General features: G+C 51.6%; 28 protein-coding genes across 28 annotated transcripts; 12 read left to right on the top strand and 16 right to left on the bottom strand.

Annotated features, from left to right (window-relative positions):
- Positions 1–6,196: 6,196 nt before the first annotated feature.
- CTRU02_200450 (leukotriene A-4 hydrolase/aminopeptidase) lies at positions 6,197–8,286 on the top strand (the record flags this gene model as incomplete). Its single annotated transcript, XM_036718455.1, has 4 exons — positions 6,197–7,239; positions 7,295–7,401; positions 7,453–7,847; positions 7,903–8,286. 4 exons carry the CDS (start codon positions 6,197–6,199, stop codon positions 8,284–8,286), a joined length of 1,929 nt encoding a protein of 642 aa, XP_036589455.1.
- A 608-nt stretch (positions 8,287–8,894) lies between these two features.
- CTRU02_200449 (ankyrin repeat protein) lies at positions 8,895–11,342 on the bottom strand (the record flags this gene model as incomplete). The annotated part of the gene is made up of 3 exons (XM_070203692.1): positions 8,895–9,374; positions 10,139–10,944; positions 11,060–11,342. 3 exons carry the CDS (start codon positions 11,340–11,342, stop codon positions 8,895–8,897), a joined length of 1,569 nt encoding a protein of 522 aa, XP_070062274.1.
- A 739-nt stretch (positions 11,343–12,081) lies between these two features.
- CTRU02_200448 (uncharacterized protein) lies at positions 12,082–12,746 on the top strand (the record flags this gene model as incomplete). The annotated part of the gene is made up of 3 exons (XM_070203691.1): positions 12,082–12,294; positions 12,347–12,581; positions 12,631–12,746. 3 exons carry the CDS (start codon positions 12,082–12,084, stop codon positions 12,744–12,746), a joined length of 564 nt encoding a protein of 187 aa, XP_070062273.1.
- Positions 12,747–13,475: 729 nt separating this feature from the next.
- Positions 13,476–13,796, top strand: CTRU02_200447 (uncharacterized protein; the record flags this gene model as incomplete). Its single annotated transcript, XM_036718452.2, has 1 exon — positions 13,476–13,796. One exon carries the CDS (start codon positions 13,476–13,478, stop codon positions 13,794–13,796), a length of 321 nt encoding a protein of 106 aa, XP_036589452.2.
- Positions 13,797–14,835: 1,039 nt separating this feature from the next.
- Positions 14,836–17,748, bottom strand: CTRU02_200446 (uncharacterized protein; the record flags this gene model as incomplete). The annotated part of the gene is made up of 1 exon (XM_036718451.1): positions 14,836–17,748. One exon carries the CDS (start codon positions 17,746–17,748, stop codon positions 14,836–14,838), a length of 2,913 nt encoding a protein of 970 aa, XP_036589451.1.
- Positions 17,749–20,666: 2,918 nt separating this feature from the next.
- Positions 20,667–22,391, bottom strand: CTRU02_200445 (uncharacterized protein; the record flags this gene model as incomplete). Its single annotated transcript, XM_036718450.1, has 1 exon — positions 20,667–22,391. One exon carries the CDS (start codon positions 22,389–22,391, stop codon positions 20,667–20,669), a length of 1,725 nt encoding a protein of 574 aa, XP_036589450.1.
- Positions 22,392–25,686: 3,295 nt separating this feature from the next.
- CTRU02_200444 (60S ribosomal protein uL16) lies at positions 25,687–26,653 on the bottom strand (the record flags this gene model as incomplete). The annotated part of the gene is made up of 3 exons (XM_036718449.1): positions 25,687–25,922; positions 25,977–26,361; positions 26,609–26,653. The coding sequence occupies 3 exons, from the start codon at positions 26,651–26,653 to the stop codon at positions 25,687–25,689; spliced, it is 666 nt and encodes a 221-aa protein (XP_036589449.1).
- Positions 26,654–27,054: 401 nt separating this feature from the next.
- CTRU02_200443 (60S ribosomal protein eL30) lies at positions 27,055–27,599 on the top strand (the record flags this gene model as incomplete). Its single annotated transcript, XM_036718448.1, has 3 exons — positions 27,055–27,182; positions 27,236–27,338; positions 27,501–27,599. 3 exons carry the CDS (start codon positions 27,055–27,057, stop codon positions 27,597–27,599), a joined length of 330 nt encoding a protein of 109 aa, XP_036589448.1.
- A 2,323-nt stretch (positions 27,600–29,922) lies between these two features.
- Positions 29,923–31,859, top strand: CTRU02_200442 (m serotype; the record flags this gene model as incomplete). The annotated part of the gene is made up of 2 exons (XM_036718447.1): positions 29,923–30,550; positions 30,604–31,859. 2 exons carry the CDS (start codon positions 29,923–29,925, stop codon positions 31,857–31,859), a joined length of 1,884 nt encoding a protein of 627 aa, XP_036589447.1.
- A 1,821-nt stretch (positions 31,860–33,680) lies between these two features.
- On the bottom strand, positions 33,681–34,260 carry CTRU02_200441 (thioredoxin-like protein 5; the record flags this gene model as incomplete). The annotated part of the gene is made up of 3 exons (XM_036718446.1): positions 33,681–33,761; positions 33,841–33,925; positions 34,043–34,260. The coding sequence occupies 3 exons, from the start codon at positions 34,258–34,260 to the stop codon at positions 33,681–33,683; spliced, it is 384 nt and encodes a 127-aa protein (XP_036589446.1).
- Positions 34,261–36,115: 1,855 nt separating this feature from the next.
- CTRU02_200440 (phospholipid metabolism enzyme regulator) lies at positions 36,116–38,920 on the bottom strand (the record flags this gene model as incomplete). Its single annotated transcript, XM_036718445.1, has 2 exons — positions 36,116–37,542; positions 37,765–38,920. 2 exons carry the CDS (start codon positions 38,918–38,920, stop codon positions 36,116–36,118), a joined length of 2,583 nt encoding a protein of 860 aa, XP_036589445.1.
- Positions 38,921–45,735: 6,815 nt separating this feature from the next.
- On the bottom strand, positions 45,736–47,442 carry CTRU02_200439 (dimethyladenosine transferase; the record flags this gene model as incomplete). Its single annotated transcript, XM_036718444.1, has 11 exons — positions 45,736–46,098; positions 46,153–46,192; positions 46,248–46,282; positions 46,336–46,464; positions 46,521–46,563; positions 46,618–46,742; positions 46,795–46,842; positions 46,928–46,987; positions 47,040–47,177; positions 47,232–47,288; positions 47,341–47,442. 11 exons carry the CDS (start codon positions 47,440–47,442, stop codon positions 45,736–45,738), a joined length of 1,140 nt encoding a protein of 379 aa, XP_036589444.1.
- A 383-nt stretch (positions 47,443–47,825) lies between these two features.
- Positions 47,826–50,657, top strand: CTRU02_200438 (mRNA splicing factor (prp1 zer1); the record flags this gene model as incomplete). The annotated part of the gene is made up of 2 exons (XM_036718443.1): positions 47,826–50,453; positions 50,511–50,657. The coding sequence occupies 2 exons, from the start codon at positions 47,826–47,828 to the stop codon at positions 50,655–50,657; spliced, it is 2,775 nt and encodes a 924-aa protein (XP_036589443.1).
- A 273-nt stretch (positions 50,658–50,930) lies between these two features.
- Positions 50,931–51,465, bottom strand: CTRU02_200437 (uncharacterized protein; the record flags this gene model as incomplete). Its single annotated transcript, XM_036718442.1, has 3 exons — positions 50,931–51,098; positions 51,162–51,277; positions 51,354–51,465. The coding sequence occupies 3 exons, from the start codon at positions 51,463–51,465 to the stop codon at positions 50,931–50,933; spliced, it is 396 nt and encodes a 131-aa protein (XP_036589442.1).
- A 1,440-nt stretch (positions 51,466–52,905) lies between these two features.
- On the top strand, positions 52,906–54,375 carry CTRU02_200436 (meiotically up-regulated 65 protein; the record flags this gene model as incomplete). The annotated part of the gene is made up of 2 exons (XM_070203690.1): positions 52,906–53,281; positions 53,339–54,375. The coding sequence occupies 2 exons, from the start codon at positions 52,906–52,908 to the stop codon at positions 54,373–54,375; spliced, it is 1,413 nt and encodes a 470-aa protein (XP_070062272.1).
- Positions 54,376–54,701: 326 nt separating this feature from the next.
- Positions 54,702–57,509, top strand: CTRU02_200435 (uncharacterized protein; the record flags this gene model as incomplete). The annotated part of the gene is made up of 1 exon (XM_070203689.1): positions 54,702–57,509. The coding sequence occupies one exon, from the start codon at positions 54,702–54,704 to the stop codon at positions 57,507–57,509; it is 2,808 nt and encodes a 935-aa protein (XP_070062271.1).
- Positions 57,510–58,356: 847 nt separating this feature from the next.
- Positions 58,357–60,484, bottom strand: CTRU02_200434 (protein phosphatase; the record flags this gene model as incomplete). Its single annotated transcript, XM_036718440.2, has 7 exons — positions 58,357–58,730; positions 58,918–59,178; positions 59,240–59,446; positions 59,509–59,593; positions 59,661–59,734; positions 59,852–60,161; positions 60,449–60,484. The coding sequence occupies 7 exons, from the start codon at positions 60,482–60,484 to the stop codon at positions 58,357–58,359; spliced, it is 1,347 nt and encodes a 448-aa protein (XP_036589440.2).
- Positions 60,485–62,723: 2,239 nt separating this feature from the next.
- On the bottom strand, positions 62,724–65,564 carry CTRU02_200433 (uncharacterized protein; the record flags this gene model as incomplete). Its single annotated transcript, XM_036718439.1, has 1 exon — positions 62,724–65,564. One exon carries the CDS (start codon positions 65,562–65,564, stop codon positions 62,724–62,726), a length of 2,841 nt encoding a protein of 946 aa, XP_036589439.1.
- A 1,089-nt stretch (positions 65,565–66,653) lies between these two features.
- Positions 66,654–67,377, top strand: CTRU02_200432 (uncharacterized protein; the record flags this gene model as incomplete). The annotated part of the gene is made up of 2 exons (XM_036718438.2): positions 66,654–66,937; positions 67,119–67,377. 2 exons carry the CDS (start codon positions 66,654–66,656, stop codon positions 67,375–67,377), a joined length of 543 nt encoding a protein of 180 aa, XP_036589438.2.
- Positions 67,378–71,306: 3,929 nt separating this feature from the next.
- Positions 71,307–72,155, top strand: CTRU02_200431 (allergen asp f7; the record flags this gene model as incomplete). The annotated part of the gene is made up of 1 exon (XM_036718437.1): positions 71,307–72,155. The coding sequence occupies one exon, from the start codon at positions 71,307–71,309 to the stop codon at positions 72,153–72,155; it is 849 nt and encodes a 282-aa protein (XP_036589437.1).
- A 1,238-nt stretch (positions 72,156–73,393) lies between these two features.
- CTRU02_200430 (putative FAD dependent oxidoreductase) lies at positions 73,394–75,009 on the bottom strand (the record flags this gene model as incomplete). Its single annotated transcript, XM_036718436.2, has 2 exons — positions 73,394–74,575; positions 74,746–75,009. The coding sequence occupies 2 exons, from the start codon at positions 75,007–75,009 to the stop codon at positions 73,394–73,396; spliced, it is 1,446 nt and encodes a 481-aa protein (XP_036589436.2).
- Positions 75,010–75,562: 553 nt separating this feature from the next.
- Positions 75,563–76,590, bottom strand: CTRU02_200429 (eukaryotic translation initiation factor 2 beta subunit; the record flags this gene model as incomplete). The annotated part of the gene is made up of 4 exons (XM_070203688.1): positions 75,563–75,708; positions 75,764–75,787; positions 75,843–76,487; positions 76,539–76,590. The coding sequence occupies 4 exons, from the start codon at positions 76,588–76,590 to the stop codon at positions 75,563–75,565; spliced, it is 867 nt and encodes a 288-aa protein (XP_070062270.1).
- Positions 76,591–77,990: 1,400 nt separating this feature from the next.
- On the top strand, positions 77,991–78,376 carry CTRU02_200427 (uncharacterized protein; the record flags this gene model as incomplete). Its single annotated transcript, XM_036718434.1, has 2 exons — positions 77,991–78,216; positions 78,273–78,376. 2 exons carry the CDS (start codon positions 77,991–77,993, stop codon positions 78,374–78,376), a joined length of 330 nt encoding a protein of 109 aa, XP_036589435.1.
- A 657-nt stretch (positions 78,377–79,033) lies between these two features.
- CTRU02_200428 (non-classical export protein) lies at positions 79,034–79,558 on the bottom strand (the record flags this gene model as incomplete). Its single annotated transcript, XM_036718435.1, has 1 exon — positions 79,034–79,558. The coding sequence occupies one exon, from the start codon at positions 79,556–79,558 to the stop codon at positions 79,034–79,036; it is 525 nt and encodes a 174-aa protein (XP_036589434.1).
- Positions 79,559–81,219: 1,661 nt separating this feature from the next.
- Positions 81,220–82,971, top strand: CTRU02_200426 (uncharacterized protein; the record flags this gene model as incomplete). The annotated part of the gene is made up of 1 exon (XM_036718433.1): positions 81,220–82,971. One exon carries the CDS (start codon positions 81,220–81,222, stop codon positions 82,969–82,971), a length of 1,752 nt encoding a protein of 583 aa, XP_036589433.1.
- A 658-nt stretch (positions 82,972–83,629) lies between these two features.
- Positions 83,630–86,140, bottom strand: CTRU02_200425 (uncharacterized protein; the record flags this gene model as incomplete). The annotated part of the gene is made up of 2 exons (XM_036718432.1): positions 83,630–85,750; positions 85,802–86,140. 2 exons carry the CDS (start codon positions 86,138–86,140, stop codon positions 83,630–83,632), a joined length of 2,460 nt encoding a protein of 819 aa, XP_036589432.1.
- A 3,163-nt stretch (positions 86,141–89,303) lies between these two features.
- On the bottom strand, positions 89,304–91,060 carry CTRU02_200424 (isocitrate lyase; the record flags this gene model as incomplete). Its single annotated transcript, XM_036718431.1, has 3 exons — positions 89,304–89,661; positions 89,722–90,617; positions 90,674–91,060. The coding sequence occupies 3 exons, from the start codon at positions 91,058–91,060 to the stop codon at positions 89,304–89,306; spliced, it is 1,641 nt and encodes a 546-aa protein (XP_036589431.1).
- Positions 91,061–92,987: 1,927 nt separating this feature from the next.
- Positions 92,988–95,472, bottom strand: CTRU02_200423 (trehalase; the record flags this gene model as incomplete). Its single annotated transcript, XM_070203687.1, has 5 exons — positions 92,988–93,135; positions 93,192–94,933; positions 94,991–95,109; positions 95,149–95,245; positions 95,332–95,472. The coding sequence occupies 5 exons, from the start codon at positions 95,470–95,472 to the stop codon at positions 92,988–92,990; spliced, it is 2,247 nt and encodes a 748-aa protein (XP_070062269.1).
- Between the last annotated feature and the right edge of the window lie 10,536 nt (positions 95,473–106,008).

Below are 106,008 nucleotides of genomic sequence, written 5' to 3'. Positions count from 1 at the left end.
ACTTACGCGTTGGCGAGGGTCATGCGCAAGTCAGTCATGGGTGGCAAGCGTCAAGAAGACAGGAAAAACGGCAGTAATCATCAGAAGCCAGCCACGCAAAAGAAACATCGTGACTGGAGTGTTAAATACCGGCTTCCCATCTGCTGGCCTAGTATCAGGGCGGTACGGTGAGGGTTTTAGAGTTACGCCAACGAGCGACAAGAGGAACGCATGGTCCGGGCCTCATTGACCTGACGAGATAAGCACTAGACGCCGAGACAACCAGAAATGAAAATCATACATCTTGTTGGTTGCACATGTTGTCACTAAGCCCAGCGACACGAATGGACAATGACGCTACTGTTGATCATTATTCCAGGCTATCTGGCTCCTAATATGTAATCATCCTTCCCCAGGCTGATCTTACACTCTTTTGATGAACTTTCCCGATCAACTGCCGAAAGCTCCACGGCATTCTAAAGTTATCACGCCATAGGAGGTGATCCCCAGGTTCTTTACAGGTGTCTGAGACCGTGTGCCTGGGACCCTGGCCCGTCCACGCTGAAGGGCCATTGGTCCCTCATCTTCGATTGACGATCAAAGACGGCATTACCTGTCTCCATCAAAACTATGGTTTTGTTCATACAACAAGCCAAATCTGGCTTGAGATGACATAGAACGTCGCTTGAACGTATATGCAAGGAATAACTTTTGGCTTTCTCATCATACAGACCCTCTATTACCCAGCACTACGACATATCCCCTCCCTCAGGGCATAGCTGGTTGATCGTCTGTAGTACCAACTCCGTTTGGCTCTAATAGTGTTATGATGGCAAGCAAATCCTACGTAAGTAGACGACAAAGTTGCTACAGAATCAATCCAACTGATATCGCCGTCGGTCACGTTGTCGGTCGATGCCCCTCATCTGGCACTCTGGTCCGCCAGAAAGAAACCTCAATTGCCGGAAACAAGCTTTCAAACAAACTCCGGTGGGGATAAAGCTTTGGAATCCTAAAAATTAAGGGAAGGTGAACCGCTGACTTCGAAGCCATGGCAATAACGGCTCGAGTGGTTGACAGCCGGCACCCCCATGTCGGCGACGAGCCTCGCCGCAAGATAGGAAGACTGGGTGTATTGATATAGCCTACAAGGCCAACGATGAAGCAGGAGTTCGCTTTTCCTCTGCGAAAAAAGTGGTAAGGATTCGGTTTCAAGAGGAACTATAATCCCTCCAGTAAGCCTTGCCTATATTCTATGCAGATATGGACAGGCACCAGACACGAGGTTGTCGGAAACCCCTGCTTAGCGCCACAGCCTTGTCAAAGAGGTTCTAGTCGTTGTTTGGTGCCTCGCACGCTTGCAACTCGTCCGAAACTCGGCCTACAGCTCTTGCTGATGGGGACACTGGCTTGTCCAGTTTTACGTAGCATCTAGGCCAGATCAACGTGGAAACCTAGTCACCCCATACCATCCCGCCGATGATGGGTTGTCTACCATCAACTTTCCCGACTAAACACAGTTTGGACTTGTTACGGATCCTGGAACTAGGAGTGTCTACACGTGTTCACGAGATGAGATACAAACTACGGCTGGCTAAAGCGACGACCTAAGGATTTAACAACAAGTCTAATTCGATAGTCAAGAATCAGATATGAAGAAAGGAGGGATGGTGAGGCAGGTGGGGAAGTGTCCTTTCCGCAACTCTTGGAGATACAAACAGAGACCCGAGAGCAGGAGCATGCTGTTCATCACATGTGGGACGGGATTAGACGAGAATCATTTCCTTTCCTCTTGATCAACGATGTTGCTACGCAATGTGAGCGAGCACTCGTGGACCCCTTGGAAGTGCGGGGTTGAAACGCCGTCCCATCCAAAAGCCGGGTCTTGCAATCGTCGAGGGCGTACGATTCGCCAGTGGTCAGGATATTCCCACGCGGTGCATGCCCTTTTCTATGACTATGGGCGGGATAAGATCGCTTCTGGACGGTCTAGATTGTGTCAGTGTGGGAAGCCACGAGGACATGCAGGCGCTTTGGTAGCCGGAATCCCAAAACGCAATCCTTCGGTACACGCATACAATGCTGAAGCCCTCCTCCCACACCAAAGACGTCTGTATCGCTGCGGAACCAAGGCCGAAACTGAGAGATTTCAGACGAAGCCGATGGTTAGCAAGGGGGGGAGAGGGAAGGGGGAGGGTGGTAGGGTGATGTGGGTTCTGATAGTTCCCTTGCCTGCCGGAGTTTACCGTCAGTCTGATTCCTGTCAATGGACGAAAGCAACGTGGACAGGGCTGTTGAAGCGCGAATTCAAGCGACAATGACCCTTTCATGACGCTGTAACAAGTTCAGACAAGCAAAGATAAGGCATCCCAGTCTTGAGTTTTGGTTGGCACTTCAACCGTGAGAGACGGCCCAAACCGACATGGGTATGGTGGCTCGCAACGAGTTGATCAACGTGCGGAGGTTTAATCGTCGTATAATTTGACTTTTTGGACACCCGTCACGGGAACTGCGCATCAGTGGACTCTGCTACGTATATACCACTTGTGTGCCGTACAGGCGGGAGAGATCAACAGTCAATCGATTCCGCAATCGCCGCTTTTCTCCAACAAATTAACTGAGACAGAGACACGATTGAGTCGTGCTCGACATCCTTAATCTATACTGCTGATCCGGCCTGACCAGATATGAATAGAAGGTCGCAGTTAAGGTTCTGCTGCAAGATCAAGCCATCACAGTTGCAGGAACGTCGGAGGCCGGTGGAGATGGCAGAGGATGGGGGCCGGTCCTCAGCATCGGGCTCATTCAATTTATTCCAGCAGCATTAAGGTTTGCCCAATGTTGCCAAGCCCTGTCATGTCAAAATCTCGTGGGTGGCCCCCCATAAGCACAACGGCCTTCTCCCCGGCCCCTGGCCTGTCAGGAACGCTGAACATTCCCATCGTCCGCAGCATGCAGCAAACGGGTCCGAGAGACACGGCACGCGCGCCCGAACTCGGGCCTCTTCTGCAACTAGAATAGCTGCTGTCATCCTGAAGAGGGAACGCATATTTCGGTTGAGCATTGACATGATCGCCCAATTTTCAGACTTCACACCCCGGCCACAGAAAGGGGAAGGAGGAAAAAAATAAAAAAAAATTGGCGAAAGTCGTATCGTCGCAAAGAGTTGGACGTATTGCTTCGCATGCTCACCCTCCCATCAAGAACGGCCTAAGAACGTTTGGTCTAGGTACGTAGGGTTGAAAGACTGGTTCCTGGACGGCTGATTGTGGCTTACCCCGGTGCAAAACTGGGTGCGAATTCCAACCGAAGCCGCAGGCGTGGTTGTGCCTGAGATCCGGCTAAGCTTGAATTGCTAGCGTCCCTTCAGCCCGGGAAGCACCACCTGCTAATATCCGTCGACCAACCAGGTCCAGTTGGGCGTACGCCGTACCATATTGCGTGTGACTAGGCTCGGAGGGGCAGGCAGTGCCCGTGAGACTTCTCTTCCTGGTCTTGGCTCCCGCGGGTATGCTCCGCGGACTGGTCTAGGGCATGGCCTCACTACGCACCTGCAGTGGTGCGAAACTGCAATCCGTCCAGCGTGGTGGGATGCAACTAGATCACGCATCCAGAGCCAGGCCGCCCCCCCGTCTCCATACTCGAAAGGTGCCCATCCTCCGTGATCCCAAATCTCGCTGAGACCTCCAACTCCCTCCTGCTTTTGTGCGAAGCCATCGTTCACCCTTCCACGCCCTAAACCGCCCTAAGCCCCTCACACATCGTGTTCCTTCTCCCCGTCACCTCACCCCTAGCCTCAAAGGCATTGAGAAAAATTGCTGCCTCACCCCTGCTTCCAGCGTATCTGGATCCCAAGCCTTTTTTTGGTTTGTTTGTCATGGCTGACAAGCAAGGGAGGGGGGGGTTGCAGTCCAACACGATGGTTGAAGTCATGGGGAGCGAGGGCTCATCCCAGTTTAGCCCAGAGATGAGACGCACTACTATGAACACGAGTTCGTTGGTCCCAGCATTCAGGACGTTTCAATGCCAAAGACGTCGAGACCTGACAGAACGACGCACTCTGTTGCAACCCGCCCACAAGCCACAAAACAAATATCGGCAAAAAAAAAAATCATAAAATTAGATGGATATTCCCGGCGCAATAGCTCAGATCTTATCGTATGCCAGGCGAGTATAACCTCCCTCCCGTAGACGAGGTCTTCCAGCCCCTTTCTAATTTCGACCCCTCCTTCAACACAGAAACGCGCCACCCCTGCTCCCCGTATGAACTCCGGTTGGTCGCAGGCTTCCAGAAGACTGTGGATTTCCCATGGCAGGGGCCAAACACGCCCCCCTCTCTTCAGTACGGCCACCCCATCCAGTGTGGGGTAAGAAGGATGTCGGACAAGCTCGCCGCTCGCGAGGCCCTGAGTAAATGAATAAGAGGGGTTTGTTATTGGTAATGGATGTTGAGATTGAGATTCCTCGGAGCGGCGTGGGAACCGGACAAAGTCCAGGAAGCCGACATTTGCACCGTGCTCATCTTTGGGGTGCGTCGATAATGGTTTTTTTTTTCGATCTGAAAAGCATCGCCGGTCTGAAGATGGATTCTCTGCCCGAAGCTCAGTAGCGAGAAGCGATATTGCTATGGAGAGAAACGGGACTTGATCTCCGGCCTAGTCTGTAGGGGGTTTTTTTTTCCTCACCCTTCTTATGGCGTCACCTTCATATTTTGCAGCTGCTCACGAGGGCCGTTGGCGGATGCGATGATTTCGCATCCCTCAGATAACTATGGTAACCGTTTACGCAGCGAGATGGGTCCTGTCACATATCTCTCGGCTCGGGCTTGGCCGGAGAAAGCTACGAACTCCCAAGAACCTTTGGGAGCGGGATCCACAACTCACGCCATGCCGCGCTCGCCGGTGTGACTACGAGGAGCAGTAGCCACGGCGGCGGATGCAGATGACCCTGGCCCTTTTCGAAGAATGACGACCAGTTCAGGCAACCCAGAACGGAGCTTTGGGACATCAGCGTCAGAAAAGGGCAGGAGGCCGACGATAGCTCATCTCAAAGATTACATTCGCAAAATTCTGAGCCTGGTAGATGGGTGGGAACAGGGCTGGTCGTACAGAGATCGGGCCATGGACCGTATGCGAGGTGAGAAGAAGGGAAAAGGAGGCGGCGCGCGCTGCATCGTGACAGTCCCAATAGGGAGTGAACCCTTAGCTGCCTGCTGCTTGTTGAAAAATCTTTTGCTCGGGGGGCACGCTGGACTTGGGTGGAAGCTCCCACGGCTTACTCTCCCCTGCGACATGGACAGCCCTCTGGTGAAAGGCGTGCTTCGAAACCCTTTGACTACTATGGACCAAACAGACATCGAACGAACTATTCTGCCCAGTAGACGGGGCCACTGCCCCTAAGGCAAGGGTCAGGTCAAGGTCCAGGTCAAGTAGGAGAGTTTTCGTCCGGATTTTCCACCCTGGAAGAAGCCGGAGATATTCTGCTGACCTCGTCGTCCCTTCTTCCCTTCCTCACATCTTTCCGCGGATAGGATAGAACCTTAGGAGGTGTGGGCGACCTGGACAGGGGGAAGAAACCGAAAGGCCAAGTCGGAATGCATAGTAGCCACGGGTCACACACCCACACGGAAGATTCCTACGTCACGCAGGGAGATCCCATCTCGGAAACGCAGTGCTGGTTTCAGATGCTGGCCGTCCCGTGCTGCAAGTTGGACATCGCTGAATCACATAGATGCACCGTAGTATGCCCGTGTGAGCTTATCGAGGTGCGGTGGGAGTCGTGCCTAGAACATGGCCAAGAAGCCGATAGCTCGTCATTGAGACGTGCCGTGCATCTCATGTAAAGAATGTGTGTGAGTTTGTGTGTCTAAATCTCGATGAGGTGGTGAGCAATGACATTGGACGACCAGTCAGGCGAGAGGGACCGAAACATATACAACCATCGTCGTTTTGGATGATGCTTAGGGGTGGATGGCAGAGGGTGTGTTCGCTGAAACGGTCAGTCACCGGAAGCCTGAGGCAGCAGGAGCATCTTTGTAGCGTCTTGTAGCCCAGTGGCTGTGGCGCGAATGTGGCGGCACAGCAGGTCTTCAAACGGTTTGTGGCTGAAGCTCTGAACTCTAGTCCTAATCTGGCAAGTCCTTCCAACGACATCACGAGAGGAGCTGGAGGTATCAAAATCTGGAGACCAGTTGCTCCGCAGTAAGAATTCAACACACATGTGGCGATCCCTCATATCCAAGGGGTCGATTCCGCTCAGAACAGCCCTCGCCCGCGCCACCAACTCTCCTGCTCGTACCGCTGCCTTCTCAACAACCGCCAAGATGGCCGCCAACAGAGACCCCAATACTCTCTCCAACTATGGTGCATGGCTCACCAAGCACACCACCGCAAACCTCTCCATCGACTTTAAGGACAAGTGTCTGAAGGGTTCCGTCACCCTCGAGCTCGAGTCTCTGACCGACAAGGAGAGTAAGGAGATCGTTCTCGACTCCAGCTTCCTCTCCATCTCCGGCGTCAAGGTCAACGCCGCTACCTCAACCTGGGAGCTCAAGGATCGTGTTGAGCCCTACGGCGCTCCCCTTCACATCTTCGTTCCCCAAGGAGCGGCCAAGGGCGAGATCGTTAAAGTCGATGTTGACCTGTCTACCACTGAGAAGTGCACCGCGTTACAGTGGCTTACGCCCGCGCAGACGAGCAACAAGAAGCATCCATACATGTTCTCGCAATGCCAGGCCATCCATGCGCGCTCCCTGTTCCCCTGCCAGGACACGCCGGACGTCAAGTCAACGTATACCTTCGTGCTGGCTTCCCCGCTGCCCGTCGTTGCATCCGGTGTGGCCGTAGAGGGTGAGAATGAGAAGAAGGGCGACAACACGGTGTACCGTTTCGAGCAGAAGGTGCCAATCCCGTCGTACCTGTTTGCTCTCGCATCCGGAGACATCGCCACGGCGCCTATTGGCCCCCGGAGCATTGTCGCCACGGGACCTGATGAGCTGAAGGAGTCGCAGTGGGAGCTGCAGAACGACATGGAGAAGTTCATGGAGGTCGCCGAGAAGCTCGTCTTCCCGTACAGATGGGGTCAGTACAATGTCCTGGTTCTGCCTCCCAGCTTTCCCTACGGTGGTATGGAGAACCCTATCTACACTTTTGCGACGCCGACCATCATCAGCGGCGACAAGCAGAATGTGGATGTCATTGCTCACGAGCTGAGCCATTCGTGGAGTGGAAACCTGGTTACCAGCTGCAGCTGGGAGCACTTGTGAGTGAACTAATATCTGAAAATAGGATGTGATGGGATACTAATATGTGAGCAGCTGGCTTAATGAGGGGTGGACGACTTACCTCGAGCGTAGAATTGGCATGGCTGTCCATGGCGATGCGGAGCGTGACTTTTCTGCCATTATCGGCTGGAAGGCTCTTGGTACGAGTCCCCTTTTGCTTGAATGAGGCCGCAGTTATTAACTAATAACAGAGGATGCCGTCGCTCTCTTTGGCGCTGACTCTGAGTTCACCAAGCTCATCATCAACCACAAGGGCATTGACCCCGATGACGCCTTCAGCACTGTCCCCTACGAGAAGGGCTTCCACTTCCTCTACTACCTGGAGCGCCTTGTCGGCCGTGATGCCTTTGACAAGTTCATCCCCCACTACTTCACCAAGTGGTCGCGCAAGTCTCTCGACTCCTTCGAGTTCAAGGAGACCTTCCTGACCTACTTCAACGGCCTCGGTGATTCCGAGATCAAGGACAAGGTCGCCTCCATCGACTGGGACACCTGGTTCTACAAGCCCGGTCTGCCTCCTAAGCCCGAGTTCGATACTTCTCTGGCAGATGTGTGCTACAAGCTTGCGGAGAACTGGAAGAACGACGTGGGTTTCCCCGATTCTTTGCCTATTTCCAAACATCCTAGCTAACGTATCATAGAACTTCACTCCCTCTCCCGAAGACGTAGCCTCATTTTCCGGCAACCAGAAGCTCGTCCTTCTCGAGACCATCGAGAAGTTCCCCGAGACCCTGTCCGCCGACCGCGCCCGCCTGCTCGGAAAGACTTACGATCTTGTCTCGTCGCGCAACGCCGAGCTCAAGACGGCTTACTACAAGATCGCCCTGGCCGCCAAGGACACGTCCTCGTACGCTGGCGCCGCCGAACTTCTGGGTCATGTCGGTCGCATGAAGTTCGTCAGACCTCTCTTCCGTTCGTTGAGCAAAGTCGATCGCGACCTTGCGCTCAAGACTTTCGAGAAGAACCGCGACTTCTACCACCCTATTTGCCGCGGTATGGTTGAGAAGGATCTTGGGCTTGTGTAGAATATTCAATCTCAACCTTGATAAATGAAATGAAAAAAAGCCTCCTGAGATGATATTTTGCAGCTTTCTCAAAGAAATAAACACTGTAGAGCGCTATTTCCATGTGACTAAGGATGAGTCCTTAACTTTCCGACAATGCCTAGAGTTGTGCCCACAATAGCAAGCTGCTCGGACAAGCACTGCACGACTATCCATTGAGCCCTGCAACATGTTATCATGTGATTGTGTATTTCCACTCACAGCCTCTCAATATGTCACTTCCCCAACAATTCTCTGGAGTTCCAAAGCCCATATTTAACAGAGCATTCCGGCGGCGTGACTCCCTCATCGTCTGCGGGTTTATATCTGCACCGGAGCTGGGGCAAAACAGCAACCTTAGCTGTCGATAAATACATATCCATGGAAAGAAAGTATACCCAGTTAAAGAATAAATTGCCTTTTGTGAAAATTTTAAACAAGCGCTCAAGAGATATTTCATCAAGTCTGGCATAATTGAACAAATACCCCTCTATTATAGTCTCTGGATGCAGAAAACAATCCAACGAGCTATACGGAAAAATTTGGCGAACATCCTGGGGAAGACCGATGCCATGAAGGATTTTCCAGCTTTAGGTGCACCGAGAACAAGCAGCCTCAGCCCGGTATGGTACGTCTAGTTTCGGCACCCCAGTAATTTTATCAATAGTTGTACATGAGCCCGAATAACACTCCTCCTCAACATGTGTTTCCGGGGCTTTTTCTTCCTCTTCCAGCCAATCGAAGAATGTCTGGTTTCTTTTCTTATTCGTCTGAGCCCCTCTAGAATCCGCGTTTAGAGTCTCAAGGCCCGCTATCATTCTCACGGAGACAGAGGTTTCTCTGGCGACGTATCCCTTGCCTTGCAGCTTTGCAATTATCTTCTTGCCTGCTAGGAATTCCGCATCAAAGGTTCCAAGAACATGGTCAGGGACAGCAGAGATATGACAAGTACCAAGATCGCAGTCGCTCAACCAACGAGCCTCAAGCTCTATGCTGACAAACTCTTCGAGGGCGACGACTCGGCCACTTGGTGTGATGACGGTCATTTCCATACCCAGTGGGTATCTCGTCTTGGATAATCTCAATTTTTCGACAACGGAATGTGTTATGAGCGAATAAGAACGGGTTGGATCATAATGCGTTGTAACAGGCTCTGCTTCTGTGAAGCTTTTTGAATCCCTGATCCATAATATTCCAGAGAGAGGATGTTCAGATCCAAGGGATGTTAACGAACGGTCACCTTGAGCAGCTCCAGAGAAAGGCTGTTCAGATCCTAGGGATATTGACGAACGATCACCTTGTGCAGCTCTAGAGTTCTTTTCACCAGATGACGTGTCCACATCTGCCCTTATGTCCCTTGGGGCAGCAAAGGAAGCAAGCCTTTCCATATGGAGAGCCATATGGCCTGCGAGACTTTTCTTAAAGGGCCCACGAGAGAAGCAAAACGGGCAAACTTTACGTGTGTCTTTCGTAGTAGAAGCATTGTCAAACCCCGACATTGCCTGTATTTGAGCCATGCCGAGAGAAGGATGTGACTTTTCAAGATGTGCTGTTAAAGCTTCTCTTGACTTGAATAAATTTTTGTGCTCGAAGCATCGCCAAGCTCTACGATGAGCATTTGATTCGTGATCCAACCAAGACGCTCGGCTGATGTACATAGCGGTAGCCTCAGGACATTTGGGATAGGTGCATAGGTATGGCTGGAGGTCACGTTGAATATGTTCCCTGTCGACACTGTCAGATAAGAAAGGTGGGTAATTGGGTTGGGCACATACCTCCATCGCCTGCCTTTTACTTCTCGCACTGGACACATTATATGACAACAGGGACATACGATTTTGGTTTGGCCAGGAGTAATTGAAGGAGGGGCTGGAAGTCCAGTAGAGCTGGACTCGTCTAAAGTTGTTGAGCTGTAAGACACGGTTGAAACCGTGTCGATATCATTCACCTCCTGAACGTTTCTTTTTGCTTCTGTTCCAGATAGAGTCGATTGTAGAGTCGATTGCTTGGCATAACTCTGCATTAGAGACTGGGCTGGACGTAACGGGAAAACAGCTTCAGCGGCAGTCGTAGGAACGACTGTGTGGGCTGTGGACGGCTCCTCTTTTGCCAACTTTCGGGCGTGCCTTCGCCAGTAAGCAAGAATTCTTCGCCTACTTGTGATCGATTTGGCCCAGCGTTCAACTAGGTCGTTGGTCAACTCTTGTTGTTTTTCTTCCGAGGGTCCGGTGCTCTCAGTGTCTCCATCAAACAAATGCAGCTCCATTTCAGCGTTGACTCTTCGAAGCTGTCGGAAGAACTCTTCAACATACTGCCTATCATAGTCCGAGTAAATCAAGAAAATATCTTCAGCCGCGGGACCATCCACATTAATCAATTCCTCATGAGCCATGGCCTTCTGGTTGAGCTGTGTGGTTCTAGACCCGGGTCCCTTGATTCGGAAGGATACTCTCATGAGTGATGAAATAACATGGTCAATTTCAGCAGTGTTATGACCTAGCTCAGTCTTTGTATTATTTTCATCGTCGCTACTGTCGTTTTCAGAACCGCTACTGTCGCCGGAACAGTTAAAGCCCTGATCAGAGTTGTCAGGTATTATCTGCTCGATAGGTGCCCTGAGTCCTCGAACTATTTCGGTGCCTGTCGCAAGGTGTAAGCTCTTGCTCAACTTGATATGTTAGGAGCTCATAATTAGGAGGCCTCGATAGGCCCAATTTTAGAACGAGTTAGACTAAATTTGAAAGCATGTTCTTACTTTTAGACAAGGTCACTTTCAGTCCATTAAGAAATTTGAGTATTGTAGCTTGAGTGAGCGAGGTTTCCATCAAACGAAAGTCCAGAGACGCTCTTCCACTTTGTAATGCTCCAAGATTTGTGGCCCAAATCTTGAATCGAGCTCGCTGATTATTCACCACGTGAAGCTGAAGATTGCCTTTGGAGCTTTCGTTAGGGGCTGACAGACTTGTCAAGAGATGATGAAATGCCTCCATGCATGCTTGGCTTGCTGCTGCAAGAGGGAAGGCTGAACTTGTCTCCATATTGATATTGATCTTTTGTCATTAGGAGACCGGTTGTACACTGGAAGTCAACTTTCACAACGAAAGCAATAGTTTAGTCCGTTGGCGGCGTATAACATGCGGCGGGAACAGGATGAGGGTGTAACTAGCCCTGCTTAACAGTTGAACAACGTCTGGAGTCTTCAGTGCAAGAACACCCATCAAAAAGTGCAAGAAGAAAGTACCTTGATACAGATAGAGAGTTCGCGGCTGCCGATGGAGATCACGCAGAAAATCAGAGAAGCATTCATCTGTTGTACGATCACGGAATTATTGGGCAAAGTAAAAAGAGGGGTAGCCAAGCTATATCTAATCGGTATTTCCTCGTGTTGGCTTCTTGCCCAATAATACCTCAGAAGTGACGAGGCTACAGCAACATGAGATTATTGTGCCCATCATTGGAGCGACTATGCAGTGCAGGCCCGATTCGTCCCCAACAGCCTACCATCAAATCCACCGACAACTTTCTGACCACAACTTACTCCAAGCTTGTGTCAACAAGGTCCCAGGCACTCCAAACAAATTTACACGGGAAACCGAGAGGCGAATTCCAAATGGCCGAGATCGCAGGACTTGTTCTTGGAGCTGTGCCCCTAGTCATAGCTGCCCTGGAACACTATCAAGACATTGTCGGTCCCATGGTAGCATTCGTGCGCTGGAAAGGGGAACTTTCGCATATAATTCGGCGCTAGACTCAGAATGCGCAATATACGACCAGAATATGCGCATTCTTCTGGCCCGAACCGTGGACAAGGAGCGACTAGAACATATGATCAGTGACCCTCAAAATGTGCTTTGGGGTTTGGAAGACGTTGCTTGGGAAATGAAAAACGAGCTTGGGCGGGCATATGATCCTTGCATGCGGCTCATAAAAGATATTGGGGTTAAGCTGGAAACTGTTGCTGCCAATCTTAATATCGAAGGCTCTGAAAAGGTTCGTAGACCACATGGAGAAGCCCTGCACTTGGCTAATGTGTCCTTGGAAGATCCAAAAAGCCGGATTGGAAGCTGTCGTGTCCGCAAACCCTCCTCTGGCTATTACTTCAGGCTTTCGCCGTGAGTTCTATTTCCGAAAACGAGTGGATTTTACTATGAAGCAGCGATCCATCAACAAGACCCTGACGGAAATGGAGGAAAGCAACGAAAAATTACGCAGCCTACTTGAAGGGGCAGACAGCGTTAACTCTACCCAAGATGACGAGGACCTGTTTCAAAAGACACGTACGCGGTCTGTAGCACCTCTGTCGAGCATACGAGCGAATGCTTTTAGGGTTCATGGCGGCCTTCACAAACGATGGTGTGCCGACCACGATTGTCATCAAGCTGGGTTACTTCTCGAGCAGCGGCTACATCGGCGAAGGAGAGGTGCAAAGCAAAGCCAACTGAGGGACATGGGGACGTCAGAACGCTTCGGGATTTCTCTTTGGAGGTTCTCCGAGGCATCTTGGCTTGACGCAGAATTTTGTGTAGAGGGCGAGGATTCTGCAGCCCCTAGGTACGAAAAATTGCCCCATAACAGGTGTACTCTTTGTCTCGCGGCTAACAGTATTCCAGAAAAGTTGATATCCCTAAAGTGAGGATTGCTATCGCAGGAGTTCAAACAGATCCAAATCCAGTGGCGAAACCTCTGGAAGTTGCACAAGAGGTCAACAACATATGTATCACGATCCAGCACGCCGTTCACCCACAAGTTGGGTTCAAGATAGATCCAGCGGGAATTCTTAGGGGCTTATATGAGGTACAGACCCGACCTTGCTGTATCGCTAGTGGCTTTGTCACCCTGGACGGGCTTCTCCCCGAGATTAAGCGAAGAGAATATGCTGTGACGGACTTTTACTGTCTCGTAGTAACTCTAGTTTCTACCGTGCTGCAACTTGGTGATACTCCGTGGCTCGAACAAATTTGGAGTAGACAGAATATTGTCTTTCTACGGCTCCAGGACGATGATCATTCGGCGGTGGACATGAAGCACCCATACCCTGGCATGCCAGTATAATAGAGGTGATATCTTAGTTTAATCAACCCATGAGATATCTCAGAGCGACTGATTATGCAAACTCAGATGCCTCGGCACCGAGCCACGATACTTACACGCCGCCGCAAAACCAACGAAACATGCTCGCTCTTGCCATCATGCTGCTGGAACTCAACTTCGGCACACCAATCGAGAGCCTCCGACACCAAGATGATCTGGGTCCGGACGGACAACCAAACATGTGCACAGATCTTCTCACGGCGCAGAGATGGTTTAACGCAAAAGCGCTTAAAGGGCAGCTGTCGCACGGGTTCAAAAGTGCCATCAAATATTGCCTCCAATGCTACCTCGACCCAGACGCCTCCTTCGACAACGTCGAGTTTGTCCAGTCCATCGAGGAGCAGGTGTTGAAGCCTCTCGAGTGGGAGATGCAGCAGTTGGTTTACGGGAAGTCTTTATAAGTTGGAGGAACAAAGGTACTAATGCTTGCGCGCGGTAATTCGGCGAAGAACCAAGTTTAGCAGACTCTAAATTCGAGCATAAAGCGTCAGCGGTGTAGACGACGGACGAGGAAGGATGGCGACCTATGGTTGATTACTTTGTACCTGATGAGCACCTCGCCCGGTGATGAGAAATCTGAAGAAGCGAGGAAAAAGACGGAGAAACCATTTGAGATCCGGCAACAAAAGGAGCCAAGAGATCCAGAAGCATCCTCACACGCACTTGATGTCACACACTATGGCAATTGACGCCCAATGTTCCTCGCCGGCCGGCCTCGAAACTCGGCCCTCAAGTGCGTAGACAGTAGTAATTCGGTAGTTATCGAAGCGGTCCAAGTCGTTCATCCTAGCTTTGTCCGTTCGGTGAACAATGTTGATCTATGATCAAGAGGTTATCGTTTCATTCATATGCATACCCAGTCTTTCAAACGGGATTGACACCCTCAGAGCATGTTATACGACCGCTCGGGGACCAACAAGTACATCATCGACCACACCGCAAGACACCAAAGACACGCACAAGGTAATCGTTGGAGTTGTTGCTATCTAGCTATACAGCAAATTTCAAAGCCGAGATCGCAAACTATCCAAGTTCGCCCGGCATCGTGGCGCTCACGTATCAAAGATGGCACGAAAATACTTTTCCAGACGGATCTACCCAGCACCCCAACTGCACAACCCCCCAATAAAATAACCAACTGCCATTCAGTCGTACAGTTCAGTATCCCAATCCGGTCAAACACCCATTATCCCAACAGGGCGAATCTATAATGGATGCCCCTCTTCTTCTGCTACCTCCAGGATTAGATCCGCGAAAAAAGATGAAATTGCGCCATCTGAACACCATGCCATGTCAAATCAAGACTCCTTAAACGCCCATGACACATGTCAACGTATATGGTTGATATCTAGCCTCAACTCCCAAACTCGCTGCGTCATCTTCATCAAGACAAATAGAAAATCAGATCGAGGAAAAGATGTGATACGAGACGTTTGGGGCTTATGGCCAACCGTTCTGCATACGATCATTGTCTTCGTGGATACGAAAACCAACCCCATCATCGGCGCCGGGGACCTGCCAGCCACGCTGAGTGCTGGGATACTCGGATGGCTGGCTACTGACGTCGGATTGGGCGTCGTCGTCGCCGCCTGCAGGGGAGAAGAGCGGGTCGATATTCTCCCCGTCTGAGATGTGGTCTTGGTCTTCGATACCGGGCCAAGGTTCATCCTCAGGCTGCATCTGACGTGCATGCGATGAGTCACCCTCTCGCATGGTGACGAGGTGAGTCACTTCAACACTATACTCGCTTCCCTCCTCGTCATAAGGATTGGTGCTCCCGTACTCCGGGCCATGATTTTCGTCATCCTGCCCGTCGTCTTCCGTGTTTGACTCGTCTACCACACCGCCAGAACCACGTGGACGTGACTCCGTTAGCGGTGCATTGCTGTATGGGGTCGCGTAATACAGCGGCGTGATTCCACGGCCCGGTTGGTGACGCTCGTCGGCAGGTATCATTCCAGGTGCTGGGCTTGGTGATATGGTCCACCGCGGGGTGTTGCGGGGCCGGCTGGGTGAACGGGTACGTCGTCGTTTGTAGGCCGTGGACATGTTAGGAGGGCTGGTGCGAATCTGGGCAGCAATCTTCTGCTGCCCGAAGGATGATACCCGCCGCTTAATCTGCGCTGGAGAGAAATGCGCGGGGACTGAAGGTGGCATTGAGGTAGTGCGGATGTATGCCGGCTTTGGACCCTTCCGCTCCCTCATCGACGTTTGCGCACGAGTCATCATTGGGCTAGACGATCGCATAGAGGACTGCATCGTAAGGTGGTGGACAGAAGGAGAGGCTGACACGCGCTGCCTGGCTTGCCGAATGCTCAACGACGACTGGGTACTGGGTGCTTCATCTAATTGATCGTTCCATGCCCAGTAGTCCTCGCGAGCGTCCGCTTCGGGTACCTCCTGTGCTATTTGAGAGTCAGGATAAAATCGGCTCATCTCTCGGAGACGTTGCCAAGTCCAACCGTATTCAAATGAATGCATGTCCTGCAGGTACGCTTCCGGCTGCGTGATGAAGAGGCGTGGCAGGGAGCACCGCATGATGATGGAGTGGAGGAACGACACATCCCAAAGGGCAGGCGTTACCATCTCCGCTGGCGTCAAGAACCGGAGGCGGGAGTCCTTATGGATTTTGCGAAGAGGCACCCAAGGTTGTTGAAGACCCAAGAAGCGCTCAGCTTTGCCGTCAAAGCTACGCCGGCGTGAAGACGATGTCGCCGCATTCGAGAACTCGGCGAAGGTGGTGGAAAACGCAGCATGCATCGCAGCTTGTACGCTTCTTGCATTAGAGCCCTTGATAGAAACGGTGCGAACGAGGCCACGGCTTCTCAATCGCTGCTCAAGGAGACTTCGTGGACCAAAAGCCTTTGCCATCAGCCACTCATGGTCGTGTCCGGGGTCAGCCCATTCTGCGCAGAACGGCGATTGTGCTCTCAGGGTCGCGGAGCTGTTCGTATTAGGCATCTGAGTCCATTCATCCAAATTGGAGTGGACATCGACTTTGAAATCTTGAAACTCTTGCCAGATCTTTTTAAGCGGGAAAGGCAGAAAGATGACTTCGATTTCCCACGGTTGGGTCATCGACGGTAGCTGCGACTGAAGCTGGAGAAGTTGAGACTGTAATGATTGGATCTGGCTGTAGATCTCATGCGAATGAGCGGCTCGAGTAGTTGTGCTCGTCGCAACAGAGACGACGCTATTGGTCGATTCATCGAGGTTTTGCCGGTCTATGCGGCGGCCTGTGCCGTGGCTGCCATTATCATTCACGAATTTCTCAACCTCCTCCATGCGCACCTCAAGATCAGTAACGCGGAGGTCGGTGCCATCATGCTTCTCATGACACTCTTCATGACCAGCAGCAGAGAAGGAAACGGTCTCCAGCTTTTCCAGGCGGTGCTCATGTCCCTGAACGGTATCCGAAAGATGGCGTAACGTATCGCGCGAAGGCCCTGCGAACAAGGCATCGACTTTCTCCGGGGCTCTCGGGGACTGCGCCCTGGGGGTATCGGCGCCATTGTCACTACGCAGAGCCATTGCGCCTGCATCATCCTTGGTAACCTTGTGGCCCAGTTGGGTAGCAAACGATCCGACATCCTGAGGGTTTTCCTTGTGCGGCGACCGGTAATTGGGAGGAGCAACACCACTAAGTGTTTGGAGACCTTTCCCGGCAAAGGGACGAAGATAGCGGGCCTGACTGGAAGAAGCGGTGGAGCTGGGCTGAGATGGCATTAGGCATTGAGCTGGTATCGGCGGTAACGTGGTATTAATTCCTGACTGGGACTGAATGAAATCACCCCAGCTTAACGTATCCTGTAGGGAAGATTCCGGGCGTTGGCTAGGCAAGTCCGGTGGGCGAGGCCTGGGTTCCTCGGGTTTAGGCACGACAACGGCATCCAGGTTCATAAACTCCACGGTCGGGGCAATTCCGATAGGCAAACGGAAAGACATATCTGGCAGCTGAACCGGGCTGAGTGGCTCCCTGGGCATCCTTGGCTTCTCATTCTCCTGTCCGGCAACGTGGGCAACGAGCGCAGGTGCGGTCGCAGTGGTGGGAGTCTGCGCAGACACGGGCGCTTCGCTCCCGGCGCGCCCATCATCATGGTAGCAGGCGTGATGGGAACACATGCACCAGACGGAATTGTCAGTGCCTAAGTTATCAGCGTATGCTCGTCCTGCGGCGAAACGACTCCAGAAACGTCGGCATCCACACTTGGCTCCGTTGGCACCGGGTGTCAAATCCACGTAGTTGCAGGCTCCTCCAGGAAGAGAGACGGGATTACGATGGACGGCGCCATCATTATAAATGTCGAAGAAAGATGAGCCCGGGAGAGGAGCGTCGAACGGTGGTGCTGCCATTGGCGGCAGTGATATTCATCGGGGAGTTTTGAGGATCGGTGCGACGAAGAAGAGGATGGCGCGGGTTGGGAAAGGGACGGGCTGTTGAGTCGATTGAGTAGGGATATATCGGTCGGCGATGGTGATGTTGAGAGGAAAGCTGATGAAACGGGAGAGGCAGAGAGAAAATCCCTAGGCGGCCCAAACCAGGGCCCTGCTGGGTCGCAATCCGAGAGACCTAGAACATGGCAGCTGCTGCAGTTGTTAGCTCTGTCCTGTGCTGTCCTGTCCGATCCGGCAAGGTATACGGCATGTCCAGGCTGGAAGTCGGCATTCGCAAGCCCACCGGGGGAATCCTCAGGCCCGAAGTAGCAAAGCAAAGGCACCCACCCAACACGGAACAAGATGTATGAGCAGCACCGGAACAAACTTCCAAAGGGTGCGCTCTTTTTATACGCGCGTGCACTCTTCTGAAGATAATGCGCGCGACTCGAATAAAGTTGCAGGCGAACTGTCGGGCGAACGAAATGACTGGCGGAGGGATGAGATGTTGTTGATGAAAGTGAGGCGGCGACGGGATTGGGCGGCAGCACAAGCACGACAGAACCGGGACGGTGGTTGATGGAGGATGGCGGGGGTGAGGGACGGGGGAGAGCAACGACAACGAATGACCGAGAATGAGGGAGGAGCCAAGTCCCCCCAGTATCCGTATGGAGTGCCCAGTATGAATATAACAAATGACACAGAATTGTGGAGAAGGAGAGAGAGAGAGAGACAGAGGAGCAGTCAATGAGTTGCGCAATTGCTGCAGTTTCCCAAGGTGTTGTTATCAGGAAATGCAGGTTAGTAGGAGTGACTCGTAAAGAAGATGCAGGGGTTCCTGATATCCCGAGTTGTATCTTAAGGCCAAAAGAAACACGCACGATACGACAGTGCCAGTAGAACTGCTGGCGGTAGTTTGACGTGGGTTGTACGTAGATAGCTGGACAAGAGCTGCACTGCAATGCAACAAAGTTGAGGCGGCGTGTAGGTAGGTCTGTGTGCCTGGCTGTAGGCATATGCACCATGTGCACCTTTTCTGTACGCGAGGTCGGTGGCCGCCTCCATCCACCTTGCGTTTGTACAGGAATTAATTCTGTGTGGATGGCTTCAGAAGGGAAAGATGGGCTGTTTGGCCAGAAGTGCACCCATGATACCTAGCTACTCAGCTGTTCTTCCCCCGCTGCAGGTGGCAGTTAATGCACCTAAGTCGTCCCCCCATGTTCTAACAACAGCGTTGCGTGCGCATTGGTCGGCGCTTCAGGCGCGCGTTTTCCCTAACCGAGCAGCAAGCAAACAAGCAAGAATAAGAAAAGAGGGAGAGAAAAAAAAAAGGTAGAGCAACCACGACGCGTCGTTCATGGATTAAAGTGTCCAGGTGGTTCGCGGAACCCTGCAAGCCCCATGTTCCTGGACTTAGCGGAGGCATCCTATTGGCCAAAAGCGCCAAACAAGAGCGACTCGGGCCCCTGCGAGTGCCAGGTATTTATGTACCTTTCAGAGTAAAAACTCCAATTCTTCACGCCTTTACCTGTAGAAATCATGGAGATGGCTCTCTTGCAGCTACTTTTCAACCTCACCTCCCATGTTCTGCCTAGCCCCAAACCATGTGTTCCACTTTACACAGGCGGCTGCCCATACGGTAGGACGAGCACTGTGCCGTGTTAGTGGAGGGAGGGGGGTAGAGGGGCATAGGTTGCAAAAAAGCAACGACAAGCCTGCCTATCCATTCCAGAGATAGAAGGCCGGGTCGCTTCCTGGATGCCCGCCCGCCAGGTTGTTGAACCAGGTTACTTGGAAATTCGGGAGGGGGATCGCGAGCGCGGCACGCACTGATTGCGTCTTTTTTTTTTTCTTTCGTCCCAAGGCGAAATTGTGAGCAAAACGGTTCGATGGGGCCACGCAGGCTGACATGTTGATGATGCTGTCCATTCGCAAGCGTGAGGCGTCCGCCCCTACGATCCGCTGAACGCGAGGCGCCCGACATGACTGGACCACAAGCTAGAGTCAACGGTCGGGGATTTGCTGGGCCATGCTGAACCGACGGCTCCAACAAAGCCACCAAAATTTGTGCAGTTTCAAATAGCCCCAAATCCCATGTTTGGTTCAGAAGTGATACCGTGAGCGTGCGTGTGGTGGAGGTTCGCCTTGACTGCTGACTGAAAGTGTCATCTAGTCGACCAAATATGCCATAAGGCAGCCCATTCGGCCGATCTGTTCTGGGAATCGACACGCGCGAGGGATAACGGTGCGCCGATCAAGCTTCGAAACGCTTTCGTAAGACATTGTACATCATCAAACTTCCCTCACCGATACTTGGAATTGCCTTAGGTTTAAAAAGAAGGGTTAAAATCGCTGCACACCAATTCAATGCCAAGTTGCCTGTGTCACACTTCCCGTCCCGTCCTCGGAGTACAAGCTCCACATCTACCGCCGCCTGACCGGTGCATCCGGCCACTGGCACGGAAGGGTGGGCCTTTCCTTTCCCGGTAGGTCAGCTTTCCTATTAAGGCAAGCAGCATATCTTTTTTGATTAATGCATCATCGATTGCGTCTCGGAAGTTTCATCGACTATAATTGCACTAGAGAGCAAAGGTCTTGATCTGAGAAATCCGGTGCTTGAATTGTGACTGCACCAAATGAATTGGACGTTTATGTATTCTTTGATACCCAGGAGCTCCAAATAGCTACGTCGGTATGATGATATGTAAATGCTTTATCCAGAAACCCGAACCCCCCGAAAACTTTCGCAAAAAATTCAAAGATGATCCTTGACTCCCGCTAAACCGAATAATATACATCTAGTGTAAAACAACCGCATACGCACACCGTCCCGAGCTGGTAACCACATGGTATTAGAGTAGTGATACTGCTTTGCTGTTTATTTTGCTTGTGGCTGGTTAAACCTCGCCCCAGCTACCCATGGGGCCTGCCGAAGCAATGACTGATCCCGTTCCGATAGATCCTCCAATATCCCAATAGTGCCGTGATGACACACTGCTGCGTCTCGCAGATCGTCGTGTGCTTTGGCTAGCACAGCTGGAAGCGTGCCGCATGGCTGCTGGACTCGATGGCGTCGTCGCTTTGAATGTTCTCCGCTCTACCGGTCGCACTCGGGAGACGAGCGGGTGATGCTGACGCACCCGCGCGGCCTTAGCTGCTGTATCTGGCGTGCTAGTGGTGGCAAGGTGGGAGGTACCAGTTGTGAAAGCGGACGACGGTGTAGACCGTGAACTAAATCGTGACCGCAAATATCTGAAGACGAGATTGACATCCAAGTCTTGCTCCCACTCCTCCTGAGTAAAAGAAGCAGGCATAGGTGTTGAGTCATCTCGGATTACGGGCACAGGAGCGTCCGGCTGATTCCTGGCAGCGGAGATGTCGATGGGACGTGCGTGTTGAACAATTGTTGGTTTAAATTCGGGCATCGCCGTAGACACGTCCTGCACTGTGGGGGCAGTGGGCGTGTCAACAGCCGACTCTGGAATGACTGGTAGACCGGCGTAAGGAATAGGCATTTGTTGCATGCGGGTATAGGTCGAAAAGGCACCTGGATGCTGCGACAGTTGGTTCACCCGCATGCCAAGCTCTTTGGAAACACGCTCAAGGGCCCGCATTTGCCAGGACGAGTCACTGGGAGTCGGGGTAGCTGTGCTGGATAAATCTGTGCTTGCCTTGGGTGTTGTAGACAGGTCATCATCCATGGGAAGGACCTCTCCGAGAAGGATGGAGAGCATCCTTTCGTCTATGCCCAAGTCATCGAGAACTTTCTGTGCAATCCTGGCCAGCAGGCCTCGTTCATCATCCTTGCTGTCATATGACTCATAATGCCAGTCCATGCTGTCAGCATCGTCTTCGTTTCCGATGACACTTAAAGTCGCAACATCTTCAGCCTTCTTCTCCTCTGGTGTCACAGCTGGTCTAACCGACGCCACAGACTGTCGACGCCGCCTCGTTTCCTTGCTGATTTCTTCCAAAAGGATGCGGCTTTGCTCCAAACGCCAAGCCTCGATCCTCTGCATCTTATGCGTCTCTTGCTCTTGCTCGACTTCCATCTCAAGCTGCGCAAGCTCAATACTCTCGCGCCGCCTCCGCACGCGCTTGGGGTTGAATCTCTCGAAAGCATAGATTTGCTCCTGGACTTCAGGACTATCTATCCGGAAGGAGCCTAGGCCATCATGAGCGGGGAGAACGGGGAGATTCTGGGGTATGGCAGCACCCGTTGGCTGGGTATATAAGCTGGGAACTGTCCTAAACTCAGGCAAGTGGCTATCGAGACTGTCGAGCTCGGGGTCATCCTCTACCGACTCCTCGTCGATAGCGCTTGATAGGACGCCAGACTGCCGCGACTCGGTGTCCCTGACGGAGTGTACAAAGGTGTTCAGACTTCCTATGTCACTAAGCCTCGATCGACCGGGGGTAGGTAAGGATTCTTCTTCTTCTTCTTCGCTGAGGTAGGAAGCTGTTGTTGTGTCGTCGGCGGGCTCAAAAAGCACCCAAGAGTGGGCGGCATCGGTGGCGGTTGGGTCTTGAATATGTACCTGGGCAGCGTCTCGCTCGTCCTCGTGCACTGGGCGAACGGCGCGCTGCTGGGACGGCCGCCGCGTAGGTTGTTGAAAGGCCATGGTGAGCCTCTGTTATCAAATTATCAGGTCGGTTGAGGGGGTAGAAACAACCGGAGTTGTGGTGTTTCGTCCGAAAGAGGAAGGGCGTTATCACGATAAAGCACCCCGAGTCGGGGTATCGTAGTGGCGCCTGGATAACGGCGTCCTTGTGTTCGTTAGCGTATATCCGTATGTTGCTCGATAAACGTCTTGTTGTTCGAATCAGGGAACAGGTTCGAGATAGAGATGAGAGGTTCTTCACAGAAGGAGTTGAGAGAAAGGTCAAGAACCAGGCCACACACCAGATATATGTGGCAGCGAACTACTGGGACCAACAGTGACGGGCAAGGAAGAATGCGGGATGAATGATAAGAGTAGGATAAGGGGGAGGGGTGGGTGCTTTTTGGGGGCCAATGCTAAGGAGAGAGGATGACGGACTGGGGCTGTCAATGATTAAGGCGTCACCGACTAAGGCAAGTACATGACAGAAAGTACCTCAACACTTGACCCTTGCAGTTTCCAGTTACCGGAGCTTAGCAACCTGCCAGATTGGTAGGATATTTACTTTTTACTTGAACTGAACCAAGTACATCAATAAATGTAAACACCGCGCGCTGTTACGAATAACCCCGAGAGAGATACGAAGAGAAGTGGGCAGGTAGTTGGCGAACTATGCATGACGGCGGATATCGTCAGCCCCCAGCCCCCAGTAGAAAGGCAAACATGCAATAAATTGGCAGAACCACCAGTGCAGTAGGAAGCGACGTGGGATGAAGATTGGCGAGTGGAAGGGGGAGACTAGGCGGATGAATGTACACGAGTGAGGCCGGGAAAGGGGAATTGGGGGGCGACGCCTGGTGCACTCTTGGGAAGAGTTGGGAATGGATGATGTGCTCGCGTGCGGGATCCAAGGACAACACCAAGAGAACCTTTGGGACAATCATCCATGACTTTTGGGGCCCCTACAGCGGCGGTTGTGAGTGCCACAACACTCACTGCCATCACCCACTGACTTGAGTCCTGACAACCCACACATCCATGAACTGACCTGGGCTGACTGATTTGACTGATGAGGTGCCGATGGCGTTAGGCCCCTCTTACAGGCTGGCTGTCCCACTGGCTACGCTGAGAGTCTGCCACACCATCCCCTTTGAAATGGTTCAGATGTGCCCTGAGCGGAGGGGCACACGAGGAGACTGAGACATGGCGGTAAGACTCTCTCCCTCAAGTAGGATAGAAGCTATGAACTCTGTTTTTGCTTGTTTGTGCCGCTACCTTCGCAAACCTCTTAACTAGCAGAAACTGAACGGATGCGAGAAATTAAACACTCGTACCCTTCCTTATTTCTTGTTTTGGCTGACTACGAATCATTATCCGTATGCGGGTGGGAAACATGTTCCTCCGTTCACTTTTACCCATCCAGTCCAGTCCTTTGGCTGGCACCACTGTTGCAGATTGCTCCGGTAAGTCGGTACCCGTATCCATTCTTTTGCTGCAGACGTCAAGTGACATATCCCGTACGTACATGTACGCATGTCCTGACCTCTAGAGGTTTGGAGAGAACGATAGGCCTTGCTTTCCCCCTTTCAATCCACAACAGGATCATCTGTCCTCGACGTAAACTTCAAGGGGCTGGCGGGTAATCTTGTGGCTATCACTACTGTTCCTTTTTTCTTTTTTCCTTTTTTGCCTGCCAAGTGCAGGCAAGCCCATGCTTGTTTGTGATGTATTTCTGCTTGCCCACCCCCCATTCGCAGACGGGCAGCGCCTGCAGTCTAGGAATCCCATCCCACCCATCCCCATTAGCTTATCACCGAGATCAATGCAGTCGCTCCGAGTCTTCGGCCCCTCTGAAAAGAAAAGGGTAAGAGAATGAAGGTGAAGGGGGGGAAAAAATCATCTCCCCATTCCCACTCTAATGACTCTTGTCCCGCTACTTCTCGGCTTGTTTTGTTCCTCAACCCGACCTTCGGAGCAACCTAGGAGAGTCTTCTCGAGTCTCTCATGAGTCGTGGCAGAAAAGGTACCCAGGTCAAGTCCCTAAAAGACGTTCCAACTCCAAATCCCAGCCCAACGTCTCACACCGAGCACCATCCGAAATCCCGATAACGTCATTCAAGTCACCTGAGATCTCAGTGGGACCTGATCGCCGCCCACCCTTTGGCCTTAGAGGTTGGCTGGCTCTCCGAAAGTCGCTCCCTCTTATCCCTCTCTACCTCCGACTTGCTCACTTCTCGCTGTAGTGTAGTTGGTGTATGTACGTACCTCTACCACATCCCACCAACCATTTCCCCTAGATCTCACTGCTACCATTTTACTGGTCCGCACCATCTGCTCCCATCTCGTGCACCATCTGCGCTGCGCCTACATCACCTCTGACATGGACTACCGGTAAGCCGTCCGAACAAGGAGAGAGGGGGTGAGATTCGGCGGTACATCCGGCTGTTCCTGCACTGGGCATCCGATACACATACGTAGTGAGGTGCTATTATTGTGAGATGCCAGCCTGGCGCGTAGTTTGAAAATAAGCCTATTTGATTTTGAAAGAATTTATTTGTAGCTCTTCCTTCCGGCTGATTCCTTCAGCCGCCACGTTGTGCTTACGAGATCAGGATCACCTCAGCTTCCCGAAGAGCCCGGAAAGATGCGCCAGAGTAAAGGGAACTGATTCAAAAGGTAGGAGAGAAAAATAATTTTTTAACGGTTATTACGTACGATTTGCCTAAAACAGTCTCCATCGCATACATCATCAACCACACCTCATTTCTGACAATCAGATGGGGCCGCTCAAGGACTCATTTTGAGACATCCAGGGCGCAGTCTGGGCAGATGGGGACGTCTGCGTGACCCGGCAAAAAAGGGTGCCCACCGACATGGTGTCATCTATTGCCACGGATGATCTACGGGCCAGACCGTCGGCTGTGATACTGGACTAGTAACGCACGATTCCAGATTGACATCATGTTGGCTTCAGCCTTGGGTATTCTTTTCGTCTGCCTGCATGTCTCAGAGTAAGGGTATCCGTTTGCCTGGTAGGCTCGTCCATTAAGCTTCTTTTTGAAGCCTGCCTACGACCCTAGCAACAAAAGTCCGTAATTTTGTTCCACCCTTTTCCCAGATCCAGATGCAATTCATCAAGCCGTTCGTCAGTAAAGTACAAGACGCATGTTAATCGTGTGTGACGTATGAAATGCCAATGATTGAATTCCTATCTAGAGCCTGCCTCGGCATGACTCTTATGATGATGACATGCAATTCACTTTAGACGCCAGCCTGTAGAACCCCAAATCCCAGAAGAAACACAAACTTTCCCACCTTAAGCCTCGGAGGCAAAGGCATCAGGGAAGCGTCTGATGTTCTCCTCGAGCTTGCCGTGGTTGCTGAGGAACTGAACGTAGGCACCATCGACCTTGACGCGGCCAGCAGCCTTCTTCTCGAGGTACTCCTCGCGACGAAGGGGGGTGAAGCCCCAGTTCTTGGAGATAATGATCTTCTGGCGACCGGGGAACTTGTACTGGGAGCGGCGGAGGGCCTCAAGGGCGGTGGCCTTGTCTATAGAAGCGGTTAATAACGAAGATACCATCACAAATTTGTTGGATGACCTACTGGAGTCACGAGTGCGGACGCTCATGATGATCTGGCCAATGTTGACACGGGCAACAGTGCCGTTGGGCTTACCCCAGGCACCACGCATACCAGTCTGCAGTCTATCGGCACCGGCGCAAGACAACATCTTGTTGATACGGACGACGTGGTAGGGGTGGGCACGGACACGAAGGTGGAAACCTTCCTTGCCGGCAACCTTGACGAGGTACTTGTTGGCGCAAATACGGGCGGCCTCAAGGGCCTCGGAACTCAGCTGCTCATACTCGTTGGAAACGAGGTGAATGCAGAGAGGGAAGTCGTCGACAGTGGCGCGCTTGCGGCCAAGATCGAAGATGCGGATCTTGGGGTCGGGGACACCACGGTTGAACCGAGACTTGGGGTACGGCTGAAGGGGGAGAAAGTTAGCATCACCATTCGCCGTGAAGTCATTCCGAGTCCTGCGACGACGCCGTCATCCAACCGATTCAAATGCGCATCGTATCCATCCAAGTTCGCGATCCCAGTGCATGCCATCTTCGTGATTCCCATCCGCCGTGATATCGTCGCCTTTATCCCAATCTTCCGATGCGCAAAATCGATGTGAAATCTCGGGCGTCGCCGCAGCAAACAAGGGTCTGATCAAATATGCTCACCTTGTTCTTGCAGTACCGGTAGCAACGGGCGGGACGGCGGGCCATTTTGTCGGTATTGATCTCACGGGATCCGTCGAACTGTTATGTGGTTTGGTTAGTGGGATGGGTGTCGACCGACCGAAATCCTGGCTTCGACTCACTTTTGTAGAAGTTGGCGCGATGCCTCAGACAGTATACTTTTGATTTCAAAGCAATCGCTGGGTAAGCAAGTGGTGGCCAACTGCCCCACTCGGGCTCGCTAAAAATCCGGCCCTTTAGGGTTTTACCGCAGAGATGGAAAGTGCCACAGTCTGATTGGCCACTTTCTGCGGAGACTGTTCAAGTAGCCAAAACTCCAAGCTGCAAAAATTACTTTGTGAATTTTCCCTCCGACGACATCGACGACAAACTCTCGCCCAACGCCCAACACCCAATTTACCGGCCAATCCCGCCCAAAATCAATCACAATGGCTCCCAAGAAGTCGAAGAAGGACCAGAACAGCATCAACTCCAAGTTGGCGCTGGTCATGAAGTCCGGTAAGGTCGTTTTGGGCTACAAGTCGACCCTCAAGAGCCTGCGTTCCGGCAAGGCCAAGTACGTTTAACCGTCAACCTTGGATACATGAAAATATCTAACATTGACTCTAGGCTCATCCTCATTGCTGGCAACACTCCCCCTCTCCGCAAGTCTGAGCTTGAGTACTACGCCATGTTGTCCAAGGCCCCCGTTCACCACTTCTCCGGCACCAACGTAAGTAACACCAAGTCAGCTTTCTAGCCGGCAAGCAAGTGCTTCGTCGTGGTATAAATCTTCTATTGCTATCGTCTCAGGACTACGTTCCTATGACAACCCAGCGAAGAAGTCTCTTTCTAGACTTTGGAGGGTGAACAGAGGCTTACATGCTATCTACAGATTGAGCTCGGTACTGCCTGCGGTAAGCTCTTCCGCTGCGGCACCATGGCCATCATCGATGCCGGTGACTCCGACATCCTCAGCGACCAGGTTGCTTAAGAGGATAACTATGTGAATGGGTTGGCTGGGTACGGCGTTGGGGAAATTGGTCAAAGCAAAAAGATAATAACTGCAAATTTCGCAGTTTGGGATTGCGGCTTGGGATATGCCGCTATGATACCTCGGAACTGTCGCAAAAGAACGACTTCATTATGACAAACCAAATAGGCCACTTTGAATCAAAGACAAAACTAGCCTGTTACCCAGCCACTTAGCGATGTTCATCTGGCATTTACCTCTTCAGACTTGTGCGGGCCTAAACTGCTCATTACATGTGACTTGCCCGTTTTACTAAGCTGTTATGGATAGCAACGTATGTTGCTTTCGTCCACGTACCCAAGTTATGTGTAATCAAACAAGGACTTCAAGTTGGCTTGATTCCCAGACTGCCGGTACCGGCGCCGGCGGATTACACTTTGTTGATGGAACAAAGCCATGACCACGAGCAAGGCAAATCAACGAGAGGCTTCCCGTCCCGCTGAACCTGTTCGTCTGCGGATTTGGACCAGGTTAATGGCGGTCAGTCTTGGGCGGCTGGCAGCCGCCGATCATCGAGGAAAGGAAATTGGATATACGTCAAAAGGAGGGCTTCCTTTAGGCTTGTTCAGGAAGGCCGTGTTTGTTCTAGCAATGTGCATTAACAGCAACATGAGGATAATTTCGCTGTTCCCACTGCGTAAGTTCTGGCCGGTCTCGTGCAAATTGTCATCCAATGACTCAAATGGGTACCTTGGTACGAACGACGGGCCGAGCCCACTAACACTGACGGCTCCGCACTCCAGGTTCTTAACATGGAGGAGATAGGGGTGCAGGACCCCTACCATTGCATGTGTCTGCTAAGATGCCGTGGTAGCCCTTAGCAGGCCGCTAACTGCGAGGTACAAGCAGTCTCCCCTACGTCCAAGGGAGAGAAAAGCAAGGTATTCCTGAAGTTTCTTCCACTCAAAGCGGAAGACGCTAGAGGGCAGCCAAAACGGATAGACGACAATGAAGCGAGCAGGACAAACAACATGGCCCCTCAAGGGCTATGCCTGGCTAACTATTGACAGCGAACGAGGGTGACCTTTTGTCACGACTCCCATCCTGCATCTCGATCCGATTCGCTGATGGTGGTTCTTATCGCCTACGTGTTGTGTTGTTATTGTAGGACGCGCGACCCAACACATGACATGACGGACGATATTGTCTGAGCTGTGTATAAACAGTAATGTGCTTCCCGCCAGCCCAGTTCATGTGTGCGGAAACACCGAGTCCAGTAGTTCTGCTGTCTCTCTATTTCTTTCTTCCCTCCTCTCTCCCACTCCTCCATTCATGGGAAATTGCCACAGAGGAAAAAGATTACCATCCCAGTCGTCCGATCTTGACGGAGGGGAAGGAAATCAAATAAAAATAAAAAAAAAAGAGACAAGACGGCGTGTGCGAAGCGTTGGCCACTGTCGGGCACTGGCGTCATCGTCCAGCCTATCGAACCATCCAGCTACGGGCGTGGGACTGAAACAAGAATTTCCCACGGAGTCCCTCGGACGCATCCAACGATAAAGGTCTCAGCAAAGACAAAAGAACTCGATCGGGAAGAGCATAGCGTTGCCTGATTTACGGGTCTGTCTGGTGTTTGGAATGTGCCAAGCTTAGGTTTTCTGGATGACGGTCCCAAGAACTGGTCTGGTTCGTTCTGCAGCAGCGCTCGAGCGACAGAGAGAAAAGCATCGTTCTCGACCTCTGCCTATTCTCCCTCTCCTGGTTGGCCCAGAACCTTAACCCTGGATAGCCTAGCGAATTAGGCCCCCTGAAGCCGCCCCCGAAATATCGGAAATTCACTGGAGACAACACCTGAGGCCTGGACAGTGACTGGACAACCGACACCGACACCGACAAAACTTACCCGACCTGTGGGGTTTTGCTGCTGCGTACCGCCATATGTACCTGACCGGGGCTGAGGCCGTCTGACACGACTTAAGCTTGCACAGCTGCACACCCTCTTTTCTGCACAGCACTCCTATTTGGCACTCAAGTCACTGCGTTGCACAGCACACTTTCGCATTCCGTTCTTTGTAGGACCCCAGCGATCGTCGTCCTGTCCCTCCAACGCCACATGTTCCAAGAATAAGCATTTCCAACATACATGCTGAGATAGCCCGCTTTCTCTGGAACGAAACATCGTCACAGCAGAAACTACCCTGTCCCGCACCGCACCGCAACCGCAAGTCTTCGCCCTTCATCCCTCGACTAAAAAAACGAACCCCCGCCCTCGTTTCCCCAGGTTACCTCCGTTGCGACTCCCACACAACAACCCACCGCCACAACAACGCCCGCCGCGACAACAATGTCCGCTGCCACCGCAAAGAAGCCTCCCGCCGCGGGTGTAGGTCGGGTTTCCTCGACTGATCCCGCCTCGCCTTCTGCGTCTCCTGCGAGAACCCCTTCACGATCCTCTACTCCCACCACTGCCCCAGCTGCACGCAGAGGACCACCTCGCACGACAACGCCAGTGTCTGCTCGCGCTGCCGCCCACGCGAGAAGAGGATCTACAATGAGCAACAGCAATGTCACTATTAGCACCGAGGCCGAGGAGGCCGCAAGGGCCGAGACCGTTGCATTGCTCGACGACCTCAAGGAGCGTCTTTCCAATGCTGAAATCTCCTCTGAGCAGTACAGGAAACAGGCCGAAGTGCTGCAAACGAGACTCGACGATGCACTCAAGGAGTCTGCAAAGTTGGAAGAAAAAGTCCACGAAACCGAGGAGCAAATCGAGACATTGCGTAATGAGAAGAGGGAGACCGCGAGGCAGATGCGCGAGATGGAAACCATCTATGAGGCCGAGAGAAGCTCCATGAACAAGGAGAAGGAAGAAATGTCCAACCGGGAAGAGGAGATGCAGACCATCATCCAGAGACTGAAGGACACCCTGTCTCAGAGAATGAGCGACGAGGAGGGCAGGTCGTCAAGACAATGTAGGTTTCATCATGTCAGACGCTATATGCCTTTTCTTACTAACGTCAACCAGCTGCAGCAACGTCTCCCAATGTTGACAACGGTAGCTTTGCACCGCCTTCATCTCTCAACCGCAGCGACTCTCGGAACAACTCCAAGCTTCTCCTCCAGAAGGACAAGCTCATCGAGTCTTTGCGGCTAGAACTGGCTGAAGCCCAGATTAAGCTAGTTGAGTCTGAGAACCAGGGCGGCGGAAGGCTGCAGGAGGTAGAACGGCTACTGATGGAAGCCCGCATGGCCAATGCCCGTCTCATGGAGGACAATGAGAGCTACCAGCTGCTTCTGCAGGAGAAGACTTTGAACGGTGATTTCTCTAAGAACGACTTCAGCTACATGAATGTTTCTGCCAATCAAGACGCGCTCAATGCGCTCGAAGGTCGCTCTGGTGGCACGAGCTTGGCGGATGAACTGTCTGAGGCATCGGAAGGCGCCGATAACAACGACAATGTCCGCCGCCTCGAGACGGAGTTGAAGTCTATGAAGGATCAGAACAAGGCATTGACTCTCTACATCAACAAGATTATTGAGAGACTGCTTCAGCACCAAGATTTCGAGCACATCCTTGATACGTCGAGCGAGCCTAAGCCTCTCGCCGCCAACACCAACAAAGAGCTCCCGCCCCCGCCGGACAAAGGCGCATCCGGAGCTTCGCTGTTGCAGCGGGCGAAAACCATGGCTGTTGGCCCGAATAAGACTAGGCCTAGGCCCATGTCTTACATGCCTTCAGCTCAGCCAGCCAACTCGGCGCACACCGATCCGGAGACGGCACCTCGCATTCCCATCGGCAACCTGACCCGCTCTTCCAGCACTCGTCGCTCCCGCCCCATGAGTGAACAGTTCACGGGCGTCAACTTGGTTAGCCAGATGTATAAGGGTCCCGATGGCCCCATCTCTCCGCCTTTGGGCTCTCCTCGCACGCCGCGAACCTCACAGACCTTCTTTGGCGGTAACCCCAACGCTGCCGCGCGCGCTCCCAGCGGTCAGCAGGCACCGACGGCGGGCAACTTCCCGGGCATGCGTAGCGAGACATCGAGCTTAAGTGGTGACTCTGGTGAGCTGACCACGCCGCCTTCGCAGTCGCCTCCTCGATCCCACCACGAGAAGCAGACCACATTCGCCGGCAACAAGCCCCGGCCCCTGCGCCTGGTGCAGGAGAACGCCGAGAAGCAGGAGAACAACAAACGATCAAGCTGGATGGGTTGGGCCTCAGGCTGGGGCAAGAAGGACGAGCCTGCCGCGGCCGCGAACAGCGAGGCCATCCCCGAGTAATCGCCCCCACATAATTACGCTGTTATGTTTATGACATTCTCCATTACGCCCTGGCATCGCATTGCATTTTCCCCTTCGCTCACCATTCATCATCTTTCTACTACAGGGCGCAGAATTTGGCATCGTTGGATACAGAAAAAAAGACAGATGGGATACCCTTCTCCTTTTTGAATCCCGCGCGCGGGAACTTGTCTTGGGGTCCTTCACGTGGCACAGCTTAGCTTGGTTTGCCCACGCACACAAGGTCTAATGGCATTGCAATTAGAAGTTGTGCGAGACAAAGATTGGGTTTCGGAGGCGCCGTTTTTTATCATGTCTTCTTTTTCCCTTCCTTCAGAGGTTCTGTTTTGCTTTTCCTTCCACCCTAGTGGTTACACTTCTTTTACTCTCCCAGAACACTATTTCTATCCTTCACTTGTTTCAGAAGAGGAGGGACAGGAAGACCCGTTCATGTGGCTTTTGGATTATGGACTGGACGAAGAAAGACTTATGTTTGCAATGGTTTTTCATGAACAAAACAGTATTTCATATGCTGTAATAACTTGATGGCAGGCGTCTTTGCATAATGTTGGCCTCTGGACCTTGGATCCTGTAGCCAATTGAAATAGGCGCAATGTTGGATAGATACATGAGTAATGCAGAGATGGCTTGATGTTAGTGTTACGTTCTCATTCTCACAAACGGATTTACTTGATAGACCGGACGGTCGGTCTTGGTTTGTCGGTATACTCTAGGGCACGTCTACGCTGTGTTTGTCAACATGTGTCTTGTATACGGAAATATGTTCATAGTGTTCTTGGTACAGATAGAACAGGTACATGGCTGTAGAAACAGCGGGGTTTGATAGCTTGAATAACCGTTTTCCAACCAGATCTTTGTACGAATGTTCCCGAGGTTAAGTCAGGTTAAGCGGGTGTTGTGGTCGCCGCCGCAGTCGTCGTTAGGATGGCAGAAACTCAGTTGCATGAGTTCTGAAGCGCCTAAGTCTTCCCTCAGAAACTGCACCTTGGAAGGTAATTGGTGTGTATGGTCATTTCTCGGTAACTATGAAGACGATGGACGGCTAAGGAGTTTGGTGGTCTCTGACATCACCACCAAGAGCACACATCTTCATAGAAGCTTTTTATGACTTCCCCTCTCGAAAGTCAAGGGCCCTTCTTCGGTCAGTCTTGGCGGTATCTTCCGAGAATGACAAAGAATAGCCACGGAGTCCATAAACTTTCACAATGTAGAGACGACCTTCTCCAGGCTTCGCAAGATCCTCTAGGAGGTCACTCGCTGTACCCAGCATTTCACATGTCCACACTTCACAGGCCGAACCAGTAATCGGAAACGATTACCGCTCAATGGGGAAAAAAGCGCTGGAGTAGGCCGACAGAGGTAGGTCTATTTGAGATAGCTGACTTGGCCCACCAGGGGAAAACGGAGGGTTTCGACAATGTACGACAAGCGTCTACGCTTCTTGAAACTCTATCGTTTCGCGACTCGAGACAAGCTCCATCCTAGCCACAGGCTTCTGGTCAACCCCAACGATCACAGCTGGCTCAGCAATCTGGTTTATGTGGTCTTTTTTTTTTTTAAAAAAAAAAATTAAATTTTTTTTTAAATGAATCTCAGCAAAACAGCTCGTGGTTGCATTTGTACCAGATCTAAACATAGACCTCTACGGGATCCTCTCCTGGGGCTGGCAACCCACCTTTGAACCTATAAGGGACAAAAAAAAAGAAGGGACTGACCACAGCTTCATTTGCTGTTCTAGCAGTTTACCCTCACAAACAGAAACCTAGTAGATTTCCGCGTTGCTTGTTCCTTGCGCTGAATCTACAAGCGGCTGTTACCGCCAACAAAGGCATCAAGCTTCTTCTGATCGTAGACGTCGGCCTCAACCAACTTCTCCCACTTCTGAGGCACTCACATGTCAGAAAACCATGACTCTTGGGGTGTGACAACTGAACATGTGTCATGTTGCGGATCGACTCACATTGTCACCAGTGACCTTGATTAGGGTGGGCAGGTTCGTGACGTTGAAGGGTGCTTGCCTCCACTCGTTGTCCTTCGTCCTCCATCTAGGACCACGCAGTTAGCATGCTGATTTGCTTTGAGTTCTCATAGTGTTTATAATTTTACTTCATATACAAATGGAGTGAGAGGTCGGGAGGAACGAGGGGTGGGGGCAGACTCACACCTCGGGCAACCCCGCATAGACAACACGGACGGTGTTCTCCTCGCCGCCAAACTTCTTCTCAATGTACGGCTCGGCGGCCGTGCAGTCGGGGCACCAGGAGCGGCCGTTGCGGTGAGAGGCGTAGACGACAACATACGCGGGCTTGGACTCGCTGGCCTCGGCCTTGAGAGCGGCTGCAACGGCCGAGGCGGGCTCCTTGGTAGTGATGACGGGCATCGTATAACTGGATGAATACCGCACGAAAAGTATAGACTAGCAAAACGAAGAAAATGTTACTCGATATTCCCCGGGAGAAGCAAGAGGGAGTGGAAGTCTCACAAAGCTGTTGCTGTCAATTATATGACTCGTTCCCGCAATGACTACGTAAATGGCACAATCTGCACAATTATTTGCGTTATTTCACACACTTGGGGGGGGGACATCACGCCGTCCCGAAGCTTATCCGGTTTAGATAACCACCGGCTCGGATGCTGTCGTGTGCAAACACAACATCTCAAAACCAGAGTAATCACAGTATGACAACAATTCAGAATGGAAACCAAACATGCAGGCTTTCCGCTGAAAAACCAGAGTGGTGTCAGCAGCATGACGCGTGTGGTTGGAAAGGACTTATTTAGCGGCGGGGTAAATAGAGCCAGGAAAATGTACAACCGTTGCACAAAACACAGAACATACAAAAACAAACGTCCAGGACTACCTATGATGGCAAAATGTAATGACAACTGTGAGATTCGAACTCACGCCTCTTTCGAGACCAGAATGCTATCCTTTGTAAGGACAAGCTTGCGCTTGAGTCTGGCGCCTTAGACCGCTCGGCCAAGTTGCCCATTAATTAATCCACAGCCAGTGACGAATGACAGAAATGCGGTGGACCGTGTAGATGTTGAATGTCCCGAGTCACACCAGCACAAGACCCTCATCTCCCCCTCCAGTAAGCTGCATTCATAGTACAGAGGGGCAGTCGGGCATGTATGTATGAGAGGCGGGAGGTGACCAGAGAAATTGGGAGACAGAGGGTTGCTTTGTGGGTGGGTCGTCCAACTCTCCGATCGGAGTAACAATCACACTCCCGCAGCAACCCCACGTTTACTCGTCGCCGCCTACCCACAAAACACCCCTTTTCGGACTTGAATGGCAAAGGCGGTCAGTTGGGAGTCACTAGTTTCAAATTCGCCCGCTGCTTGTGCCTCTGTTGATCCAGGGGCTTACAATATTAGGGCTTAGGACGGAGTACAGTGCCAGACATCCTTACGCGGTTCATCGGGAGGCATAAACTGATCAATATGAATCCGCTGCTCCATCTCAGTGAGCCTAGCTTGAGGCAGAAGTATACTTAGGAAAATGTTATCCAGCTAGGGAGGACCTTACTTACCCTAAGTCAATTCATGTATGCTATGTAAATCTGGATTCTATGCCGTTCTCAACCTCACTATTTATTAGTCTATTGACTATACTGCAAGGCTTGGTTGAACGTAGCATTTCTTCCAGCCACGCACCTATTGTGGGGTGAACGCAACTCTCCTTTCTGTCTCTCCTGTTGGTCGTAAAAAGTTTCGTTACAATTACAACGATGTAGTTGCCACTTTTCCCGTCTAATGCAAAACCCTCCTGTTCAAAAGGCCGTCTCGAAGAAGATCCCCAGACCATAAAACGATAAAGAGAAAAAAAGAAAAAACAAATGTCCCAATCCCTAACCCCGAGTGAACAAGTCCCGTTCCTGAATGAGTGCGCTGTGCTTCCTGCGATGTACCCGGCGAGGGTATGTAATCCACGAATGGTGGGGTCGGTTGTGATGAAAAGAACCAAGGCAAAAAAAAAAAAAGAAAAAGCCAAAAGAAACCCGAACAAAAGTCGGCTGAGCATGAAGAGTATCGAGATTGCCAATACTCTCGAAAGAACGATAGGTATATACAGGTCGCTTTTTTCCGTCTTTGTTCAAAGCGCTTGTTGCTGGAAATTCCAATTCAACGCCGCCTTTTCCTTGAAATGCTATGCCACGCCATGCACGCTCGATATACAGAACAAGTTAACAAAGGAAATGGTGAAGAGTGTCGGCTTCTGTGAAGAAGCACTACGGCTCAATGCCTGGTATGTCTCCAGGCAGAGTCATGTTGGGTCGGATAGATGGATCGTTGGCAGAATTGGGCTTGACTGTTGTTCTCCCAGATATCGGTGCGGTACGTACTCGTTGGCTGAGAGGCAAGGCATAACGAACCACACCTTTTATGATCAGGTCGAATTCATCCTGGATAATCCGACCCCAACGCTCAGAGCCACCTGCTGAATGGTTGCCTGGAAGATGAAGCCGCATGGTACCAGTTGATGCAGATACACCCTTGTTGAAGAAGGACCCCTCGAAAGAAAGTGGGCTGTCAAACTCAGTAATCGTACCCAGACGCATGTTCGGAGCAGCGTCGTCATCCGGCGGGTCATCTGGAGGATCATCTCGGATGTGCATGTCTGGATCTTCCGGATCACTGCCCTCATGAGGCCGCTTCCACCAGTCGAAGTCGGTACCGGCATGAGGTGACTTGGCAAAAATCTCAAGGTTTGCCTGATCAATTGACACCACAACAATATTGGGGTTGTGAGCTTTGACCGTAATGTCAAACATCAGTTCAGGGTCGCTGGCGAGAACGTTCTTGATGGATACAAGTTCGATATCCGTCAGTGGCTGAGATGTGGCGAACATGAAGCCGATTGCGCCCGTAATAACTAGGAGTAACATCATGGTTATTACGAGACAGGCAGCAAACCGATTCAAATAAGAGGGCTGCTGCCTGTATGACTGCGATTCAAGGTTGCGCGCGTTTGCGGGGTGGCGACGAGTCCTCCGCGAGGACCGAACCGTAGACGTAAGTAATGGGGTGCGCTCATCATCGGCCCCGGTGGTCGTTGTGTCATCGGCGTCGTAGCGAGCCATCTGAATGGAAGACCGCTTGCCCAAAGCATGGGGACCGCCTCTGGTTGAGCTCCCAGTCCTGGGGCTAGGAGGACCGGACGATTGCCTCGAATTGTTGATCGTTAGCTTAGATCGCGCGGCATTTGGGAACAAGGATTCATTGTCGAAAAGTGAGGGATGCGAGTTTCCGGGCTGACGTCCCCAGCGTCCAAAGTGGTTGTGATGGTGGTGTCTTGTGGTGCCTCTTCCTGAGCCCACTCCCACACTTCTGCCACTGCCCTTTCCGTCCTCGTCGGCGCCTAGACTGTCTGCACCATTGCTGTTAAAGGTGTTTACAAATTTCATGCTTTTCTTTAAACCAACAGCTGCTGCACTTCCTTGTAGAGCCTCGTGAATTGAGCGCATGCCCAAGGCGCCAGCTCTGTCGGCTTGGCTAATCATCGAGGTAGCGCTAGGTGTCCTGGAGTGATATCGGCGTCTGTCGCCAACATCAGGGGGGTTGGAATCATAGACAAACGTCTCCTCAGAGTCTGATGTGTTCGCCTCATCAACGGCGCTGGCCACTTTGGCCTCAAAAATATCGGCTTTTGAAGATGCTGGAAAGAATTGGAAATCAGTAAAAAGTCCATAAAGGAAACGAAGCTGCGAACGCAATCCGATGACCAAGACCGATAGGGTGACTGGCACCACCACGCTTCTCCCACCCACCCTGTGCTCCGGTGCACTGGATCTAGGTAGGCCACCGGACACTGACTGCCGCCGACATACATGTCGCAGCATAAACGAGAAATGGTAATGTTAGGAACAGATTATCTTACCATTACCAGGATTGACAGTCGGCTGCTTCCGGCTAGTCCGCTTCTTCTCCTTCTTGGGTCGAATAGTTTCTGAGCTTGGTTTGGCCTTGAGTGTACCGTTGGCAACTTCCAATTTAGAAGCAGGCGCCAATGCTACCTGGGGGATGGAGGACACTGTCTCGGTTTCGACGATGAGGGTAGATCCTTCACCGGTCGCCTTGCTCTTGCCCTGCTTGTTTGATAGGACACTGGACTGTCGCGTAACTGTTGGTACGGGCGCTGAGCTTTGTGACCGTACTCTGACTGTGCCGCTGTCCCCCGTACCTTCTAAAGGCTGCAGAGCTCCTCTGCTTAGCCGGACAGTTCGATTATCAATGTGTGTGATGCTGTCAGCACTGGCGGCTGCCTCGTGAGCCAGCTTTTCGTTGACCTTCTCCAATGTGGAATCCATCTGCCCCGGCGAATTTGGTAAGCTCACTTCTTGCACTGTTTCCAATGTTGATCCGCTGCCAGTGACTGGGGTTCGCACTCCGGATTGAAGCTGCGAGTCGTCCGTTTCGCTTTCGGACATGGAAGGAAAAGGTTCAGCCGGAGGGGTTGGTGAGGCCTTGGTGAGATTTATTCTTGGGGGCTCCTGCTCAATTCGACGTGCTTGTGGGGGGGGCTGCGGCTTGTTGAGCTGTGGAGGGGGTGAACGGAGGCGAGGCGACACAGGCCAGCGCGGGCTGTCTCTTGCTTGAGTGACCTCAGTGTTGAGAGGTAGCTTCTGGGGGTTGATAGATTTGAGGAAGGATTCTTGCGAGTGCGGGAGGAGAGTAGGGGTTGTGGCGGCGGAGAGGGTCCTCGACGATACCGGCGGGCCTGGTATGCTACTGGTGGACCTGGGGGTTCGAACCGTGGTCAAGTCCTGTTGACTGCTCCTGCGCGACCTCAGGCCAGCAGCCGAGGATGACTTTGGAGTAGTGGCGGCAGGAGGCTTTGCAGGCTGACGGGTGGGCGAAGTGTCTCTCGAGTTGAATGGTGATGGAGTTTGGGATGTTGTGGCCGAGGACTGCTTGGAAGGCGGCTGGCGCTCGGCGGTGGTTTGGGAGGGAGAAGTGAAGGACTTCTCTGGGTGTTCTAATCGTGACTGGCTTGCGTCAGAGGACCCGTTCATGGTGTTGGATGTCTTTTCCATGGCCGAGGGTTTTCAAGTGAGACAGCAAAGGGAACGGAGCCTCGTCTAGTCCTCATACCAATCGAATGTGGGTATTAACTCGGGAGCCGGCAGTCGTAGTTCGGAACTAGGCCTATCATGATGTTCGACAATGCGACGTGGGATGCGATGGAATTCAGGGTTCAAAGGGTGCAATCCTATTGGAAATCTTGGGCTATTGGTTTCGTCGGTTACTGTGTTGTTTCCGGGGCTGGAAGCAGAGGCGAATGCGTGGTCGTGTGTCTCTAGGAAGGTTTCGTGGTTGACGAGTGGCTAAGCTGGTGCTGGCGAGCTGGCTGTTGTGGATGTGTCTGACAGGGACACAGGTGCAAGTGTTTTGCAGAAAGAGATCTGGTGAAAATAATGAAGTTTGGCTCTAGAGTAAGAAGCTCGAAAATGAGGGGATTGGGAAGGGGGAATTGAGGGTGGTAAAGGTAGTGTAAGGTAACGGGAGAGAGAGTGTGTGTCTGATGTAAAAGACGAGAACGAAGACGGGTCGTAGGTGAGGGAGACCAGATGGGAATGAGGTCAGTAAAGCAGTCAGTGCAAAGCCAAAATGCTGCTTGCTGGGTGCGCTGGCGCCAACGCTGGTGCTGGCAGCTGGGGGATTGGGAGGAGGTGAGTTGGTGTGTGCTGGGATGGACCGGTCGGTAAGGAGCGGGTTTTAGCGTGTGTGACGACTACGACCTGCCCTGTGAGTCTCAGAGACCTCAGTCCTCAAGTCGAAAGGCACCTACCGGAAACCAGTGCCCTGTTTACAAGGGGAAGTACTTTCCCCAGGAACAGTCGGTACATGATGAAAGGTACACGACCATTTGAATGAGATCCATGCGCTATGTCATAGTACTTCAAGACAGGGATCTCCCTGGTGGCCGGCGGTTGGAAGGCGTGTCAGCACTCCAGTACCGCAATACAAGCTGGAGTGTCCAGGTAAATGTACCTAGCCTTTCCAATGAGGTACTCACAATCATCCATCTACGTATTTTATTGCCCTCACCTTCGAAAGGCAGAGACGATGCACAGATGCTGCCGCTGCCGCCACCTCCCTAAGGTGTTGCTTTCCCTCCTCTATCTGATGCCTTATATCCTTTTTTTTTTTTTTTTTAAAGCATGCACTATTTACATCATCCCTCAACGATGTGTGCATGTTAGGTACTGTCAGTTGCTGCATTTGGTACCCTCCTAGTATTTGTGTCTAAGCGAATGATATTATCCCGCCCATGCATCCCACTCAATACATCCAGTCAATCATGACACAGGACGTCTTCCACAGGAGTCGTAGGAAGCAAACAATTAGTTCTGACCGGGCCGGAGTCAAGCACCCTGTTGTCGATGGGCAATAATAACCCTTCACAAAGGGAAGACCTGGAAGGTACGAGTAGGGCAGAGTCAATGAGTAAGGCAAGAGAAAGAAAGAAAGAAAAGTCAACAAATCAGAAATAAAGAGGAAAATCTTGTTTAAAAAAGGAGAATAAAAAGAAAAAACAACCCAAGATGGAAGGGCGTCCCTGATGTGTCTGCCCAACGGCCTTGCCTGGCGTATTCAGACCACCCAGGCAAATGACGGTACCTTACCGTACAGGCGACGTATCCGCCGTCGGCACCAAACAGCAACGCAAGTCGCCTGTCTCTTCCCATTCCAGCCCTTTCTCGTCCCTATTTTTCTTCTCATCAATTTTGCCCTTGGATGCTGGCTTCATCCCAGCACAAAATGTTTCTGCTCAACTTCGGCGCCTTTGGAGTCAACGCAGGCATGGACAGGTCTGGGAGCTTGATGCTCCAGGCACCGCGGAAGCCTCCCTAATATCCCGAAGCAATCAGAAGGTTTCTTGAGGGATCCATCGGAATAAGTCAGCACGAAGCTTTCCCCCCTTCACCCAAGTGTGCCTTCCGGGGTTTAATCGTCAAGGGTGGATGGCTTTGATCAAGGCCGTGCTGCTTCCAGCTTGCCAAGTTTATGGGTCGTGTCGTCGGTCGTTTCCTCTCCTCCCCTCCCCGCTAGAAGAGAGAGAAAAAACAACAACAAAAACAATCGAGAACCTCTAAAGAGGGGCAAGGTACAGCGGACGGGTTCCTTCAGCAGCAAACGCAAGGAATGGAACCCAGCCTGCTGCAGGTCCCAGGATAGCGTCACAAGAAGGAAAGGCGGAGGGCCCGGCGAGAATGGAAGAGCAGGGGGCAGGAGAAAAGGAAAGAAAAAAAAAAAGGAAAAAAAGAGGGGGAGAACGACAGACAGGCTCCATCAGTCGGCCTCCAGCACAACGTCAACCCCCAAGCCTAACCTCGGTGGACTGTCCGGGCGACGGTCGGAAGGTACGTATCTTGAGTGAGTGCCTGCTGTTCTGGGCAAGGGCTGGGCGGGGGAAGAGTCCCGTCGTCAAAGTACGAGGTACATAGTTACCTAAGTGTGTAAGAAATCGGCAAGTACTCAATCCAAAATGCCGTCAATTGGGGCCGAGTGGTAAAGGAGACCCATGGCCGGCAGAAACCCTGAAACTACGCGGAATGCCTCAGACCGCAACTTTTCTCTCGGATGCCTTTCCCCACACCTGATTTGTCCTTGTTGGCGTATCTCGCAGTCTGGAATTATTCTGGATGCACTCTTTGGTAGTCCAGTTTACTACACCCCAGATCACAACCCACTACTTTCAGGCAGGCACAAAACCACATGTACAAGCACAGTGACAATACTTGACATGGATACTCAAAACCTACCCCACTACTCCGTCCTGGACAGGCAGACACGCAGATAAGCACACAAGGCAAAGCCATAACACACTGTGCATATGATCTCCATTCTAGAAGCCCACATCAGGCACTTTTTTTTCTGTCCCCCTCGCTTCTAAAAGGTTTGGATTCAGTTTTTTTTCTCTCTTTTTTTTTTTTTTTTTTTTCCCGGTTGCACCGGGAGCCTGTCACCGACTCCCCCCGCCGCCGTCATCACCGCTGTTTGGGACCGGATTTTCACACACCCCGGAATGCTGCTCTTCCAATCACATCCCCTGTATTGTCTGTCGTGTACGTAGTGGCGTACTCTTGACCCTGCCTTCGAGTGGTTCTGGGTTCCAAAGATCTATCGCCCTCACTCTTGTCCCTTTTATCCCATTTTGTTGATTTTGATATCATCTTTGAGATAGGATGACAGGGCCATCTTCACCAACCGTCGTTAGTCAGGAACCACCGCATCTGGACTTGGAACTGCCACTGGGACTAGGGTCTGCAATCTGGCGCAACTTTTGCCTCGACACGTGCTATTTCCATCCTCCAGGTACCGTGGCACGAACTTTGGCACGAAATAGGATACAAGGGACCAGAGCAAAGCTCTTTGATTGCAGCCATCTCGCTACCGGAACATCATCCGTCAGCTGCTCAACTAGCCGGATGAGAAAGCCCTGCAGGAACACATCACTGTGACGAGACGTACCCCAAAAGTTTGTCCTCAGTGATCTGACATGAACGCGACACTACTAGTATACAGAATAACATACCATTTGGAACAGCTCGGTTGTCACACTAATCAAGTGCCACTACGTGAAAGCCGGTCCCAGGCCCTAGCGAAGACATACATTTTGGCATTTGTCCCGAGACTCTGACCCTGGTCTGTCCAGGCACAACTTACAACTCAAGTCCGCACACAGTAAACTGTTGATCATGGTGTAGACCGCGGGCCTGGCGGAGAACAGCGTTTCTCACCAATCGAGCTTTCATTGTGCTGATACCCTGTCTTGTTGATGCGCCCATCACTTTAGGCTTGAGATGACTCTTACTTGGAACACCTACCCCCTCTCTCGTGGGTTCCGCTTCCCTTCATGTCATTGTCGATCAACCCATGGTCAAGGGTTTCTCTCACCCACAAACGGAGAACCAAAAACCACCAACCTCAACTCGATTCAAAGATGAATTGCGACCTGCATGACTGTTTAGTGATATCCCATGTCTCCATATGTCTGGCTGCCAACAAGTCCCTGCGCTTCGTGCAGACAGCTGCGAGTCAACAGACCCAAACTCGCTCTGGGGGATTTGGCGCCAACCTTCAGCCTCTCACAGGCGGCCAAGTGGACGACGTGGCAAGCACGCGACTGGCTGCATTCCCATGTGCACCCGACCTTGGGCTCTCATTAGGGGGCCAAAATCCAAGACATTCCCGAGATGAATTGACAAAGGTGGAAGGGTGCCGGCCCCCCGACCGAATGTCGCAGCAAACCCACCCGCCCACGAGGTAATTACCTGCACTTCCCAGACACTATCCCGATGGTACCGGCCACTTGGAGGCAGAGGTGACGGACTATTGGTCCCTCTCCATGCTCCCTGGAATCCCCTCTGTTCGGAGGGGAACCGGGTAGGGCACTCCCAGAAAGGCGCAACGGAGACACTGCCGACGAGCCCTTTTTTTTTTTTTTTAAATCCTCTTCAAGCGATGCTTCACCAAATTGCTTGCTACTCATTGTTGTTCCACTCTTCGCAGCCATGATTGGCGATGGCACTGCTAGAACAAGATCCGAGCCTTCCTGAAGGGACTGTTTCTACTTGCTCTCTTCATCGACGCCTTGCCCTATCTGTCCATAGTTTCGAGGAGCTTGACTTCGTCTCATGATGGGTCTGCCAATGGTACCCACAAAGAAAGTGACAGGAACGGTCCCGCTTCCCGTCCTAGACCGAGACGCTCAGTGGCAGCTTTCCAGCGCCGAAATCCGACGAACCTCTGATCTGACACCTGCTGTTACCGCGCAACAGCATCCGCTGTAACATACCAGGCATTTGCCTGGCTATGACACCTCAGCACCTGCGCAAAGGATTTGCAGAGGCACCAAAGTGGCTTGGTCGGGCGCAGGAAAAAAAAAGAGGTACGTCAGATTTCGTTGCGACATTCCAGCGGCTTGTCCCTAAAATGGACCCGAGAGGGTTGGCCCCTTCGTCAGCTGGCTGGCTGGCAAGTCTCACCCTCCCGTACGACGGTGTCGAACGAGGTGAACACTTTCGCAACGGAGAATTCCAACTCGGGTTGGCAACCAGCGAATTTGTCTAGTCCAAAGGGGGAGAAGGAGAAGAAGAAGAAGACAGAAAAAGGAGGACTAACTAGACGTTTCTCGAACGAAACAAGAATCCAGCATTCACCGTCCCTTTTTTTTTTTCCCCTTGCTTATCAACTCCCTTGGCAAGCCCCAAACGTTCTTTCTCCCCCACGTACAGCCGGGGTTTAGAGAGACATACCACGTCAAACTGCACTCATTTTGTGTCCTATCCTACCCGTGCGTGATATAGGTTTAGATAGTTCTTCCACTCACCCCGTGTTCAGCGACGTCGCTGGACGTTGATCAGCTGCGCAGGAACCCGGAAGTCTATAGGCTGGGTGAGTTTGACCGAAAAGTGTGTAAGGGTATAGGCATGGGCATGACGTGCCACCACTCAATGGGCAGATTGTCTTCCAGACAGCAGGCAATGAAGAAATTGCCTACCACCACCCACACCACTCAAACCGCACAGTTGGCTCGCCCAAGCCTGTCAGATGGGACGGGCCTTGCTCGGCCTCGTCGCGATGCGTTGGCGGGAAACCACGCGGGTCGGCAATGTGGTGGTATGTCGTCCTTTCTGCCTAAGTAAGTGGTTGTACCTAGGTACCTTGCCTTAACGCTCATGACAGTCGGGTGAATGGGTGGGTGGCCGGTCAAGTCTCATTTCGAGAGACTGCATGCACCGTGCCCCCTGTTTTTCCTTTTCTGATCAATTTCCTTCCCGGTTTCCAACGCTGCGTTGGCGGTTTTTTCTCCTATTCCTGGGATTTGGGAGGCGGTGCTTTATTGCGCCCAGCGCAGACAAGGCAGGAGGGATTGAAGGAAGGAGGGAAACGCCGTGTCCCAGGACGAGGGCTGAGACTGTTTGGTACGTCTCTCTTGGTGAGAGCCCGTGCTGATCGACCAGAACATCTATATCGGTTCCATCCGACTTTTGACAAGAGTGACAGGTCCAAGGAAACGTACAGAGTGGCGTTTTTGAAGGATGCAACCTTCAAATTTACACTCATTCGACATGTCCAAGACTTCCTCCCTCCCTTACTGCGGTTTACGTTACCAAAGTGCGATCGTCTGGCCTAGGCCCGTCCATAGCCGCATCATGATGACTGTTTGTCTCTCTGTCGCGCCGTCTCTCCCCCTCTCTTGTTCCCCCTCTCGAGTAGAAACAGCCTTGCTTGAAGATCTCTGCCTCGTGGGGACTGGTCATACGGAGCCTTCGTTGGCCTCGATTGGGTTGGTGGAATCCTGCAATGAGGCTCTTGTTTTCTGGGAGTTGCAGCCCGGAGCATGTTTAGCGGAGTGCTGGCAAAGGAAACGTACCACGGCATGTGTTAACGCCGTCCGGTAATGTCCGGCATATCGTTGTATTTGGTGTTTAATGCCGCCGCTCTGTTGCATAGAATGCCTTCGTAAAGCACATGGTACAGATAGACAACATCAAAGTAATTCTGCCATGGCTTCATCAGTACGACAACGTATATTTGTTGACTGGAAGGTTTTTTGACATTTCAAGCGTCCGGCAAGTATGCATGCTGCTCTCTGCAACGGATCCAGGATACTTGGTGTCCAGACTGAGAACCTTCGAACACATAACGAGCCGGTAGCACATTATCAAGGAAAATGTCCATGTAGTAGAGCTGTTTCTGAGCGTTTCACTAGATTAGTGAGAGCATCATTCTATATTCGTACCCTGATATCTCCTTTCTTTTGTACGCCATTAACGCCAGGCCATAAAATGCCGCCCACAGTCCATATCTACCCTAGGTGACGAAGTCGGGAATCGACTCAAGCAAAGTGAATGCCCTCAGAGTTAAGAGCGGACAGAAGCTTCAGGAAATCTGTCTCGTCACACGCACGCGCACGCTTGTCGAGCAGACCAGTACTCTCAAGGGCACCCTCGATTTTCTGCCGGACGAGCGCGGCCACCTTTGTCTTCTTGCGCTTGCTCTTGGTCTTCTCCGGCGCCTTACCAGCAGCCGTGCTGAGCTCCTTGAAGAACTCGGGAGTGTCGTCGTCCATGGGCTCGACATCATCGTCATCGCCGCCGGCGTCCACATCGTCATCCATCTCCATGGCGTCGTCTTCGTCCTCTTCAACGAGAGAATCGTCCAGGGGAACACTGTTAAGGGCTGCCCATGTACGGTAGTTCTGGGGTGTGTTAGTTTTGTATCATTCAGCGGATGTGACTTGTTGAAGACTTACCTTCTCGAGCATTTGGAGAACTTCCTTAGTGCCGAGCCAACTACAATCAGTGTAAGCAACCGTATTCTTTCCGACACAAGCCGCTGTTTCCTTACCTTGCTCGCATGGTCCTGTTCTTGCGGTTAAAGCACTTTGCGGTTTGTTAGCGATTTGCTCAGAGAATGACAACTAAGATATACCCACAATGCGAAGCAGGCCGTCAAACTCCTCGAAGCTAATGGTAGGGCGCTCGGCTCCCTGTTTGGGCACAATGCGCACGACGCAAGAGTCGACCTGAGGCGGTGGCCTGAAGTTGGCCTTTGACACTTTCATCTGATATAGATATTAGCAGTCGCAGAAGTTGCATGGTCATTTTCTGTTTTACTCACCACGTTGGAGCACGTCGCCCAGAAGTTGGCATTAACACTCAATCTATCCCAAACCGTTAACCAAATTTTCACCCATCTGATTCTCAACAAGACTTACCGGCCATAAAGTTTGTCTCCAGGCTTCGCCACCAATCTCTGTCCAAATTCGAGCTGGAACATGAGAATTGCTTGTCGCGGCGGCTTGGGCATGGCAAGCATCTTGAAAACCAAAGGCGACGAAATCTGGCCTTTCATTAATTCCATAGGTTCTGGCTTAAGGACTTTAAGTACGTACCTGGTAAGGAGTGTTCGAAATGAGGACATCAAAGGGAACCCAATCGACCTGATATGTCTAGTCAGTACGAGTTCCATTTCTTAGGCTCGATACTGCTGGAAATATGAAGCTGGATCATTGCGCATAAACTGACTTTGATGGCGTCTCCGAGCATGACCTCAAGCTTTCGCTGCTCTGGCGTTCCTTGTACACGCTATTGATGCGCTGTTAGCACAGGAAACCGTTGCTTATTTGTGATGTCCAACCTTCGTGACTTCGGCTGCCATTCGAGGGTCGAATTCGATCGCGATAAGCTTCTTCGACTTCTCCAATATCCGTACAGTTAAATTGCCCGTACCGGGACCAATTTCGAGAACAGTATCGGTCGGTTTCAATTCGGCTTTCTACAGCGCTCTGCTTAGTGATTGCATTTCTGGGCGATGGAGTCCGAAACCCACATGAACAATCGCGTCCGCGACACCGGGGTTCTTCAGGATATGCTGGCCGACATTTGTCTTCAAATGATATCAGTGACGCATTCTAGAGCCTGTATGGCATTATCCATACGTTAAACTTGAACACATTGTTCGTCTTGTTTGATTTTGCTGGGCGAGAGTAGGGACTGCCGGATGCGGTAGCGTTCCGCTTTCCGGCTTTGGCTTTTCCCATGATGATTAAAGAGTCTTTCGGATGCTTCAAATGTATTTAAAAAGTTGCTTCCGATGTTTAGGGTGCACAAGGGTATCTGGAGGTGGCAATCGGTGTCGCTGTGGCAGCTAGTACGGCATCGAAATCTTCGCGATGTCGAAGTCTGCGGTGAAGATGGAGGGGCAGCCTTTTGGAAATTTTAGTGGGACCACCCCACTACTTGCTGTGGCGACAGGGGTTCGGCAGCTTAAAAACTTAGTACCACTTCAGCCTTGCGCCTCTCACCCAGCTCTGAGCTACAGGTATCCTCCAAATTCTGGATCTGCCTATCCATACATTCAGTGTGTTGTGCGCATTTCCAAACCCCAACGCGACAACGACACCCGCGCAGCGCACTCGATACGATGACCAGTCGACGCGATTTCTTGAGTCAACCGGCACCCGAGAACTATGTTGCCGGTCTCGGTCGAGGTGCTACCGGCTTCACGACGCGATCGGATTTGGGTCCTGCACGCGAAGGACCAAGCGAAGACCAGATCAAGGAGGCTGTTGCCAAGCGCGCAGCGCAACTAGGCCTGGGAACTGATGGCAAGAAGCAAGATGCGGACGACGACGACGACGATCGGTTCAAGGACCCTGATAATGAGGTCGGCTTGTTTGCCGGCGGTGTATACGACAAAGACGACGAGGAGGCCGACAGGATATGGAAAGAAGTTGATGAGAAGATGGCGAAGAGGCGACAAAAACAGCGTGAGGCGCGCGAAAAGGCTGAGAGAGAAGAATACGAGCGCAAAAACCCCAAGATCCAACAGCAGTTTGCCGACTTGAAGAGAGCTTTATCAACAGTTTCCGATGAGGAGTGGGCAAATCTACCGGAAGTTGGAGATTTGACCGGGAAAAACCGTAGAAGCAAGCAGAATTTACGGCAACGATTTTACGCTGTTCCTGACAGCGTCCTTGCTGGAGCGAGCGCCTCCGGGGAGCTAGGGACGACTGTTATGGAAGATGGCGCAGCTTCGAGCTCAGAGGCGGCGGACGGTACGATGACGAACTTCGCTAAGATCGGCGCGGCAAGAGACAAAGTGCTCAAGTCTAGACTGGAGCAAGCTTCTCAAGACGGTGGCGACTCTGTCGCTGGCAGCGCAACGAGTATCGATCCTAAGGGCTACATCACCAGTTTGCAAAAGAGTGGCCTCACTGAGGCCCAGGCGCAAGTCGGCGACATCAATCGAGTTCGTGAGCTTCTAACTTCAGTCATCAAGACCAACCCGAACAATGCGCCTGGCTGGATCGCAGCAGCACGGTTGGAGGAGCTTGCTGGCAAGACCGTCGCTGCGCGAAACGTGATTGCACGTGGATGCTCTCACTGCCCGAAGAGCGAGGACGTATGGCTAGAGAACATCCGACTCAATGAAGGCCGTAATGCCAAGATCATCGCAGCAGATGCTATCAAGAAAAACGATCGGTCTGTGCGACTCTGGGTTGAGGCCATGAGGTTAGAGAACGAACCCAGGGCGAAAAAGAGAGTCATTCGACTCGCCCTGGACCACATCCCTGAATCTGAAGCGCTCTGGAAAGAAGCGGTCAATCTGGAGGAAGATCCGGAAGATGCGCGGTTGCTACTTGCCAAGGCAACTGAGCTTATACCTCTATCTGTCGATCTTTGGCTGGCTTTGGCAAGATTGGAGACTCCTGAGAACGCCCAGAAAGTCCTCAACAGGGCAAGAAAAGCAGTTCCCACGTCACATGAGATTTGGATCGCTGCGGCTCGTTTACAGGAACAGCTAGGCACCGGACTCAAGGTCAACGTTATGAAGCGTGCCATCGGTGTTCTCATTAAAGAGTCTGCTATGCCGAAGCGAGAAGAATGGATTGCAGAAGCCGAGAAGTGTGAAGAGGAGGGTGCCATCATCACCTGTGGAAATATCATCCAAGAAACCTTGGGTTACGGCTTAGACGAAGATGACGACCGCAAAGAAACCTGGATGGAGGATGCGAAGAGCAGCATCAACCGTGGCATGTACGAAACGGCACGTGCCATCTACTCTTACGCCTTACGGGTGTTTGTCAACAGCAAAACGCTGTGGATGGCCGCTGCTGACTTGGAGAGGAACCACGGAACTAAGGAATCACTTGCTCAGGTCTTGGAGAAGGCCGTCGAGGCCTGCCCCAAGAGTGAAGTTTTGTGGATGATGCTGGCCAAGGAGAGGTGGCAAGCCGGAGAGGTCGACAAAGCCAGGCTCGTGCTCGCCAGAGCCTTCAAGTCAAACCCTGACAACGAGGATATTTGGCTTGCTGCTGTCAAGCTCGAAGCCGAGAATGGAGAGACTGAGCGCGCACGTAAACTGCTCGAAGAAGCTCGGGAACAGGCTCCTACGGATCGTGTGTGGATGAAGAGCGTGGTATTTGAGAGAGTACTAGGCAACAGCGAGGCGGCATTGGACCTTGCCCAGCGAGCCCTGCAATACTTCCCAGGCACAGCCAAGTTGTGGATGCTCAAGGGCCAGATCTATGAAGACCTTGGAAAGGTTGGCCAAGCACGCGAGGCTTACAGCACAGGAGTCAAGGCGGTTCCTAAGTCGGCACCCCTCTGGCTGCTATACTCTCGTCTAGAGGAGAACGCCGGACTTGTCGTAAAGGCTCGCAGTGTTCTTGATCGAGCCCGTCTTGCAGTTCCTAAATCGCCAGAGTTGTGGTGCGAATCCGTCCGCATCGAACGACGTGCAGGCAACATCAACCAGGCCAAGTCCCTCATGGCCAAGGCTCTCCAGGAGGTGCCCAAGAGCGGTCTCTTGTGGAGCGAGCAAATCTGGCACTTGGAGCCACGAACACAGCGGAAGCCCCGGTCGCTGGAGGCCATCAAAAAAGTGGACAACGATCCAATTCTTTTCGTGGCTGTCGCCCGGATCTTCTGGGGCGAGCGTAAGCTGGAGAAGGCTCAAAACTGGTTTGAGAAAGCGCTGGTGCTGGACAGCGACAACGGCGACACCTGGGCTTGGTATTACAAGTTCCTGCTCCAGCATGGTACGGATGTAAGTGACCAGCTTGTCAACCTGACTTCCTGTTTCGTCAAGCTAACCATGTCCCAGGAAAAACGAGCGGACGTTGTTAACAAGTGCATCCTAAACGAGCCCCGTCATGGCGAATACTGGCAAGCCATTGCCAAGCACCCTAAGAACGCAAGGAAGGGGACGGAGGAGATTTTGAAACTTGTAGCTGATAGCATAGAGAAATAAGGGTGTGTAAACATACATGTATTGAATATTTCAGCCTCGATGATGGATGGGACAGGATCAGATCAACAGGTCGTCTGAGGCGCGCACATGGTATACCAACACGGAGTTGACTAAATATTGGGACAGCGAAAATTGAGTCAAAGTCATTAAAATTGATTCACATCATGATACTCGTAATCTTGAGCTGAATGAACCCGATGCTGTATGTCGCAAGCAATTCAACAGGTAAAAAAAAAACCCAAACCTTCAAAACACCATACAACAACATGCTGCTTATTTGCCGCCGAACCAGCTCGAGATGCCACTTTTAGCCTTCGCGGCGCCGTCTTCAACCTTCTTGTCGAATTGATCGACCTTCTTCAAAGCCTCAGCCTTCGCGTCCTTGGCGTAAGCCTCGACGTTGCTCTTGGTAACAGAGAATTGTCTGTCTGCCTCAGCGGCCTATCTCTGAGGTTAGTCTCGTCTCTCTATCCCTGCTTGGGTCAGAGCTGGCAAGTGACATACAGCAGAATCAAGCTTGGCGCCGGCGCGGGCACCCGCGTCACCGAAGCCTTTTTCAGCATCAGGAGTTCTACCGGGGAGATGCGACTTGATTTCTGCCGAAGCCTTGTGAACATCGCCTGCAACCGCCATATTTAGTTAACAGAATCGCTCTCAGGACATGTCGCTAGTGTAAGTTTGGGAAGATAGGCGTACTTTCGAACTTCTTCTCAGCGGCGTTGGGGTTGCCGCCAGCGTTGTAAAGGTAATAGCCAATGCCGCCGGCGGCGGTAAGACCGAGGAAGAGGGGAGCCTTAGACTTGGACATGATGTATGATAAATGTGTGTAGTGCTTGTGGCCCGAAGCTTGCAGACCTATAGGACGATAATGATGGTTGTCGAGATTGTGCACTGTGATTGATTGATGAGGAAGAGGTGGGAGAGGACAGCTTTTGTTACAAAGATGGATGGATGGATGGCACGATTTATTAGTGCTACCAGTTCACGGGCCCTGTAGGTATTAGCTGTTGCTATTGTCTCATTCGTCGTGTGAGTATTTCTGTGCGGTTACATCCTTCCCCTCCTGGCGTAATCGTACCAGTGACCTATCTGCCCGTCACCTGGGCAAGGTGTGAGCTCAAGCTGAGAAGCTCTGGCTAGCCGGTAAAGGTGTGAAGGATACATGACGTAGAGCAACATGGATGCGGGGAATGGAAAGTAGCTTCCCCAGCTAGTCTTGGCCGGGAGTCCCACAAGCACTGAGAGTACAGCACGCACAAGCCATTTCTTCAGAAGGTATGCAGCTATTACTTTCTGCCACACGTATGCAGTGTTCGTAAAGGTACCTTCTAGATTACTATTATAACGTGTATCCCAGACCTAGAGCGACCTCTACTGTGTCTTCAAGATCACCCTACAACTATCAACTCTTCAAGAATCAGCTGTTCCCAAAGAGGAACTTTTGGAAAGGTCAAGGCCTTCTTCCTCAGCCGACAGCGCGCCTTGGTCTGCAGCTTTACCCAGAGCAGTGACTTGCATAAGCGGCTTGTCTGAGCTGGCTGGCCCCGGCATGCAAGCTGACGACAAGGGGCCAAATGCTCGGCGAGAAAGCTGGGACATTACATCATCAACAGAGGACAGACACCCTGCCTCGTCCTGGCGTGACTGAGCTTGTGAACTGCCTCAGAGCCAGCCCAGATCCAGCCAGTTGGCCAAGCTTTCCACCCAAAAAAAAAGTTAACCTGAAAAAAAAAAAAAAACAGGAACAACACGGTGCCGTGCTACTCCTGCGTCGCATACGCCTCGCCCTGTGCCACTTGCTAGGTTATGGCGGTCTAGCCCGTCACGCTAGACCTGGACGCGAGATTTCAATCGACTTTCCTGAATTCCTGGTTCTCTTCTCGAGTAGTTAGACATCCTCGTCAGCCTCATCATCTGCTACTTCGCAGTCCCTCTTTCTTTCTCAATCTCTTTACAGGCATCTGGATTTAACTCGGGCTAGTTTTCGACTCAACGTGATGGTTTGGTGAAGCGCAATTTCCTCCTTTGTGTTCGAACATCCTAATCTCTCCTTTCTCCGCCCTACATCAGTCGTCATCGATAACACGAGAAGCATCTTGAACCGCAACGAGCCCGGCGTCTGATTCCCCACACACATCTGCAGTACTCTGACAAGGGGTCCGGCATTCCCCGCGACCTTGTCTGTTCAAGACGGTATCGATACACGGGCTTCCTGCCATATTGCCATGCAAAGCTGTTCACATTAGCGATGCCCCCGTTCCGGAGTTCTCGTCGGGTTACCGGCTTAAAAGATAGTGACTACGACCATGAGATAAATTTAGTCAACCACGATGACCGCGTTGCCTCGCCGAGTATCGACACCATCGGCGAAGGTCGCCGCGCGTCGACGGGCTCAAGGCTACTTCGTGAGGAGGAGCAAGAGGATCATGAGACGATTGGGACGGTTGGAGCTCCCAATTGTGAGGTTGATGGTAATGATAATAGCAACGGCGATGCTACTTCCTCTCGAGAAGCAGTAAATCGAAAACCATCTCGGCAATCCCGTGCGAGAGAGCGGCCGAAAGTACCAGCATTAGGGCCCAGCATTACAGTGGACACTGGAGCGCCTTCAATTGAGGTCGAGCGTATGCCATTCTGACCTTGACGTCGTGATTGGATAAATCCCTGACATTGTTTTGTAGAGCCTACGCCGCACGAGACCTTAATGCCCGCTCTAGACGCCGTCCGGACAGGACGACCGGCCAAAGTAGAACGAGAATCTGCCATCGATGTACTATGGGAGAACGAGAGAGGTTGCATCTGCTGTGGTGTCGCTCTTTTCTCTGGTAAGGCCTTGGGCAACCTCGACCCGTCGCCGTGGACGAACCAATTTCACAAGACAAGCCCAACGACAACGAAGACAGCTCAAGTTCCTGATCCAACATGGGAGTGGGCATGGCCAGAATGGAGGATACACCGAGAAGAGGGAGTTGAGATGGATCAATTCGGATGGGAATACTCGTTTATGTTCTCCAAAAAGTTCTCCTGGCACGGGCCAAAGTGGTGGAACTCCTTCGTCCGCAGGAGAGCATGGGTTCGGAAGCGTGTTAAGAAGAAGCCCGAAGACATCTCCGAAGATCCGCACATGCTGAACTCTGACTACTTCACTGTCACGCCAGCCAATCACAGTCGTGCCTCTAGTGTAGCAGGGAGTCATCGAGAAAGCATCAGCAAGACAAGCGTACAGACGAGCGTTACGGAGGACAAGCCTCATATTGAGGACATTTGGACGCTTATGGCGGTTCTGCGAGCTTCGCGAATCGACCGAGAAAAGATCGAGGCTGTCGAGAACTACCTGGCACATTCCAAGGACAATCTGGAGCATTTGCAGGATGAAATGCACGACATAATGGGGATTTTTGTATTCCAAGCTTCAAGGAGGCTGCTGCTGAGTCGGTTGACCCAGATCTATGATGAAGCGGTCTCGACAGAAGGGGAACAGCATAAGTCGGATGAGCTGGAAACGAGAAAGAAACATCTTTCCGCAGCGATCAAACACGCGGACGAGGAAGTAAAAAGACTGTCGTATTGGAGCGATGTGAAGGGACTTGCAGAGAATGGCGAGGCTAAACACGCAGTGGAAGAGGGTAAAGGCTGGGATGAGAGCTGGCAAGGCGTGGATCAGAGCGGGCCAGCGCATGTGAACTCTGGTACCTTACCCGGCTCGCCAAAAAAGTAATAAGGATGGAGGTGGTCTATTCATTTCTTGTATACCCGTCTTTGCAAAAACACACTATCAGCTAGTTATTAAATTTGTATGGTTCACTGCAGACTCAGGCCCGAATAGGTGTACTGTGCTTGTCGTCAACAGCACACTGTACTTCCAGGCCATGCATATAGGTTCAGACGCGAGTCTGCAGGTGGCGCCTGCACGGACGGGGCCGGGATCAATCGGCGCGAAGTGGAAATTTCATCCAGCTGGCTTGCTACGTCGCTTTCTAAAGCTTTCCGACCTTTCAGATGTAAACTGCGAGCCCAGCATACAACATGGGCCACCAATAGCCAATGTCCCTGGGAATCGCGCAACTATGGAGAGCCCGATCCCACCGCATTGGTGTCTCTGGGATCTCTCTGATTCCCAGGGGTCCTCGAAGATGGTCTCGGGCACCTTCAACTCAGCTGCCATTCCTTTGTCGATGGACGCACGCGGCCTCCGGGTCTGCGGCAAAGCCGAACCCTGTTGAATCGACCCTTTCCCAAGACAGGACCGACTCAGAGAATACGGTAAATCGAGCGGGTTACGACGCCGCTACAGATGCGGCTGAAGCTGCGAGTCTGCCATCGGCTCGACGGACTGAAGAGGGGGAACAGACCACGAGCGCTGATCGGGCTCTCGAGACACGACTATTGGATTCAGAACCGTCGTCAACGTATGACGCTTCATTGCCTTTTAGCGCCCAGTTCGCTACATCGTCACTACGAGAAACACAACCTACTGCGACAGTTGGATACGGCCTGGCAGCGTCCGGCGACAAAGACCTCCGACACCGTCTAGCAGCACTGCGTAAAACACCAAGTACAACGAGCGTACGATATAGCTTGTCATCTAAAGGGAAAACAGCTCCATTCGAGCGTCTCAAAAGCAATCAAACCGATACATTCAAGGATACGCAAGGAGGCCAAATTGACGATGGCGCAAGCAAAACTACAGACGAACACCAACATAGTGCATTCAAGGATTTAGGCCAACGTCAAAGTGCACGACCGAAAAGGAGGGGTAGGAAGGTGGAAACACATGCGGTACAGCTACAGCCAGATTCAGTTCTCGTTCCAACCCCTGTCAAGTACGGAGACACTCGTGAGACCTTGAAAAGCCTCAACCGATATCATCGGAGTCTGACCAGGCAACTACGACTGGAGGCCATCCGACGTATTAAGCATGAACCTGTCACGAACTGGCGCGCTACGTTAGACATTTTGCGATTACAAACTCGCTCGCTCAGGGGGCCCTGGCAAGAGCATGGCCGTAGGGTTTCGATTTCGGCAGAGCTTGCAGAGGTGCTGCTTTATGATCCCGACCATACCATTTGGGATATTCACGAGAAGACCCGATGCCATATCGAGCTTCATTCGTTCAGGGATAACAGCAAAGAAGGTGCGCCAGACGTAGTGTATTTGCTGCTCTCAGGAGACGATGAGGCTCTGGATCATGCGATTGAGGAATTCACCCGACTTGCTACAAAATCTGACAGCAAAATGAGCGTTGAGGGGGTTATTGGTAGCAGTTTATCAGGACCTGGTTCTTCGGAGGTGGTTACAACGAATGTTGAGATGACATGGTACAGTTCCAGAAAGTCTCAGCGGCCTTCGAACATGCCTGCGTACGCACTGAATCGGAAATATGAGGAGATCTCCAAGCCAAAGGAATGGACTCGTCAAACATTCGAGGCCTACGTCGCGGCCATTACGAACGCCGCGCTTCCTGCGCGTCTCGCGCACAAGCTTTATGGCTCGGGAGTCGCCGCAAACAATGCAGCCCTCGCACTTCTACACGCCGCCTTTGAAGATCCACTTGCGCGATCCTCGTTGTCGACTCGAGCATTTAAAGTGGCCTTGCGATTTATGGAGTTGCACGGTCATTCATACCGCAACCACGCCCGTGACTTGTTCAACAACATGGAGAAATTCCGTTTGCCTATGGATACCGGCGTCTTCAACATACTTTTGGAAGGCACCGTCAAGGTCAAAGACCTACACAACTTCGACACCGTAGTGAAAATGATGATGCGTCATGGCTGCCTACCAAACACAGAGACCTGGTCGTTGTTCCTTCAGATGATGGAAAATGAGCAGGTGCGGCGTCACATCATCAAGATCATGCACTCCTGTGGCCTTCTCATTGAACCCAATACCGTACAGCTAGTTGCCAGGGATCTAGTTGTTTACGACGTTCGTGAACATCAACCCAGATGGACCGGAATTCATGAATTTCTTCAGTGTCAGAACGCCAAGTATGGCAAGAACTGGGTTTCACTTGCGGCTATGAACAAGATTATGAACGAACTTGGGCGAATGGGTCACCTCGACTCCTGCCGCGACCTATTTGATATCATGGCCAATGTGCCCACTACTACTCCAACCGTACTAACCATCAAGTCCCTCCTCTATCATGCACGACTTCAGCGCAAACTGGCACCAGCTATCGCCGTACTGGAAAGGGCGCACCGATGCAGAGTACGGCTTGACGAAGACTGCTATCACGAGCTGTTCCGCCTGGTATTGACGCTCCGCAAGCCCAACATGATGGGTATCGTCTGGCGCCTTGCCTGCATCGAAGGCCGCGCTTCTTGGCATATGCGCAGTCGCGTCTCGAACTTAATGTATCCGGAAAATGTCTCTAGAAACCCACCTGAGCTACCTGCTCTGCCCGCCTTCCACCAACCAGACATGCTTCCCGAAATACAAAAGATCCGGTCCAGCCATACAGGTACCAAGATAGGTACTCTTCTGTACGATCGTTACAGAGACTGGCGTCCTGAGGTACCGCTTCACGAGCTTTTGGGCCGCGCGTGGGAGGCCGACAACAAAATATATGAGGCAGTCAAACAGGCCAAGGAAAACAAACGGCAGCTGCAGGTAAAGGAGCAAAGCGAGACAACGCCTTCTGATGCAACAGAGCTTCCAGCTCCAGCAGCCGCTCCAACCCTTCATAAGGTTACCGTTCCAGGCATCCCGCTCATCCTCCGTCGCAAGTCCTGGGACTCTGGGAGAAAGAAGCTTGAGCGTGTTCAGCTAGGAATGACCATCACGCACATCGCCCCTGCAAATTATCAGCCCCAGGGCGACGACGACGCTGCGCCATCGCTGGACTAAGACACGGTTGACGAAGGCCAGAAAGTTTTGCGCTTCCGGAATTACTATCGCGCTGTCGGTCTCTCCAGAAATTTTTGTACAACATTATCTTTGCTAGCTAGAAATACCCATAGACCATGTATAAACTATATCTTCTGCCTCCATAATCCTCTCCCTGATACTCTCGTTCCAATATGCTGTCAATAGTTCATGTAGGCCCTTGGGCAATTAGCAATACCTGCCATCAGCAGCGGTATAGTTCAATCCAATATATATATATATATATATATATATATATATATATATGTTATTGGAAATGGCGTTCTTGAAATTCGACTCAGGCCTAGACCTACACCACAGTTGACGACAAGTCGGAAATTAACTTCGCTTGGTAAAGAGGTAAATAATGCCATTATATCCATTTTCTCTCCTCCTCGGTCTAACATTGAGCTCTAGCAATCACTCGGTCCGCGGAAAATTCAAAGTAAAGGTTTTAAGATGGTTTATGCAACTGAATCCATGAGGAAGGCGTGCTATTTAGGTGTACCGCAAAGGCAACCCGGCTACAGCACGTATGGAGGAGAGCCTCTGCCACATACAGCTGTGGCCAGTCCTCTTCTCCCTGCCTCGGCAGCTTGCTCTCCTCCCTTATCACGATTCTGACAAAAAAAGGCCCGGACACCCAACATGATGAAGAAAACAACAGGAAACATTCAGTCATCCATCCCAGCCAAGCCGTATAAAGTCTCTCTTGCTCTCTTGTCATACGGAACCGTATCCATCCGATCCGGTCCAATCCAGCATGCTCATCCATACTATTCGTCAGTGGGAAAAAAGGTCGTCATCGACAGCATTCGCCTTGCTGAGCTCATTTCTCCTTGCTCTCGGTCTTCTGCGGTTCCGTAGACTCAGAGGTTACGGCAGCCTTTGACTCCTCCTTGGACTTATCTGCGCTTGTCTTGCTCTCCTCCTGCTGCTTGGTCGAGTCCTCCGCAGCACTATCCTTGCTTGTGGTCGAGGTGGCCTTTGAAACCTGGCTTTCGAGATCCTTGTCCTCCTCCGCGTTGTCGAACATCTCCGTGTCGTCAGAATCAGTCAGGACCTCGGTACCGTCGCCGAGGAAGATAATACGGCCCTTGTAACCGCCAATGCCAAAAGGCTTGCCCTTGTTCTCCAAGTCCACGTCATAGCCGCTGTCGCTGTCGTCAAAGTTGTGGTGAACTCCGGGACCACGGAATTCAGCTAGTTGCACGGGATGGATCAGCTCTCCTCCTTGGAAAAAGAAAAATGGGACACGAAACAAATGGGTGGCGGATGTGGGGAGCAATATGGTTGTATTAAGGGGGGAGAGAGCGAGGGTGCAACTCGATGCGGATGGAGATGTTGGCGGTGTGTCCAACGGCTTAGGATGAGGTGGATTCAGTCGTACCATATTCGGGAGGGGCGCAAGGTCCGTCTCCAGCAGCAACCCGTCTGGCAACCTCCTCATACCATTCCTCCTTAGACTTGCCGCGCAGAAGGCCGATAATGACCATGGTCATGTTATCGCAACCGACGCCACCAGTCTCCGAGTTGGAAGCCAAACAGTTGTCCATCATGTTCTCACAGATCTTGTCCAGATCCTGCTTGGCCGCAATGCCACGTCGAACGAACTCAACAACCGCCTGGGATGACTGACAATCCCAAATTCCTACAAAATATCAGCACTCTATCAACGCGTCTGCGTCTCGGGACGACGAATAGTATCTTACCGTCACAAGCAATGACCAAAAACTCATCGTCGTCGGTGATTTCGTGGACTTCGACATCGGGGAACGCGGTAACGATCTGAGCCTCGGGGGAGAGCTCTGCGCTCTTCTTGAACTCGAAATCACCAATAGCACGCGATAGGGCCAAGTTGCCATTGACACGGCCAAAATCAACGAAGCCACCGGCGGCTGTAATACGGGATTTTTCGGCTGTTTCGTAGACTGTTAGCCACAATTCCTCAACCAGCGCAGGTGCACTAATAGATAATCACCTTCAAGCTGAGGCTTGTGGTCCTGGGACAAGGGCTTAGCTCGTCCCTTGATACCAAGGACACTTCTCGAATCGCCAGCATTTGCCTGATTTCCATTGTGGTTGGTAAGTGGAACCAAATAATGTTGTGTCGGCAAGCATAAGCAAACTTACAACGTAAATCTTGTTGTCAGAGATCAGGCCAACGCAAGCGGTGCAACCAGAAACCTCCTCCTCATATTTGGGATCTGAATCACCAACCAAACATTAGCTCATATGTCCAAGGAAGTTGCTATGATGACTCTGGTCTCTAGCCAGAAATGCGACCCCGGGAAAGTGTGAGGACTGCACAAGTCAAGAATTACCGTTGAGAATCGCGCGATCCGTTGCGAGGAAGCCATCCTTCAACGCCTGCTCGTAGTTGCCCTTCTTGAAGGTCTCCTGCTTCTTGATGATGTCGTGAATGTGCTCTCCAGCAAATAAGGCCACTTTGTCACCGCCGTGTCCGTCAAAGACTCCAAAAAAGGAGAGTTTGGAGTCGTGCTTCTTGGCTTCGTCGCTTCCGGGGGTAAGGAGGTCGAGGACGGTAGTGTGAGCATCCTCCATACTTATGCGCCAACCCTGCATGGCCGACACACCGTAGAGGAGGCGTTCATCTTCACCCTTGGCCGAGTTCTGAGGTTTTGTCACCAAGGTTAGTGAGGCGGTTCACTTGGGGTGCAGGTACGTCATCGCGGGAGGACACATCGACCAAAATAGGACACAAGCCACAACTTCATGTCCCTCGCCCGCACAGAATATCACGTTCGTGAGCGGGGTCGGAGTGACCCCCGGGGCTGCGATGAGAGGGGAGAAGAAAGACAGGTGCAAAGAAAAAGCAGGTCGCAAAAGCGAGGACAAGGGCACATTGGTAATAGAAGCAGAGCCTCATGTAGGCGCAGCAGTGGCAGATCATTACATACCTTCTCGACAACGGGTTCGGAGAGAGTTTGACCCATGATGGATGCAATTTGTCGGCAGCACAGCTACCGGGAGGAGATGTATCGGTCGGACAATTTCCTGGTGTTGGGAGGGTCGAAATCGTGAGAGGGAAGAATTTTCAAAGCCGTTCGTGGGTGGTGCGCAGGAAAGGCTTGGAAAAAGAGGCGAGGCGAAGAAGGTGGTGCCGTTGGTGGTGCGGTAGCAAAAGGTTCTAGATCGCGCACAATAGGCAGGAAGCGGGGTATCCGAATCGCAGGGAAGTAATAGCAGGGGGACAGTCGGCGATCCTCAAGACTGTTGAGGTCCAGAGGAAGAGGGGGATAAGAAGTCGGAGGATTTGGCAGTTGCGCGAAAAGACGAGGTTTCGCGGGAGGGGGGAGAAGATGAAGGGGGAAGGGGGGAAAGGCAACCAAACTCAATCGTAGCTTGGTGGGTGAGGTTGTGAGCAAGAAGAGTTTTCCCACACGGTTGGGTGGTGAAGGTCGCGTGTGGCTCGGGGGAGTTGTTGTGCGATACGGAAGGCGCAAGCAACACTTGCAGGCACAGGCCAGCGCTGGGGGCAGGAAGTTGGTTGCTGACTCTACAGAGTACCTACCTATGGCAGAGAGGGTACGTACCCATTATTTAGGTGACCTCAGAAATCAAACCCGTACTAAGACCAGGGGAGGTAAGGTCAGGCAAGTGGAGGTAAGGAAAGGACCAGTCCGGTAGGCGTAATCCGTTGGAAGGTACGGAGTATCCGTAGGCGCTATGGAGACCTTGCTTAAGGCACGCAGTTGAGAGGTGAGGCAAGGTAGCAAGCATACTGCTGCGTATGTCTCCATGGGCTGGGACGACTGCGAGAGTTGAACTGAGGTGGCCTTGTCGCTGCCGAGACCGTCGCCTCCACCGCTTGCACCGACAAACAACAGCCAGAAGTCACCTTACGGAGGGGTCGGTTGACAAGACTGCAATTGCAGGGAGCCCGCTGAAAGACATAGAGAGATGGTGAGAGCATATCATGTCAAGTGAAGCAAGTATTGGCCCCAGGGAACTACTCTAGGCGACAAAAAATTTGTCTTTTCATCTAGAGTCCTTAGCTATGTGTTTTTTGGGCTCAAGTTGTGACTCCCATATGCCCCAGTCAACACCTGGCAACAGCTAGCCAATGGCACACAGGAATGCACGTACTGGAACCGCGGCATGGGTAATACCGTCATCTTCGAGGACTCACACCATACAAAGACTTTGCCTGCTGTACGAATGCCATTCTCAATCCCTGCTGGAAGTAGACGAATCTTTCTCGCAGTGACATTAATGCCCCTGCCTTTTGCTATACCCAAGTAGGAATTATACCATGCCTACTATTCACCTGTCAAGGTTATTGTGGTTCATTTTCATGAAGTATAACGTCAGTCTGCTTCGGCGACCTCGCCTCTCATCCCACCTGGAAAACATCATCGTTAATAGGCCCGTGTTTTTTCGCGGGAACACAGACTTCCGTCATCGTGTTTAACGAAGCCCGCCCAAGCCATCCTACCCACCTGCCATATCGACTGCACGGTGCTTCTGCAAGGTCCCCCTCCCGCCCCTCTCTCTTACGAAAAAGTTCCCATCCCCTCTTCTTCTATTGACTCTCCCCGAACGAGCTAGGACCTAGGAGTAGAACGACTCGGGGGGATTGGGGTCCAAGCTCTCTTCCGTTCTCACTCTTCTAGTCGGCAAATCCATCCCAACCAAACCGACCTAGAGATGCCATCCCCCCAATGTCCTAGTCGGCCGACCCCCAACGTCCTGTACAGTCAACCCCCGAATAGCCTAACAGTGGGGGTTCCTTTCTGGGGCGCGGGCGCTAATCGCCTAAACTGTGGCTGAGCCCCCGCCATCGGGCAAGTCGGCGGAATGTGCGCCAACAGCTTCCCCACAAGGCCCTTTTCAAGCCTTTCGAGCCCTGTCCAGGATAAGAGCACAGACTCATTTTGCTTAAACGGAGTGAGGGGAGAAAAGGGGTCCATGGGAATTACTATGGCCATTTACCAGTCTAACTTTTATGACATCGTCAATTCAAAATTACAGTCTCAAACATGTTGGGGTGTTAATTGATGCAGTATTTATCCCGGTTTGTAACCAACACTCTTTCCCATCCTACAAATTACTACATCGCCGCTTATGGCGGCAGACCTAAACTACAGATAAACACAGAGCCACGGTCGCTCGGTGGGTATAAGAAATCGCAACGCTTCCAAATGAGCGGACGGGCGTTGACAGATTGCCCCTTCACATGAATACACGAAAGTCCTCGCTGCTGTCCAGTCGACTCCGAGGTCCCTTCTTCCCCACAGTCCCCGCCTCAGTTACCCAGTCAGAGTTGTCCGACTCATGGCCTGGGGAATATCGGGCAAGCGCTTTCCCTTTACCCAGCACTCCGCTGCTCGCCTGTGAAGGTGCGTAGCCAGAACGGCTGCCCGTAATGCCCTTGTCGGCCGAAGAGTTCCTGCTCCAGTGGTCTGTTGACTTGGCATTGGAACCAAATGACATTCCCTGCGATAAGGGTGCCTGGTTTGCAGACCGGCCCTCCCTGGAGTATCCTGGCCCGCTGGAGGAGTCCTTTTTTATTATACTGAGAGGCCGAGGAGAGAGTGACGATGATGTGCGCTTTAAGTACGGTGAATTTTGAGACAACTCAGTGTAAGCAATACCAAGGGAATCTCTCGGGATTGTCCGCCAATTCTCCGTCCCCTTGTTCGACTCCAGCGAGTCTGAATCGCTGTCCAGGTGGTACCGACTGCGAGACGGCATGACCGAGCGCCCTGCAAAAAACGGGCTGGAATCGGATTTCCTACTGATGGGGCGAGCCACCGATCCCGACCACGACCCCAGCTGCGAATCTTGCCGCCCAAACCTGCCTCTCCCTGATCCTGACCGCGAGCTGCGAAGACTGTTCTGTGACCTAGGGTCACTCGCCATATTGAACGTCTGTCTAGTCCTCTGAGCAGGCGACAAACGGTTTCCATGTGTGGGATTCGATCCCAATGGTGTTGGCTGTTCAGGGATAGAAGCCAGACTATCAGAATGAGATATGCCGCCGGATGTTGGCATGGACCGGTCGAGAGCCAGTCTGGAGGGGTCCCGCCATGGGTTTGTGTAGGCCAAATCAGGCGTTGCCTGAATGCTGCTTGCTTCATCCTCCATGGAGGGGATGCTGACATCCAGTACATTTCGGTATGACTCCTCTTGCTGATGCCGTTGGAAGTCGGAAGACGCAAAAGGCACATCATCCGGCCTATCATAAGTGGTCGCCAAAGGGTGGTTCGCATGTTGTGGTTGGAAATAGACGCCATCACTGAGCCAAGATGAACCAAAAGGAGGAGTTTGCATGCTTCTGTCGCTCCGAGATCTGCGCCAAAGGGATGAAGTGCGATGGATTGACTGGGAAATGCGGGAGCCAGTAATGGTTGAAAGTGTCCTCGATTGCCTTGTCCTCGCTATGGCAGAGTTCCAATATCCTCGACTACGTCGGTTCTTCTCGGGCTTGATGATCTCAACGATGGAATGGTCGGATGTGTCTCTACTATGCCTACTGCCGTTCCAAACAAAGGTACCAGGTATGGGCTCCGATATCTCTCGTTTCTTCTGTTCGTGTAGGGATATAGAGAGCCGTTGCTTTCTCCGTCGGCAATAGATGATCAGAAGCACCATGGTGAATAAGAAGAGCAGGGGTAAGAGTACTGCCAGCGCAATAAGCCCAGAATTCAATCCCTTTCTTGAATTGCCGCTCACTGCCGACTTCGTTGGACTGGCAGACGGAGTCGGGTCTGCTGGAGTGGTTGCAACAACCGACAAAATCCTGAAGTCTGCAGCAACTGTCTCAGATTGTCCAGAGCTCTTCGAGGTTGCCTTGACAAGAAGTTTGGTGTTCTGGGCTAATGCAGATCTGGGAACAGTCCCTGAAATAGTGAGCCCATCTATCTTGACCCAGTCTTGAGAGTTGCTTAGCTCAAGATCTATGTCTGATGGGGTCCAAAGGTAAGGATTGACGTTGAACGAGAAATCCTTGCCTGGTGTAACTTCGAATTGAAGCTTGGTTTCTCGGAAAATGCGCGTCGCAACTGAAACGGATAAGAGAATATCAAGAGTGTCGGCGTATATGTCTCGGAACGTAATGGTAGAGTTTGATGATCGAGCGTCATCAGGAGGTGTACCCTCAACCACAAGTGTCGTATTATCGACCGAGAGCCAGCTCGGTAGTTCAGAAGTGGAAATGTTCAGCTCAGTCGGTACAACCGGTTTCCCGTCCAGTTTAATGCTGTCTGCCAGCTTCTCGTAGAGCACCTTTGACCCGTGCGTTGCGTTGATTTCGATGACTGGCGTATCTGTTGTCAATCTATGGGCGCCGACAACAATGGAAAACAAAAGTGAAGCAGCCGAAAAACCTATGATGTCGGACCCAACCAAATTAAAATCGAATTTTTGAGGAGGCTGAACCAAAGACTCAAAAGGTGGAGTTGTTCCGGTGAATGTGAGGTTTCCGGCGTCAAATTTGATCCAGGAAGGCAAAGGGCTATTGTCTGCTGAGGTGGCATAGTAGTTGATACCGTCTCCAGTATAAGAAAATGTGTCCTTGGCGAAAGAGAAGGAGAAATCAGACGCGGGATAGGCTACAACAGCAGATGGCGAAGATACTTCGCCTATTTGTCGAATTTGCTCTGATAATGGTATTTGGACCTTTGGCGCCGGGTTTCTAGTCACTACCAACGTGGCTGTCATTGTTGTCGAACCAGAGTCGTCGGTCGCAATGATGTCCACCGGTATTCCGACTACTTGGCCGGGGGCCACATCGGCGTCTTGAGGCGTTCCGGAAAGACGTCCCGTGCTGGAATCGATAGAGAGCCATTTTGGCGCGTCTTTTAAGCTATACGAAATTCGTGACTGCGATGCAAAAGTTTGCGGCGAAAGAGTGTAAGAAAACGGCTCAGATATCCTCGTTGCAGGTGGAAGCTGAGAGTTGAAGGGAAAGTAAACGACCGGTATTGCTCCTGTAAGCGCAGCTAGACATAGGAGCACCCACAACATCCCAAATGAAGCCATAACTGATGGGATGAATGAGAAGACTGGCATCTACGAGCCAGAGAAGCGGAAAACAAAAACAAAATCAACGAAAGAAAAGTCATGGCAAAAGAAGGCCATCTCTGTAGAAACGGAAGAAGCATAGGACTATACCCTTCGATCGGCGCGAATACCGTTGCCATGGGCTCCTGTATCCCGGTGTTGAACGCATCCCTTCATGCCAGTGGTCGCGCCCCTCGCCAACGAGTCGCGAGAGTGCGCGCGTCTCGTATACTGCCATTGCCCTCTCATGTGGTTTAGTAGGGACGCTTGCCCAGTCGACTACCCTACAAGGACAAGAACGGTGACCGTTTCAGAGTGATGTGGGCTGGATTGCCATGGGTACTAGGAGGCTCAGATGAGAAATACTCAAGGGTTTGCATTCCAGCAGTGGGTTGAAGGGCTAAAGAGTGTGCCATAAAGGGCTGCATCTCGAAGGTCAGAGGGAGGCGGGATAAGACATCCCCCCACCCGTACGGTCGCCTCCGCGATGCGCGGAATGCAATTCTGCGTCTAATGAGTAACCTGAGCACTTCTAAGGAAGGCCACTCAATAGTATTAAGCCCGTCAATGATAAAGCCCAATAATTATGCTCTATTTCATCAAGTTTGAGACATAAAAGATGCACCTAACCTCCGGGGACGGAAGGTTGGAGGATTGTGGTGTTATGTAAGCAGCCAGAGAAACGGAGATGGCGACAACGGCGACCCTTCTCAGGCTTGATTCTACGCTTAACTGGGGTTGAATATCAGCGTGTTGATAATCATCACATGGGGGAAGGCGATATGGAGGAACAAACTGGACGGGGAAAGCACATAGCGTGTTGCATGGATAGAACGGGACCAAAGTCGGGGCAACCCCGCTTGAGGCAAATCGCACCTCCCCTTATCGGAAAGTCTAGATTGTCGTGGGCGTAAGAAAAAAAAAAGTACCGTCAACGCCAGCGATACCGCTCTTTTCTGCCTCTTCGATCTGCCACACCAAAAAAAACACCTGTTTGAAGATAAACTGACATCTCCCGGCCTGCTGTACAAATTTGCCTTAAAAACGCCCGACTTACCTTTTCCAGCACCTGTGCTTACCCAAAAACACAATAGCATTATGAGAATTCTCAACAACCCTCTCATACCAGAGCAGATGGAGTCCGCCGAGCGTTCTCCCTCTCCTGAGTTCTCGCCCTTGGCGATCGGCGAAGATCTCACCCCGCTGCCCGCCTACAAAGCTGCACAAACCTCATCTTTTGATATCTTCGGTCTTCTTTCAACTCCGCTAAAACTTCACGAGGATCTTAAGTCAGGATGTGGTGGGCAAACATGGCCCGCAGGCATGGTGCTGGCAAAGCACATGCTACGTTACCATCGGACAGCTCTGACAGGAGCAAGAATGTCAGTGACCATCACTACGCTCGCCATATTTGGTTCCCCATATCTTCGACCCATGTGTTACCTCGCGACTTATTGCAACTGCTGCAATACATGGATTCACAGCAACCCAAGTGCATGATCATGTGAGAGAACATATGAAAACATGAAGTTGGGCTGACTCATCGCTTTTCGGAGCAAACAGATTAGAGTTGGGAGCTGGCGGCGGATTGGTTGGTTTGGCTGTCGCGTTGGGTTGTGAGCTGCAGCAGACGCCTCTGTACCTGACAGACCAGGACGAAATGTTCGAACTCATGGGGAAAAATACCAAGCTGAACAGCCTTGACGACAAAGTTAAGCCTCTGGTCCTGAACTGGTACGTAATTTCCTTCCTGATTGCCCAATTCAAGCCGTGCGCATCCTTCCACCAAGTCTTTAACCCCAAGACTTGGGCGGGGTGGTAGCTGAGAGCACAGAACGCGGCCAGGACGCTTGACGGTTATTAATGGCAAAAATCACACACAACTCTCGCATGTGGATGCTGCGTGGCGCTGTAATGCACAAGTCCACGCACAATCCGACTGAGTATGCACTTCAGCTGATGAGTGGGTGACTAATAAATGACATAGGGGCGAACCGCTATCACAGGAAGTTGTTGACTTTAAGCCGAATGTCATTCTTGCAGCCGATTGCGTATACTTCGAGCCGGCCTTCCCACTACTGCTGGAGACGTTGTCCAACTTGCTGGTCCTGGAACCGGACGCGACAATCTATTTTTGCTTCAAGAAGAGGAGACGTGCTGACATGCAATTCCTCAAAAAAGCACAAAAGTCGTTCAAGGTAACGGAAATTATCGATGAAGATCGACCGGTGTTCAGCAGGGAGGGCTTGTTTTTGTACACTTTTGCCAGTAAAAAGCCGACAGGTACGCAACAGTAGTCAGTGGTAACTTGCAGTTAGTTAGTGGCAAATCGGTTTCTTGTTGGGTTGGGCTGCGCCAGACGCCAGTTGCGAGGGATGTGAGTGAAGCATGGAATTGGATCCCATGCTCCTAGCAGTCCACCATACCCAACATTGCCTCAATGTTGGAACTTGGAGGACCTCTTCTCCCAAGTCAAGAGCCGGAGCGGGCACCCGAAATTGTATGCTGCTGGCGAAGTGCCTGGCAGTGTATCGAGAAGGTGATAGGAGGGAAAGCTCGATAATTGTTTCTCTTTACGTGCCTGTTTTGTTAGGTGGAATTACTGACAAAGTCCGGGATCACTCGTGCGCTGTTACACGTGAGTAATATAAGAGGTGCGGAGGGAGATCAACGGCATAGAACGCGGAGGCAACAATAAACTAATCGAGTTATCATCTAATTATCAATCAACCCATCCATGCATGTACTACTAGTTGCTAGGACCGCTCTGCGTCGATCGACAGACATGGCGGGGACCTGAGCGGAAGACGAAAAAGTGAAAGCCAGTCCCTGAGGCGCCGTCAGAATATTGTCCCCACAATGCTCGCCCAAGTAATAGAGAGATAGTGTGTGTGCGAGTGTGTGTGTGTGTGTGTGTGTGTGTGTGTGTGTGTGTGTGTGTGTGTGTGTGTGTGTGTGTGTGTATGGATTTCAGGTTCACGCTCAGAACTGATTAAACGAGGTCATCGACGACGTAAGACGTTCTTCGCCTTTCGCCCCTCCGTATTTCTGCAAGCCATTAACGACTCGAGCAGGTGGCCGAATGAGATGCAAAGTAGGGAGGGGGAAGACAAAAGAAAGAAAGAAAGAAAAAAATGCGTCTTTTTTTCTCCCTTCGACGTGGCACCCAACCAACGTGTCAGAGTGTCCACCGAACTACTGCAGGTTTGCAAGCCAGAACTATTAATGGGTGAACAATAGTACAGATGCTGGCGGTTGAGTCGCGAGGCATACTGATGTGGTATTGCCTGAATTGCCTGATCATCCGGGATCTTAGTTGGGTAAGGGGGGGTGGGCTGTGAGGGTTGCTCTGGGAGGGGGGCAGACATAGGACAGGCTGCGATTGGTGGGTACCTTGCAGCTGCAAGGAACCCGCCGGTTGAGTCTGGCTGTCTGGACCAGCTCGAGCGTCGCCTTGTTCACTCCAGCCGTTGTGGCATTGCTCTTCGATTATTATCCCCTCTCTCTTTTGTCCTCTGCCTTAGGTACCGCTGGGGTTTGGTGCCACGCCTTAAAAATCTTTCCTTGACGGCACTTCACGCTGTCGACTAATGTTTATTTTCTTATTCACATATTTTCCAGGCGAACCGTCTGTTCAAAGCCGCTGCATTGCAGTCGTCAAAGCGTTGCCATTAGCCACTGGAAGTCTTCGCCAGCGCGGCAACTACCCTTGATGAAAGGGAGACGAGGTAACGGACAGCCAGTAGAAGAAGACACAGACGCAGGCCTCACGGCATTTCATGATGGAAATGTACTGCATGTGCATAGAAGTTGGCGACTTCCAAGTGTGTACCCTGTCATGTCTTCCACAGCCACCGGCTGATCGTCATTCTTTTGTTTCCAGGATTCCCGGACAGTGGCATGGGATGAAGAAACGACGTTCGGACCACGACCCCTGCCCATTTTGGGACATGGGAGTCCTCTTCCCAGTTTCCGCATGTTTCAAGCACTAGGACATGTCCGACGGTCCATCCAATCATCATATGCTGGGAATGGAAACGAGATAATATTTTGACGAGAGCTGGGAATGAGGCAGAGTGTTAAGCACTAGGAGATGAGGTGAAGGGCCGTTAGCCGTGCCGTCAGCCGCGCTGAGTAGCAAAAGCAAAGCAACCAGCAACGACCAGCCTTGAAGTATCCTGAGTGCAACAGCTGACAGACGCATGTGATAATCTCAACTCACCATGCCAGCTGCTGAAGGGTCCAATGCCCCGGTTCAATTTTCGTCATATGTTGATATATATATATATATATATATTTACCGTTCTTAAGTCCACGGAAGCAGCCTCGCTGCCCACTTCGCGAGTCCCACCCACAATCTTCAGACACATACTCCGTAGTGTTCGCCTCTTTCCATTCATTCCCTTCTCTCAATGCATCGTTGCCGACTCACTAAATTCACTAAAACCACTGGCGGGTTGCGTTTCCTCAGCATCCACTGGTATTAAGTTGCAGTAGGTCTTCCTGGCTACTTCCCCAAGGTCAGGTTTGGGGTCTCGCTGGCAACCATCCAGCCACCCCCCTAAGTGGATCATTCAAGCCCTAGAAGGCAGAACTCCCAATGGCCCGTCCAAAGCACGTCGATTTTTTTTTTCTTCGCTGGGAGGATTCTGTTGGCATGTTTGGTGCCAACAATGCCAGTCTAGAGCGGCCGGGCTTGCACTAGGGCAATCCAACGGGTTACTTTCGCCCCCTGAACTTGCTTCTTTCGTGTTGGTACGTTCTTTTTTCGGACCTCCAGTACCCAACGGCCCAGTAACGAGAGCCCGTCAAGGCAGAGATACTGCCTTGGCTGGAGGTTGCAGGGACGGTAACCACTGCTGAATCCTTGCTTCCACGCCATCGCACCGCCCCACTCTTCTTTTTATTCCCTCTCGGGGCTTTTGCAACTTTTGCAATCGCTGGCACCCAGGCACACCCGGCACCTTGCGGCGTGGTTCAGGATTTTCAGGTACTTCTCCGTTGTGTAGCACGGCCAATGAGCGCTGAGTGACTCAGTCTCCACGTAGCCGTCAGCACTGCAGCACCTGCAGGCCTCCACTTCTCACGCCCCCGAGCCCCCCCCGTTCCGCCCCTAACCCAGTCTCGCCAGTCCCGAACTGGCTTCTCTCTTGAGTTGCGTCGTCCGTTTGGTACTTCGTATGGTCCATGAAAGTGGTCTGGGATACTGCATACAAATCCAGCCAACCTCCACTTCCCAGATCGCTCATCTTCTAGATTTCTGTTTTCCTTCCTTTCCATCCAACAACACGCTCCCTCTTGTTCGACCACACACTCCATTCATTCATTCCTTCGTCCTGGACACCCCTGAGCAGTGCTCGACCGACTTCCAGTCCAATCCAACCATTCATTCCTTCAGACTGTCTCGAGGCTTCATCCAAACGACCTACCAAACCACCAAACGGATTCATCCAGTCTGTCGCAAGAGAGTTCAGTGAACTCCTTTCATCCCATCTTTACGACCCCCTTGCCAACAAGCTACTTGGTGCATACCAAAGCGTGCCCCGAGCTTCTGCCATCAACTGTGTGCCTGTTAGGTTTCACACGCTCCCGCAAGCACATTCCCTGAACCAGAGGCTCGGCCCATTGCATTCATTTCGCTTCGAACTCAGCCTTAACGGAGGAGAAGATCATCACTTACAGGGAGACCATATATAAGCCTCCTGACCAACAAGACACCATCTCAACATATCAACCGCAACCGACTTCAAGATGAAGACCACTGCTCTCCTTTGCGCCGTCTTGGCCACTGCTGCCATCGCCCAGCCCCACCAGCATGGAAACAAGAAGCGCCATGTCCATGGCCAGCACCAGAAGCGTAACGTCGTTACCGAGTGGGTTACCGAGACTGCCTACGTGACCGAGTGGATCGACGCAACCACCACCGTCTGGGTCGGTCCCGAGGGCTCTGCCACTTCCGCCCTTTCCTCTACCACCTCTGCGCCCGCTCAGTTCTTTGAACCCGCCAACCAGCCGTCCTACAGCACGCTGTCCACTTCCACGAAGGCTGTTGCTCCTCCTGCCCAGGAATCCAGCAAGCAAGCTCCCCCTCCCGCTCCTGAGCCCAGCACCAGCTCCGTCCCTCCGCCGGCTCCCCAGACCCCGACTCCTACTCCTACGCCCGAGGTCCCGACCCCCCCACCTGCTCCTGTGCCTACCACTACCTCTGTCTATGTTCCTCCCCCTCCTGCTGCCACGTCTACCACCCCTCAGGCCGCGCCCAGTAGCCCCTCAAGCGGCGGCGGTGACTCTCACAAGGGTGACCTGACGTACTACGCTGTCGGTTTGGGCGCCTGCGGTGAGGATGACAGCGGCAAAGACAGGACCGACAACATCGTCGCCATCTCTCACCTTGTGATGGGCGCTCAGTCTAACGGCAACCCGTATTGCGGCCGTAAGGTCAAGATCACCGTTAATGGCAAGAGCACCACCGCCACCGTCCGCGACAAGTGCATGGGCTGTGCCGCCGATGACATTGATGTTAGCGAGAAGTGCTTCCTCGAGATGTTTGACAGTCTCGGCGTCGGTCGCCAGACTGTTGAGTGGTCCTTCATCAACTAAGCTCGCTGCCGGCAGCTTCTCTCAGTCCAGTCTCAATCACGGCCGTCAGGGGTTCTCTTTCTCTTCTAGTGGTCGCGCCTCAATCGCCTTCCGCCCGCCATGCCCGTTTCCCAAGTGGAAGCGACGCACCGGTCAGGTTTACTCTATCTCTACAATGATGGGTCCAATCTACTGGCCAGCCTTTTTTCTCACACAATTCTTGAATAACAAAAACTTGGTTATATATACCCCAGTAAAGGGACGGCGCCTGGTTCAACAGTACGGGACTGGATTGGATTAAGAAAGGAACAGGAAAACAAGACTGGGCACACCAGTTCTTGAATGACGTGATGACCATTATCTCTATACCCGTGGATGTGAATTACCCCGATCCTTTCTTGGGAGTTCCCATCTAGGGCGCACAACATCTGGTGTTATGTTTTTTTGGATTGTCGTACCACTGGGTCATTTTATAGAAATTACACTTCAATGTATATATCTATTAGGGGCGGGTGTGTTCACCTATGCCCTCGACTGGATTGTTGGCATAGTCAAAGAGGAAATATGAGAAAAAACAAAATCTTGGAGACTCGCATACCGTATCTTATCCCAGCTGGCCCAGCGTCGAGTGTGTTGAATACTACCATTACCCTAAGTCGTGTTATCAGCTTCTGGATCGTGTGCCACATCAACGACGGCGGAAATGAAGGAGTAAAGGGCTCCCCAATGAGGAAATATGAGAAGGGATAGAAGCCTTTCCCCGTGGGTTCCGCTGGATGACAGAATCCACATTCCAATCGCGGTCGCGTGTGACGTCGAAAAGCAAAGCAGGCCGAGTAAATTCTGGATTTGGATCTGTTACCGCGGCGGCGCACGTCTGGTACTTTTGGCCGGCACAAACGTCTCTGCTGCGTGTCTCGCGCTCCAAGCTAAACCATTCAGGCTTGGGTGTCGGGTGAGCATCTTGGCATTCCTCCGCCATTGTCATGCTCCTCTGGGGCGGAAGGGACGTCTCAGGCCAAATCTGGAGTTTTTCGAGACACGACAGAAGTCTCAGTTTCGTAGGCAATCAGCGTCATCTTGTACTGCCCCCTCTGAAGGCTAATATCATTCCCAATGTTTCCACTCTCTGACAGTAACAGATTCGGGTTTTCTGTCCTTTTCTTGCCACCAGCTGAACTCAGCCAAGAATATGGGCAAATAAACCTCCGCGCATCTTAGGCTGAATCACGCCCGGAGCAACTGGGAGAGAAAACGCCCTACAGCAAAAACATGTCCAGGTCGTCCATTTCCTTGATGCTGGGCAGCGCCTTTGCCTTCCTTGCCCGGTCCTCTCCAACCACAAACTCCGTCGGGATCGAGATGCCGTTGTCTCTCCCGGCCATCATCCCGGCTACGGCCCTACCGCACAGCGCGGCCTGTGGCATCCCGTGTCCGGTATACCCGGCGCAGATCCACAGCCCTTCTCCGCCGTCGAGGACCCCGCCAGCCGGCACCTCGCCAACCCACGGCCGTCCGTCGCGCGAGAAGGCCATGATGCCGGTCCACTCGTAGCTTGCCTTTAGTTCTTCCCTCTTCTCATGACCGCCGTCGCCCTTTAAGTCGATGTTCTGGGAGCCCGCGCGCCGCAGGTATGTCGCAACGACAGGGTCGATCTCGTCGTCGTCGGAAATCCCGACGCCCCGCGCCGTGCCGTTTGCTCGCCCTCCGCCAAGAATCATTTCCAGCTCTGGGTTCGGTCGCTGGATAAGGTAATCATCTTGATTGGGCGATGACCCGGACGAGCTGGCCATGAAAACGTAGCTGCGTCCCAGCTCTGCGGGGGGTTCCGGGAGCAGCGCGGCAACTTGCCCGCGCACGGGAACGATGAGATCAGAAAAAGCTGGGAGGAGACGGCTGGTATAAGCGTTTGAGGCAAGGAGAATCTGTTTCGTCGCCACCTGTCCGCGGTCTGTGTGTACGATCCACGACGCGCCGTCGTTGGCGTCAGATAAGCGTTGAAGGCGCGTTACCGGGGTATTGGTTTGCAGATTGAACCACCCACTCTTTTCTGACTCGTTACTCTCACTGGCTGCTGAAGAACCGAATCTCTTAAGAAGATCCTCAAATACCCAAGCAACGAGTTTGTACGGCCAAACACTAGCTGCGTTCTCCTGGATTACGGCCCCAACAGCCCCAGGAACGCGCAATGTCTTCAGCTCCTCTGCATCCGTAACAAGACGAACCTGCTTAGCAAGGTGAGGCGGTAGAGCGGCTATTGCCTCAGAAGCCTTGACGACGAGATCCGGCGAGAAGAGGGCGTGGCAGCCGCGGAGAGAGATCCAGTCACATGGAATAGAGTGTTCGGTAATTAAGTCTTGGAGGTAGCCATAAGTGCGCAGCTCAAAGTCCGCGATAACCTTGTTGGGCCCGTAGGCTACGGGTTGGCAGTGACCGCCGTTCTGGTGAACGTGTTAGTCATGTCGTATAGCACTGCTGTTGGTCCATTGTCGTAATGTAGGCGAGGACAGATAGGACGTGGAAACATCTCGTCAAGGTCACCTAACCGACATTGGCCGAACAAGGTGGCTTCCGATCAATCCCTCTATTCAATCGAAAATGAAAGACTTACTCTTCCCGTGGCACCCCAACAGGCCTCCCTCGCCTCAAGCAAAAGCACCCGCTTTCCTTCCCCACCGTGCCCCTCCTTAAGCTCCTTGGCTGCGAAGGCGCCCGTGATGCCGCTTCCGACAACGACCACATCAGCGGTCGGGGGCAGGTTCTTGGTAGTCCGATGCCCTAGGAGGGCCTCAGATGGCTCGCGATGCCAGTAGGACTGAGTGCTCCTGGTCGAGGGGAGGTCGGCTTGTCCTTCCTGCAGTGTTGCGCCCGTCATGATGTTATGGCCTCCAGTTAGACGCGATAAGATATCAGGCTAATGTCAGAAGTTAGTTTTAATGCTATCGGCAGGGGATTTTTATTTATGTGGACTGATTGTGACTTCTGTGATGGCGGTGGCGTGGAGATTGTTTTCGTGTTGAAGGAGTGAGGTTAGTCGATCATCGGAACTTAGTGGGCATGTAATGCTAAGTTGACTACCCCTCCGACCTGCACTGATGGAGCAGGTCAGGACAGCGGCAAATGTTACCAGCGCACACCACAGGACAGGACACCTTGTCAGACGCGCAGAAGATGGCGTCACAGAATATCAAGTTGTATAATAATTTTTGTTGCCATTATCCGCGACATTTTGTACCAATTTTGGAGAGAAACGCCAATGTCTATTGTGCCATCCATCCATCCATTGAATACCTGGGGCGCCACAGCCAGATTGCTGCACCGCACACTGCTGGCAAGGTCATATCTACAAGACAAGAGTACGCTAAAGGACGTAAATAGCGCAGAAGAACATCTCTCCAACACTTGCCATTGCCCACGGCTGGGTTCCCTTAACCCTGCATCTTCTTTCTCTTGCCGACCTGGGCGGAGAAACCAGTCTTGATAGCGGTGACGGAACGTCTCGAACCGCAAGAGTTGCAAGTAATGAAGTACAAACGGTTTTCTCCCTTGGAAAGTTCGGTATCGGCAGATTTGCCTGGGATTCCAGTCAGTCACCACGAAGGCGTACCAGCGTTGGGTGTTCAACTTACAGGTCTTGCAGGTGACGTACTCAACTGCAAAAAGTTTTCGTCAGAAACTTCGTCTTATCCAAAACGGAGGCAAACTTACTAATGTACTTGCGCAGGACGTTCTCGAGCTGCTTCTGTTGGAAACGACCCTTGATAACGAGACGTCTGCTACCATCGACGGAACCGCTGGTACCCAACTCGGCAAAAAGGTAAGCAGTCACGTGCTCTTCCGTTCTCTTCATACGCTTGCAGATCTCAGCAATGTTTGCGAAGATGGTCTTCTTGTTGCCTTCACGCATGCACTGCGGGGGAGGGATCTTGTAGCTCTTGGAGCCGCTGAGGGCGTGGTCGGGGTTCTTCTGGGACAGCTGGTGGAAGAAACGGTTCAGCAGGAGGCTGTAGCTGAGGGCCTTAGTCTCGTCGTGTTGCCAGATACCGGTGCCGGCGTCCATATCTCCATCGTCAGCCTCGGCGGGAGCCTCGGCGGTCTCGCCCTCCTTGCCCTCCAGGTCCAAGGCCTTGAGCTTGGCAGCAAAGTCATCCTCATCGCCCTCCTTAGGAACCTTCTTGCTCTTCTTCTTCTTCTTCATCGTCAGGTCCAGACCGCCATCCTCGCCGGCGGGGGCCTCCTCGGTATCGTCGCCCTCCTTGGGAACCTTCTTCTTCTTCTTCTTCTTCATGGTAAGGTCGAGACCACCATCCTCAGCGTTATCGGGAACGGGGGTAGTCGCATCCTCGGCTTGAGAAGTTGCATCAGTATTGAAAGCTTCAAGTGCTGCGGAAAGCGGCGGCGTACGAGGCGTGTGCGACTGAGCCGTCTCCTTGGGTTCGTCGGTGGCGTTGACCATCGTAACTGAGCCGTCGGCGTCAACTACAACTTGTTCGGTGTCAAAAGCAACGGATTTACGTTGTTTGCGCTCGGGAAGGCGGGTTTCCTGCAGGAATGTACGTTAGACAACAATGAGTTTGGGAAAAAAAAAATAGTACAGAATGGTCAGAAATCGATTGGGGGGAACAACGTCGAAATATGGTGATGTCTTCGGTTCGAGGCGGCGTTGATGTTGAGTCACCAAAAAAAGGTTCTGTCTGGACAGACCGTATCCGATTGCCAGTGGGGTAATAAAGACGAATAAGTTCTGGTGGAGGGGCCAATTGGTGGTGGGTGGTGGGCGGTGGCAGAAGTGCGCTTGAGGGAGGGCTAAGGAATGGTGCGGTGCGGTACGGTACGGAGGAAACTTACTTCGACGTCCGCCATGATTGTGGCCTGTGTCTCACTGAAATGGGGGGTTCTCGGTTAGGTATCCTGGTGAGAAGGACAGTGGTCGGAGGTGTGGTTGAACAGCGCAAATAGTCGGGAAAGGGCAAAAAAAATGTCTGGTGACTCTGGGATATGGTGTGAAGGCGGTTTGTGCCGCTCCGGGTGGTTTGGTAATGGAAATTTGTGAGAGGGAGAGAGAATCGGCGTGACTGTAGGTGGATGGGATGCTCCAAGTGACGTGAGGGTGAAAGGAGGCGACCCCCTCGCTGCAGTGCCTAACGCCCACCACCCAGTCACCTTCTCAAGATGTGACTCAGCGATACATCAGATCATGTGACTGCTCGTCGTCCCGTCCCTGTCCGTATGACCTCCTCAGTTCTTGAACTGCGATGCCAGGATACAATAAGCGATGCAGGCGTTCTGTTAAAATTTTGTTTTGTTTATTTTTATTCCACATCCTTTTCTGCATTTTGGGTATATTGAAGGGGTCACAATCTAAACTTTTGTAAGATCCGAGTTTCCGACCAAAAATTCGAGTACGGTGACTGATGCATGTATGCAAAATTCCGTAATTGCCAGTTACGTCTCGCTGTGCCAAATGCCCCACTGTTGCTTTCTAGGAGCCAATCACTGCCCGATTCTTCCGACGTCCGTCTACTGACCGTCCTGTGCCGTTTCTGGTTGGGGAAACGGGAGACAGCTCCAGGCTTCCGAACCTCCATTGGCACCTCCAGCTATCGATTATCGGAGGCATCACGGTCTCCAGAACCGATCTCCTGTGGGACGCCTATCCGATAGATTGTCTTGAATTTATCCTCCTTAACACGCATACAGAATTCAGACTGTCCCCCGACTTGGAAGGCGTTGAAACTGACATCTCGATAACCATCCTACCCTGTCTCTCCCGTGTTTCGTCACCTCGAAGCTCCAACAACCGAGCGCCGAACAAACGCCCGACGTCTTGACGCCATCACGTCTACCTCCGACACGATGCAGTCCACCGATTCTTTCATCATCCACGATGATACTGCCCCCTCGTCCGATAATGATGAGATCGATTCCCTTCCGTCAATATCTAGCAGCGTACTAGACTCGGAGGACGATTCGGATGCTCAAGAAGAATGGGAGCGCAGTCTGGAGCAGGTCCAGCTTTTGCTTACCATGGTCATCGTTCCATTCGCTGGCAAGTACTTGGGTCGCAAGTTTGCGTATTGGAGTAAGCTTACCAAGACCTTGCTCTCTTTGGGCGGATGCTAACAGCAGTTGCAATAGGCTGGTCGAGATACATGGAATGGATGCATAATGTGGAGGTACGGTGGACGAACAAGGGCGCCTTCAAGGCTGTCGGTGCAGTTGAAGCTGCGGCCACATTATAAGAAGACAAACCAATGTCAACAGACATACCACCAAAAACCGACTGTCGGACCACGAGCCCATGATATCGTGAGGTCAATTGGTGTTTAAATACGGATGGCGTTGGGGCTCGACGGCACAGAATAAGGCGGCATATTAGGAAGCAAGGCACACAGCCTAGCTATACAAATTTGAATTCATTGCTTTGTTAAATCTCTACTTCAGAGCGGCATAACTGTAGCAGTATCGCGATCCGGTCTCACCTGCACATATCCCAAAGTCCGAGGCGTCACGGTGAGCTATCGCTCACAGAAACAGTCTTGAGAGTAGATTTCAATGCAGAGGTATCAATTGGTTGTTGTTTCACTACAAGAGAATGCACAGTAGCCTCGCGACCGTTTCCCAAAGCACCGCGGCATTATAGCCCCGCCGTATCCATAAGCCATATATCCATGTCATCCCATATCCCAAATCCGGTCATTCATTACTATAACATGCTATCGTCAAAGGTAACCTAGAATCACAACCTGCCACCAACGCCGTCAGGACCGAACAGCTGTCTCATGACCAGCTGTGCAAGCTGTAAGTCTGACCTATTATCCGTATCCGAGACGTAATTTGGGCAGCCATCTTTTTGGAGAAAGAGTATGCTGCGTGTTGAATCGCATCACTGGTGGGCTTTAAACGCCAACCTGGGCCATGGATGGTCGAGAGCTGCGAACAGAACCGCCACCTCCGCGACGGAAATCCATGAAAGTAAAGAAGGCTGCTGCACCGAAACTGGCGAACAGGAACCACATAAAGACAGTGCTTGCCTGAATTTCGCGGCATCGCTTCTCGTCATTCGCTGAACCCCAAACAATGTAGTTGCCAGGAAGGTTGTTGGGGTTCAGGGAGCCACAGTTAACAGCGCGCAGTTTAGCGGACAACACGATACTGTCAATGAAAGTAAAGAGCAGAGCAGCGCCGTCAAATGCCAGGACGATAAGAGGTATGGCAAGAGCCGGGATGAAGGCGGTAGCCAAGCCGTAGAGGGCAGCGAGCCAACAAAGAACGGCGACAAACATGGTGAAATTGATAGCTGCCATAGCAGACCCAGAGCCGTTAATGTTGAGAGCGATGACGTTGCCTATTAGTGCTGTGACGAGCACGACCCAGAGGATCTGGAGACCTCGAATGGCTACCCTAATAACTGAGTCCATCATGCTGGGCAGTTGGATACGGTGTTGTAGAGCCGATGAGGATCAATATGTTGTTCAGGGCAGGTCGCAAGTATGGCGTTTTGAAAAGGTACGTTGTATGTCGATGCGGATGAATTTGTGTGTGCGATTATACAAGCTGAGGTTTGGGGGAAGTAGCGTGACTGTGCTTGTGATGATGATGTTGAGCCCACGCAAGTATGATTCACAAAAAACTGCCAGTGAATGCTTCTTGACAATGTGTGTGCGAGGTGTGGAAGAAGACGGTAGTTCAAAAGTGTGGCAAAGTGGGCAATGCGACAAATACTATGGTAAGACAACTGTGGTCCGGCCGGGCTTGGTTGTCGGGTGAGTAGAGTCGCGCAGGAAGGAAGCGGCAGCAGCAGCAGCAAGGGTATCTTTAATAACTATAATTAGGAGGGTGGGATGACTTGATGGATGAGAGGAAAGAACAGCCCAAAAGTCAGAAACTACTCCAGGCCTCCCAGACGTGCCCGACATGGGAAGAGGGGGCACGAAGAGCCAGGACATGGACAACATTCAACGGAAGTTCGATGATTTCCATGGAGATCGGCAGTTGCGGGAACTATGACCTCACCAGTCCATATTCCACTCATAAAATGCACTCTTGCCGCTGCGCTCATTGACGGGTACGTACTTTTCCCAAGTTTGCTAAAGCACTCTTTGCTGGTCCGAATAAATTTAATGGCATCATCCAAGGGTCCAAGGGCCCCGATACTGCCGCTAAGGAGCTTGGACAAGACCGCGTGCAGCCCAATGAATCTCTGGGCGTCTGCGACCGTCATTCATATTGTCTTCAACCCTGATCCACCACAGTGCTCCCTGAAACTGAGGTCGTAAAGACTTGGAGAGCTAAGAACCAGAGATGATGGCGCGTTTCTGCTGGCGCGTCTCCCGAAGTGCCCGAGAATTTGAGGTCGAATTGTGGCACTGTTTGCAGGTGCAGGGTTCATTCCTCATCGACAGGGCTTTGAGTAGGGAACGTTAAGTTTTTTTTGTATTTTTTATTTTTTTCCTGCTGCTTAGCTGCTGGCTGCGGATTCCAAGCCCTGTCATCCCTCCCTGCTGGTGGGGTGATGCTGGTTGGCAGGTGAAGAGCCTGGAAACCCCCTCCATGTGCTTTGGCTGTGTGTGTTGGCTCTCCTTGCCTGTTCTGCCCCTCCTCGGCCCTTCCTGTCGGGTTGGCTTGCTGAAATTGCCCCGTCTTGCCTCTTGCCCCTGCAGCATATCCCGTCCTTCCCGGCGATTCGCTGCCAAGAAAACACAATCTGACCCAGCAACCCCGGAAGAAACACCCATATCCATCAATCTGTACCCCAGTCGTGATCGCTGTCGCCCTATCAAAACCCTGTGAGTTGGCTTCGGTGAAACGAGATGAGCCAGCATATCCGTGTTTTGTCAACCCGTGGTTGACCGAGCTAGCGCTGCGTAATATACCTTTTCTATACCTTCTCAGCTGCAACTCGTTTTGATGAGCAAAGTCTGTCGTCCAAAAAAACCATCCAAACTCCTCTTTCGTTGCTTCTCCAACCAGACGCGAATCCATTTCCCCAGTGATGGCCCGTTGACGGCTGGACAAGCCGCAACGGCTGTCCTGTCTATTGCCCTTGCCTTAGCATTAACCAAGATACTGGAATAAGAAAACAATGGCAGATATAGTTCCAAGGAGAGCCAGTCTTGGTGGCATGCCTGCTGAGGTCCTTAGCCTGATCATCTCCAACCTCATCCAATATGCTCCACCAACGCATATCGTCGGAATACTAGAAACTCTTGGACTTCACAAGGCAGTACATGAACTGCACGACAGCCCTAAGCAATATCGAAACTGGAAGGAATCCAGGAGCGACCTCGTCGCGATACACAGCACTTCGAAATACATGGCCGAGGCAGCAAAGCCCTTTTTGTACAGGTCCATCGCCGTTGAGAAACCACATCACCTGGAGGGTTTTTACCGTGTCTTGAATTATTCAGGCGGATCTGGTCTTGGAAGACTCGTTCAAGCCATATACCTCCTTGGCGACCTTCAGTTGGGACCCCGACTGCCTCACTACCGCGTCCAAGGGCCACTATGCCATACCGCACCCCTCAGATATCTGGCTGGCATCCTCTCACTTACACACAACTTGCACGAACTCTTGATCACATCTCCCAATGAGAAATATGTTGAAATCCTCCTACAACAGATGTGTAGCTCTCAAATGCCAGTTCGTCAACCCACCGACCCAGTCCAAGAAGCATACTCCCATCTTGCCTCATGTTCAGTGACCTTGAAAGAGGTTGGGCAGCAGGAAACCGACGGCCATACAATGCAACTCTTTCCCAGTTCTTCATCCTCCATTTTGCCCCTCAGCTCCGTCCGTAAATTGCGATTACGGCACAGCCTCCACAAATCAGACTCGATTATTGGCCCAGTGCTTTTTCACAGCTACAAATACCACTATTCCTGCCACATGCCTACATATCTTGAACAGTTTCCCAATCTCGAGACATTGGAGCTTCTTGCAGACGCACCGTGGTGCTGGAGGCCCAGTGGCAGAACGCTGACTGATACAAGCCCACCATCATACTCCCCGATGCCAAAGTTGAAGCATCTGCGACTTTATCTCTCATCCATCCAAGAGCCAGAGTTAGTTGGCGTCTGTCTTGCGTGCCCTAACCTCGAGACACTTTTAGTCTACTTTGCAAACGCTACCCGGCCTCAAGACCGACAACGTCTTCCTCAGGGTAAAGGCCTTAATGATGTCCTTCTAGATCTCTCCCGCAGCCTGCGTCACCTTGAGCTCCTCACCGCTGAAGCTGGAAACTACCTATCCTCGCCTGAAGGTGATTCCAATGGCCAATTACGGAGGCTCATTTGCCTGCCCCGTCTCACCAACTTACAATGCCTTGTTGTGGACTTTACAGGCTTGTTTGGACTCGTCGACTTTATCAATGGCCAGGATGTGGATGAACTCCCAGCGCGCTGTCCCCCCAACCTCACCCAGTTAACTATTGCCTGTCGATGGGGCAGGCGCTCGGATTGCCTGTGGCCTATTGATGGTGACGATGAGATGCGCGTCATCAGCGCCTTGAAAACTTGCTATGCCACAAGACTCAAGAAACTACGGGTATTAAATCTTGATATTCCTTCAATCGGACGCGTTATCCACACGGCGCGCCAGTTCATCCAGGAAGAGAATGTGCCACGAGAAGCGGCTCGCTCGCTGAGCTATCTCGTAGATAACTCCGTTAACGTCGGGCTCTGCGACCTCTGGGAACAATTTGAATATCAGGGCGACATTCGCGATCAGTTTCCAACCGACGCGCAGATCCAGCGGAAGAGACGCAGACTCAGCGAGGCGAACTTCCGGCGCGGGCTTGTGGATAGCGGCCTTCAAGGTCCGTGGTACAATACTTAGTGACCAGATGCTCCGGGATAGACCGGGGCCATGCTCTTGGCTTCGGCAGGTCCCATAACCTCCTTGGTCTTGAGGTCATCCGACTCCCATCGCACCGGACGAAGTGCGGTGACGCAAGTTGAAAGTTATTGCCACTTGTGGGACCTCGTCGCCGTCGCGGCTAAAGAGGATGTTTGAATCATGGTGTCATCAATGTCATCGCACTTTATACTTATAGACAGGTGACCGCATGAGCTCTTTTAGCTTGTGATCGCAACTGACAGCCAGTTGAACAAAGTAGAACATGGCATTCTGGTTATTTGGGGGGGTGGGGGGGGGGGGGGGGGGGGGGGGCCGAGCCGAGCGAGTTCTAAACATGTCGTGACTGCTACCCAGCTTTTGAGGGTTATTGGCGTGTGGATTGTTTGTATTAGTTTGAACGAGTGCCGCACATATAACCTCACGCTTTACATACGCATTTGAGAGGGGACTGAAAAGAGGGCGCATAAGCTCAGTCGAGGTAGATGAATAAGAAAAGGATAAGAAAGCCGCAGCCATCAACGGCAAAACTAGTTACCCAACCGTGCTTACTGCGAAATCAATGACCGACTGACTCCTTTGATGCTGCCTGCCTTTTCCCACTGCTCTAAAGGGACCCTTGATTTACCGTATCAAATAATCATCGGCTAAAGTTCAACAGCCCCTCTATATACTTACGGGTATCAATACCGATCCCTGAAGCCAAACGCCCAGCGCCGTCCCCCCATCCTGCTCCGCCCTCAGCATACGACGAGCTCACACCCCGATATCCAACGTGGTCACTAGCTCTGCGGATAAGAAAGATCTCCTTGCTAACCGTTGGACTAGTTGCCGCTGATGGCTTCCTGGTCAGTTGCGCGCTCGAACCAGACCCGCTCGTCTGCAAAGAGGCATCACTCTTGGAACGGCCCTGGTAAGCCTCCTCTTCGGTTTCAGAGGAATGTCCGTTGGGTGTTACAGGCTGGCGTTGCAAAACCCGCTGCCAGACAACCCACCAACCGCGGTTAGTTTTACAAGTCCGCTCAAGCTCAGTCATTTCAGGCCGCGTTAAGTTGAAGATATTAAGCAGCTGCATGTGTGTGTTCATGGCTTCGAAGCGCGACCAGGCCGGCTGCGTCTTAGAATGAGACACTTGAGTGTGGTCGGGGATGTTGGGTATCGACGAATGCACTGTCATGGCCTTTGCGTCCCATACAAGGTCGTAGATGCTAGCGGCTGGGGAGCCGATGTCAGGTCGTTCTGGTCGATATTGAATAGAAGATAACAGAGGTTTGCGGAGAGGCAAGAGCTGGTAGTGAAGGGATTTGTAGAAAGAGTCCCAAGCCAATGATTCGGTCCTTAGCTCAAACAAAAACGTGAAGACGAAAGGCTTGCTGAGGTAAACGACGACACGTAGTTTTCCCATCTTGTTAGAGTCCTGGTTTCCAAACAGCGGATTGGAGCTTACGGCGTTGACTCCAAGAGGTGTCGCGCCGTGTGGCAAGGTGCCAAGATCTTTGACGATATCTGCTTCCGCTCGGTCCTTCCCTGTCTTCTCGAGTTCTACATGAAGGGTGCGAAGCATGGTGCGAGAGTTTGACTCAAGAGAATCAATATCGCCTGGCTCAGTTCTCTCGCCGTGCTCACTACCGCCGCTCTCCTCAACATCGCCCATTAGTCCGATGAGAAAGTGTCCCACATCATCATCCATCTGTTTAGGTTTCGGTGCTTTGTCCACAGGATTCTTTGACGACTCCCCGCTCTGAGAAGGAAGGGTGGGCAATTGGGCTGTATCAGCCAAGGTAGATGCGTCCGACTTCCCGATGGACCAATATGTGCCGTAGCCAAGCTTCATGTAAGTCATTAATTTGTCCAAATGACCATCACCCTCTTCCTGTACAGATGCTGGAGCATGATTTTTGCCCACGTTGGGGCGCTTGGCTTCCTCGACAGTGCCTATCTCCTGGCCACGGCGCTCTGCAAGCGTCATCGTAGACCTTGAGCTTCCTCCAGACCCAGAACCGGAGCCTGACTGTGTGAGTTTTGGGCGAACAGGTGACCGCAAAGGTATTGTGATTTCTGAAGATCGTGGCGCTGATGTGGATGTAGTTTTCTTCGTGTTCCGAGAGCGCCTGGTGGCTGTTGGGCTATCAATGACACCGTAAGCGTTCTCACCCCAGGTATAGAGATCCTCCATCCAGTTCACCACATCCTGTACCGATTTTCGAGACAAGGCACCCGTGCCCAAAAAAATGGCGCCGTCCTCAGAACCAGGATCTTGTCCGGAACCCAGCCAAGCCCTCTTGGGCTCCTTGCCAGCTTTGTGTTCACCATCGGCATCCGCAGAGCCAAACTTAGACACAACAAGGTCAACAAGGCCCTCGATTCTTCCAACAAGGCCTTCTAAAACTTCTCGCTCTCCGCTACCACGCTCTTCCTCACCAACTCCAATACCTAGTTCGCCAGAAGCCGCGATGTTGATGCCACCGAACATCGTACGCGCCGGATTGCCCTGTAACATGACGTTCCAGGTAGACAAGAAGAGGTCCCAGTACCTACCGAGAAGACTGAGAAACTTAACCCTGCGACACCGGACGAAGAGGGAGCTGAGTGAGGCAGCGTGGTGAAGTAGGAAGATGGAGTGAGCCCGGAGCAAGTCCTGCATCAGAAGGGATGCAGGCTTGATCTCCTTGGAGGAGTACTCAACAACCTCTTCTGGCGACTCTTGAGCCTTTCCAGTCTGCAGCTTAGGCGGCAGAGGGATGCGGGTCAGATCAATAGACTGCAAAAGTATTAGAGAATGAAGTTTTAAAAAGGATGCGGCATAACGTACGGCAAGAATCCACCAACCAGGCTCCAATTCATGTAGAACAACACGAGACTTCTCGGTGTCTATGGAATCAACAGACTGGCCGGCAGAGAAACTCTTGCTGAATTCAACCATGCCCTGTGCAAGGCCAATCTGCCTAAGACGCTCATTGCGCTCTTCCTGCGAGATGTTCTCGGCAGGCTTGCTGCGAGAGCGGTGGCGACGTTTCTGACGCTGCATGCTCACCGATGAGTAGTAAACGAGTTGATCTTCAAGGGTGTCGTCGGTGTTTCCTAAAGACGGGTTGAAGATAGCAAGGAAGCCCAGCTGCGCTGGAACAATGCCACCCGGTGGTGATGCCATGGCAGACTGTGGGGGAAAGAGTGCGTCGTCGGTAGCGATTCACTGGGAGCGGGTACGGAATGTGGTATCCAGGTCCAAAGACGGCCGCGGGGCAACGGAGGCGCCGGGGACAGCAGCAGGCAAGAGAGGCCTGCGCGACAGTAACTGTTGAATACCAACCGCGGTTGATGGCGAGGGATATGACGTCCGGAGAGGTTAAGGAACGAAGGCTGTTGGTCCTTTGGCTCTAAAAAGCGTCCCTGGGCCTCAACTGGGGTAGACGTGACAGGTGAATGGCAGCTCCAGAGCGGTCCACACAAGCGCGAAACGGGTGGGTGCCGACAATTGTCACGATGTTGGTAATCTGGGACAACAGGCCTTAAACGGTCCGCGGTGGCCGAGGCTCTGGGAGGCGAACAGGAGGTTGCTCGGATGATAAATAATTTTACTTAGATCTGAATCGAGATCCCCAGCGATGCAGGGCGAGCCTGAGTGGCGCCAAACAAACAGAGGCGAGGCGATGGAAGTGATTTGACTTGATTGGGTTGAACTGAAGCACGAGAAGCTGAGGGTGGAGGCTGGATTACCATGCAGGTGGGAGTGGTCTGTGGTCCAGACCACCATGACCCTGGTCGGAGACCGCTCCGTTCTCGACAGGCGAGGGGCAGTAGCGTGTTAGGAGCGCTGTACAACGACAGATACAGCGGTGGTAGCGTGTCATACTCGCCTAATTAGGCGGGCTCTGACACTGGCAAGGCCCGACGGGTAGTGTGAGACGGGACGACCGACCGGTACTACACTAAGCACAACCAACGGAAGATTTTCACCTTCAGTTTCCTGTTTATCATCTTGCTGATTTCCCTTTCAATCATTTCCGTGTTCCTCTATCTCATTATTTTCATAATGTGCTTGGGGATGGGCAGGCAGGCAGGCTTCTGGATAAGTCATTCCCTATATGCTGGATTATATGTCAGGGCCCGTTAGACACTTGGTCCAGTATAGGCAGGTCACTGATTGCTTGAGCTCTCTGCTCTTCACCAGTAGAAGACACAAGGAAGAGTGGGGTAGCCACAGCCCAAATATCTCAGCAGCTACGAAGTACATACTAGTAGATAGTAACTCTACTTCCACATTCTGGTCGAATCGGTTTCAGCGGCGGTCAAGCATATCCACGGACGACGCAAGGAACAAGGGGGGAAAAGAGAGAAAGAAAGAGTAAAAGTACCAAAAGAGAGGTCTGGACTGATCTAAATGACTACTTGCCGCTTGTTGTCAACACCTGACATCGAATAGCACAAACCGCTCAATCTTTTTTTTACTGGACGAAATTGTATGGCGTGACATGGCAATCCCGAATCCGCATGAAAAATTCTGCCTCTTCGAAGAGTGTTCGCCTCAAAATCCATCCAGTCGCCTCGCACGGTCTATTCAACTCCCCAAAACTGGACGAGCAAAGCGCCTGGCCAATCATCAGAGGTTTTGCCGGCCCCCTACAACTATTAGGTGGGCGATACCTTGTCCAATATGCCTTCCGCGATGGCGCTAGGTAACTCGCCCCCTCAACCCGGCTGCCTCCCATGTGGCCTGCCAGCCCTAGGTTACTGCATCGAGCGTAGCACCATGTCACCCTATTGCTGAGATCAATCTTCAAACCGTTGTAGCGAATGACCCCGCGAAGGGTTTATACAGAGGTCCCTCATCCGCCACAGGCAATTTCCTTACCCTGTCAGCTCTGTCTCGGGCCGCTCATACTGCAGCTGGTCACGGGGAGAGACAATGTACACGGATCGAGTCGAAGTACGGATACTGGGTCATCATTGGTTGAGATTAGTGCGTTGTTGGAGATACCAGTCATGTAGGCCTACTCTGAGGATCAGCACCTCGATTCTAATTTCGCCTGCTCTTGTGGCGACAGTAGCCGCAACGCTGGCCCAGCACGATTGCCATTCATGGCCATACGCAGCGTGGTCTCTCCGTTGACTGCCCGGCGAAGACGCGAGTTCTCCCAAGAGCCGCGGGAGCGGTTTCGGCAGCTTGCTCGTCTGGGATGGGGAGAATCTGGAAAGCACTGCAATTCGTGCCATACCCGCAGTCCGCACCGTGGCGTGAGAAGAGGAGAAGGAGAGTGACTTACTGTCCCGATTCACCCCTTGCACAAAAAAAAAAAAAAAAAAAAAAAAGAGGCCCTCAACATCCGGGTAAAAATCAACCACAAAGTCTCCTTTGGGGGTATCGGTATACCAACACGGCCGTCTTGTTGAACCTCTCCCTGTCTGCAAACTCGATGAAGAACACATTGGCGCCCTCCCTCAGTCCATTGTAGGTATCTTGGGACAACCCAGCCACAGCATTGCTCTCAGTCAACTTCGGCCCAACCACCCTTCTTCCCCTGGCGACCACCTCGTAGTCCGGAACATACCCGAATCCATGCCTCGCAAGCTTGGCCAAATTCGTACCCGAAGTAGTAGGGAAGCAAAAGCCCCCAGTACCCTCGTCAATCATCACCGGCAGCGGCTGTACTCTCTTTTCCACTTACAGGGTGAGCCGGATGAACCTCGCAGGCTGTTCTGAAGCAGCCATCGCATGTCCTACATCAGGCATAAGATAGGTTGTCCACGTTCCGGCGACAAGGATGACACACGAGATATCAATTCTTTATGAACTACCTATTGAGAATAGACAATACTACGAGATGCTGATAGGATCAATATCGTAAAAGGGCGTGTGTATGTGGATAGTTGGATTAATGCGTGGTGAGTTGCATCACTACAAGTGAATACAGGAATCGGCGTCGCGCGCAACCCAGTAATGTTGATGATGAACGGCGTGAAGTTGGCCGGCATGCCGAGCTTGTCAACGCTTGAAGGAAAGCCCACTTCCATAATGGAGTAATGCGGCGGCCAAAGTTGTATGGATTTGGCCTCCGCAAGCCCGGAGCCGGAACTGTGGGTCTCAAGTGCTACTGCCTCTGGACCGATCGGAGATGCTTCGGCAACTTCTACGAGTTACTCTTTCGCTCAACACTTCGGGAAGGTATTGGTTCAAGACGAATCGCACAGATATCATTGACGTGCCCCTGAAACCCCTTCCAAAATGGCCTCGGTGCATATCCATCCAACATACAGTATCCGTACCACCATTCCAACTTATTTAATTTGTGGTACCATCTCCAAGTCGTCACAGTCTAATGAAACTGGTCTTCCGTCACACCCTTGCCCATAGCCGCCGTACTGCTGATACCTCCAGTGACCATCTTCTGAAGCTCATCAACGTAAGTCGCACCGCTCCACTTCTGGTGCTTGACGACATCGACGCCAGTTTCCATTTCGGGCTCCTGCACTAGTTCGCCGTACGCACGCATGCCTTGCTTGCTGTAGGCCTTTGCAAATTGGTCGCTGATGAGTGCCGTCGTGTGCAAACCAGCGAGGGTAATAAACTGCCAGCAATAGCCGAGTGTTGCTAGACGGCGGATGTACGTCTCCTGCTCGGCACGAGGCATCGCCGTCTTCCAGTTGAAAGAGGGGGAAAGGTTGTAAGCGAGCCTAGAAGGCGTGGATCGTTAGCATTAATTTCGGCCAAACAAGGTTTTAAATATGACTTACTTTTGCTCGGGCCAGACGGCGTGCACACCCTCGGCAAATTCTTGGGCCTGCTTGTAGTCGGGCAGCTTGCTCTCCATCCAAATGGCGTCGCAGTAAGGGGCATAGGCGATGGCTCTGTTGATGGCGCAATCGCAGCCGCCCTTAAGACGATAGTAGCCCTCGCGAGTCCGGGGGGCATTCCAGTCGAAGAAAACATCGCTACCCACAACGCCCTTGGCGATTGCGCGAGCCTCAGTGTTGCTCTTGCCCTTTGCGGCGGCGGTGTACTTCTTGACAAGCTCGTTCTTGTTTGGATAAGGACCAGCCTGGATAGCGTCGATGACGGCCTCGTCAAATCGCTTCAGGTTGGCCTGCTTCAGCCAGGCATCTTCAATGGCCTGGAGCTCATCGCCAAGCTTGCCAGACTGTTCCGCAGCGACCATGAGGTCGTTCAAGGATTGGAGATTGGGGTTTGTGGAGCCGAGAATGAAGGCGTGGTCTCTGGGGTCGATATTAGTGGAAATAAGGGTAGCGGCCTCGGCGTCAGTACGGGCGACGGCGACGAGGTTTGAGCCCATGATATCAGCCTGTGCGCGAATAGCGACCAGGCGGTTGATGTGCTCGCTGATAGGGACAAGAACCTTTCCAGCCATGTGACCGCACTTCTTAGTGCCGGGGGCCTGGTCCTCAATATGGATACCAGCAGCACCCTTCTCAATAAACAGCTTGGTAAGCTTCATGACGGCGGTCAGACCGCCGTGACCAGTGTCAGCATCGGCGATGATGGGTCTAAGATAGTCAATGTTGGCAAGCTTGGATCGGGCAGCCTTTGGGACGCTGAGGCGCTCTTGCCGCTGTTTCCGGTCGTGGAAGAGCTGGGCCATAAACAAATGAGCAACCTTATTGGGCACGGTAGTCTGCACCTCGAGTAAGTAATATGCTCATTGGAAAGAATGCATCATTCGATACTTACGTAGGGGTAGTCAGCCAGATCGGGGCCTGGCTCGTCTGAGGCAGAGGCGGTTGATGATGATTGCCAGCCAGAGACGTATACGGTGTCAAGGTATTTGGCCATTTGGGTAACCATCGTGGGCTCCAGACAGCCGTAGGTATAACTGGCATCCTTGGTTTTGAAGCGATGCTCAAGGATGTCGAACAGCTTCTTTGATTGCGCGTTACTTGGGTAGTCGACTTTCAGGTGACCTCTCTTGGATACAATCTGTTCGGCTGTGAAGGGACGCTTTGTGAACCTCCAGCGCGGCTCGTTCCACCACCGCTTGACCTCCTCGACCTCCTTGAGGAAGAGCTCGTCTTCGCGGTCGGGGTCCACGGCGGGATTAACCATGTTGTTAGCAGCCATGACAGGTAGTGGTGGCTTGGTTATTGAATAGGGTGAGTTTATTCCAAGATGGTGTCGTAAGAGGGGTGCTCGGTGGTGAAATGCTCCGTTAGTAGTTAAGCAATCGGTACGTGATACAATCAAACACTTGGAGACTGGGCAGGCCAAAAACGAAAAGGTGTAGCACCAGACTAAGGATGCTATTCACAGCTCAATGGACGATGGATCGAGTTCAAGGAGGAAAGATTTGGAGCAGATGGCGAAGACCAAAATAAAAAGTCAATCAAGTAAGAGTCACAAGCCAAATGGCAAGGCAGAACAAGAAAGAGGTAGCACTAGCTAACCATGACTGTCTATCGGCAGTCTTCGGCCAAAAGGCGTTCCTGGCCTAATCGTCTTACATCTGTTTCGAGGTAAGTACCTCTGACCTAGGCTCAGGCCAGGAACTGGACAGTGTGAGAGACAACAATGACTTGGGTAATCGCTCCCATGCTGTGTGTATCAACAGCTGTTCTTGATTGGGAGAGCAGTCCGTGTGATAAAATAGACCTCGGAAGCAGAGAATTGGCTGGTACGGAAGCAAGCCGAAGTACCCTATACATTGGCACGTCTTCTTACCTTCCTGCCAACCATGTTTTTTACTCTGTGGGGGAAGGCTTGGTTTGTGAGGCGCGTGTACCGACCGCAGTCAGGCTTCGGGGAAGGTGAGGTATGAGTGTGAGAAAGGGGTGACGTCTGGATTCGGCTCAAAGGGGACGGATGGGGCGAAACCGTAGCTTCTTCCTCATTGCCGTCATTGGCCGAGTTGCCGAAGCTCCTTGCATGTCCCCCGCCATGCCCCGCCATGCCTTCGGTACCTGGGGGAGAACTGGGGGAGGACAATATGCGGTGCACAGCTTTCTACTGCCATTGAGCCCTGTGCCGTCTCCGGGCCATGGGAAATGATCTGCAAGCGGTCGACATTGACGTGTGCCCATTCTGATTCTGCAGCAACATCTCCTTGCGCCGCCGGCTGCCTCAACCCTGCCCCCAGATTCATCATTACTTTGCCCGTCGTTTGCAAACGAAGTAGACGCAATCTGAGGACAAGTACTCGTATTACTATGTATACTCGAGAAAAAATGCGAAGTCTCGCCTACCTCGATACACTGTCTAGTCCTCCTAGTAGAGCGGCCGAGCTTTCCCTCAAATCTTGCGGGGTAACTATTGTCTGGCATGTGAAGACTCGGGCTGAGTCGTCCCCATTGGTGCTGGCACATTTTGGAGCTGGCCACTCCTTCCAGCGTGCGTCACACCATTCTCTAACCTTGCGGCTCCAACCTTCAATGGACCTCGGCCTTCTCACACACTGTCCCGGTGAGTCTAGCCGTTCATACGAGCATACCCGGGATTACCCTACGTTCTGAATGTCCTCATGCCAGTCACATGTCTTCCCTGCCAGCCTAAGCCACTTTGCTGTCAATCACCAAGCTTGATCAAGCGAAACGAACCTCACAGCTCACGGAAGTTGTCCGATGTATGCCTACCACTCCTCTCCGTCGTCTCCCCTTGTCTTACACACGTATTAAAAGGTTTAAATAATACTTCAACTTCTCCAGAATTGATCGCATTGGGCGGATATTTAGTTCGGCTTTGCAGCCAGTCTAGCCTCTTTTGACAATCTTCCAGACCTCCCCGCCGCCGCCGAGCCATAGCCTTGTGCAACTAAACGACGTTACCATGCGATATCATGCATTGCCTAGTCATTCGTTGTCAACTCCTTTCCCCGGCCTCCAAACTATGAAATTGCCGCGGCATAAAAACAACAAAAAAGCAATGCAGACCCCTCCCAATGTCAACCTAGGCGATATGAACGATTTGGCGCCAGAGCTGTACCGTTTGTACCAGGCTAATGCATTCGCACAAGAGAGAGTGAGCATGTCTTCTCTCCTGTTGAGTCCTTCCAGGCTCAAGAAAGTTCTGCAAGAGATCTTTCGTTGTTCTGTTCGATAGCCTTGACAAAGGTCTCGTATGGGGTGAGTGTTCCCAAGGCGCGTCTCATGTGTGCGTTAACAATTTGCAGTCCATAGACGTAACTGGCGTTGACCCATCCGAATCTGATCACAGTTAGCAATCCACTCATACTAGTCGGCAAAAAGATTATCCAACTTACCCTTCCTTCGCAACACCCTTGAAGTCAAGGCCCTGGTTGCCATACTCTGCGTCGACTCTGTGAGGGTCGATGGGTCGAGTTACGTCGTATTTCTCAACGACGACTCCGTTGAAGTCAACAAAGGCCTTAGTGATCATGAACAACCACTTGTACGCCAAGCGTTCGGCCTCTTCAGTGAAGCTATATCGGACCAGACCGGTCCAGGCAAGCATCTGCTGTGGAGCCCAGCCGTATGGGTAGTCCCACTGACGGTTGGGTCTCTCCAATCCAATCTCACCACGAGATTCCTCCGTACCCGATAGAAGGCCACCAAAGGCCTCAAATTTGGGCAAGGCCTTGTGAACCATGTCTGCGGCTTGCTTGGGCGTGGACACACCTGCCCATAGGGCCCAGAAGGTAGTGCAACTTTCGTATGAGCACTGCTCCTTCTTGGCAGTGTCATAGTCGAAGTACATACCCTCCTTCTCGTTCCATAGGTACTTGTCAATGGCAAGCTTTCTGCGCTTCGCGCGGCGGTCCCAGATTGCCGACGTCACCACGTCGCCTCCCTTGACAGAACCAACAGCAAACTCTTCGGGAATAACGAGCTTATCGTCGAAGACAGTGCGGATTGTACGGCCAATGTCCGTCTCATACTTGAAAAGAAGCGAATTCAAGTCGATAGTTGCAAGATTGGCACATATTCCCTCGAATCGGTAGGTTGTATCGTGACCGGATTCACGTACAGCTCGATCATGCATGAAATACTCGTCCAGCTCAGGCTCCTTTATCTCGCCCTTGTTGTAAGCCTGTACAAATTCCTGCCACGTAATGCCATGCTTCTCGGCATACGGCTCCAGGATGTGAACGAAGTGGCCAGCTTCAGTCTCAGGCGGAACACCCAAGCCCTCAGGTCGGTAACGCGAAAGACCCGTCACAGGATCCAGACGCGGCTCAGCAACCCATACACTGTGGTATTCTTTAATAGCGGCTAGTATGGCAGTTCGCAGGAACTCCTTGGCGTCGGGTTCATGCTTAATCTTCTCGTAGACGCGGAGAGCCATATCGGTAAGGAAAGGAGGCTGAGAACGGCACAGATAGTACGAACGAGTAGCGTTCAAAATCTTGCCATAATGGCGGATACAGAAACAGAAGTTCTGCACCATAGACTTAGCGAGGTGAACCTTGTCGTTCACAAGGAGGCCAAGAGACTCCATGTAGCTGTCCCAGCCATAGAGTTCGTTGAAGCGTCCACCCGGCACAACAAAGGGAAGGCCCCTCAAAGTGTCCTCGCCAGTTTTGGGATCCTTGATCTTTTCCATCTCGACGGCGAGAAGACCTGGCTTTGCATTCATGTCGCGGACAAGCTCAGGAGTGATAATCTCGGGGAGCTTCTGAACATCCAGACGGATCTCTGGCCTATCTTTGGCCACCTTGGTATAGAAGTCAAACTGCTCTGGAGCGCCAACCGGGATGTAAATACGGGGGCGCGGGTCGTCCGTCCAGTCTTTGGGATCTCTTGCCGCAATCTCCACACTTGAGGCATCAATTCTTCTGGTCAATCCCTCCCAGAAATGGTCGCGGATGAGTCGAGATAGGCGGTTGACTGGGTTCTCGTTCAATCGACCCTCGTCAAGGATGATCTGCTTTCGGCCATACTCTTTTGCAAGTGAAAGTTCCTGCAGAAGGTTGGAGAGCATGTATGTTCCTCGAACGTCGAATCGATTGTGGCCAGCGGAAGCGGCGGTTCTCAAAGATAGCACCTAGGCGAAAATGTTACTTCTATGACCAAACTCAAGCATATACGGAAATGCCCATACCTTGGGACCATTGTCCTCAATGGTGATCTGCATGTTTCCATCGGTGTCTTCCTGAGCTTGCAAGTTCTCCAGAGTCTCGTCTACCTGGATGAGAAACTTTCGGTTATGGGGAATGGTCGATTCGTCTACAGGAATCGTAGTCAGCATATTAGCCTGTCATGAGAAGAGGCAGTGCGCGGGTATAAACTTGCCATGACTGCCGCGACGAAAGGGCTCACGAAGTCCCAGGCGCTCGATTTGCTTGAGCAAGCTGTTCTGGCCGCAAGTTAGCTCATCCTGGCAAGAGCTCCCTTTAGGGAGCACAGGCGGTCAGGGACACGGAAAATGGGGCCATATGGTACCTGAGAGTATGTTCGAGTTCGAGGGCCAGCTCGGTTAACATGACGCTCATCTGAGGTGTAGTACGTTTTGGCATCGTCAAAAACACCGTGGCCATATTCGTCGGTCGAACCGCGATGGCGGCGTTGGGTAGGAGACGTCATGGTCGGATATCCTCGGCGGGGATGTTCGTGGCAAGTGACACCTCAAACGCGGGGACACTGATGTCGTCAATTGACTGTGATTGGGAATGGGAGCACAGTCGGTGAACAAAAGGATGATATTGCCGACCGGAACGGAATTTGTAGAAGGCTCTGAAGACAAACAAAAAATAAAATTCCGGCTGCGTATCGTTCGTGGCTGCGTTGTCCAGTGTGTGAGAAATGGGGGGAAATTGGGATGTATGAGAATCTGTGTCACGAGGCCACTAATGGAGGGAAAGAGACAAGGGCGGTGCGCGGGATGGTGGCCGAGGTGGTCTCGAAATCAACCAAGCTATCTTGGCTGGAAAGCTTCCTGCGGCTGATAACGAACAGGGGAGGGAAGGTACCAGACAGTACACAAGATACGCTTTCAGAAAGTCTCGCTTCTCTTGTTCGTGTTGACGAGATGTTGTTAGTTTTGACTACAGTACGGTGTGACGTTCTTTAGGGTATCAAGTGTGAGTTCTCAAATTGAAAATTAACACTCGAAAATATTCAGATCGTGAAAAAAAAAGGTTCTAAAAACGACCACTAAATTCCAGGTTCTGGTCCTTTCTCAGTGATATCCCGATGACGCTATCGCGCATTGATTTTTAGTGGTCTCCCCCCCACGCTGGGTCCATTTCGCCTCGCTGCAGGGCACCCGTACGGAAGCCGGTAAGGCGTAGTGAGGACCAATCACTCACCACCGATCCACCTACGACTGGATAGCCAATCAACTTGTGTCTCACTGTGGAACCGTAGGTCCAAGCTTCCTGGTGCAGCCTCCAGTGACTTGGTACAGTGGCAATTTCAACTAAGACATTGGCAGCTCTAGACTCCTGCTCGACTCACTTGAAATCAACATATGGTACATCAAATGTTGCACCCAAGTAAACTTCGACTATTCAATATCGGTCTTTACGCTGCAATTCTCTTCATTCGCACGAATACTAATAAATAATTACGGTCACTTTTGCTATTATTCCTCGCATTACCTAGAGTCTGAGTGCCCTGTGGACAACTGCGGTGTGCAACTTCCGCAGTCCCTTTCTTCTGTTGCTTTCTTCTTCCATAATGCCTTTTTGAGAATTTCTTGTGTACCGCCACGAATTTGTTTCACAAGTTTCCGCACAGAAGATCTCCAGTTGTCGCCAAGATACCTGGGCATAGACATTCCGGTTCGCCAGCACAAAGCCGATGACTCTGAGAACTGCCTCGGCTCTACTTTGGTATGCCGCAGATTGTGAACACCAGTGAATTCCAGTATCCATGAAACAAGTTTGGTGGATTGATATAACGACTGTCGACGTTACTGCATATGCGTGATGTTGCAGCCGAGACAAATGTCTGCACTACCTGGCAGCGGAGTTCTATTTCCGCATCAGAAACATGGCGGCAGTTACTAATTAACTATCTGTGCTGGTCTTAGAGAATGTAACCCATTCTCAATATTGTTTGCCATTTAATGCACCGCCTTGTCTCCATAGATATCATTGAAGAAAGCTGAGGGTGTCGAGTTGTCTGAGTCTGGAGAGTAAGGTGGTGTTAATTCGACAGTGCTTACAGATGAATCGGGACTACTACAACGATAACGTAGTGGGTTATCACTGCCATCTGTTTTACTCCTTCGGCTGCTCTACTGGCACTATCTGCCTGGTGATTGCTCACATACATACAAATCCTTTCTAGCTTGAAGTGGCAGGTTTTGTCGTCAAAATATACACTCCAAACTGACGCTCAATTGACGAGCGTATAAAATTATAACAATTATCATGAACTCTTACATACTGCTATTTGAGTTGTTGAGCCTTGTTCATAGTTCGTTGCCCACATAGTATTCTCTTTCTTACGATATGCAAACAACTCAACCCAGAACACCCATCAGACGACCAATGGCGGTTAAATCTAACATGTCCAATACTTTATAAGCTAAATTGAAGGTGAGACACAACATTTCGTTCGTACCATTCACCTAGGACTAGTCACGGACTTTGAATCCCGAGTCCAGGCTCGTAACTCGCATCTGGGATCAATGGCTCGTGTCAAGTAGCAGCAGATGATACGAAAGACACTGTAAGTGCCAGTTGTACCAACTATCATACGATGATCTAACTATGTGTGCGCCTGTCGAAGGTCTCTTATATGCCTAGAATGCACAACAACCGACTAAAATCTATCTCCAGTCCATTTCCACAATGAGCACTATTTGCTTATATGTGGAAGTCTTGAGGGCCGATTATGAACGTAACTCGTGAACCATTGAGGTCTACAGCACGCTGAATAATACTAATCAACCAGTTGGCGTGTTAATGCCACAGCCTAACTGTGCCTCCTCTGAGGCGGCGTCAATGCAGAGAACCCAAAAGGACGGCGACTTGTTCATGCCAGTCATTCATCACCGATTCGCACAAACCCATCAAGTCTCTGTGTCGTTTATTCTGAACTACCATGATTCGGTTTAGTTGGCTATTCGCCTCTTTCCCGCTCACCGACCATCAGGACTATGCTATCACGATGTCTGACTTGACAAAGCTATTCGTTGTAGATCCATTCCACTACGAATATAAAATTACGATCCAGATACACAGTTCTTCGCTGTTCTTCATAGAGCAAGTCATGTTTTTTTTCGACATGACTTAATTCATAGCTTCTGCCCGCTCTGCAATGAAGTTAAGGGTCCTCTGTATTGGTCATCGAGGCATCGCGTACGTGGGTGCAATGTTATGTTGTTGGCTGTCACTGAGGACTGTTGGCTATCTTCATTATGACTTCCCCGTACTTAGAGAGCAAACATCCGTCAACGATTACTCCTTGCCTTTGAATATAGATAAAAATATTGTAGGCTGACACAGAAGGCGCTGTGAATGACCTCACTGGTATTCATCTGTTATGCCGTAGTTCACATGGAACCTTCGGGCGTTCGTTGTGCGACTTATAGTAAAAATCTTCGACGGACATTAACACGCATGAAGCTCAACGTCCTACGAGCTGACACCAAGAGACATGTTGCAATCAACTTATGTTCTTGATTTGTTTGTCCTCTTGTAATGGAACAGCGAGTTGCAAGGACTTGACCAAGTTACTGAAACTGATTCTATAGACCCCTCGGTTCTGTACGTAAAGATATGCATGTCACTGCAGGCAACAGCAGGTTGATTGAGGAAAGGTTCTATAAAATGACAATTGAGTTTTAGGAACCATGATATTGCCATTAGTTACACAGGCCAACACATCGGTGCAGTGACTACTAAGGTAGCTGTAGAACTGTCTGCAGTCACTTGTTCTTCTGAAGAAACAACAATTATATGTCTTGATACGGCCTCTCTTGAATAAGGCCAACATGATCGGAGACACTTAATATGGCGAACTATGTCTGCACCAATCGATACAAAGTAGTTGATCAAGTCTCTTTTGTTGTACATATCTAGGGGCACCAGGTTGATGAAGCTCGGCAGAGACGCTCACGTTCTCGCAAACTACGTATTGACGCAGAGACAGACACGTTAACCTCGGGAGATAATAGCATCGCCTACATCCAAGACTATCAAACAATAACCGGTGTGTATACTGTGATCAAAGACCTGAATAAAATAAGGCTGCAACGCCGGCACACACAAGATTCCATGACCCTTCTACATACTGACGGAATCAGCGAAATCGCCCCTCACATGTGCAAAGCATTTCTCTGAAGATTGCTGTCTTCTATTTCTTAGCAACTAGAGACCTGTATAAGCTAGAACCTCCATCTTTATCATGTGTCGGAAAGTGACAATCTCATTTCCTCGAACTGGTCTCACCGAGATATACGCATTTGTAACGAGAGGCTGCCTGTTGTCTATGTGTGATTGGAGGCGGACAGGAAAGCACACAATATAGTGATAAGCTACATCAATATGTGTCATGATCCTCGCCAAACACTTCTATGGTAATTAGGTCGCGCTTGACGGCGATGCGATCAACTAAAAAATGATTCATCAACTCTCATTCGTTTACATATGGTCGGGCAGGAATCGCTCATCTGCCTTCAAGCTCGACCTCGTATCGTAGCCCCCTCCTACACTTCAAGCCTCTCTGTAAATCGCTCTCAAGTGATCTAAATCACAAGCATACCTGTCTCATCCAATTTGGCAATCTCATTTCGTCAACCAAAGTTCATTTCCAGGCAGCCTCTCCCTGCTCTTGATGCGAGGCATCCTCTTACGCAACTCGACATTCTGCTTCAAGACAGAGTTCCTTGGCGAAGGTGTTCATACAATGTCTCGTTAAGAGGCGGCCATTTTTGGATCTCATCAGCCCCGACCCGCCGGGAAGTGTACTGCTTGTTCTTGGCATGTCAGCAACATCGGCGGGCCTTGACTTGCCACGAATCAGAGTTATACCGCGTGAGCTTTGGCAAGGCCCTATAGGCGAGGTTAATTGCAGAGCATAGAAATTGTTATATTGCTTGGCTGGTCTTAGTGGCAATAAATTGCTGACCCTGCCTTTCTAGGAATAGCACCACACCGGCTTTGGCAATACTCCGTGAGGCATCAAACAGCGGCCACTTTGCCTTGAAAACTCCGTTCGCCGAGGTATTGGAAGGCAATTAACCATAATTTCCCCAACATATCGATGACTAGCACGCTATTGCTATGGCTCTTCTTGGCAGAGCTACCCGAGTCCGAAAACGAGCGAACTCGGTTCGATCTTGGCTATTGATAACAACTGATAGCTTCAGGTAACGGGGTATTCAAAGAGCAATAGAAAGGAATTAAGATTCTCCGTCCGGCAAAGGGTCTCATTTTTGGAATAGACATGTTCATATCGTATCGCCCATTAGAGTTCCATGCGAAGTATCACATTAAGGAACAGGAAAACAACATGCTACAGAGGAGCCTGCTTCAACCTGCTACTCTCGGAAAGCTGAAGGAGAGTCCCGCAGACCGTTCCGCACATCGTCCCAGAGTTAACATAACAATTCAACGCAGCCACGTTTACAAAGCAACTGACGTCAACCCAAGAAGTCTGCATCATATCTAATCTTTGTCTCAACTGTCAACTATACGCTCTAACGTCATGTTCACACCACGAGAGGAGCCATCTCGAGTCAGAAATGCACCGTATTAAGGTGGATTCACGCCTATCTAGCAGATCTAAAGACGCTACCATCAACTTTAAATCGATAGCAGATCACAGTTGTATACGCATGGAGCACCAAGGTGTCGAAACTGACTGACTTGCCAAGTTTTAGGACTTGACTAAGGTGCTAACACCCAGGTACTCCCTGACACCTGAAGCTTCGAGAAGCCCAGTTCTCTGCTGGCCGTAATGCTGATCGTCCTTATTCTCGGTGGAACTATGACGCAAGACCTGGGCAGCCAGCGCATAGGGGACTATAACACTATGGCATAGCAGGGTCATGATCTGCTACCGACTCAGTCAGCGGTTACTGTAACCGCTTGACACGGGGGTGCGCTGTCACTGCGACTGCTCCCGCTTCCGGTAGTGTTCCTGGTCCTCGCATCCGATGAAGTGTCTTCCGTAGAACACTTCCCGATGTTCTCGAAGCCCACAAGTCATTGCACCCGAGCCGTGCCAAGACCGGGAGCCCTCCCTTCCGCCAACCCTTTTCTGTGACGAACCTCTTGCACTATGGTAGCTCATCATGCAACTCTACTGCTTCCCACCTGCTACGCACTGGGCGTCTGCTGCGCTTTCGCTTTTACAACTTCTTCTAGAGACACAGTACTCGAAGGAAGCACTGATGGAAAGACTGAGCAGTTGCTTTGCCTTTACTTAGCAAGCCGAGGCGTAAGTTCATATCCAACGAATTGATCAGCCCCACGTTCGGTAGCAGCAGCATGGTCCCTTCACTCCTTTCGGAAACGATTTTCCGGATTGTCTCCGAAGGTAGAGAGCTCTTAGGGTCTCTCTAGAAAAATAGTCATCCACTTTTGAAGCATTTTGCTACTTCTAGGCCCCCTGGATGATGATCGAGATCGGCACTGCAGCTCGAACAATTACTGTTTATTGTGAGGTAAGGGTGGATCTATGACATATTGTGGTAAGCAAAGCGGCAGGATTGACTGCAGAGCTCGTCACTTTGGAAGTTGTCACTCGAAGGTATGCTTGGCGCTGAGTAGTTCCTTGGCTGTTGCTTCTCGTCGACAAACTAAATAAGTTTTTCCTTCTTGTCTTTTTCCCTCGTCTCTGTAGCTCTCTCTGGTCTTTACCATGGTGGCGCAGCAGAGCTTGCATGTTGTTAACTCTGAACTCTGAGATTAGCAATGCAACCCAAGACCAGTGACCGATCGTAGAGACTTTTCCAGGAGAGTTAGTTGTGTAAACTAGACTTTGCGGAGAGTTCATGGATCGCTTGTAAAGTGAAATCATTCCCTTGTAAGTCCTGTCACATTGGAAAAGGCTGTACGGAGGTGCCACCGTGACCAATATTTTAAGCTTTTCGGTATTTGAAGACGCTTTTACGGGCTTTGATCAGAGGCGACACATGACAGTGTTTGGACTGGGACACACATACCTCACGCCCTCTTTAACCTTTTGGCAGCTGCACGCCATCCCGCTCCGGCTCCCGCGTAACTTCTGGTGTTCTGCCGGCCGGCAACTCTTCGACAACGGATCCCGTCCGGAAGTTGGAAGCTTCCATGGGACCCTTCAGCCCCGAAAGGCCTGGGCCTCCGAGGAAGAGCGGGAGAAACAACAAATGTAGCCCCCCACGTTACAGGCCGGAACATGATTGAAAGCTCTCAGCGAACCTCCCCAAATAGGAAATAGTTTCGTTACTGTCAGAGTAGCTGTCCCATCAACCAAAGGAGTGCCCGGGGTTCAATATTGCTATGCTGTGTGCCTTGCCAATTGAAGTCTGCACAAGCTGCTTGCTAATGAGTCCCAAAGGAACCCTGATTTCATATTGAGCCTCAAGATGAGAGACATGCATTGCATCATGACGACACCGCGACAACAGGCTTCTTCATCATCAGGCGATTTTGGATAAAACTGCCAGCAAGTCAATCCAATCGAATGTGAAGAATTCAACTATGATTATTCAAGGTCTTGGCAAGAAGGAGGGAAGGGGGGGGGGGGGGGGGGGGGGGGGTGAGGGATAAAACATTGTCCCGCAAGGGGCAAGCAGGGACTGATTTGATTAGATCAAAAAGCTTATTCACATAAGATACTGGGAGCAAGGCTCTTTTGGGAAAGTGACCTTCTTGTCAATCTGCGTCACAGAAAAGGACGGTATAGTAAGCGGCCGATACACGAACCGCAATTTTGAGTTTTACAGAGGGGTGACACACTGAGAAGGGCAAATGCCACTCTCGCGATGTGTCATGAGGTCCAGTTATATCATATTGCCCTGCTTGCATACGTCAGCTAGGGTATGGCCTCATTCAGTGACACACGTGGTAGCACGGCTGTGTAACGCCGAGATATACTTTGTCTCTGGCTATCCCCATACAAACTTACGCTACTCACGCCGTCTCTCTCACACCACCACCACTACCACCTCCATCACCGTAATAGTACACAGATTGGTGGGGATCGATACCGGGATTCTACCCGCCCGGTCCGCACACGGCCACCTGCGAATCGTGGGCAGCAAAGATGATATCCTATCACATTGCTTTTACGCCACCGCTGGGCAGACAACTGAACTTCGGTGACATGAAACAAACTGTCTTCATCACCGCAAGCGCCATTTTTGTTTCTGGGCATGGTACGATTACGGACAGGCAAGGGAAAAAAATGAAGAAAAACCTTAGAGCCGAAAAAGAATGGCCCATCTGAAAATCGGAACTCCCGTTGAGGTCCTCCGCAGGCCCCCTTCCCCCATCAAGGGGAAGCCGTCATCCCTTCCGCGCCACGGCCCTCGCCTGCTCCTTTGTCAGCCATCTTCTGGACGTACCTGAAACAATCCGCCACGCTTCTAGAAGCTTGCTGGATTAAGCCATGCCCCCGATGAAACGAGTCAGATGTCAAAATGCTGCCTCTCTTTATTTTATTTCATTTTTAAATTTTCTTCAGCCTAGCCGCAGACTTATGTTGGTGTTGACAACCAGTCTTCCTTGCGTAATAACCCCCTCGGGATTGCCTCGGCAATGGATGGGCTTGGTATATGGGTCGCTTCCACATTGGTCCCATGTTGCTGATTCAACCCTTTGGAGGACAGACAGACTAGCTAGTATTACCTAGAGTAGAAGGGAAATGGGCCATTCTATGCTTTCAAAGTGGAACGTTTCGACACGTAACTGGCAGCGGGTCTTTTCTTCGTTTTGTTGCTTGGTAATCTTGGCGGCTACCGACCCCTAGTCCTCTGTGGTGGAATAGGTTGTTGGAGCACTCTTCAGCAGGCCTATGGCGACCTGCTTCCTGACTCAAGAACGCGGCTCAATACCGCACCTCCTGTGTCAATACCTCTACAGCCAGATTCTTACCAAGTTGCCATCATCCGGCGGGGCCATTTCTCGGCCAGGGGTCCCAGCCACACAAGGCTTTCAGGGCGACCTGTAGGAACCTTGACGCGCTATCCGGCCGGCATCTCTCGCAGGCCATGTGGAATCATGGATTGAGAATGAGCGGGGATGCAGAATACCTGTTCTCAGAGTATCGAATACGACGCAAGATACCCGCCACCAAGTGGACCGTGACAACGTTGTTGAACACGGCTAGGAAGGAAAACGGAAAGTGCTGTATAATTAATAGAGAAAAAGAGAGAAAAAACACCACCCAGAAAGAGTGTGCAGTGAGTCGCAGAATAGACTGCGCCATGGGCTCATGAAAGTTAATACCGATGCATTTTGTTGGTACATTTAAACTTCAGACTTTGATGGAGGCGATAATGCTGTTGGAGACCTTCAAACATCAGGCGCCAAGCGGATTCGAAAGATTCGAGAAAAAGTCTGTTAAAGTTCTGGTTCCGCATTAGCCGCGGTAGCCACGCGAAAGAATCATAGTGGTGGTTTGAATAGCTCCTAAAAAGGTCATCCGAACTATTGAACATGCGTGCCTGTGCCATCATCAGCATCATCATCCACGACCTGCAAGTCACTTACATCCGCAGACAGCACCCACACTCTCTGTTCCTGTGAGTGTGCATGCACGTGTTGTACAGACACACTTTCTCCAAAACATACACACACCCACCCACACTGATTGTTGATAGACACACGCCCACTTCCTTGCACCAGCTGGTGACCTATCGGTATCCGATCAAGGATTGGCGCCAAGCAAGATATCCGTAGTGGAGTGCCATTGCATCAGGGGACCCAGATGCCAGGGAGGGCTGCGAACCGCGTACCGGACCCGAAGTGCATACTCCCGCTTCGGAGGAGCTCGGGAGGCCAAGAACACGACTCCAGAGTTGTGCACGGTGTGGCCTTATTCTGCAACCAGCGACAGGTTATCGTGCGTTGAAGCGGCGAAAGGCCTGAAAAGTAAGCTGTGAGTAATGTAAAATCACGAGAGCATACCAACCCATTCAGCCCCGCGGCCCCTTAGTGTGATTTTGACTTTTACATCCCTGACAACACCGCACTCATCCTTGTACCGCAAACCTTGTCGTCATAAGTCCTTTCTCTTGCCTGCCGGGTCCCCGCACGGTTGTTGTAAGCGCTCTTCTGGGCCCTGGACATGGTCGAAGGGGCCCAAAGAAGGTTTGCGCTATTGATATCCTCCAATTACCCTGCCTAGACGGACAGATCACCGTGATCAGCTGTTGCCTGCTGCAAACTTCAAGTGCACCTGGAAAGCGGTCAGGCAAACTGAAAAGTAAGCTGCAGCTGCTAATGTTGGTCTGATACAAAGTTCATAATAGTGATAAAAGAGACTCTAAGGCCAAGGCGACCAGGCCCGGCGTTCCCGCCTTAAACTCCGCACTTCACCGGCCGGCACTCGGGGTTCGGTCGACAGGAATTGAAGCCTGGAGCTGATGACACACAGTCAATGTTTGAACCCCACGAAGAAGCTGGGCACCGTTGCTGATCGGACCAGCCCCAAAGACTAATGCTCACTCACTGAGAAGCCTTCGGACTCCCACCGAGCATTTCGTCTGCCGGCTTACCAAAACTAGACTCCGGAGTTAACACCCAAAGTTTGGCCCAAAACCTGAAATTGACAGCCGTGATGCCAGCAACTTGGACAGAGTTTACCTCGCTCTGTTCGGTTGCCTCCTGAAGTAATAATGGAAACTTCGCCATAAGATTCACCGAATCCTGCGTTAAAACTACCAACTTAGGCAGTCACACTGAATCAATCAAATTGAGGGCTTCTGTCAGGCTGTGGATGGGGGGTTGTTATAGCCCACGAGTTGATGCTTTAAGGTGTCATGAAGTTTACTATAGTAAGCCATCAGAAGGTTTCAATGTGAAAAATCCCTGCCAAAACCCTGAGCTATTCTCACAAACCCTCAACCCGGAGGAGATCGTGGGGCATCGGAGAGATCCTACGGAATACTAGGCGAACCTATTACACGATGGCCCAAATTAGCTCTGCTCAAACTCTGAGCAATCGAGACAACTCAAA

This window comes from Colletotrichum truncatum (genome assembly GCF_014235925.2).
Source record: "Colletotrichum truncatum strain CMES1059 chromosome Unknown Contig_0001, whole genome shotgun sequence".
Lineage (NCBI taxonomy): Eukaryota > Fungi > Ascomycota > Sordariomycetes > Glomerellales > Glomerellaceae > Colletotrichum > Colletotrichum truncatum.
The sequence above is the reverse complement of the archived record's forward strand: the minus strand, read 5'-3'. Positions and strand labels throughout refer to the sequence as shown.